The following is a 144,179-nucleotide window of genomic DNA, read 5'->3' as shown; positions in this document are numbered from 1 at the left end:
GATAAAAAATAGTTCTAAATAATTACGAGTAAGTTAAAATACAAAAAAAAAAACACCATACCTTTTATTTTCAAAAGAGGGTTCTATTATACAGAGTGTAAATGAAAATACAACTCAGTAGAAATGTTAAATAAAGAATCATTTTCCCGACGGAAATCCGATGTTCACAGTAGAAAATTGTTTGTTTACTTTGCACCACAGAGGAAGAAAAGAAAGCTTTTATCAATAAAAAAAAAACTGTAATTTTTGACGTAACATGTTCTAGATCAATGCCCTGTGGTTTCCGATAGTGCCATGTGGTTTCCGGCAAAGACGACAAAGGGATGGGCTTATAAACTTGGGATTCATATTATAGACGATGTGCTAGCAACCTGTCACTATTTGAATCTCAATTCTATCATCATGCCAAAAAGCTGAACGTGGCCTATCAGTATTCAAGACCGTTGACTCTGTCTACCCCGCAGGGGATATAGACGTGACTTTATGCATACATTTCAAAATCATCAATTTTCAATCTTTTTATTTTTAACAGTGTTTTTGCTTCATTTTATATACTATAGAAACCATAAAATGCACTATTCATAAAGTGTGAATCTAAGCTGCTATCAATTGCTAGTATCAAGTGGCATCATCAATGCATTCATAGAGTAATTGTTATAGAGCCCAAGGTTTATTTGCCGGAGAAGTTAATCAAATATTTCTACATTTTGCTAAGCTCTATGCTTGTTTTGTGTCACAAGATACCAGAACCAATAAAGAACCCAAACACATTAAATATAATTAAAATAGAAGCTGTTAAACAGTGTTTTAATAAAATTAATTATATAGTTAATTAGAAATAATCAATTACAAATAAGCATATAAAAAGAAATGGTAATAAGCTCATGAAGGGAATTTGCAAAATGAAAACTGTATATTGGCCAGTCACGGTAATTACTACTTGTATAATCTTAAATTTCTTTTATTCAAAGATCAATTGTTTTAAATTAGGCTCTTAATTCTACAATATTAATCTTAATTAACATTTGTATTAAGCTTAGACTCTCGAATGAATTTCCTCTACCTGTACAATACATCCCGTCCCCTCAAGTAATACAATGTGCCCGTGACACGTGGCTTGCACACGTGGTAGTCACGTGACCACACGTTGCTACCATTCAAAGCACAGAGCTCAAAAGATAGCCTTAGGGCGCGGTCACAGGAATCCGAATTACCTATTCTTCATTCCAAATCTTATGCCCATATCAAAACTATTTGTAATTAGGTCGAAATTATAGACTAGCGTTTAGAAATAAACGAGTCAATGGTGCTTAAAGATGAAATTATAAGATCTAGGTGTATATTTAATCTTTACAGTAAAAGTTTACAACCTTGTGATTTTGCTTTTAGGCAATGGGCTAGCGACCTGTGTCTATTTGAATGTCAAACCATCCAGAGGAGCATGGTCTTTCAAATTATTTGGGCTGTCAGCTCTGTCTGCCCCGTAAGGAATAAAGACGTGATATATGTAGACACGCGTAATAACTGTCAAAAAATTGTCCAAATTGCCGATACCCGGAACAAGGATGCGCCGTGATAAATTTTATTCGACACACGATGATTCTAATGTCAGCGCAACCGAAACCAATATATCAGTAACTCGACAACCCTAAAGTCATGGTGTAATGTGTTCCATCACGCGACAAAACGCGTCGCGTGGTGTCGATAAATCAGAATTTAGAGATGGGTCGTTATCGATACTTTGTGTTTTGTTACAGTTTAAATTTAAGATATTTTACTGTTATATACCTATTTAATGTCTTCACTATGTTATTGTAAAAAGATTTTTGTAGTTAAAAATACTTAAAGCGCGTTGTGTACGTTTTGTGATGGGTAAAAATGTGACCTAATCGAAAATTCGTATGACTGTTATCCAAGAAAAAATATGTCAATCAGTTGCATTTAATAAATACAAATTATTATTTCAGCCAATACTGCCTGAGTGCAAACCCTGTTTTATTTAAATGTTTTTAGTTTTAAACGATTGATATTAACAAAGTTTTTATTAAATTAACTACCTCAATTTCATACAAATTCTGTGAATAAGTTAACATTTCATACATACATACATATAGTCACGTTTTTATCCCTCGTGCGGTAGACAGAGCCAAGTCTTAAAGACTGAAAGGCCACGTTTACATCTATGGCTTTATGATGTAAATTTATACATACAGATATTCACGACAACATCCATTGCGGGGTTGACAGAGCCAACAGTCTGAAAGACTGATAGGCCATGTTCAGTTGTTTGGGTTAATGGTATAATTGAGATTCAAATAGTGACAGGTTGCTAGCCCATCGCCTAAAAGAAGAATCACAAGTTTATAAGCCTATCCCTTAGTCGCCTTTTACGACATCCATGGGAAAGAGATGGAGTAATCCTATTCTTTTCTTTATTGGTGCCCGAAACCACACGGCACACGACGCACGGTAAAGTTATGTAAATAATAATTAGATTTCTTTATGTTCAACTTATTTTGAATGCAGTTCTGCAGTAGAAGTTAGCACACACAGTCCACATTTGATTTTGAATATCACATAAACGATACAGCATAGATAGTGTATAAATTTTACATATAAAAACACTGCTGACCTACTCAGCTAGCAAACAAAGTAATGCAGATACAGAAAGGACACTTAACAATTATTTTTCCAATCAATACTGCTTATAAAAACTAGATTGAGATCACTCGCAAATGGTTTGTAACATTAATAATCCTTCTTGAAACTTTGGTTAATGTATTATAGTTTGCCGCGCCGACTAGTCATTGTTACGTGAAATTATACTTCTAATGAATAGAATAGATATATTTTCTAATTTGGATACAAGGTATTACTTATTGATGTCACATCACTTAAATCTAATTATATCTACTACCAAAGCGCATGTGTATAAGAACCGGCGGAACAAACTACACTGCAGCAAAGTGAAGTGGAATGGGTTTATACAAACCTTTCTCAAACTCTTCAAAGTCCGTGCACATTATAAAAAAAGGGTTACAGAAGCTTATAATGTAATTGAGATCTTCCAAAATCAAAATCTTCGACAAATTACGATTTATACCAATGCTTATATTGTGTCCAATTATAGAAAAACATACGAGATAATCTTCTGTGTTGTCGTTGTTCTACAGCCACCCCAATTGAATATCGATGTGCGGATGTGTGACATGCCACAGTCAAAAGCGAAATCCCAGTCGATAAGATTAAAATTTTATTTTAGCCGCCCTGAAAAAGGGGTTTAAAGCGTCGTGTTTTTTCCATTTACTTTTCATATTTCCAGTCGACATGTCGAGTTTTACGGGTGAACACTTTATTGAAGGGGCTTTGAGTTGATTGAGTGAATATTTGAAGATTTTTTTTGGCATATGACATTTGCATTATTAAAAGAGGTGTAGAGATTTTTTCCTCACATTGATTCAAAATGGTGGTAACAAATTTCTTGACAGGTTTGTTGATTTTTCAAATGGTTAACGAATTTCACAAATCAGGGAAAGGTTCTATTGTGCAAATGCACTCTGATTAAGTTTTAGTGTGATTGGTGTCAATTATCCACCCCTCTCGAATCAGTGGTTATAAACATCCCAAAATATGTGACCAAAATAATAAGCAATGTATTTCAAAGAAGAAATGGAAAGATTTTGTATCAAAAATTTTTAGTTCAAACATCCATCTGCATACAGGAATTGAAGCGAAAAACCCAGAAGTATAACTATTGATGTAGTTTTTTCTATTACATTTTTTGTAGAGATTCTTAAATAATATGTATTTACTTTATACATATTGTATGTGCGGCGAAAGGACAAAAATATTACAAATATGACTTTCAATCTTACATTCATGACAAAATATCTGTTTTAATTTCACTTTCCAATCATCTATTCACAGCTTATTGTTTATTTCTTGATGTTCTTATTTTAAATATTTTTTGCCATATATCGGTGAATATTTATTAGGTACTAGATATAAACAAATACATCTCACTAAAATTATATAGGATTCAAATTATTAATAGCGATAAAAATTGAAAAAATGCACAAACGTACTTCATCTTGACTTGCTAAAGGCAAAAGAGACAAAAAATATATTTTTTTTAAGTCACACAGTAGTAGCAAAGCAAAATGACTTTGACTTGACAACTGACAGCAATTTTTAAAACGAAATACATTGATAAGGATTCGTTATGCCCGGTAGACCCGCAGCTCTCCTTGTTCCGGAAATACTCTTACATAGCGGCAGGAATAAATAATACTTACTTTTCCACTGACAAAACGAGACAAAAAAACAAAACAATATTTAAAAAATGACATTAGATATAAAATAAACCTTTTTGGTCATCCCCAACAAACATGATAACATCGACACTTCGATGCCACAACATTAATTTTGTTAATCTATACTAAAACTAGAGGCCGCCCGCGACTTCGTCCGCATGGAAACCCTATCAATCCCGCGGGAACTTTGGGATAAAAAGTAGCCTATGTGTTATTCTGGGTCTTCAGCTACCTACATACCAAATTTCATGGTAATCGGTTCAGTAGTTTTTGCGTGAAAGAGTAACAAACATCCATACATCCATACAAACTTTCGCCTTTATAATAGTAGTAGGAAGGACAAGATATAAAAGACAAGATGATATTAAAAAAAAATATTTTTAAATTTACGAGAGGAATTCCCGACATTCTTCCTTTACTATTACTATGACGCCCATAGGTAGTACAAGTTCATAAATTATGAATGTCCCTCGATACAATCTCGAGCAATGGGAATATTATTCTGTGATCGTATCGCCCACGCATGTTTTTCAAATTTTCGCTTACATTACACGCGCGTGTTATCAATCTACCAAGAATTGCCTTTATCATTTATGATTGCAATGATTTCATGCTTTTCGGATCATACCATTCGGCTTAATTAATATTGATAAGCTTATTATTCTTTCATTGAATAATAGGATAATATATTTTTGTTTACTCGTGCATGTATGGTATTTGTTTACCTTTGCTCAACATATTCGTGATGTATGTTTCTACTACATATGTGATTTTTTATGGGCAATAAAGATAATTTGTGTTGTATTGTATGGTATTACTAGAGAACGGTCGCGGCTCCGTCTGCTAATTCTAATTTCTGTATCCATAGGAATTTGGGGAAATCCCCTCTTAACATAGGCACCTACATGCCATACCTGTAAATCAGTGACCTCTTTTATTATAAACTAAAGGACGCCCACGGCTCCGTCCGCATAAGAAAACCGCAGACTGAATAGCCACGTTCAGCTATTTGGCTTTATAATAGAATTGAAATTCAAATAGTAACAGGTTGCTAGCCCATCGCCTAAAAAAAAAAGAATCCCAATTTTGTAAGCCTATCCCTTAGTCGCCTTTTACGACATCCATGGGAAAGAGATGGAGTGGTCCTATTCTTTTTTCGTTGGTGCCGGGAACCACACGGCATAACCTCTCTTGTGTAGATTATTTATAAGTTCACACACTTAGAACCTATAAATAATCTACACGTCAAATTTCAAGTCTCTAGGCCCAGCGGTTCGGATTATGCGTTGATATGTCAGTGAGTCGTTCACTTTCTTTTTGATATATTCAGTACATTCAGATATCTCTATACTGCTGTATTTCCCATCATACATACATGCATTACATCATTACATAAAAAATAGGTAAAAAAACTTTTTAATTTAAACGGTTTTATGTTAAACATACATTGCAATGTTTAATATAAATGTACTAAAAACCAAAAAATAATAAAATAGATACAGTCATGGGAATTATAAACATATGCATAGAGTAGACTAAAATAAAACCGTGGGGCACGTCAATTGTCTACAATCGTTGATTAAAATGTTTGTTTTGTAATGTTACACTATAATTAGGCAGTTGTTCAACCGACAACGATGGACGTGTGATAAGTAGGGCTAGAATGTGGAAACAAGTTAGCAAGCTCGATTAAGCGAGTTTTAGGGTTTCATAATGTTGAGCGAGTAGTACTTTTATCATAAGTTTTGTCGATTAAAGACAAACTACGAGCAGTGAAACGATTCCTCGCTAGCCAGCAAAATAGTAAGTAATTTGCGCACCGTCTGCGGGCCAACTGCCTAACGACGAATTAAAAGATTCTTCTATCGCACATTAAGTCTATAATTTGTAGACAATTGACGTGCCCCACGGTTTTATTTTAGTCTACTCTATGCATATGTTTATAATTCCCATGACTGTATCTATTTTATTATTTTTTGGTTTTTAGTACATTTATATTAAACATTGCAATGTATGTTTAACATAAAACCGTTTAAATTAAAAAGTTTTTTTACCTATTTTTATTTTCTAGTTTTTAGTTTTTATTTCGCATTCTGTTTAATTCATTTAGTGCTTCATTATTGCAAGGTTTCTTGCCCGTTAGTTTATTGCAGTCCAACTCCTCTATACGTAGTCCCTGCAAAGATCTTACTCTACTAAGAGCCACGTAGGCTTGACCTTCTTCAAACAGTTTCGCACCTAAGTATACGACTGCGTGATCCACAGTGCTGCCCTGCATTTCATGTATTGTAGAAGCCCATGATAGTGACCTTTCATTTGATACCCATGTTGATGGGATTGATAAAACCTAAGTTATCCGCCATTTTGTAGAGGCAGCCATCTTGGATTTCAATTTTTTATAGTATATTGTATTCTGCTTGTTGAGCCCTTTCATTTGATACCCATATTGATGGGATTAATGAAACCTAAATTATCCGCCATTTTGTAACGGCGGCCATCTTGAATTTATAATGATAATGAATAAACATAATTATATTGTCACCAAAATCCAAAGTGTATACAAAATTTCAGATTAATCGGTTGACAGGAAGAGGGTGAAATTTGAATTACTAAATTTGACCCAAGAATAAAACAAACGGGGTGAGCTAAATAAAACCGTTTAAAAATACGCCTCTTTTCTGGAGTGATAGGCAGAGACAACTTCATTCCACTTCCCACGGTCCCTGCATACTTTCACTTTATCCATATTTACAATCTCTTCATGCAAGCCCGTCGGTTTTTGGGGACTTAGACTATTATACAGGACATCTTTGATTTGATCAAGGTACGTTCGTCTTCCTAATCAACCAATATTTTTAGAATATTGTACTTAGTTACATTTATTTCCCCACAAAAACACAAAGCGGGCTAACAAGCCATAATTCATAGCCGTCAGCCGTCGACTGTGAAATTTTCTATTAATTATGATTTATGTATCGTCCGTTCCGGTTGTTTAGAAGTTAACAGTCATTATATGCGGGTTCGATGCTCGGCTACTAATTTTAGTCATTCTTCGGTCAATTTGTTTTTTCATTTATGTGTTAATTAGTTTTTACATATCTCAAAATCTCAATTTCGCCGTTTCACTATCCAGCTAAGGCCATCGAGTCTAAAGGATAAACGTAATACGTTTTATGTGTATGAGATTCAATGGAACATAAGTGGTCGAACACTGAAATAGCGTGATGCACAAAGACAATATTTTGAGTTATGTTCATTGGACTGATGGGTAACCGATGCGCTTACTGTGAGGGCAAAGATCGTGAAGAAACATACAAATTCAGGTGACTGGATGTGTAACCACGATTCAATAAGATAAAGGTTCACCTACAAAGGGGTTCAGACGGCAGATATAACCATTCGGTATCATGGTTAGTATACGGACTCCGATCTTCTCTCTAAAGATATTTGGACGCAATAGTAACTTACGCCAGGATAAAAGTGAGAGAGCTCAACAAAAATGAATAAAAAAACTATAAAGCGAAATTATTACAACCGTATCAGATGTTCCGATAGACATAAAACGCATTCTGAGAAACGCGCGTGTCGCCTCTAAAGACACAAATACCACAAAAACAAACAAAATAGTCGCAAACATAAAAATTAATAAATTGAACGGAACATCAAAGCGACATCAAAAAACACTTTCATAAAAAAAAGTCCACGCTAATGGTCTGAAATGTTCTTAAATAACTCCAGTATAGAATGATTTCTCAAGCGATAAATTTCGTGCTAAATAGGGGGACATCATACTCTTTTTACTATTGTCTGCCATTGGAAATATCACCTTATTCTTTACAGCCTAAAGTTTAGTATAAAAGCTGTATCCTTTTTAACATGTGCTAAGAACGTTGTTTTAGTTAATTTCAGTAAAGACTTTTTTCGCCTTAAAACGTCTTGGTTTTATGTCGTTAGCAGAAGCTCTAAAGTTGGAATAATAGGTTTTCTGCTTTTTATTGCGTTGAATTTGAGGTAACTTGAACGAATGTCTGGATATTTTATAGTTCGGTTTAACTCGTGATTTAAAGAAACATTATGGCTTAAGTGATACTTAGCGTTTGAATTTAATGACTGTTTGGCATTTTAATGTATTTTGCTTGTAGTAAACATTTTTTTTAAATAGGTACGTCTTAATATTGATATTTATAGTTTATAATTTTTTTACTCGCAGCTTCGGTCGTGCGAATTTAGCGCCAAGTTCAAAAGGTACTTTAGTTTTTACCGGGATAAAAAATACCCTTGGTCCTTCTTGAAACTCTTAATTATATATACGCAAAATTTCAAGCAAATTATTTCCGCAGATAACGCGTGAATAGACAACAAACCAATAAACTTACTTTCGTATTTATAATATTTGTTGGGACAGACTTTATAATATATTTATTTCATCTATTTTTATATTATGTATTAAAAAATTTGGAACATGTATTTTTAATACCTAATTATTAAAAACATTTTACCTATTTTAGTCAAATAAATGTCCAAATATTAATTTGTACAGTTTAACTGTACCTACTTTTTATGTTTGTCACTCAGAAATACAAGACATTGATTTTATTAATTTAAAAAAGACTATAAAAATCAAATGAATGGTACATTGAACACTTTAGAAATTATATTTTTTTAGTATATAATTAGGTGGAATAATTTTACAGGTAATAAAATATAGCTATAACGAATTTTAAAAAGTAATAATTTTTTTTAAGGCGACTAAGGGATGGGCTTACAAACTTGGGATTCTTTTTTAGGCGATGGGTTACCAACCTGTCACTATTTGAATCTCAATTCTGTCATTAAGCCAAATAGCTGAACGTGGCCATTCAGTCTTTTCAAGACTGTTGGCTATGTCTACCCCGCAAGGGATATAGACGTAACCATATGTATGTAATAATATTTTAAATAAAGACAATTTTAATCTTTCTTTAAATATAACTCAAAGATCTGATGACAGTAAATTCAATGTTATTCTGTTACGAGTACATCGGTACCATCTCATATAAATAAATGGCAACACAGACAAACCAATCGTCTGTATGTAACTGAGTAATGTTGCCAGCTGTTGAATTTTCCTCACCACTGATTCCTATGCTACATCAAAAGGATATCGTGCCAATCAAAAGTATTTTCTAATAACACGTAATAGAAATGAATTTTCAACAGAGTTTAGAAGCCTACAAATCCATGGCGTCCTTATGCAAATTATTATTTATGAATTCATAATTTTTACGTTATATATTGAATGCCTCGCAAATGGACTCGATAATAAACTACCAATTTATTTTCTGGGTTAAGTTATTCGTTTTAATTTATTTCTTATATTAAAAGGTTTATTTACTTTCTTATGAAAATGGTCTACTTGATTTTTTGAGTAAACAGAAATCTTCGTTATCTTCAAGAGTTTACAAAAAAAGGGTAAATAATTAAAACTTTACTTTTGTTTTAACCACAGAAAAAAAGACAAATTAAGTACAATATTTTTAATGTTTATCATTTCATGAAGGCTATTTTTATATGTACTGTCCACATTTCATGACCATTTGTTACTTTTATTATACTTATTGCTTGTACATTTATTATATACCTTGCACTTTTGAAAAATATGATCTCAATTTTAAAATAAACGTAAGACCGTGTACAACTGCGCAATAATATTCTACACAAATTAAAAAAAAAACATAGTGACATCCCTCCATGGCATTTTTGTCCATCACACGTTATTAATGTACACAGATGTTACAAGCTATCCGCTCGAAGAATCCGTGTATAGTATTCGCAGGCACGTCGCGAAAAAAAAAATAACACAAGGAAACCTTTGGAGTCGGTATTACTTCCTGCGTCTTTTTTTTACTTTTATGTTCTGTCGGAGAAGTGTTATCCTTTTAGACAAAAAAAATCTAATATGAGACGGTAGTGCAGTGAGTATACTAGCCTCTGAATAAAATCATACCTACATTAGACCACGCATCGTTCCCGGAGGGGTAGACAGAGACTTCATCAATCCCCTTGCCCCGATTCCTTCTTTTACGACTTTCATAAATCTTTTCATATAAGCTCATCAGTTTAAGAAACCTTCATTTCTACCACGAAGGTAAATTATTTTCATGCTATGATTGAAACGTAAAAAAAGACCAAAGAGATCTTTTCTACCTATTTTATAAGTAATTGTACATACATACATACATATAATCACGTCTATATCCCTTGCGGGGTAGACAGAGCCAACAGTCCTGAGCGGACTGATAGGCCACGTTCAGCTATTTGGCTTTAAGATAGAATTGAGATTCGAATAGTGACAAGTTGCTAGCCTATCGCCTAAAAAAAGAATCTCAAGTTTGTAAGCCTATCCCTTATAAGTAATTGTATCTATATATAAGAGCTATATATAATGTGTGTTTTAAAAGTAAGGGTTAGGTGATATAAGATAGGTACTAAAAAAATATAGAAATGTTCTTGTCATATCATCACCATGTCATATCATTTAACGGCCTCTGTGGCTCAGCGGTAGTATGCTTGTCTGTGACACTGGAGGTCCCGGGTTCGAATCCCGGCCAGGGCATGATGAGAAAAGAACTTTTTCTGATTGTCCTGGGTCTTGGATGTTTATCTATATAAGTATTATATTATAAAATATGGTATCGTTGAGTTAGTATCTCGTAACACAAGTTTCGAACTTACTTCGAGGCTAACTCAATCTGTGTAATTTGTCCCGTATATATTTATATATTTATATTTATTTATCACCTCTTGAGAGAAGCCTGGGGCGCGCTATTTGACCACGATCCATAGAAAATAAAAATTAGGTTTCGTCTTAAGAATTATTCACTGAAAGTTAAATCGATTCTTTAGATACAGAAGCAACTTCAAAACAATTAATAACAATAAAATATTTAACAACATAGGCAGTTTGCTCCACTTCCATCTAATAATAAAATTGCTAGAAATATAACTCGGATTGGCATTTCCGTCTGTTCCCATCGGTTACTGCTCGTGACAGTTCATATTTTCTCAACAGTAGAAATAGACATACATATATATAACTATATTTTATTATTTACATTCATAAATTAGAATGAGAGAGAGGCTCGAATTGAAAAATTAATTAAAGTTTTTTCCTGCTCGTCTGATATTGAAAAAGCAAAGTGCCAGTTTCTTCTCTTCCCGTCAAATTGCGAAAAACAACCAAGAGAAAGGCTTAAAACCTTAGCATTCCTCTTTTAGACGATGGGCTAGAATTGTAAGTTTTTAAATCTCAATTCCCCTCAAGCCTTTTAGTCTATTCAAGATTGGTTTGCTCTGTATATCCCCTAAAGAGTTAAATACATGTAAAGACAAACACACATTCATAAAACCACGCATCCCTACCGGAGGGATAGGCAGATCGCATCTTTCCACTTGCCCTGATCCCCGCAGACTCCACATTGATAAGTCTCTTCATTTAAGCTCGTCTGTTTCGGGTATTTCTTATATGTTTGTATATACGTAAATAACCTTGAACTTTGCCCTTTAATTCAGTGTATTATTCACATTTCTGTTTCCAATTTTGGTTACAAATCACCTGTCCCTCCTGTCGGTATATCAAAACCCTTATTTCCTTAGGGATACCTCTTTTGTTTACCTTCGCATTCGTGGGTATACTGGCAGAATTGTAATCCTTTATGTAATCATATCTAATAGGTATAATATGTGCCGTGTCGTGTGATTTCCGTATTGACGTAAAAGGCGACTAAGGGATAGGCTTTGTGAGACTGTTGGCTCTGTCTACCCAGCATTCCGTGGTTAGGACGGTAAGGTAAGTACATGTATATTGTGTTTCTTCTTTAAAAAATTTTAACTGTTTTGTAAAATAAACATGACTTTTAATTTTTATAGCTAAGTTAAGTAAAACATATATCAACCCACAACGAAGAAAGTGAGGTGTTATAAAGTTTGACGCGTCTGTCTGTCTGTCTATGGCATCTTATCTCACAAACGCATGAAGCGATTTTAATTTAGTTTTCTTGTTTTTTATTTATTTAATCTTTTAATCTACATCCCAACTTTAAATAAATAATTAACATCTGAATAGTTTGTTTTTTTTTTACAAGCTTTGATTTAGTTTCACCTGTACCTGAATAAACTTCCCGATATGTAACTCTGTCGAAATTTTCTATGATATTGTGTTCAACTATGAACAGAAATGAACAGACTTCAAAGTATGAAAAATAATTAATTAAAAACTTAAATTAAATATTAATTTTTAACGTTTAACTAATCTTTGCGTGGAGTACGTAAAATATCAGAAGGTAATTATAACGCGGGCGAAGTTGCGAAGGCTCGAAGGCGAATAAAAAACGAACGAACTACGCAGAAATCGTGGAAAAGATGCAGTCTCAGTCTTCCCCGTCCGGAATAGTGACATAAAAATGATTAATAGAAATGTAAGCAAAAATAGCAGTATCGAAATCATTTTACCACAATTTGTAACCAATTTTCTCAAAGGTGTGAATATCGGTGTTTCAAATTGAAAACTTGTAGGTATCTCGTGATCAAACTTCGTGTTTGCGCTTAATTTAACTTTATCCGAGTGAATACCGATAGCTGACAAAAAGATGGGTGTTATAAAGTTTACATATTTGCCAGCACATCGTGTTAAATAATGGGAACTCCTATTTTCCCGTTTTTGTGGGAATATTAAAAGAAAAGTAGGTTTCATTTTTACCTCGGGTTTTATACATGCAATCTTTGACTTCCCTACCCCAGGATTGTTGTCATACGCTGGTTCTAATAATATCCTGTCATGCCATAACTCGTAAAAATGTGTACGAAAATAGAAAAAAAATGATTAACAAATAACGCTTGAAACGAAACTGACAAAACACTAACTTTTTAATATTTTTTTATCAAACCGAAGCTAAACTAAAATAACGTTTTAACCCGTCAGCGTAGCAATTTTCAGAAAAAAGTAACTACAATTTGATCAATTCGATAATTAATATTTATAGATAATTTTATCCAAATCGGTACCAGCTGTTACGCCAAAAAAGGGTAAAAGATAAATCGAAAGAAAACGAACACAGTTCCGCATTTGTTATATTATAATCCATAATTAAAAAGTCTGAAACATGAAATAGTTAACCTCGTTTATAAAATAAATCCTTGCAAGTTAGTATTTAGAGAAAGCTACATTTATAATTCACAGGTCAAGGAATAAACTCAATCAGTAGGTAGGTAGGTAGGTGCTGAGTTGCAGTTGTATGAAAGAAATAAAAACTTATATTTTCCAGGTACAGACTAAACAAAAGGGCAAATAATAAATATATACGGAACAAATTATTCAGATTGAGTTAGCCTCGAAGCAAGCTCGAAACTTGTGTTACGAGATACTAACTCAAAGATACTATATTGTATGATAAATACTTTTTTAGTTAAACATAAAAACCCAAGTCAAACAGAAAAAAATCGATTCTCATCATACCCTAGCCCCGATTCGAACCCAGGACCTCCATGCTTAAAAGAAAATAAAATATCTTAGTATTCGTTTGCTGACGGTACTTCGTAACAGGCGATTTCCGCTATGGTTATCGACAAGGACTTCAAAGTGCTGCGTAATATCAATATGGCGGATGAATTTAATGCTTCAAATGTAAGAACTAGGTACTTTCACTTTGTTTTCAAAGTACCTAATAAATGCTCTAAAAAAAGCGATTTAAATTTTTTTTTCTTGATTTTTTTTTTATTTTCTGATGTCATACTAGAATTTGTCTCAGCGCCCCGCTGTTGTATACCTGTTTTAATTTTTTTTGTCTTGTTAAATTCATTCGTTTAAAAAAAATATTTTACAGATTGAATTATATCTAAGTTTAAGTCCAGATTCTTATCGAAATTTTTCTTGGGAGTCCACGTTTTAATAGTTAATTGTGAGCAAGTCGATAAACAAATATACTAGATACAGACTAATGTAGCCCTCAAATTACGGTTTTAAAATAGGAATATAATACGACCGAATTGAAAATACATATTCTTTTTTTGAAGTCGATTTAAAAAAATTGATTGTAATTACGTTTACCATTACTTTGATATGTGAACCTAATTATCTGCTATCTAATGATAGCAATCTATAGCGAAACCCTTAATCATGCCTACTTCTGTGCTCGACTCAATTAGATTAAAGGATACAATGGTTCCAGTGTGAAGCTGTGGTTTGTTGGATAAGAAACTAGCGATTTCAGTATAATAATACTATTCATTTTGCACTTTTTTTTTAATTTTATTTTAGATTTTTTTCTATTTGTAATATCTACTTTCAGAGTGCTATTGGTGCCGTGTGGTTCCCGGCACTCGGCAAAGGCTAATTTATAAGAAGAAAAACCACGTGGCTGAAGAATCTAAAAGATTTATTTCACTCGAGTACCCGGACTATCTTTCGTGCAGCCTCAAAAGTTAATCGCCAATCTTCGTGGTGCAACGGTAGTGCATTTGTCTGTGACACCGGAAGTCCCGGGTTGAAATCCCGGCCAGGGCATGATGAGAAACTAACTTTTTCTAATTAGCCCAGGTCTTGGATGTTTATGTATTTACAAGTATTTAATATAAAATATAGCATCGTTGAATTGGTATCTCGTAACACAAGTTTCGAACTTACTTCGAGGCTAACTCAATCTGTGTAATTTTTCCCGTATATGTTTATATTTATTTCATTATAATTTAATCGTCGTCGACAAGCGGCGCTATATAAAAAAAATCACACCATGATGCTACGAGTTGAAGGATTGTTACTTATTTTTTTATAGACGAAGATTAAAGACTTCTCCTTAGAAGACTAAAAATTTAACCTTACCCTTATAACTTAGGCCACATAAGAAGAACTCTCAACAGCCCTGACCAATCAGGTCAAGTGAGCATCACAAAGGTAGCTCTGAATCACACTCAGACAAGTTACTCAATACACTAGCACGCCAATGTAATGGCAACTGATTGATATTACAAACGTTTGGATGGTCGTTAAGCTGAAGAGGTTATGCTTTAATATAAAGATTGTATTTAAAGGAATTTTATTGACTGACTGACATTTCACGAACAGCTCGAAACGTTATTATTTAACGAAAATTTTGGCATTCAATATTTATTAACAAATTACTCTGATTAATCGTTTGCTTATCTATATGAGTATTTATTATGAAATAGAATATCGTTGAGTTTGTATCTAATAACACAAATTTCGATTTTACAATGTGAAGTAACTCAATATGTGTAATTTGTCCCGTATATATTTATTTAATTTTCGCAAATGGTTATACATAGATGAAATTTCCCCGTACATATATATTTATTTAATTTTCGCAAACTGTTATAGATGAAAGTTAAAGGTACTTTCCCAAATATTTTTTTAGCTTATGTTCATTTCCGCAATAGTTGTTAGTCTCGCACTTAGTAATTCTAGTTTAGTTTATTAATCGCAAATGGTCGGTCATTCATGGACGAACTTAGTAACAAAAAAAAATGGTAGGTATATTAAGAAAGGAAATTCTGCAACAGCGACCACCAATTTTCCAACAACGACTGTTTCGCAAATTATTATTATGAAACGCATTTGCAAAACTTACGTCCATAGAATTTGGAACACGTCATTTCTTTGGCCACAACCCTGTAAAATTCTTGAATATATGAGTATTTATTGTGAAAACTTCCCTTAACACATAATAGGGACACCGGGAACGTACGGACCGCCCACTGCCACTTGCATTACGTACAAATTATATTTATTTCCACATTGGGACGAACCCGACCATTGAGGGTTCAATTCTCGCTACAAAATGGTTAAGTAAATATTTTTTTTACAATTCATACTTTCACAGTTTATTCATATTCACTCATTCATCTTTGGCAATAATAATAAACAAGCAAATTTGCAAATAGCTTGCTTTTATGAAAGGAGCTATGAATTAATGCTAGAATGAAGCGGAAGAAGTACACAGGAATTGTGATAAGTGAAAAGATGTTGTGTCTGCCTACCCCTTTGGGAGAGTGGCGTGATTTTCTGTGTATGTTTCTTTGTTTAACAATAAATTCTATTTTTTGTTTTGATGACATTATAGATTAGACTTTCAGAATTCAGAATAACTGGAAAAACGTGGCACGTGGAAAGATTTAATCTCTGGCGGGAAAGAGGCATAATGTATGTATGTTAGGAACCTACTAGATCTAAACTACCCAAAACAGAAATAAATAAAAAAGAGGGGGCTAAAGAAAAAAAAGAAACAAATTTTATAGCATTTCTGGCATAGCAAGGAGAAAGACCAGCCCCAACAACAAGCCGCGACCAGCCGGGAAAAAACTAATGTCCGGTTTCATGTCAAAATAAAGGCGTAACAGCAATAGTTTTGGCGCGATAACAACAGCGTTGCGCGTGCCATGCTGAATGATACTCGCGCAGTGCAAAAGCGACTTTACCGCACAAAATTCATTTTTATTTTTTACGACAGACATCAAACACGCTGTAACTTCAAGTATTTGACCTAAATGTCGCAGATAGTCTTGTTGAGAAAAGTCTGTTAAATTTTGCTCTCAAATGTACGTTAACATTAAGAAATGTTTTTTTTTTGTCACAGAAATGTTGCGTTTTGTGGTAAAGTTATGTTAAGTTTCTTATCGACTGAAAACGTTTTACTGTTTTTTGTATCTTGTTGTTTTATTTTGTAAGCTTATTATATGCCAGTGAAGACTCGCGATGATTTAAGGGATAATTAACTTTTCAGGAATATATAATTTTAATTAGTTAATATTTAGTACATTTACACTTACTCACTAAAAGGGGAAAATTGTGTAATTTCAACTCCATTACTCAATAGGTACTCATTTCAAACGTCGAACCTTTACAATTGAAAACCCCTAAGAAAAAAATATAAAATCTCATGAGTACAAAAAAGTCCATCAAAATAAAATCCAAGGTAATTTGTTCATTAAAAGAATAAAGGTTAATTAACTTCCGAGCTTCTTTGCGCTGCTGTATTTAGAATCACGGACATAGCTCTCGGATCTCCCGCTGGAATGTTAAGTCCGAATCCAGGAAAGCTTCTTAGATGTTAACAATAAAAGGTAAAACTTTGTAGTTTAAACTAGATAATTTCTACTTGTTTTAATAAAGAGGTATTTGAATTTCAATTCCATCATTAAAGCCATTCAGCTGAACTTCTGAACGTGGCCTTTCAGTGTTTGCGAAGCTGTTGACACTGTATACCCCGTAACGTATATAGACTTTTAAAGGTGCGGTAAGAGGAGCACGTGTTGCGAAGCACACTATGTTATCTTAACGACAACATTTTTATCGCGCAAAAAACTATCGCTGTCCCGTTTCAATTCATAACAAAAAGCGAAAAAGCGATATTTTTTCGCGCGATAAAACGACGCCGCGCGTCCCTTACTGGATGCATGAAAGCTAATAACAGTTTGTTTTCAAAAAAAAAACATTCCATTTTCGGTCTACATTTGCATTGAAAATATCAATCAAGTTTTTGTTTCAGCGGTATACGAACTTTGCGTTTTCAATACAATCTAACTGAAAGCATTTCATGGAGATAAACACGGTCGGCGATTTTAATCTCTTACCGAACTGGAATTTCAATATTTTGGCCACTCGCATCAATTGAATACAGTTTTGCCGAACAAAACTGTTAATTTATATTAAAATTTTATCTGGAAGCTTTCAATAAATAGTTTATCTCCCGGCGTTTGTAAGATATTACTATAGTAATCGTAATCTGAAGTGACTAGAATCACACAGCACACAAATATAAGAAAAAAACATACTATGCCTGCTCATATCTGCAAAATTTATCCTTCAATCCTAACTAATATATAATATAAGCGACATTCTTACTTGTTGATGCGATGGATTTTATGCGAGCTAATGAATTTAAAACTAAGAATATCTCAGACCGGACAAATTCATGTGAACGGTCATAAAACGGACCAGCAGTGTACCTGCCAAAAATTCGCAAAGAGAGATTCATATGGTGAAAGTGATTTTAAAATATTTGTATGTGTCATAGTTTTTGATTTATAAACACTTAAGACTTTTAAGAAGAAGCGCAATTGCGTTCTGAATTAAGTAAAGATCAATATCATGTGTGCGAGTGAAACGAAAGATCAGATAAAACTTATGCGTTAAATATTAGATTCAATGTGATTTACAGTGTCGTGTGGTTCCCGGCACCAATAAAAAAAGAATAGGACCACTCCATCTCTTTCCCATCGATGTCGTAAAAGGCGACTAAGGGATAGGCTTACAAACTTGGGATTCTTTTTTAGGCGACAGGCTAGCAACCTGTCACTATTTAAATCTCAATTCTATCATTAAGCTAAATAGCTGAACGTGGCCTTTCAGTCTTTTCAAGACTGTTGGCTCTGTCTACCCCGTAAGGGATATAGACGTGATGATATGTATGTATGTATTAGATTCAAAACTGTAAACTAACCAAATCATCTTAAACGACAAAATTGTTAACTAAATGAAGGTCTGCGTCTCGGTTCGCTCCACAGTGCACAGACCCCCAAAGGTCCACATCGGTCATCCGAGCTCTGTGGCCGCTCAAATTGAACACGCCACCAAAAGTAGCAAGGTTCACGTACACGTTTTCCCAATTATATCGCCGATTTTGGAATGAGAATAGGCCTCCTTTGGTTTCGCTCGAATAGACTGCTGTGCTATTCTCGAATTGACGTACTGTCACTTGCCCGGATTTAGGGTATTATTTAGATATTTAACCCCCGACAGAAAAAAGGAGTGTTATAAGTTTTACGTGTCTATCTGTCTGTCTGTGTCATTATAGATTATAAACGGATGAAGTAGTTTCAATTATTTTTTTATTTATTATTTAAAATAATAATCGTGCGAATATTCTTAAACATGTTTGATCAAAATCGGTTGACCGGTTTAAAATCGTAAGTGAGTAGAATATTGATGATTTAATCGAAAGTATTCTTAGCTATGTGTTCTATGATTATTTTAAAAGTTTTGTAATTAATATTGTATTTGTTATACTTTTTAAGGTTTCCCATACCATTTTACAATATCGTTACTAAGCAAGAACTCATTTATCTTATACTGTAACCAAAACCTAACTTTGTTTACAGATCACATATTAAAATCATATTGAATCAATCAAACTCAATTAAAACAATAACTGGCTGAATTAATAATAACTTTCGGTTAATAACAGACTTTTAGAGCTTTATATAAAACTATTTTAATTAAGCTTTTTACTAAACTTTTCGAAGTGTAACCGCTGTTTTTACGATAGGATTTTAAGACTTGATGGTTTTTGATTATTTAAGTATCAAGACCACTTGATCTTTTATGTAAATATTGTATGAATGAAAACAATAAAAACTTAGGTATTAAAATTTCTCATAAAAGCAAAAGTGTTAAACAGAACGTGTACCGTATGGTTTCCGGCACCAATAGAAAAAAGTATAAGACCACTCCATATCTTTCGTAAAAGGCGACTAAGGCATAGGCTAATAAACTTGGGCTTCTTCTTTTAGACGAAGGCTAGTCACCTGTCACTATTTTGTTCTCAATTCCATCATAATGCCATACAGATGAACGTCGCAATCTCAGGAACTACTGGTTCGAATCGAAAAATATTTTTTGCGTTCAATAGACAATTTATCAATGAAGGCTTTAGGCATAACATGACGCTGCAACTATAAGGAGCAATGAAATAATGGAAACGGGGAAAAACGGGGAAAGTTATTCATCCTTGAGAGCTTCAATGATGCCCACAATAACTAAACCACGCGGACGAAGTCGCGGGCACAGCCAGTTTATTATAAAAGTATTTCAGTCTCTAAATCTCATTCGTCTGATGACAACAAAGTAGCAGTTAGAACATTATCTAACCCATACACGCTCCCAACCCTAGTTTAAAAGTAAATTAAACATTTAATTGTCCTGAAAACCCGTACGGAATGAATGTTATACTGAGCGAATTTTCAATTACAATAGTTTACTTTGATTTAGTAACATTGATAAAAGTTGTAAATGCTATTTACAGAGGAACGTTTACATTTGTAACTTATGTAATGTTTCACGGAAATCGGTTTTCTGGTTTTGAAGTGAAAAACGAACGTATAAACACACTTTTAAATGTATAATCAGTATGGATTCCTTCTAAAAAATATAGAAATGCTTTTGTAAAAGTCTTCCGTCTTACTAAGACTAGGTTCTACCTAGTTGTATTTTATCCTTGATGTACATAAATATAATATAAAAAAGTCCCTATCATCATACTTCCTACTAATATTATAAATGCGAAAGTTTGTATGTCAGTATGGATGTTTGTTACTCTTTCACGCAAAAACTACTGAACCGATTACGATGAAATTTGGTATGTAGGTAGCTGAAGACCTAGAAAAACATATCTTATATTAATAGGCTACTTTTTATCCCGGAGTTCCCACGGGATTGATTCCACGCGGACGAAGTCGCGGGCGGCCTCGAGTCATATATAATGCTACAGAAGTCATACCTCAATCTCTACGCACCAGCTTAAAAACGCTATATATACACCTACTCACCTTTATTCTCATGCAAAAAGCAGAAGGTAATAATACTATTAAATACGTACCGCAGTGTTCATAAATTGCTCTTTTCCGATTCTTAAATAAAAAAAAATAATATATATATTCTTCTGAACATGAACCATTTGCGAATGGCCACAAATCCACGTCAACAGTAAAACCCTTAAGTTATCATACATACATACATATAGCCTCGTCTATATCCCTTGCGGGGTAGACAGAACCTAACTGGCTTAACATGTAAGTAACACTAAAATAGCGTTAAAGCCATCAATGTGAACGAAACATATTTGTGTTCGAATGGTTTTAAAAGCTAGTCATTTCGTTTTATTTCAACGTTCATTTAGATTGCATACGGAACGAGCGGGAAATGAAAGAGCTGAAATTCTATTCGCCATTTTTATTTACTGCAAACGATTACGCGACCACTTAGATGCTTCCTTGTAAATGTTCTTTTTTTACGCTGTTTATGTTGAGTTATCTCTTATTAATTATTATTATAATTGTTTTACTATATTTGTTTTTCTCATAAAGATAACTTTGCGCCGTGTGGTTCCCAGCACTAATACAAAAAAAGAATAGGACCGCACCATCTCTTTCACGGGGATGTCGTAAAAGGCCACTGAGGGATAGGCTTATAAACTTACGATTCTTTTTTTAAGGCGATGGGCTAGCAACCTGTCACTATTTAAACTCAATTCTATCCTAAAGCCAGGCGGCTGTGTGTAGCCTTTCAGTCTTTTGAAGACTTTCGGCTCTGTCTACCCCGCAGGATATATAGACGTGATTATTATGTTATGTTATGTTACTATGTTATTAAAATTTTGAGATTTATGTGCCTCTTAGACCTATGTTCCATTTCGTGCACTCTCGATGTGGTGTTCTATATATGTGTAATGTGATATATCTTCGCTTTCTATAACATATATACATGTAATCACTTCTATAACCTTTACAACGTAGCCACGGCAGAAGGCCAGGTTGAGCTCAGCTGTATGGCTTAATGATGGAATTGAGAATTGAACCTATAATCTCTCAATATTAGGTACATCGACGATGTTGTGCCTCTCGATTTATAAAAAATGTTGTTTACTAATCACCCAGTATTCCAATGAAATATCAATATAATTAATATTATCCACCGACACACCTGCCCCTATATTTCGGTACTGTACAATGTGACCAAAGCAATTTTTCACGGCATTAATTGAGCGTAACATTGATATGGGTGATTGGACACAGAACTATCTTTTTGGTGTGTCCATTTATTGTTGAATTATATTTATTTGCCGTGTGGTTCCCGGCACTAATAGAAAAAAGAATAGGACCACTCCATCTCTCTCCCATAGATGTCGTAAAAGGCGACTAAGGGTAGGCTTTATATACTTGGGATTCTTCTTTTGGGCGATGGGCTAACTACCTGTCACTATTTGAATCACAATTCTATCTTAAAGCAAAATAGCTGAACGTGGCCTATCAGTTTGTTCAAGACTGTTGGCTCAGTCTACCCCGCAAGGGATATAGACGTGTTTATATGTATATATGTATATTATATTTTTTGCATTTATGTATTTATATATATTGTATTTATGTATGTCTTTAAATAAAATTGATAATAATGCTGTTTGAACGAAAACCTATTAATTCATATGAGCATTTGAAAACTTCTCAATTAGTCCTAGTATATGTAATTCAACAGAAAGGCTTCTTCTTCCTCTTGGCGTCAGTCCTGGTTACATGCAGATGAGCATGTAAAGCTCCGGAGAGAAGCTAGGAGTGTACTTTTATCCGTCATTATGTATTTGGTGAGTCAGTTTTTAACAATGGATCATAGTTACATATCCAGACACCTGAGTGCAGTTTTCCTCGCGAGATATTATTCCGCCTTAAGAGAATCGGTTAGCACTCAAACTAACGTTATTTATATACGTCTCAAAGAGTCTACAAAAGACATTAATTTTAGTAAGTGAAGGGAATGTTGTGATGAAGAAAACATTAAAGTAACAGGAAAAGAAAAAGGGTAAGCCAAGATGGTTTGGTCATGTGGAGAGGAATGACAGCAGATTGACTAAGCAAATATACAAGGAGAGTGTGGATGGAAAGGTAGGAGTTTGAAGGCCTAGACGAATGTCTTTTGATAAAATTAAGGACGTCCTGGCAAAAGGTCAGGTCAACAGTACCTGAAATCACCGAGTTTGAAGATGCAGAGAGTTAGAATGAGGATAAAGCGAAAAAAGTATGCAAAGATCGTGGCAAATGGTAAGATGTAGTCTCTGCTTACCCCACCGTCACAAAAGGCGTGATTTTATGTATATATGTACATGGTCGTGGTAGAATTTGAATCTGTGACTTCCTGCACTTTTTTATTCGTCCGCCTTAAACCATTAATACTTATGCTTGAACTAACTAAACATCACAAATTACTTATTAATTAAAAAATTAAACACTTTTACAAGAAGTATTTGAATAGAAGTTTTTCTAACTACTATTTTTAAACACACATAAAACACACAATATATTTGCTATGAAATAACAAGTGTAGCAGATATATTCCGCTAGTGTACACTGAAAAAGAAAAATTATTCTTTCCTGGAGCGAAGGTAATATAGCACTTTGTAACAGAATATTTAAACAACACATAGTTATAACGTGCAGGTTTTCACTTTCTTATTTCATCTATTTGAGTAAATACATACATATAATCACGTCTTTATACTTACGGAGTAGATAGAGCAAAAAGTCTCACAAAAAAGGGAAGACCACTTTCAGCTTTAAGGTGGAATTGAGATTCAAATAGTGACAGGTTGCTGACGCATCGCCTAAAAGAAGAATCCCAAGTTTATTAGCCTATTCCCTAGTCGTTTTTTACAATATCCATAGGACAGAGAAGGACTGGTCCTATTCTAAAGTGGTGGGAACCACACGGCACGGTATCTTTTTGAATCGTGTGCAATTTGGTTATGTACTCATATGTAAATTTTTGATTCATAGTTAATAATGAATTAAACTTAGTCTTGCCATGTATAAAGTACAATTTTTTTTTTAATTTTCTTTTATAGGTTTGATCCAAATGATGAAAATCCAAAAACAGAGTAATAAAATTCAAATCAGTACGATTGAAAGCTGCACATCTGTTGAATCTTTAATTTACATTTCACGCCCAGTGAAAAATGTACAACTTACACGCTCATATAGGTGATTTCAGGCTACAATGTATGTGTTGTTGGTCGAGATTTCCAGGGTCCTTGAGGAAAATGTGAAACACATGATACCAAATGTAAGCGAGAGCATCTAAGAATAAAACAAAAGAATATGGCGACACAAATAGGTTAGGAATTTTATTTAATAAGATTTTTTATACGATACTAGCTGTCGGTCGTATCTTAGGTACTCTTTCTTTTAGATTTTTTAAGGGACAAGAGAAACAGCTTTTTATAATACTTTACATACATAAAATCCACTTGCCCATGAATGTCGTCAAAGACGACTAAGGGGTAAGTTTATATACTTGAGATTCCTCTTGTAGGCGATGGGCTAGCAACCTGTCACTATTTGAATCTCAATTCCATCATAAAGATATACAGCTGAACGTAGCCTTTCAGTCTTTTTAAGACTGTTGACTCTGTCTTCCCCGCAAGGGTCGTCGTAAATAGTCGTGTCTTTATGTATGTATATATGTACATACATTGGATCACGTCTCAAAGCCTCACGGGGAAGACAGAGTTAATAGTCTTTATAAACTGAAACGTTTAGCTGTATAGCTTAATGAAGGAATTGAGTAGAAGGTCCCAAATTTATTAGTTTGTTTCGCTTGATTGATTTTTATTATTATTTTTTATCTGCACGGCAAGAAAATCATTTGGTACACATTACTTTTTTCTTTGCTGCAATGTCAGCATGGTAGTCGCCTTTTACGTCAGACATAGGAAAGAGATAGCCTTTTCGAATGATAAAGTTCCGGGAACCACACAGCACAATTCTTTAATTTTCGGTTATCTGGGTCACATATATCAGCCAGGATTATGTCCAAATCGAGATGTAAGTATTTTTTGAGAAATAAAGGAAAATATTTTCAAGAGTGTTCTTTTTGATATTTCTCTGTTCAATTTGTCTTGTGTTCTTCCCCCTGGCTTTAGTACCGGTTTCATTCTCGCCACTCTAGAGAAGAACCCGAGTTATGACTGGATGAGCTGATGACCATGGATCCTGGATTGAAGCGGTTACCATCTGATCTCCACAATCTTTGTGGGGGAACCTTACCCTTGTTGGATCATGGTTACATATACAGTTGCCGTACCTGAATGTGCAAGCTTCCTCACGATGTTTTCCTTTACCGAAAGAGCATCGGTTAGAACTCAAACTGACATACGAGTACTTAACTCAAAAGAACCATTCGTTCATGGCCGAGGTAGTTTCAGACTTTTCTAGAAACATTTTAATCAAACGGCATAATTTCGAGAAAATAGCTAACTGCAATCTTTTCACTGAATAATGCCCAAAATCTATCCCTGTCAACGTCATACAATTAGAAGGAGACAGATTAACATCGCATCTGGCTATTTAAATCCCCTTAATGACGGCAACAGGTGCGTTTTGACATTGACAAAGGATTTAATGTTGCTCACCGTCATCTGTTTAAGATTTCCTTCGAAAATAATATTTTATAATCGCTTATTTTCAGTGTTTCTCAAACGGTGTACCTGGGGATACGCCAACCATACTTACTACTGTTATGAATGTGAAAGTGTTTTAGTGTGGTTTTTTTGCTCATATTTTACGAAAAAACCACTAATTCAACTAATTGGAGTAAGGAGATCTACATAGGGAACTTTCAACGAGGACGGGGCCGCGGGCGATGACTAGTTAAGTCATAAAAGCTACGCAAGAAACCTAACAATAGAACTGGTCGAGCTTGAAATCTGCGATGTAAATTTAATAAAATGTCTATCTAATGCTTAACGTATTATGATTTTTGATATACATATTTCAGCGATTCACTGCGGCATAAAAGGAGTACGTGGAGCAAATTTTTTGAGAAACACAGATTGAGGTACCTACAGCATTTTGCAAACAAGTATCGAAGTATCAGTTGCGAATCTGTCCACTTGCTATGGAAGGGAAATACGTGAGGAATCTTGCACATTTAAGTGGAGTGATAGGATAAATGTTGCGGAGGTCAGACGGGAGTCGTTTCATGTAAAAACATCATAGATCGCAGGGAAAACTTGTTCGAAAATGTAATATACTACCGTATCCTAAATGTGTCAAAGGTGTTTTAAATATCACTTTTCTTTGTGGCCCACTGTACGTATATATTGTAACTTATATACATACCTATAAGCACTATACGGGGTAGACAGAGTCAAAAGTCTCGCAAAGACTGAAAGGCCACGAGCAGTTGTATGGCTTAATTATGGTATGGAGATTCAAATAGTGGCAAGTTGCAAGCCAAGTATTAGCCTTTCCCATTCATGGGATGGAGTGTTCCTATTATAAAATACCAAATACCACACGGCATTGTACTAGTTTAATTCAATGCTAGAATAACATCAGAAGCATTGCGGACTACCGCTCAGGATAATCCTATTAATGAAATGTCCACCAGACATTTGAGTTACACATAGGGTTGGTTAACATAGACTACTATTTAATAGACTGCATCGTAAATGCTTGTAGCAGTAATTGATTTAATTTTATAATAAAATACAATGCGATTGTAAAAGAAAACATTGAGGTTCCAGTGAACGAATGAATGAATGAAATTCCTTTTACTGCAAAGTTAAATACAACAATTTAGGTAATGCGCGAGGAAACCAAAAGGTAAAACGTTATATCAAGATACGCCTAACTATTGACAGATGGTAGGCACTTCGTGTAAAAACCTTACTTATCCTATCCAGTCTCCGTAGCATTGTACGCGCAACGCCGTTTATATCCATCCCGAGATAAACTTTCACTGTCCCGGTTTACGTCATCATACATACATACATACATATGGTCACGTCTATATCCCTTACGGGGTAGACGGAGCCAACAGTTCTGAAAAGACTGAATGGCCACGTTCAGCTATTTGGCTTAATGATAGAATTGAGATTTAAATAGTGACAGGTTTCTAACCCATCGCCTAAAAAAGAATCCCAATTTTGTAAGCCTATCCCTTAGTCGCCTTTTACGACATCCATGGGAAAGAGATGGAGTGGTCCTATTCTTTTTTGTATTGGTGCCGGGAACCACACGGCACTTTTAAATCGTCAGTCGTTGTTTTACGAGCCATTTATCTCTGCTCGAAGTCATCCTACTGCACTTCTTAATGGACTGGCTTTGGTATTTACAAGCCTACAATCCTCAGAATGCAATCTGGGATTTGCACTTGTGTATGGACTGGCCCAGTATTTGGTACTTTCAAACCTACAATCCTCAGAATGCAATCTGGGATTGAAATGACATGATTCTATCTTTGAGAACTCACTAACCAATCTACCTACTAATATAATGATCACAACTCAGTTACTGTAACAGAAGAGTGGAGCGTCCTGGTACAGGCATCTTTGATAGCTAAAAAGGAGACTCCAACATCTAGTCTATTGTATAGAAGTCTATGATCACGGCAGCTGTATTTACCTAAACTACTACCGTGTTACTACGTTGTACTGTATAAATCCCCTTTGAATGTAGGAAGAACAGTGTTTTAATCTAAAAATTTAAAATTAATTCAAGTCTGAAACGTTTTATCAACATTCTGTTCCATGAATTATAACAACATGAGAAATTCAATCGCTGTGTTTAAAAACCTCTTTCTTAAAGAATTAGTATGTTTGTACGTCTTTTACGTCAAAACCACTGAACCTATTTCCATGAAATTTTACATTCAGATGTGAAGGACATAGGGTATTTTCAAGCGGACGGAGCCAAGGACAAAAGCAAGTGTTAAATATTTTCACAACATAATAAAGTTTCGTATATCTTTATGCCATTTTAAGACGAATAATTATGTGTACCAAAATAGCTGCCCTTTTGATCTTTAAAGCTTCATCTGAAAATTATTGTCAATACGGTATATGATAATATTTGCTATATTATATATAAAATTTTTGTATCACAATGTTCGTCCCGTACTCCTCTAAAACGGCTTGACCGATTCTCATGAAATTTTGTGAGCGTGTAATGGGAGTAGGTCTGAGAATCGGCCAACATCTATTTTTCATAACCACAAAATGCAAAACAACGTTTGCCGGGACAGCTAGTATGTATATAAACAAATAAAATTATGAATCCAAAATTTCAGGCAAAATTTGCCAAACATTATAAATTAAGTAATTGTTATTTACTATGCAAATATCAACAAAAGCTTCGGAGGCTTTTTAGGATTTTGTATGCGAGCGGTTTTTGATGAATATTTAAGTTTCAATAAACATAGAAATGTACAGTCCAATGTTTTCATTTTCACCAAAAAAAAAAAATATTTTTATAAAAAGCTGTTGTTAAAATTATATAAATCTGTTATGTATTTTTTTTTGTTTGGCACCGGGAACCACAAGGCAAAAAAAAAGAATATAAAAAAATATGATGTTATGTATTTTTTGTGTATGTTCCTAATTAAAAAATTCCAAGAGAAAGTTTTTTTGCCCATATTTGTATTAAAACATATTTATTGCCAATTTGTTTGTAATTACTATTTCTAAAAAACGTCGAATTTGAACAAATACATATTATTATATCAATGATATGAACCCATTTACCATGCAAACTCGAATCTTTCACACCGCCTCGTATGTCAAGGGTGAATTGGGACACAAATACCTTTTGTGAAACGTGTCAATCCATGTGAAAGGTTTGTGGCTATTTAGGAAAAAAAAGAAAGAACAAATACATACATTTTCTCCTATGTATTTATATTTATCATACGTCACGTCTATATCCCTCGTGGGGTAGACGGAGCCAACAATTTGAAAAGACTAATATGCCTGAATCTCAAATCTATCATTAAGCAATACAACTGAACGTGGCATATTAGTCTTTTCAAATTGTTGGCTCCGTCTACCCCACGAGGGATATAGACGTGACGTATGATAAATATAAAATATAAATAAATAGGAGAAAATGTATGTATAAAATAATAACTATGTATGTAAGAAGAAATGAATAAGACATCAATTATAGTTAGAACTAAAAACCAGATTAAATTAATATTTTAAATATATACTACTGGACAAATTACACTGATTGAGTTAGCCTCGAAGTAAGTTCGAGACTTGTGTTACGAGATACTAACTCAACGATACTATATTTTATCATAAATACTTATATAGATAAACATCCAATACTCAGACCAATCAGAAAAAGTTCATTTCTCATCATGCCCTGACCGGGATTCGAACCCGGGACCTTCGATGTCACAGACAAGCGTACTACCGCTGCGTCACAGAGTCCGTCAAAGAAAAAAAAGATACGATTGTTAGTCACTCCATGACTCCGTGCCGTGTGGTTCCCGGCACCAATACAAAAAAGAACAGGACCACTCCATCTCTTTCCTATGGATGTCGTAAAAGCCGACTAAGGGGTAGGCTTATAAACTTGGGATTCTTCTTTTAGGCAATGGGCTAGCAACCTGTCACTATTTGAATATCAATCCTATCTTAAAGCCATATAGCTGAACGTGGCCTATCAGTCTACAAGACTGTTGGCTCTGTCTACCCCGCAAGGGATATAGACGTGATTATATGTATGTATGTCACTCCATGCCTATACTTCGTAACACACAAATTTGCCGAGCAAAAAACCTCTCGTACAATTTTAATGTGCAACTCTTTCGGGGCGGCAAACACGCTCAGGGCTTCAAAGAAAGCCTTATCAAATATTGACCGAATTCTTTCCTCTTTTTGACGTCTTGACTCCTGTCTGACATTGTAAACGGTCCGTGTTTAATGTTGTACAAAAGGTTGGAGTTCTTTTCGGGTTGATAGTGAAAAAAGTAAGTACTCACTCATGTTGTTATTACATAAATCTGAAGTATTGCGATAAGTTATCAATGTTATTTTTATTGTTATTCGGGCGTTACATATCCCCGCTGGATAGACAAGTCTTTTTTTTGTAATTTCTACTTTAAAATAAGTGTACATTTGATTACTTTACTTAGGTTTCGAAGGAAGAAAAAAAATCTTATTTAGAAACTGGTTTCTGAAGTGAACTAAGTTTTATTTGGTGCCCTACTGAACTATAATAACCTTCTCTTAAAGTCAACACTGTGATCTAAGAACGATGCAACTATTGGCAAGAATAAGCAAAAACTTACACACACATAAAGTTTCATCCACATTCGTAACTCTCTACAAATCATATCAAAATCCATTTTAATTCATTCGTTAGTGATTCGTTCGTTCATTACTTAATTCGTACATTAGTTATATGGGCAGCTACATAAAGGGAAAATACCATTAATTTATCTGCCCTCAGAAATTTCGGAAACTGGGCTAACTGTACGTTGTCTGTCAGTCAGTCATTTACTCAGAAACTCGAGTGTTTCATATATTTAAATTCAGTCGAGATTTTCGCCCAGAGTCAATTATGCAATTTGACTTATTATTGTGCTTTTCTAAAACCAATCCTCAAATAACAGAAATAAATTCAAAGTAAGTACTTGAGCAATTTTCGTATGAATAAAAGATGGCCGTGTCTAGACTGCAACAGAAATAGGGCCATGATTGAATTGGAGATTTATTTCCAGATAATAAGTGTGATACTGAATCATTGATGCCGTGTGGTTCCGGGTACCAATAGAAAAAAGGAATGAGACCACTCCATCACTTTTCCATAGAAATTATGAAGACGACTAAGGTATAGGCTTATAAAATTGGGCTTCTTTTAGGCGCTTTGCCTGTCACTATTTGAATGCCAACTCTGTCATTAAGCCAAATAGTTGAACGTGGCCTATCAGTCTTTTAAAGACTGTTGGCTTTGTCTACTCCGTAAGGCATAAAGACGTGATAATATGGATGTATGGTCCTTTAAAAAATATTTATCCTGTACTAGAAAACGCCCGTCCGTATCTGCGTAAAAGGAAAAAACTTGCGTTCCCGTGGAAATTGTGGGAAAATCATATAAGGAACCGACATGCTAAATTTCGGTTCAGACCGTGGGCTGTGCGCTATCTGTCAGTCATATCAAATTTAAAAACAGAATATTCCACATGCGTATCGTATACGTTTCTATGTAGGCCACCATACTTAAGGAAACTGGTAACAATGTTCAATGACAAAGCGCCGTAATGGTGTGCCATCGATTCACACCAGAGTTATGGGGCGCACTTCCAAAAGAGAAGCGGTGATTTCTCTTAAGGCCATGAAGCTATGAAAATTTCGTAGGCATGATGATACATTTTTTCTATACTAGATTTGTGACCACGCTCGGCTGTTTCGCCCAATGATAGAATTGAGATGTAAATAGTAACAGGTTGCCAGGACATCGTCTAAAAGACGAATTCTAAGTTTTAAAGCCTAGCGGTAGTGTCCCATAAGTCTAGCCGGGCGTGGCCTCTCAATCTATTCAAGATGGTCGGCTCTGTTTACCCCGCAAGGGATATGGACGTGATTATATGGGTGTATGTAAATTTATGGAGTAATTATAGCAATGTTATCGGATTTAGATAATCACAAATTAGTTATCATCAATCAAATTAAATTAATCATCAATCAATACTAATATTATAAAGCTGAAGAGTTTGTTCGTTTGTTTGTTTGAACGCGCTAATCTCAGGAACTACTGGTTTGAATTGAAAAATTCTGTTTGTGTTGAATAGACCATTTATCGAGGAAGGCTTCAGGCTATATAACATTACGCTGCAACTATTAAGAGCGCAGAAATAATGGAAAATAAAGCCTGAAGTCTTCCTCGATAAATGGTCTATTCAACGCAAAAATATTTTTTCAATTTGAACCAGTAGTTCCTGAGATTAAGGCGTTTAAACAAACAAACAAAAAAACTCTACAGCTTTATAATATTAGTATAGGTAAAAACAAACAAGGCACTCCACTATTCGCAGATCCACAAGAGCAGGTAAGTGATGTCCTTATAATTTCGCTAAAACAAGAGCAGGGAATCGGCGGGAGTTAAGTGCGATCGAGTGCCTTCTACTTACGAGTATTTATACTTACGTGTATGAAAGCAATGCTCGTGTACTTGAGCACTTATTTTTATTGCTCTCTTTTAGGAGATTTGCATTCGTTTTTCTTTTCATCGTGTAAAGTTTCCATTAAGTTGGGTATGTTAAAAATAAATATGCCAATAGTGTGTCGAAAGAGTCTCAATGTGTAATTTATATTTATTTTTATTTTTTTCAATTGCTTTATTAAGACTACAGTATAATAAAAGTGACTTTATTCGAGCCGGAGTATGTCTAAAATTAACACGAAGCTACTATAAAATAAATAAATGCTTTGTCTTTAAATTTGTACACGTTTAGCCTAAGCTTTGAAGCGATTGCTCAAATAAATATAGCCTGTTTTCCATCCCTATATCGTGGTTAGAAATCAAACATAAATATAAATAATCACATATTTTTTCCTTACGGAGTAGACAGTCTCGCAAAGGGCATACAACGTCCAGCTGTATAGCGGCTCGTTGATAGAATCGAAATTCAAATATAAATTCAAAAAGTAGAATCTCTCTTATCTCAGGTTTATTGGCTTTCCCTTGGTCGCCTTATACGACATATATGAAGTTGATATGGAGTGGTACTATTAAGTGCCAAGAACCACATGGCACAATGAATTCCAACCTGTGAATCCAGCACAGTTACCTTAACAGCTCCACCAGCGACGCCCTAAGTTGTAATTAACTTTATTTTAATGTTATTGTAGCTAAAAATTCAATTTCCGATCTTATAACACCGATTTATAATCAATCAAAGCAAAATCACCATAGAAATTTTAATATCAAGAGCCAATTTGAAAGTCAATGGGTGCCGTATAATATCTCATTAATATTACTTTTGTGGCGTATATTTCTCACCCAAGAAAAAATGTGAGACTGAGTTGTTAGGGCCAGGAAAAAATAAAATTCGAAATTTGAAATCTTTTGAACTAGGTTTGATGACATCACTAACGTCACACACTATCTATGAATCATAGCGGAGAATGTGACGCGCTTAGCCAATAGCAGCGTAGAGTTCAAATCGCACAAGGCAGGATTGTTGAGAATCTGACAACTCAGGCAGACCGTCAAATTACGGATTCGTTCAATTGTTTTGCTTATACGTTACATTAAATTGACTTTATATTCTTAAAAAAAAAACAATTTCCAGTAAAATTAAGTCAATTTCCAATTTAAATTTAACTTAGGTATTTAAACCAATTTGAATTTGGTTAAATAGTTTTAGATCTAGCGTCTATATTTTTTCCCTAACTAACAACCATTTGAATATCATATTCGTACCGATTCCACCTTCTCTCTCTGCGTGAAATTCTTGATTTAGACTGTGATTCCAATATTTATATTTTATATAAAAAATTACCGCCAACAGCGATCCAAAACACGCGTTTCGTAAAAACTAAAGGGCCACGTTCAGCTGTATAATGATAGAATTGAGATTTAAGTAATGACAGGTTGCTCTCTCTCTATCAACCCCTGAAAAGCATTTCAATTCAGAGATATTGACAGGTCGCTAATACATCACCTTAAAGAAGAATTTCAATTAAATATGTAAGTAATTACATTTGTATTTTATATACATACATACATACATATGATCACGTCTTTATCTCTTACGGGGTAGACAGAGCCAACAGTCTTGAAAAGACTGATAGGCCACGTTCAGCTGTTTGGCTTAATGATAGAATTGAGATTCAAATAGTGACGGGTTGCTAGCCCATCGCCTAAAAGAAGAATCCCAAGTTTATAAGCCCCCATCCCTTAGTCGCCTTTTACGACATCCATGGGAAAGAGATGGAGTAGTCCTATTCTTTTTTGTATTGGTGCCGGGAACCACACGGTACGATTTGTATTTTATATTTCAAATATCATACAAATCTTAAAAGTTATATTTCGAAACTTCATCAAAACTTTGTGTAAGTCACGGATACATTCATTTTAAAATATAAATAAAAATTAAGCTAGAGGACATTATTATAATGTTCAGACTATAATATAACACCATTCAAACCGTACCTTAACACGTTGTTGTCTGAATTTCAGATGATCTGTATAAAATTTGAATGAAACATTTTCACATTACGGCCCTAACAGAAAAAGTTATCAATACTAATTCCTTTGACAAAGGTCCTGTGAGCATTTGCAAGAATTGGAGCTTTCAAATTGCTACAAAAGTTTCTTTTCGGAAGCGCTTTTGTTATTAATGCTTTTCGGCTAAATTGTGAGTCGTATAATGTATTGAAAATTCGAATATTTAAATATGTAATTTTGTTTCTTTTTTACACCAGTCTAATTATATTGGTTGTTTAAGTAGATTAATTATTTTGATTAAGTTAAAATTTAGTCTCATATTGCTTCTTTTTATCCATAGTCATTCCATTGCCAGCGTTGGATACTACTTATAATTTGATTTTTCTCCAGATCGTCTGAATCTTTTCACTTATCAAGGATCAGTCTTATCTTCTCCTGTTATTTTAAACTTTCTGATAATTCAAATACCTTGTATTTTCATACAATAAAAAATGAATTTGTTTGTACAATTATAACCAAAAACTCGACAGACTTTGATGGCTTCGACTTTTGCAAGTTTTTAAAGCACTAACATAGACAAACTCACAAAACGACTTCCATCACTCGTCCGTAAACTTTGTGAGGGAACCTAACCCTTATTTCGATCATGGTTACAAATCCAGTTGTCTGAATGTGCAGGTTTCCTCAAGATGTTTTCCCTCACCGTAAGAGCATCGTTTAACAATCTTACTAATGTACATTACTTAGAAAAGAGTAATTGGTTCGTGGCCGAGGTAGGATTTGAACCTGTGGCCCACGCGCATTTTAATCGAGCATCAATTCGACCACCGACGTTCTTAACCCTTATGTGAGTGACAAATAAAACACCTTTAACAGAGTGACGAGGTACCCGGGTACCTTCATACAGTTAATATGTAATGTCTGTTTTAATTTAGCTAAGCTTAGCTGTTATTTTAGCTCGAAGCCTCATGAATATATTACCGTTGACGAACAGCTGTATGGATATCGTGGGCGTACTCGTTACATGCCATCGAAACTTGAAAAGTATGGCATAAAAATATTTTGGGCTTGTGATGCAAATAATTTCTATCCCCTCAATGGACAAATATATACAAGAAAATCAAGTGATGGCAATCGTCAAACAAATGTTGGAGAATGCACTGTATTAGATCTTGTGGCTAAATATAAAAATTCAGGACTGAATGTAACGATGGATATTTTTTTACATCTCTTCAACTGGCTCATTTCTTGACTTCGTGGAATATGACATTAGTTGGAACGGTAAGAAAAAGGTAAGTTGGTAAGGTTTCTTCCTGCAAATAAGCAAGCACACAAGGAGAGGATAATTTATTCTTCTAACATCGCCTTTAGCAAAGAAGCAACTGTGTGCTCCTACGTACCTAAAAAGAATAAAGCAGTAATAATGTTATCATCAATGCATATGTCACCAGTTACTGAAAGTGATGGGGAAACTGCAAAGCCAGAAATAATTTTATATTATAATAAAACCAAAAGTGGAGTGGACAATATGGATAAGCTGATAGCAGAATAAACCGTAAAACGCAGAAAGAATCGGTGGCCTTTAGCACTTTTTTTATAATATAATTGACATTGTAGCTTTGGCAGCATATATCATTTACATGGAACATAACCCACAATTTGGCTCGAGTGACAGACGTAGACAATTTTTTTAAATCATTGAGTCTCCAACTGTGTGGTAAATATATAGAAGAAAGATCAAGAAATTGCATTGTGACATCAAAATTACATGTGAGATCTGCAATTCAGGACGTGCTTGGCCAAGAACTTAGGCTTTCAATTCCTTCTGGATCTACATCTTCTATAAGTTAGACTAGACGAGATTCTACAGGACGTGTTGCATTCGACGGAAGTTGCTAGATATGCAGAGAACTCAAACGCAAGCAAAGAAAAACACGAAAAGCTTGCACTAAATGCCGAAAACCAGACTATGATGAACATGCAGTAACTCGTCCAACAACTAACACCTGCTTCCAAAGCTGTGCTAATTCTGCATAAACAAAGAATTAGTTATTTTTATAGAAATAAATTATCATTACAAATGTTTAGTATTTCATTTTTGTACGAAATTATAAATACCTACTACTTTCATTGTCATACAAGACACAAAGAGGTACCCGGGTACCTTATCACTCTATTGTGAGTTTAAAATATGTTTTGATGTCCACAAAACATTGTAAATAGTTGACTGGGTCAAAATATTAAAAAATAAGTAATTTAAAAGTAGTTAAGAGCTCTCACGAAATCACAGCTACCTACAGAGCGTAAAACGTACTTTTCTTTGAATTTGAAAACGCTGAAGGTACCCGGGTACCTCGTCACTCACATAAGGGTTAAATATGATGACATACATGTATGATCATGACATACACATTATAAATGTAAATTTCACGGCACTAAGAAGCTCGTTACGGCGGTCGTAATTATGTACATTCATAATGAATAATATTTGGTTTTGTATCCAAAATGGCTTCCGTTCACAGCTGTTGTATACATAATATTGCTTTGATTTCTGGATCAATGGGACCGCGATGGAGTCTGGAATAATTCATAATTTGGATCAAGTATTGTGAATGTAGGAAATTGATAATATTTCTTATATAATCTTCGTCGTGTGGTTTCCGCACTTTAGAATAGAACCACTCCATACTTTTTCCATGGATGTCGTAAAATGCGACTAAGGGATAGGCTTATAAACTTGAGATTACACTTGCAGGCGATGGGCTAGCAACCTGTCACTATTTAAATCTCAATCAATAAGGAACCTAGATATCGAATTGAAGCTTTTAGAAATTGAATAAATTTCAGCTTGTTGGCTCTGTCTACTCTGTACAGGATACATATAGATGTGACTGAATCTTTGTATGTTCTTTGTTAGCTTACGTTTGCACACGTATCACGTCTTCGTTCTTACGGCGTTGGCATCGCCAATAGTCTAAAACTCTTAGTTGCATTGTACATTATCAGTATTGAGATTCAAGAATAGTGATAGACACACCTTATTCCCGGAGGGATAGGCGGCATATTTCCCCTTTTCACGATCCCTGCAGCTCGTTAGTTAAGTTTCTGACCTTTTCCAGAATGTCATCTAGGCCTTTCCTTTTGCCAAACTTTATCATAGGCAATAATTGGCGCATTGCTGAAATAAAAAAAAAAACTTATACACATAAACCTTCATGATGAAATCAATTAGTAATCTATTACAAAATAAGGCATACCTGAAATGAAAACCTGTCACTAATTATAAATAATACAGGTATTAAACATGCACATTACGTACCTTAAATTTATCATTGTAACATGATTCGAAACATCCGAGATAAAATAAAGGTACGTTAGTGCGAATTTAATACCTGTATTATTTAAAAATTTATAAACGCAACGTGAATGTTTAAAATCAATTAAACCTGTAACTACTTGAATCTCAATTCAATGAAACGTCCGAGATAAAATAAAGGTACGTTATTGCGAATTTAATACCTGTATTATTTATAAATATTTATAAACGCAACGTGAATGTTTAAAATCAATTAAACCTGTAACTATTTGAATCCCAATTCCATCATTATGTTATGCAGCTGACCGTGGTCGTTCAGTCTTTTCAAGACTGCTCTACTCTGCAAGGGATATAGACGTCATTACATGTATGTATGTATATTTGACGGCTTCTGGGGCTCAGCGGTAGTACGCTTGTCTGTGACACCGGAGGTCCCGGGTTCGAATCCCGGTCAGGGCATGATGAGAAAAGAACTTTTTCTGATTGGCCTGAGCCTTTAATGTTTATCTATATAAGAATTTATTATAAAATATGGTATCGTTGAGTTAGTATCTCGTAACACAAGTTTCGAACTTACTTCGAGGCTAACTCAATCAGTGTAATTTGTCCCGTATATATTGTCCCGTGTATATTTATATATGTAGGATGAATTTATTTCTCGCTTCATCTCCAAGTGACGTCACTAAAGGAAGTAATACGTCAAGTTCTGACGGCTCCTCATAATAGTGGAATGTGGCCATTGATAGCTTAACTGTTAGACAATAATTAACTATCATTAATCCTAGTAATATTATAAATGCGAAAATTTGTATGCCAGGATGTCAGTATGGATGTTTGATACTCTTTCACGCAAAAACTACTGAACCGATTACGATGAAATTTGGTATGTAGGTAGCTGAAGACCCAGAATAACATATAGGCTACTTTTTATCCCGGAGTCCCTGCGGGAATGATTTCACGCGGATGAAGTCGCGGGCGGTCTCTAGTTACACATAATACTCACTTTAATCCGCAATTTCGTCAGTTTAGACAGTAACAGCACTTAGCTTTCCCAAGTTAAATGACAAAAACGATACCCATAGTTTTATAATGTTTATATGTATTTAATTAAACAACCTGTCACTATTTGAATCTCAATTCTATCATTAAGCCAAATAGCTGAACGTGGCCTTTCAGTCTTTCCAAGACTGTTGGCTCTGTCTACCCCGTAAGGGATATAGACGTGATGATATGTATGTATGCAAATCAAATTTAATCAAAATCCTTTTTAATTGCCAACTGTCACTCGTAGATTTAGAATGTTCCCCATTCAAAGTCTTTTGAATTTTGGTATAAAATAAACAGGTATTACACGAGGTCTACTGAAAAAATACAAAAAGGAATAGAACCACACCATCTCTTTCCCATGGATGCCGTAAAAGGCAACTAAGGGATAAGCTTATAAACTTGCTGATTGATTTATAAACTTGATGATTCTCTTTTTAGGCGATGGTCACTATTTGGATCTCAATTCTATCAAAAAGTCGAGCAGCTGAACGTGGCCTATCAGTCTTTTCAAGTTTACAGGCCCCGTAAGGGATATATATACACGTGACTTTTGAATGTATGTCTACAGAACTAAGTTATCTATCCTTTATGTATCAACTGCGATACATAAGGCAGTGTCTATCTCCCTAAGTTTCCGCTTCGCTGGACCGAGGAATTACCGCGGCTTGCCCTGTCATTTTGCCTTTTATTTATTCCCTGAGTGTACCTCAGTGTATTTTGATTATTTTTCGTGTTTTCGTCTTATAATGAGTTGCGTTTCCACGAAGACCTTAAAGACCTTAATCTTTGCCTGCTATGTTTACATATTGTTTTTAGCATAAAATACATACATATAATCACATCTATATCCCTTGCGGGTAGACAGAGCAAACAGGCTTGTAAAGACTGATAGGCCACGTTCAGCTATTTGGCTTTAAGATAGAATTGAGATTCAAATAGTGACAGGTTGCTAGCCCATCGCCTAAAAAAAGAATTCCAAGTTTATAATCCTACCCCTTAGTCGACTTTTACGACATCCATGGGAGAGAGATGGAATGGTCTTATTCTTTTTTCTATTGGTGCCGGGAACCACACGGCACACGCATTGTCTTTAGCGTTAATCCTATTCGCTGCGTCTCTCTTGATAAGAGCCTGAGGTTCGCCTTTTATCATTATTCTAAGAGAGAATAATCATATTTCAGTTACGCAACTTTGAGTAGATAAGTAGGACAAGCTTACCTACATACATATATTGGATCATAATTACACATTGAATTCTTATCTTATCTAATCTTACAAGCGTACGGGGTCCCATTTTCAGAAGCACGTTGAACCTCTGGGTTGTACTGTACTTACCTTATACACATTAAGTTGCTTAAATGTGAAGGTTTCTTCACGATATGTTCCCTCATTGTAAGAGAAGGAATATCGGGAAAGTCCTTCTTAGTGTCCTATCCGTCGACGAAATAAGAAATCTACTTGTTTGATTTCAAATCTTTAAATATTGGTTTGGCCTATGGATATAACGGTCAGTCAATTAGACAGTTTCCTTTTTAACATACAAACTTATAGTCAAGTCTATATCCCTTGCGGAGCAGACAGAGCCAATAGTCTTGAAAAGACTGAAAGGACACGTTCAACTGTATGGCTAAATGATGGAATTAAGATTCAAATAGTCCTATCGCCCACATGAAGATTATCAATTTTATAAGCCTTTCCCTAAGTCGTCTATACCCACCCATGGTACAAGAATTTCTTTCTAAATTATTTAAATAGATAGATTATATTGAAAGGACATAATATACTCCTTAAGTCACAGGGGAATTTCACTAGAGCAGAAATGTCTTACAAAGTGCGTCCCAACGAAATCTCACTCAACCCAGATGTTAAGGGCTGCCACCGCTTTTAGGCCCAAAGGTGAAAGTAAATCTTCACCTCGGCTCTCCCGCGGGAATACTGGGTCACATTTCGGTCAATTAATTCTTCCCGGAAAGTAAGTCACGAACCCTGATCCAAAATTGCAAAATGTAGTTTACACAGAAAATGGTCTAAAATAATTAACGGCAGCTTAAAGACTTGGCTACCTACCTGTTATCTCTCATTCATCGTGATAAATTTTGCCTTTTGATTCGTTTTTCAAAAATTACAATAGTTTCTTCGTATATATAATCACGTCTATATACCTTGCGGCGTAGACAGAGCCAACAGTCTTGAAAAGATTGATAGGCCACGTTCAGCTGTTTGGCTTAATGATAGAATTGAGTTTCACTCTAGTTTCTAAGCAAGTGATTTACGGACAACTGACACCCAAACCGATGGATCTAGTGATTTCAATTTGGTATCTAGGTTACTTATGTGGTTTAGGGATGTATTAAAGAGAGGAATCCCTGAAATTCCCGCGGGAACAGGCATTTTATTAAAATTTATCGGATGACTAGAAGATAACGTGTACTTGAAAACAAGGAATATTGACGCATACAGTTTGCATCGGTTTAAATAAATTATTATATTGCGGTTATGAATACATTTTCTTACCTACAATGGGAAGATTTAGTCTCTGCCTACCCCTCCGTAAATGAGATGTGATGTATGTAAATACATTTTCGTGCCATATGAATGAATGAATGAATAAATAAATAAATCTAAATTTATTTTAACTGTTTTAATAAGACCGCATAAAATACTATCCTGATTTCATTATATTTATTTGTAACGCTCCATAATTTGTGTTTCAAATGCAGAAAAAGCAATTGCAACTTCCCCTATAAATTAGACTCGCGCCGTTCAAGCGCTCTAATCGGAACTTTTGTTTATCCCTTTTGTATTGTGGTCCAAGGGTTACAAAAAAACCTTATTAGTCCTGCCTCTGAAATACAGTTTCAAACTTCAATCAGGTCATAATTAAATATTATAATGGATGAAAATTTAAACCGTGATGTGGGAAGGATAAACGTATCCTAATCAAAACGGGGACGTCCTGAAGAAAGGTCGTCAAAGTACCCGAAACCGTCGAGCTTGCATGGAAAGGGTAAAGAGAGTGGATGAAGCGAAAGAGAGTATTCAGAGATCGTGGCAAGTGGATAGATGTTGTCTCTGCCTACCTCTCTGGGAAAGAAGCGCCACCAGATCAGAATGACAATATATTTTACAACAATACGTGCACCTGATAAAAACTGATAACGTCCCCAAAAGGCTTACCGCATTACCCCTTTGATATATGTATATGTATATTTGATCACAAGTAGATTATTTTGGCCTATTAGTAAGAACCTGATTATTAACAAGTAGCTTATTTTCTCAATTATAAGACTGAATAAACGTGATCTCCTTAGTTTGACAAAGTTTATCAAAAGTCCACATATCATTTAAAAATAGAGTAAAACTATTTTATATGAACAGTAGGTAAGTAGTCATATCAAAAAATTTGCAGGATAACCTCAAAGAACACTGCACGCTATCATTAATGGCTTGTACCACAATATACGTGCGGTTACTTCCTTGAAATTTACGCATTTCTTACAATAAACATTGGAAATAACTCACTACTTGTTTTGCAAAAAGTATTTACGCAAAAATAACTAATTGTTGACTTTCGTGTTGCATTATTTTATTTATAAATAATTCAGGTACCTTTATGTATACATACATAATCGCTCGGTGAACACGGATCATTAACATAACATAACATGATTCGAAACGTCTGAAATAAAATAAAAGTACTTTACGTACGCATTTAATACCTGTATTATTTATTAGTAATATAATAATCTGCTTACTTACAATTAGTTAAGTAAGAACTTTTTCTTTACTTATCTCACTATGTGTTGCTTTCTGTATATATTTACGTAAATATTTATCTGACTTATTGCAAGTACGTCCCTAATTTGATCAAAGTACGATGGTTCCCATCATCCTTATTGCCGTTTAAACCAGCAAGCTTTCTTGAAGAGAGTAATGATTGATTAAGAAGTGTTTTTCCACTATAATTGATTTCTTTGAATTGTGTCAACAGTGAATTCTGTAGCACAGTTTTCTAACTAACATTGACTTTAGAGTTTTATGCCATATATGTTGGTGTATGATATCAAATTAAACATTTATTATAATCTCTGGGAAAGAGAAGTGATTGTAGTATGTATAATTTGTCTTCTTTATTCATGCACGGCTTTTCCTTGCACATGTATTGTCGATCACGGAAAATCAATCAGAATTTCCACTTTCAAACTGTATCACTTTTAAACTTAATTTTGCTATAACCGTTATACTATCTCGGTTTCATAATACATTGGTCCCTTAACTTGTGAGGTCATCTGATGACGTGAAGTCTAATATAAATGCTAATTCTGTAGTTAACCTTCAGTGAAACTTGTCGGATCATTTCCAACTTGCCTGAGGATGGCTGTTTTAGGGAATTAGTTCTAAACTGAACTTAGAAGACTCCTAAATTGTTAATCACTTTGATCAACTGATGGTTAAAGTTAAACTTTAGTAATTTTTTTACCTTAACCAATGATGATTTTTGCTACTGATTTTCAACACCTGTTAACAATTGACTGCCCTATAAAATTGTACACTGCTTTATGCGAAACTTTTACTACCATATATAGTCAATGTTATAAGAACATAGTGATTAATAATAGTATGAGAAATAAAAACTGGGTGACAGAAAAATTAAAAAAGATGATATTAGAAAGAGATAGACTGTTTAAAATATGGAGCAAAGAACCAAATAATATGATAAATAGACTAATTTATACCAAATATAGAAATAAATGTCATAAGGCGATAGCTAAATCCAGGAATAATTATGATAAACAGTGTATTATAGATTGTAACAAGAATATTAGGAAAATTTGGGAAAAAATAAATAGTATGCTAGGGAAGAGTAAAAAATCTTTAGATACAAATATAGTTAATAGTATGAGGATCCAAGGTGGTACTGAATATATATGTAATGAGTTTGCAAGAACTTTTTCTAAAGAGATAGACTCAATTAAACATGACTGTAAATATAAATGGCTAAATCGAACAAGTTATGTATATAAGTCGGACAGGTGTATGAGATGGCAACCAGTTGATGCAAAAATAGTTAAAGGTATTATAGATAAAATGGATGCGAAAAAATCAGCTGGAAGCGATCTCGTACGCATGTGTGACCTGAAGTTAATATCCGAAAGAGTAAGTCCCGTTATAGCTAGACTAATTAACTTATCTGTAAAATATCATAAATTCCCAGATAAATTAAAGGAGGCAATAGTAAGACCAATTCATAAAAAAGGAGATCGTAAAGACTACAAAAATTACAGACTTATAGCTATTTTATCTAGTATAGACAAAATAATTGAAAAGAGCATAACAACTCAACTCGGATCTTATTTATCACAAAATAATATTTTAAATGACTGTCAACATGGCTTTCAGAAGGGTAAAAGTACTAGCTCATTATTGTCCATTTTTACAGATGAAATCAATTCACATTTAGCAGATAAAAAAATTGTTGTTGCAGTATTTTTTGATTATAAAAAAGCGTTCGACACCCTCGATACAGATACCCTTTTGAAAGCTATGAGCGAATGTGGAGTCGACAAGCCACTTAACGACTGGTTCCGCGACTATCTAACCGGGCGCTCATATCGTGTCAGGGTTGGAGATGCGCTCAGCGCGATGACGGCGGTACGCTGCGGGGTACCGCAGGGCTCGGGGTGTGGTCCCGTGAGCTACCTAATGCACGTTAACAGCCTGTGTGGTGCACTGCAGCACTGCACAGCGCACATGTTCGCGGATGACCTCTGCATGCTGCTCGCCGGCGCTGACCTGGCGGAACTCCTATCTTTGGTACAATGTGATGTGGACGCGGTCGTTGAGTGGTCGCACGACAACGGAATTCTATTGAATACCTCTAAAACTAAATATATGTTAATACACTCTCCCTATATTGATCTTTCCAAACAACCATCAGCATTGCCTATAACAGCTCATTCTTATTCCTGTATTCATAATAAAAATATATACTGTACTTGTGAACCCATAGAACGTGTAAATTATATAACCTACCTTGGAGTTATTGTAGACGATCGTTTTTCCTGGACACAACATGTCAATTACATATGCAGTAAATTAAGAATATTGTTAAGTAAATTTTATCACTTAAGTTTTAAAGTTCCTAGGAATATCTTAAAATGTTTATATTTATCACTAGTAGAACCTATAATTAGCTATGCTCTTGATTGTTATGGACTTACATTTAAAACCAATTTAGATAAAATAGAAAAAATTCAAATTAGATTTCTAAAGTTTCTGGTCAATAGTAAAACTAAAAATAAAGTTAAAAGAGATTATTATCTCCTTTTTAAAATATGTAAGATTCTTCCAGCTAGTGTAAAGCATAAATATCTTATAATATTGAATAATCATAACAATCAGAAGCTAAATGTCACTAGTCATGGTCACAGTACTAGGTCTGTGACTGCGGGCAAGCTGGAGGTACCCAGAGTAAGTAATTACTATGGCGATAGAACATTAAAAAAACGCTTGCCCTACTTATTGAACAGTTTGCCCGCAGACATTAGATCTGTATGTGGGACCAACGCATCAATTAAAAAAACTCTTCTCAAATTCTATAGAAGTATGTAGCTTAAATGAGACTGACCGCAGTCAAACTGTGAAAACAGTTTTGCGGAATATTGTTTTTAAGTTTCATTATGATTATTGTGTAATAAATAAATAAATAATAATAATAATGAGGTGAGAACAAGCAATTAGTAAATTATCGATTGTAGTTAATAGAAAAATAGTGGTAACTTGATGAAAGGTCTGCCCGTGTAGCAAGGTACGCGGGTCGCTGTTTTTATCGCGTAAAAAACTATCATTGTTTCGCTTTTTATTGTGACTTAAACCGGGACAGCTATAGTTTTTCACGCGTTGAAAACGGCGTCGAGCGTGCCATGCTTCGGGAGTTGGTCTGAGCCAACATGGTTTCTGAGCAGAGAATAATTAATTCAAAAGAAGTATGTGGAGATCGTGGCAATTGGGAGGACCTTGTCTTTGCCTTTATAGATGCTTAACATGCCTTATGGCATTAAAGTTTACCAATTTATATTATTTTACGTGCAATAAAGTTAAAATAAACAAGTTATTATTGTTATTATTTATGTGCAATAAAGGGTATTCTATCTATATACACATATTCACTATTTCATCCCTAACGGAGTAGATAAAGCCAACAGTCTCGCAAATACCAAGAAAGGTCACGTTTACCTGTATGGTTTAAAGATATAATTGAGATTCAAATAGTGATAGGTTGCCCACCAATAAAGTACCGGGAACCACACGACACTAAGAAAGTAAACGGCAAGATCCCTTGGCAAAAAATAATAACACATACACGTCTTTATCCAATACGGAGAAGACAACCCAAACGTCTCAATAATCAAAGCTTAATTTGAAAGATCAGGTAATCATGAGTTGCTTCATAGCTGCATTCATGTTTATTCTAGACTTCATCTCATTTCAGACTTGCATAGTCTCTAATGAACTACGTGAATGCATAATTTATTCTTGAAATCAACTTGTGCACAATATTGGCAGTGGATGGAAAGGAACCCAATGGATATTAGCATTAAATCCGCCTATTGTAATTAACAAACTGTTAATGTTATTAATTAAGAATAAATAAATAGAAGACATATATTTATAACAGAATTATTACTAACTAGGTTTTGCTCGCAGATCCGCACTCGTTAACCAATTAAGTTTAAATTTCCGTCCCTATAGAAATCACTAAAAAAGAATCTATGGTCCTATTCCAAAGTATAAATTATATTTTTAAAAAGTTTTGTCAAAATCTGACATGACATGCCAAAATCAAATGGCAACAGGGGTAGGCAGAGACCACAACCTTTCCACTTGTCACGATCCCTGCATACTTAGTTGATAGAAGTTCGAAATTCTCTAACCTGAGAGTATTTTTTTAGTTCTACCAAAGAGAATAATTAATCAAATTCATTACTTAGGTATTCAGCTTTAGTATTCAGACAGTTGACTATATTTAAATATTCAGACGTAATAAGTACTAATACTATACTACTAATTCATATTATCCCACGGCCAGTACATTTTTATAATACGATTTTTATGATACGGAAAATCTGTAAGACCTTTGGGTTTAGAGGTTCGGAACAGTAATGTAAATATATGTCCAGATGTGTTATATTAATATAAAATGGTAATAATATTTTAAATAATAATAAAAAAATAATTACTAACTTAAAATAGGTGAAGGAGGTACCCCGGGCTCCACTCAGTGGTGAGGAAGTAACCAAGGCTATAGCCAGAAGGAAAATAAAATATGAACATGTGATGATCTTACTTATTTTTCTGTAACATAAGACATGTGCCGTGTGATTCCCGGCACCAATACAAAAAAGAACGGTACCACTCCATCTCTTTCCCATAGATGTCGTAAAAGGCGACTAAGAGATAGGCTTGGGATTCTTTTTTAGGCGATGGGCTTGCAACCTGTCCCTATTTGAATCTCAATTCTATCTTAAAGCCAAATAGCTAAACGTGGCCAGTGGCAGTCTTTATAAGACTGTTGGCTCTGTCTACCTGATAAAGACGTGACGTATGTATGTATGTATGCATAAGACATTTTTTTAAATATCCTAGCTCACTCTGGAGACATTCAGTCACAAAAAAATACTAGGCTAGCTTGAATTTGGACAATTAATAATTAAAACTAGCCTGCGTTCCACTAATTGAGAATCTAGGCAAATGTTAGCTCAGACTGATAGTGACCCAGATCGCGGTATGAATATTTATGAAGCCACAATTTACCCTAGAATTTTGTGTTCATTTTAGCCTAGACCATTGGTATCCGGAGAAAGATATGAACTTTAATGCTTAATTTTAAGTTTTTTTTTAATAAATAATATAGTAGCACAGAGAAAAACATAGTAACCCTGCACAATAGGCAACTGTATCTACTAGTAAGCTCTAGATGTACACAGTTAAACATAATCCAAACTGGGTTAGTTTCCCCGCAAAATTTCAGACGTGTGAAAGAGATAATTGCAGTTTGAGTCACCATTTCTTATTTCCAAACATAACACGCAAGCTATCGCTTAATAACGCCCAATATTACTTATCATTGCACTGATGAAAATGAAAAACACTTAAACATAACCTCCCTCCTCCCTCTATCTAGTAGTTCTCTGTAAACGTGACTAATTGACCGAGCGAGTCAACTTAGAGCAAAAAAAATTTAATTGTATGTAACGCGATAACTTTTGAACCGTTAGTCTGATTCTAATGATATATCAATATTATTTTTAAGTTCGTTGTATATCAAAATTGGTTAAGTAGTTTATGAGATACATTACAATTTTGTAAATACTGAAAGTGTTCACGAGACTTTGGTTCGCGGCGAACGCCCAGTAATACGTAAGCTCAAAATAATACGATGTAAACTCTCATTCTTGCTGGCTAATTAAAACGCCCCTGTCTAACGTTATGGCACGTTAAGGCCAATATCGCGAGGCGGTAATGACTTTAGTTTGTATAGGCTCATTATCATGCAGTGTTGGCAATTATACGCCTTTTGAACTGCACCAAATTAGTTGCTTAGTAGCAGCTACACACGGACGAGTGGGTTGGAGAGTAAACATTAAAATATCTACAACATTGAAAGAAAGAAAAGAAAGAAAAATATTTTATTTGATATCACAAACTTAACTATACTAAGTAACAGGATTTTACAATTTGTGCGTTTTTGTGAATATCAAAAAGGCATTATAATGTAGTAACTGTACTTCATTGCTAGTATCATGTATCTCTGTAAAACTCTTGCGTAATTACGTGACTGAAAGGCTTCTGGCCGTAGAAAACTGGAAAATGACATGCATTTTTCTTCGAAAGTTTAAGGAGTATTAAAGAGGAGTTCTGACTTTTGACTCGGACTACACCGTGAAAGACAAAAAGATGATATGCGTATATGTCTGACAGATTCCTACTGGCTGGCTATAATTCTTTTTTTCATGTTTTCTATTTACCTAAAGCTGACTGGCATGGAAGTGGATTCATAAACAGATGTTACTTTTGGTACAAGGCATGATGTAAATTTATTTTCTTATCTTTCCGACTGTGTGTATCAACAATCCTCATTCACAACAGGATTACTACACGTATTTAAAGGGCTAATTAACTTATTAACTAAAACCGATGTACTAATGCGGGGACACTGTTAGTTTGAAACTTATTTTAACTGTTAAAACATGCTTACAACATAAACAAATACTACTCAACAGGCAGGCGGCAGGTTAACTAAATTTCTGATCTTCAAGGGAAAATTTGACAAAAAGTTTGAATTCGCATAATTTAGTAGCAAAAATGCGTCTTGTAGTCCCGTGAAAGCATGTCAGATATACAGACTTTTGCATTTATAAACTTAGTATGAATGGATTGTGGCAGCCGATCAAGTCTTTTTGGCGAAAGTTCACATATTATGTAATGTAAGAAATTGAGGCTCAAGTTAAGAGTACCTCAAACGAACTAAAGCGCTTGAACGATGAGTTACGAGTATAAATTCGCGTGAAGTGAAAAAAGTGTGCAGAGATCTTGATCTAGCAAGCAAGTGTAAGAAAAGTCTTTGCAAATCTAAGAGTCATCTCTGCTCCTTGGAGAAAGAGACACAATTTACATAGGTACATATGTATTTGAGAGATGCTCACATCAATTAGTCTTCCAAAGGGTGTATGTTTGCCAGGCGTTATAATCTCCGAAACTGCTCATGGCCTAAATAAATTAATTCAGGCCGAAAGTTTGGCCTATTGACCGACATAATCGAATCTCGGCCTAATCCAGAGGCTTCTCCAATCAATTAACAATTTCGCTCCCACTTTGAAACTATTAGCATCGACGTACAGTGAACGGCCATTAGTTAAAAAATGTTTTAGGATAAATCTCTTCTTTTGCTTATGGATTCCTACTACGTATTTGTTAGGTATATCTTTATTATAAGTTTTATGTAGGTCAGACAAAATTATTTTATAATTTAATAAACGGGTAAACTAATTTAAGTAACAACTCAATTTCTTTCTCATGGATGTCGTAAAAGGCGACTAGGCTTTTAAACTTGAGATTCTTCTATTAGGCGATGGGCTAGCAACGTGTCACTCTTTTAATCTCAATTCTATTAATAATCCAAACAGCTGAACTTGGCCTTTTAGTATTATCAAGACTATTAGCTCTGTCTACTTCTTAAGGGATATAGACGTGAATATGTAGATATTCCGACACTTTTTATTAAATCTAAACAAGTTTTATACATTTTCTTGTAACATAAGATACTTCATTAACATAATAAATAATTATTATTGTTGCATAAAATATCGTAATACAGTCAAAATACAATAATTTTTTTCCTTTACTGAGAATCAAACCTACGTTCCTATTCACAGACGCTAAAAAGCTCCACACTAAATCTATTTCAGCCAGAGAAGGAAGACAAAACTAAAGGAAATGAAATCACTTTCCGAAACAAATTTCCTTTAAATCTTTCCCAGTCTTTTTATCCGCTGTAATTTATTTCTTTTTACCTTGATCGAAAATTTTATTCATCCAACCTATAGTTTCTAGTCTATTGGATAAAATCTTGGAAGCCTTAAAATTCTGAAAGTGACCAACTGAGCGTGAAGTGATTGTCGAAGTGATTTACGAGTCCTGACTCATATTCCTTGAAGAATTTTGGCTCAAAACCTATTGGAGTGGATCCAAAGACACAATTTGTGGATTTCATTGGTCGAATTGTTAAAGGAACAAAGTTTTTTGAATGAAGAAATTATACCCCTATACATACATACAAATAGTCTCGTCTATATCTCTTGCGGGGCACACAGAGTCAACAGACTTGTAAATACTGAAAGGCCACAATCAGCCGTGTGGCTATATGATGGAATTCAGATTCCAATAGTGACAGGTTGCTAGCCCATCGGCTTCAAGTCGTATCTCAAGTTAAGAAGCCTTTTTAAGTACCTTAGTCGCCTTTTACGACATCCATGGAAAAATATGGAGTGGTTCTATTCTAAAATGCCGGAAACCACACGGCACTGCACACATTCACACATACATACATTCATACATAAAATCATGCCTCTTTCCTAGAGGGTTAAACAGAGTCTACATTTTTCCACTTGCCGCGATTCCTGGATACTTCGCTGGATTTTGGGTACTCTTGACCTATCCTTTTGCCAGAACATCCCCGATTTGATCAAATATTTATTGCTACATATGTACAAAATATGAAAAAAAAAAACCTAACACGTGAAACACAGCCCGAATTGAGATCCGCTACGCAATCTACAAAAATCATGAACAATCTATATATAACATAAATCATTTTCATATTTAAATCCGAACCATTATTCCAATCCTAAAATCTAGTTAACAGTTCCCGAAATCACGTGAAAATCGGACAAAGGAACCGCTCAAATTTCAAAGTTAAATCGATTTATAACAATCACTGATGACAGGCGAAATTATGATAGATTGGTCCTACCACAGATAATGCAATTTGAGGTTATAAACGATTGATAATGCGGCTTATTTTAGGCGAACTATTATTGCTGAGGACTGTTGTATGAAATTACAGTTAATTTAATCCAAAAGAAATCGAAAAAATTATGAATAGAATAGATTCATTTTCAAAATTGGATACAAGGTATCATTTATTGACGTCACATCACTTAAATATAATTATAACTACTACCGCTTCCAAAGCGCATGTGTAGAAGAAGCGGCGGAACAAACTACATTGCAGCAGTATAGAATAGCACTGCAGAATAGTAAATTTACTTTGACCAATTGCCATAGTGTAACTTTTTCAACCTTCACGATATCATAATAATTTCTTTTTATATTCATATATATAAATTGGCCACCAAAATAAATAAATTTAAATGTCCATGTTTCTTTTTAAACAACATTTAAAATGTTGCTTTTTGAACCTACTGCACTTTCAAACTTAAGCGTTATAAATGTCATATCAAAAACGTAGCCTACATAACAAAACAGTAAAGTTTTAACAACACGAGCAGTTAAAATATTTAATTAAAGATAACTGCCGATCGTAAACTCTTTTGTTTGTTTTTCAATTCGGGCAAGCAATGGTTGTAGCTCTGATTTCGCATTCAACACGCGTCATTGGACCCCTATTTAGTAAAACTACTTACAAAATAACAATGAAAAAAAAACGTATTTCTATGACTAGCGGTTAGTAAAGACAAGATTTAACCCGCAAAGTCGCTCTTTTCCGAAAATAGAGCGCTTATGGTGTATGTAAATTTTTAATGCTCCAAAATCGCTACCTAAGACATTCGAACACATGTATTACGTATTTTTTACCTTCCAAGATAATACATGCAAGACGGGAATGCCTCTTTAGCCTTGTTAATTTATGGAAATTAAATCCAGTGATAGTGACAGGTTGTAGCCCATTGCTAGAAATCTTTTGTTAGTTCAAGTAGAAAGATCATATTTCCAACGGTCCAAAGATTCGACTGGCAGAGAATGCCTTGTGATATTAAGTTCACCTGTAGGACATTTTACATACATAAAGTTTTAATAAATATTTACCTGGTATAATTATAATTGGTTGTTATTTATAATAAAATCTATTTTTATTAAATTATATATCAATGAGTTTAGCGGTTTTAACAAAATTTATCAATATTTGGTGTTATATTTATTTTTTAATAGCCAATAGTGTCAAATGCAATTTATGTAATGCGAGTGTGTCACCTGATTGTAGTTTACGTAGAAATAGAAAAACGTTCGTTCCGAATCGTAACGAGCGCTGTGGATTTCACACCCACTACCACTGGCTACGATTATTTTGTTATACATACATACATACATAAAATCAAGTCTCTTTCCCGGAGGGGTAGGCACACGAATGCAGAAATGGTCAATTCTGTACCTCTATTTATTTCGCAACGCTTTAAATACTTTTGATGAAAGTTGAAATTTTTGATGTCTATCTTTTATACGTGGGCAACAAATTGTTCAACTTCTACAATATATGTAGGTGGTACTTTGAAAATTGAAACGCTCAATTAAAGAACAGCTTAAAATAAAAAAATATTTTTATGATGTTTCATAATAAAAGAGCATTTTCTCCGGAAGTAAAAAAAACGTAAATTTTTGGTTAGTAGGGGACAAAAATAGCCCGTGAATTTCACCTCTGCTGCCGTCAAAACAGTGAACTGTCTCGTTCGCCCGACGAATGCTGAAACGGTCAATTCTGTACCTCTATTTATTTCGCAACGCTTTGAACACTTTTGTTGTTAGTTGAAATGTTACCTAGGTCAATATTAAAGTCGATATCAAAAATCTTTTGGTATTTAGTGGAAAGTTTGAGATAAATACAGCCAATATTCATATAAATCAAAAGAAACGTTAAACCAAAAGGGATAAGGATGAAATTGATATTTTAAGTTAGTGACAGGTTGCCGTGCGGTTTCCGGCACCATTAGCAAAAAGAATAGGACCACTCCATCTCTTTCCCATGGCGACTAAGGGATGGGCTTATAAACTTGGTATTCTTTATAAAGGCGACAGGCTAGCAACCTGTCCCTATTTGGCCTAGGCCTATCAGTCTTTTTAAGACTGTTGGCTCTGTCTACCCCGCAAGTGATACAGACATGATTATATATCTGTATGACAGGTTGCTAGTCCATCGTCTAAAAGAAGTATGTATCCCAGGTTTAGAAGCGTGTCCCTTTACTATCTGCCCGAGAGGAAAAGGAACTCAAAGGGTCATCAACATATGTATATCATTATGTTAATACACTGCCTTCAAGCGAACTATATGCTTGCTAGTTTCAGTCAGCGGCTTCGCTTTCTTTTTATAAGTACAATGCGCGCGTATAAAAAATATAAGCCCTTAGTTAAATTTTCAACAAAGAAGAATCAACACGAGACAGTTTTGTTTTCATCTCATCCGCTTACGTTCTTAGCGGTGTCTAAGTTTCTGTCTACTGGTACTTAATCTTTCGCGTTGTTGGAAATACTTTTAGCGTCCACAGTGTTCATCTAATGTCTACTACAGTCAACTGCATATATCACAGAGAAATGAGGATATCAGAGATTTCACGAAATTCCTAGGTATACCACGAAATCACGGAAGATGGTGAATAATCTTATTTAATACATCTTACTTAAAAAATTATTAGTGATATGACAAAATACTATTTCAATCTAGTGATATATCATTTCACTCATCTAAATCTAGTGAAATAAAGAATGAAAAAGGTTCGTGCTAAGTAAGTCCTTTTAAATGTCTTTCATAATTATTAACCTAACCTAACCTTTTTTTTTACGTGTGGAAAGACTCGCTCATATTCGTGACGCGGCGGCCGCTTCCACGGCGGCTTCCTTCCGCTCCCACTTGTGTCCGTTTGGGTAGAGAGAGGGAGAGAGATACATTGGACGATTTTTATTCGGTGGTATCCGTTTTTCTGACATTTCACTAGATTTAATTTAGTGAAACGACATTTCACTGACTATTTTAGTAAGAAGGCGTCGTAAATAAGAATATTCAACATATGCCGTGATTTCGTGATATCCCTAGGTATTTCGCGAAATCTTTGGTTACTTCATTTTCCTGCGACACATACACAAAATCACGCCTCCAGGAAGAGTAAGCAAAGACTACATCTTTACACTTGCCCCTATCCCTGTGCTTGCAAACTCTTTATCATCATTCTAATTCATCGCTCTGTTCATCAAAGCTCATCGTTTTATGGTACTCTTAACCTTACCTTTTGCAAAAACTTTCCATATTTTACCAGAGTATGACTGATTTTAAACTTTCGAGTTGCATTGTACTATTTATAAATAATACAGAAATTAAACGCGCACGTAACGTACCTTTATTTTATCTCGGACGTTTCGAATCATGTTACAATGATCCGTGGTAGTAGGTAGGAAGTATGCAGAGATCGTGGCAAGTAGAAAGAGGTAGTCTCTGCCTACCCTTCCAGGAAAGAGGCGTGATTTTATGTATGTATGTATGTATGATCCGTGGTCACCGAGCGAATGGCAAGGTATATTCGCCTAAATCTATCCATTGTAACGTTCCGTTTCACACTCTCGTTGTATATTTTTTTAAGTCAATATAAAGATCTAAACTACTTGGAAACACAAAATATTTTTAATCCTCTATCTTTGTAAGCGTCTCATTCTAAATTCTGTCCTTAATGAAAATGTCTTAATAGGCCACAAGATTACTTCAAATAATATAAATTCTGAAGACTTTCGGGTTAAAATTAACTCTTTATAAGTTAATCACACGCCTGATATACGATTTGAAGCGACTTTGATCTTAAACCTTAAAGGACTTTTAACACCCACACATTTGTTTTGGGATAAACTTCAAGGTCTGAAAGATTTTATGGGACTCATTTATTTATTTATTTATTCTTGATTGTCAAAATGATAATTTGTTAAGTACAATAGGCGGACTTAATGCTATAGACGATATAGACGATGGGCTAGCAAACTGTCACTATTTCAATCTCAATTACATCTTAAAGCAGTATAGCTGAAAATGACCTTTCAGTTTCTTCAAGGCTGCTTTGTCTATCCTGCAAGGTACGAGTATATAGTCGATATTATATGTTATACCCTTAGTCGCATTTTACGACATCCATTAATGTGACGTAATAGTTCCAATATGAGGTAAAGTTCATTATTTCTTACGCAAGAAAGTTGCAAAGTATGTTTTAACACGTCTCTTTCAAGACCAGGGTATTCAAAGTCCGCTGTAGCCTGTATCCATTGTTCAACAAGGCACGACATCCGTGCATTTAGCATATCCATTGTTCCCGCAGACATTATGATAGTTAGTGACGGCTTGGATGATTTGATCATGAGTGTTTCCACTGATTAATAATTAGGTTAAAATGTCCATATAACACGATATTGACACATGTACGTACATACATACATATGGAAGTACAGACGCAAAAAACTCTTTTAAACGTATAAAATACACGAATATTTTAAACTGATCTAATTGAAATAATAACTTATAATAAAAAAAAACCTTAACATAACCTACATATAAATTCTACATAAATAGTGCCGTGTGGTTCCCGGCACCAATAGAAAAAATAGGACCACTCCGTCTCTTTACCATTGATTTCATAAAAGGCGACTTAGGGATAGGTTTAAAACTTGGGATTCCGCTTTTAAGCAACCTGTTACTATATGAATCTCAATTGTATCATTAAGACAAACCGCTGAACGTGGCCTTTCAGTGTAGATGGACTATCTACCTTTCCATTCCCAAAGGTTGACAGGAAGAGATTGCTTTAGCTATAAGTCCGCCTTTGTACAATCTATGTATATCTGCTTTGTGCTGTTTTGTATGTTTTACTCTTATGGTGCAATAAAGAGGTTTACGAGTATCTATCTATCTATCTATCTTTCCATTCACACTCTGTCTTGCCGTGGTGAGGTCTTGATCAAAGACAGACATACCTTAATCAATTAAGGGACGTCCTGACAAAGGTCAGGTTAAGATTATCAGGAAAGAGGCGTGCTTTTATCTCTGTATCTGTACTAATATTATAAAGCTGAAGAGTTTGTTTGTTTGTTTGAACGCGCTAATCTCAGGAACTACTGGTTCAAATTGAAAAAATATTTTTGTGTTGAATAGACCATTTATTGAGGAACGCTTAATGCTATACAATAACACGCTGCAACTATGAGGAGCGAAGAAATAATGGAATATGTGAAAAAAACGGGGAAAATTATTCATCTTTGAGGGTTTCAATGATACCATAAATAACTATTCCACAAACGAAGCTACGCGGGCGTAGCTAGTGTATTATAAGACAGTCGATAAAACAAATATTTAACTTTAAAATAAGGTTGAACAGGAAGAGTATAGTCTAACTTATACGACGAGTATATACAGTGCTGGGGAGAACATGCCACATCATATTACGCGGTTCGGCAAGCAAATATAGCAGTCACCTGTTACCCGCCTGTCAGGCCTTGTTGCCTACATTAGCTTTGATGGATATCTAGATAAATACACCATTGTTACACCTAGGTTACCTACATACATATACATACATATAGTCACGTCTATATCCCTTGCGGGGAAGACAGAGCCAACAGTCTTGTAAAGACTAAACGGCCGCGTTCAGCTATTTGACTTAATGATATAATTGAGATTCAAGTAGTGACAGGTTGCTAGCCTATCGCCTAAAAGAGGAATCCCAAGTTTATAAGCCTATCCCTTAATCGCCTTTTACGACATCCATGGGAAAGAGAAGAAGTGGTCCTATTCTTTTTTGTATTGGTGCCGAGAACCACACGGCACCTAGGTTACCTATTTGGATAAATTTACTTAAACCTCGTCTTACTGATTACTGTTTTGTCCTGCTTGGTTGATTGGTAGAAAAGCTTTATGCCAAATTATCCTTTATTAAGCCTTAAGCTTTAAACATGTCTGTTATTTGATTTTTATTATGTTAAATAATAGTTTTACATAGATAAAAATGAATATATATTGGGCTCCAAATCTAAGTGGCAACTGAACGAAACAGATGGATAGAAGTTAGCGTAAAATTGAGATTGAAAATTCTGACTCTCTCTCTCTCATCTCTGCGTGTTCCCGGTTGCTACCTCCACGGAATCTTTCTTTCTCCAATTGGTCCGGTTATCGGCGTCTTCGGATTTTGGTCCGTTGGCTCGGATATCATCTTTTGCGACGTCCAGCCATGATCTTTTCCGACTGCCCTTTCTACCTGGGCCATGCTGTTACCGCCGAGCAAGGTGAGACATCTCTATGGTGCTCATTTGATCACTATTAGTAAGTTGTTTAAAGTACATACATACATACATATGGTCACGTCTATATCCCTTGCGGGGTAGACAGAGCCAACAGTCTTGAAAAGACTGAATGGCCACGTTCAGATATTTGGCTTAATGATAGAATTGAGATTCAAATAGTGACAGGTTGCCAGCCCATCGCCTAGAGAAGAATCCCAAGTTTGTAAGCCTATCCCTTAGTCGCCTTTTACGACATCTATGGGAAAGAGATGGAGTGGTCCTATTCTTTTTTGTATTGGTGTCGGGAACCACACGGCACAATTGTTTAAAGTAATAATCCCTTTACCAACAAATGGCTCTATCAATCTTCAGATTGCATAAACAGAATCATATGAGGAGAAAGCAGTTCTCGCTTTTGCTTCCTCTAACAGCCCATCATCTCCTACTTTCAATAAGTAGGTACTCTTTATATTCCTTTATTATCTATCTGAACGTCATTGAAGCCCTCAAGGATGATTAATTTTCCCCGTTTTTTTTACATATTCCATTATTTCTTTGCTCCTTATAGTTGCAGCGTGATGTTATATAGCCTAAAGCCTTCCTCGATAAATGGTCTATTCAAAGCAAATATAATTTTTCAATACGAACCAGTAGTTCCTGAGGAAGGATAATTAAAAAAAAACAGTGATATAAACTGAAAATTTTATCGACAATACCAATTTAGAAAAACAAAGATATTCACAAGATTTCGCGTTCGTATCGAACGGACCAAGTGAAATATTCCAGTGGACCAAGGGGGCGGCGAGTAAATAAACATTGTTAACGTGAAGAACTAAAAACAAAAAGTTTCACTGGTAAATATTTGGGTTCATAATTAAGTCATTCGACTTTTAGTTTGTATGTGAAGCCGGTCGAAAAATACACAAACCCCGGATTTCGAGGTATTTCGTAATTTTAACACTGAAAACTGTTTCTCGTTTCGGTGATGGCAACGAAATGAACAGAAACTATTTCGATTCTCCATTATTTTTGTACAATAAAACCTAAAATCGGGCTTTCAGTATTTCCAGCTTTAAAAGTTTTCGTTTTAGGTTCGTTGAAAGAAGGTTTATGATTTTGGGATTCGCGTACGTTTGTACATACATTCATATAGTCACGTCTATATCCCTTGCGGGGTAAACAGAGGCAGCAGTCTTGAAAGACTGAAAGGCCACGTTCAGCTGTTAGGCTTAATGATAGAATTGAATTCTAATAGTGACAGGTTGCTAGCCCATCGCCTTAAAGAAGAATCTCAAATTTATAAGCCTATCCCTTAGTCGCCTTTTACGATATCCATGAGAAAGATATGGAGTGGTCTTGCTGTGCTGTTTCGCTTTTTATGACGGCGTGAAACAGGACACCAATAGTTTATCGCGCGATAAAAACGGCGTCGCGCGTGCCATGCTAGCCCCGCTTTCCATGATCAATTTGTATTTGGTACAATAAGTTATTAATTTTGTAAGTTTAAATAAATATATCATTTATATTTTCAGGGTAAGGATCGCCTGCTCGATAGAAGGGGTCAAATAACAGTCGTTTTGTGTTAAATCCTGACTTTTTGCGAGAACTTGATCACAAACGGGGGTCGGGATGTAAAAATGCAACGATCCCGGGTAGATCTTATAGTTTGACCTCAAATGCTTCTTTAAACAGTATTTTTATTTATTTATATATTTATGTACATCAAGGAAATTAAAAATAAAACTTAAAGTAAAGAGAAATTCAGTACAAGGGCACAACTTATTTCTAGATAAATTTCTACGACAGTAGTTTGTTTAATGTAAAGATATGTCACAAAACAATGAAATACGTCCAAGTCGCAACTACGAACTATGTATAATAATATACGTGACGAAGTTAAATTTAGCTCACATACTTGGCTGGTCGCTAGCGAAGTGTGAACAGAGATAGTGTGCGTTAAGTTTAATGCACAATCGCTGGTTATAAATATCTTAACTAAGCGAGGCTTTAATAGTGGCCTAAATTATTTGGAAGTACATATATATGTATGTATATATGTATGTACTGTACATACATACATTTATGCATACATATGTATATACATATATACATACATATGGTCACGTCTATATCCCTTGCGGGGTACACAGAGCCAATAGTCTTGAAAAGACTGAATGGCCACGTTCAGCTATTTGGCTTAGTGATAGAATTGAGATTCAAATAGTGACAGCTTGCTAGCCCATCGCCTAAAAAAGAATCCCAAGTTTGTAAGTCTATCCCTTAGTCACCTTTTACGACATCCATGGGGAAGAGATGGTCCTATTTTTCACACATTATTTGGAAGTGTTTGATCAAATGAAGACTTAACGATTTAGAGAAGACGGCGATCATATTTTCTATGCAAAAATAGTTTATAAAGTATGATAAAGTATGATAGAATGAAATGATTGGTGAATGTGAATGGAGTCATAGAAGTAAGTATAAAGCAATCGAGGCCAGTGAAAAAAACTTTCTACCTGAGAACCGCTTCGTATCTTGACTTAATCCAGAATCTTGGTGGGACTCATTTCTAGAGTGGTAAAGAAGCAACCGGAATGATCTTTGAAAAAGGATTACGCACATAATCACACGTCTTAAGATCTAAAGGGTTAAACAGAGCCTTCTTAAAAATATTGTCAGGCCACGTCCAGCTGTATGGGTTAACGAAGAAACTCATATTCAAATAGTAACAGGTTTTTAGCAAATCGCTTATAAGAAGAATCCCAAGTTTATTGGCCTTTTTAAAAAAAAAAAATCACTTAAAAATTTAAACATAAGATCGTGATTATGAAAATGTAGACAAATAGAAGAGTCTTAACCGCCGAGTGAAGTAGTTATAAAACGTAACAATCCAAGTAACTCCCTTTAAAGTTAACCCCAACCTCGTTAACTGCGGTTAACAAGCATAACTATTGATTAATTTGTTGCAAAGTTGGAATGTTCCCTGTTTATATTACCTATTGTTAGTATTAACTAAGTGTCGAAGTGTGTTAATTATATCCTAATTTTAACTTGTATATTAGGTACGTTGAAAAAATCTGGAGTAACCGACTTACTTAGTTCAGGATTGTGATTACAGGTGGAACCCGGGGTCCTTACCTGAGAGGCTAGGATATGAACTAACGCCAGAAAGATGCTGCTTAATATCTACATTCCACTAGACGGATTTTGGTGAAATTAAGCTCAGAGATAGGTGAGAGAGTAATTTTAGAAGTCATTTATCCGACATCAAGCGTACACCAATTTTTTATAGACATTTCCACGGAAACGGAAAAAACGAGAATATAAGACGCGGGTGAAGCTGCGGACAAATGCTAGTACATACGTAGTTACGAATTAAAAATAAACCACCAATCTAAGTATGAAACCAATCTGAATTCCTCTGCTTTATATGGACCGAATCATTAATTTAGCATGGTACAGTCATCATCAAAAGTGTTATCGAAATACCAGTATATGCCAAATTCCCGTTTTGTTCTCATATTTTAAAATAAAACCTATACAGTACTCTTTGAAGATATGCTTGAAATGAACGTCTCGCTGTATTTTACTCTTTTTTTCTATTACATACATACATACATATTGTCACGTCTATATACCTTACGGGGTAGACAGAGCCAACAGTCTTTTCAAGACTGAATGGCCACGTTCAGCTATTTGGCTTTATGATAGAACTGAGATTCAAATAGTATACATATATTAGTATATCTTTATCTCTTCAGGGATATACGTTTGGCTTTCACTTAGTTATTACCTACTAAATGTTTCATTAGTAGCCTCTAATATAATGTAAAGAATATTCCAACGTCGGAATTCCATTGTATCACCTTCCAATGAAAACGTACAACAAATATATCTTTCAACTTTGACAATATATTAACCAAAATTACCTCCTTATGAATCTATTTAAATATAAGAGGAAACTGATTAACTGACTAGACTAACATATCAATGCATAACCTTAACCAACAAAACCAGAAAAATATAACCGGATTTTTAGTGTCGCATTTGTAAGTGATCACAATCATTTATTCCTTGAATATGGTTACAAAATAGTATAGTCCATAAAACATGAAACGATTATTTTATCTAAATGATTCTCTACACACATGTACTCTTTAATCCACTTAATTTTTCACCCCTAAAAGAACCATACAATTACACACAACATTTGCTGCAGTTTGCAATTTGGGCACAGATGTCGCCACTGTGTCGCTGTGGGGAGTGGGGATACAACAAAAGAGGGGAAAAATAGTAATTTATAACCAAGCCGTGGCTGTTTCGCATTGTAATAGAATTTGCTTATGTGCTCTAAGAAGTATTCATTTAGCAATATGTATAGATTTATTTTGAGTTTGAGTCATTTTCAATTAATTTCATTTATTCATGAGTACACCCACATATTAGTAATCGTACAAATATACCAACAAACAAGAGACAGAGAAAAGAAATGAACGGAGGATGATCCACTTAACTCCAATGACGAGAGTTAGCTCTTAAATATAAGAAAGAAGAAGTACGCCCAAGGCCATCAGCATAATACGAAATATCGAAAAAGTTTTTGTTTTCGCGAGAATTCCAAGAAATCATCACTTTATTCACTCCTAAAACATGTTTCATAAACAAAAAGCCTTACATATAAACTCGAGAGATAGAGTATTTATTTAGGAAAACGCAATATGGGACTCTTACATCTGATGTGCCAGAATACTCTAGGCTTCTTGCCATTTTGAGGGCATCATGGGATAGCATAGTGTGGCGACATCTATACGCCATAAGCCACAGAAATAACAAATAAAATCACGCGACGCTTTCAGTTAAAAACAGCGAAAAACACCTAAATCGCGCAAACAAAGATTTCACGGATTGGAGCATATATACAACCTCCGACACAACATCGTCAGAGCCGCGGTTCCCCAGGCAGTTATGCCTTGCCTAGGTGTTAACCTAGCCTGGCGGAAGATGTGATAAAAGAGAATAAGAGAAAAACAAAGTTTTAAAATGATAATTTGATTTTAAATGGAATCCCAATTGTTCAAAGTCTTTATTATAATGTCAATCTAAATTTTGATAGGTTATCTGATTGAATGAGAATTATGGCGGGCGACGTAACCGTTATGAACTCACAATTGAGTTGAAAACATTTTCCAGTAATTTCCAAAAAAAACGTGCCCCGCTTTTTATTACTTAAGAGCCCCATAAACGCATGCCGAACCATAAAGATTTGATGCTGTCATAAAATGACATCAACAATATTATGGGTTTGGTAAGGAACAATTTCTATTTCGGCTGAAGTAGGAATTTAAAGTCGAAAGTCTCGATGTGGTCTTGCCATCTCATTTATGGTCCACTCTGTGCTTCTGTTGGAGTGGAGAATCTGCTGTGCTATGAGTCCGCTTTTCTACTAATTCGCATTCCAGTTTCACTTCCTATGCAAAAATTCAAAATTTTTATTCATTATTATAGGATACTTCATATCACTTAATAATTGTCATATAAACTCACACATTGGGTTTCACAACATTGGTTGATGTCAAATAAATAACTTAAAACTAAGTTTAATGTCGCTTCCAAAGCGTCAGTGCAGAAGAAGCGGTATTAGGTATTATAACATGAGTGTAGGAAAATTACCGATAGAAAATTTATTACTATCAAAAATCCTTCTGATTCCAAGAAAAGCAATGGAATAAAAATCGTACGTGCAGTCAGAATCGCGGGCGAAGATAATAAAATACAGTAAAATCTTACACGCATCTTGGAATAACATGGAGTGACACAACCCTAATTTTATTTCCCTTTGGCTCGATCACGTGACAACCCCAATTCTCCCATGCGGCGGGACTGATGCGTACACGAGTTATTTAATCTGTTTGTGGGTATGAGATTTTGTGTGGCCAATTTTATAACGTTTTTGTATTATTTTTTTTAATAATATGAAAACAAAGTCAATCAGCAAGGTACTGCCTAAATATAGTCCATATTTACACACTTATATATATTGACAATTAATATATCTGTCATTTATTTATTACTTTCACAGAATACCAAGCCTAATATTTTATCAAACACACAAACTGCCTGAGGTTCAAAGTCTGAAGCACGAAAATGTCATCAGAAACAAACTAAAATCTGTATTAGCCAAGCAAAAACGACCACTCAAACCTCCCCGCCTGCCCACCAAAATTAAAATGCCTCAAAACAGCCTCATAACTCAAAGTAACAGCGTAATTTTTAAAGCAGCCGCCTAATTTGGCAACAAGATTGTGAAATACGCTGATTTACTGCAATGTGCAGGCGCCCGAGTGACAAACTGACCGTAGACTTGGAAGCTGGTGGATATTTCATCAAAATAAATGGCATCGTGCCAAAGACTAAACATTTATGAGTTACCGTCTTAGAGGTGGAAAATATTGTTGAGGATTTAAGTGGTTCACTTCGCTGTGAAATGAGAAATGTTGTTTAAACTGCTGCTTTTCTGTTTCATGTGCCAAATAAGTTACTTAGCTCTTACTTTAAAAATTAAGTAGGACTACTTTACATCAGTATTACACAATCAGACTTATCAGCAATATATATTTTCATGTTTTTAAGGCTTCACGTATTTACATGCCTTTTTGGATCTATTACAAAATGTGTCATTTGTGTGGAAAAAGTATTAGAAAAATAACTTCAAAATTTAATTTCCAAACTAGTTTCTAAAAAGTTTTCGACTTGGAAGACCATAAATGGCTATTCTATGTACTTATTCAATGCTAGGTCCTTGAAGGGAAATGTCGGGAGCATTCAGTTTCCTGCTGGAAATGAGCGTCGCTTTGACAATACACTGCCGAGTTTGTGGCACATCGGCACTAAATAATGAAAGTACAGAAGTAGAATCACTTTATATATTTTTTTTGTCCACAGCGCGTCTGCGTTCATGAAGTACAGTGTGAGTTTACTATTTACTTGAAAAATTTATAAATATTTACTTCAATCTTTATTGACCACAATAGGTACTCTTAATGACGATGGTGGTCGAATCGGTAAGTGCCCGGTTGCGTGTAGCGCAAAAAGGGCACAGGTTCGAATCCCACCTTGGCCATGTACCAATAACTATTTTCGAAGTTATGTACATTAGTTTGATAACTTACCAATGCTCTTACGGCGAGGGAAAACAACGTGAGGAAACCTGGCCATTCAGGAAACTGGATATGTAACCACGTGATCCAATACGGGTGAAGTTTATTTGAAAAAGGTTAGGGAGGTCAGACGGGAATCTCTTCTTGAAAGAACCTGACTCACCCAATCCAAGATCCATGGTCAAAGGCATACCCCGGGCTCCTCTACAGAGTGGCGAGGATGCAACTGGGACTAAAGCCAGGAGGAAGAAAGAAGAATTTGAAATTCCATCCAACCAAATGTTTCCTTCGTAGCTTTCATTCATAATTCATAATCATTTATTCCTCGAATATTCTCTCTATAATTCATTGAGCCATACAGTTGAAAGTCGCCTTTCAGTGTTATCGAGATTATTGAAACTGTCTACCCCTGTTGATTTAAACGTATGTATTATGTATCTATAAAAGAAAAAAAATAATAGTTTATTTTTACTTTTGTAGTCAACAAGACTTGCCTTTAGAAATAAATATTTTTAATGTGATTTCTCTGTACACTCGATATTTTACACATGCGGAGGGCGCCCATCATGCGCTAGTTCCATATTACACTTGTACTCAAATAGTGGACTCGTAAAGTCGGTCAGTTGTAATTGAATTGGTCTTTATCTTTTAAAGAAGAAGATATTAAAAAAGAATATTATATTCTGAAGTGAAATAGAAAATAAGTGGATTAGGAAAACTTAACTTAGACAATTGTGAAAATTCTATTTGAGTTTCCTATCAAAAGAAAAATCCGTGCATTTCAAAAATCGTGCACACTTGCTCTTTCTCTCGCCTCCAGAAAATCTCCAGGGATTAGGATCAAGCGAGATTTTTTCATAGTATTCCTTGACCATAATTTTTATATATTAACGAAGTATATACTTAAAATATTCAGTGATATCGAAAAGCAAAATTGACAAAGCTAATAATATGCAAAATATGTATGTAAATCGTGTTATTTGTGTTCCAATCATAAACAATATAATGTATTTCAGGCGACGCCAAACTAAATGCGAACCGTTAGCGTACCAAATGTTTTGATTAAATTTAGTGGTTCAATTTAGTCATGCGAGAACCGGATATAGTCGCGTATAAATTGACCCCTATAAAATAGTTGAAAATAAATGTACTAGAGAACGCCCGCGGTTTCACCCGCGTATAACGACAAATTATTAGCGAAATTCATTTATTTTTTTATTATTATATATAAATGACAATTATATGATACAGATATCGATGCGATATTGACAAGATTTATATAATTAAATAAATTATTTTTAAGATGTGCCGTTTGGTTCCCGACACCAATAAGAATAAAGAATAGGACCACTCCATCTCGTTCCCATGAGTGTCGTAAAAAGCGACTAAGGTAGAGGTTTATAAACTTGGGATTCTTTTTTTAGGCGATGGGCTAGGAACCTGTCACTATTTGAAATTACTGAGACTCAAATAGTGATGGGAAATATATATAGTGATCCTATTCTTCAGAATCCCATCCCATCCCAGCACTCCACCACTAGGCAAACCATGGGTTCCTCCATAAGGTAAATGCAACTTATATAATTGCCAAAGAGACGATGAATAATCTCAATGTATGCAATCATTCTTCAATAGAAAGTAATTATAAAAAAATAATATAGTTAATCATTATTCATGGATTTATCAATAACATGATAATATAATGATTGGATACATTAGGCCCCTAGGGAAGTTACAAGGGTTATGTTTACTTTCAATTAACTAGGTACGTTATTTGGTTATCAAATATTTACAACAAACTGGATAGGCCAATAAATTTTGGCTTAGTCGTTCTATTTATGACTGTCTATATTGTATTGTGGTTTACTTTTTTTGGGTCCTCACGTGGTAGACAGAAGGATATACAAACAATCTCACAGTCTTGAAGAATCTGAAAGGCCACGATTAAAATTTGAATTGGGTCCTATTTCAACTTGAAATATATTTATTCGTTTAAAACTTTAGTACCCGGTTAACCGAGCTTTGCTCGGTCTACCAGAGATGGCGCTGATATAGTTTCTTAAAACGCGGTTTTTAAAATGTTTATATATCTTGGGAACCGAGCTTTCATAACCTAGGACCTTGATAAATCGATTCCTTGAGCCGAAAAGCCCCTAATCTGTAACTTTCATGAAAATCGTTGGAGCCGTTTCCGAGATCCTGATTATATTATATGCAAGAATTGCTTATTAGATTTCGTGCCGTGTGGCATTAAGTCTCAATCTTATAGAAGTCGGATGCTATACTTTAATTTTAACGATCAAAATATCAACACCATATGATCAACAATTGATTATTTCAAAGAATCAATAAATGTTTTAGTTGCAAATGTAAAGTCTTATATTATTCCGAATTTTATGGTTAGGCTGATGAAATCTAGTATAGTCAGTCCGTTTCTCTGGAAAAGGCATATAACACATTCCAGCATTCGAAAGTTCCATCGATCAGGGCTCGCATTACGTGTTACGGGTTAATGCAATTCATGTGTTTGACGCGCGACATATTGCTCGAACATGTAGTCAATAATTACTTGATGATATTCTGATGCAATTACAAGAGCATAGGTCGTCATACCGTGAAAGGGCCCGATTAAAAATGCATAATGCACCTGTAGGTATAGGTTCATATCCTACGCGTGTACCAACTACTCTTTTCGGCGTTATGTACATTGCTTGCCGTGTGGTTTTCGGCCCTTTAAAATTGGATCACGCCATATCTTGCCCATGGATGTAGTAAAAGTCGACTAAGGCTAAAAACTTAGAATTCATCTTGTAGTTAATGGGCTAGCAACCTGTCATTATTTGAATCTCAATTTCATTATTTACCTGTGGTGTTATTGCTCGAGCATGTACTTATCCAATAATAATTATATAATAATATATAATATGGATGTCAAATCTCCCTCTTCCTGAAGGCTTCAGGACGGGAATTCGACAAGAAACCGACTCGGAGGTCAAGAAAATAAAACAAAGTAATAATATAATAATAATGTACCGATAATGATTGACAATTATACTCCAGTCTCTTGGTTCCAAGAGCAGGGTTAAATTGGGAAAAATTCGTAGGTTTAATTTCTCTTTAACTTTGTAATTATGTAGTTAGTATGACATAATCAGTTGCCCTTAACGCCTGCAAGGTTCCTCACGAAGTCTTGATATCTTATGGGATAACCAGAGACAACAGTTATAAAATACTGTAATAATGATCAGAGTAAGCTAGCCCATCACCATAAACTCAAGTTTATAAGGCTATTGAACATTTGAGTGTGTTCCTCAATCTGCGTGATCATAAGCAATATGTCACATAATTTCATCTTTTGAAAGGCTTCATAAGGAACTAGTAGAGATCTACTGTTAAAAATTCTGATAGGTATCGAAGACCTAATTAGAACCAAATTAGATTTTCGTACAAATTCAATTTTCAATTCAAAATCACAATGTTTCAAGACAATACGATTATATATTTCAAAAATATATGTCAATTTCCCCAAAAAGCTAGAAGAGTGAGCCGCATGTACGTCGCGACTTGATATTTCGTCCCAAATACAAAATTATGTGGATTGAGCTTCAGGTCGGAGAGACACCAAGCCTCGTACTCGTATTTGACACGATGTTTTTGTAAGTACAACTAAGCAAATTTGCCATATTTTGCTATTTATTAGGCGATCCAAAAGTATATAAGTTGTCTTAACGTTAAGCTAGTGAAATTAAATAAATACATATTTATTCATGTACCTACTAATAAAAATAAAACAGTGATAGTTTCCATTTCTAAATGGCTAAATTATAGAATTTAGATTTAAATAGTGACAGCCTGCTAGCCCATCGCCTAAAAGAAGAATCCCAAGTTTATTAGCCTTACCTTAGTCGCCTTGTTCGACATCCATGGGAAGATCCCTAAAGGTTGACTGGAAGAGATTGCATTCGCGGTCCGCCTTTGTACCATCTCCATCTGTTTTGTACTGTTTTGTATGTTTTACTCTTATGGTGCAATAAAGAGTTTTAACTATCTATCTGGTGCCCGTAACCATATATTTTATATTTTAGCAGTTATCATAAACAAAACATATATGGTTTTTGGAACATTAGATTTGATTAGAGAAAAGATTATAAAGTAGGTATTTACGTACAAAATGAAATATTGTGTTCCGCCTATTGTGTCATCAGCTGAATCTCATCATTGGTAGAGCATTTGCTGACATTAGTCCACACGAGGTTGCGAAGTCTGATGTTGTTTGGACCTGTCGAGCTGGGTTTGTGAAGTGTAACCATGGAATGGTTTACTTACAACTCTTCAAAAAGGTTAGGGTATTTCTATAGTTCTTATAATGCAATTAATATAACTGTGTGTATAGATCGAATTGATACATATATACGATGCCGTGTGGTTCTCGGCACCAATGGAACAAAAGGATAGGACCACTCCCATCTCTCTCCCATGGATGTCGTAAAAGGCGACTAAGGGCTAGGCTTACAAACTTGGGATTCTTCTTTTAGGCGATGGGCTGGCAACCTGTCACTATTTGAATCTCAATTCTATCTTAAAGCCAAATAGCTGAACGTGGCCTATCAGTCTTTACAAGACTGTTGGCTCTGTCTACCCCGCAAGGGATATAGACGTGATAATATGTATGTATGTATACGATTACGTCGCTATCCCTTACTGGGTAGACAGAGCCTATGACTGGAATATTCTTAGACTGAAAGGCTTCGTATAGCAAGCCAAGCCAAGGCTTGGCTTAATGATTGATGGTATTGAGGGTGAAATAGTGGCAGGTTGCTAGCCCATTGCCTAAAGAAGAATCTCAAGTTTAATTCAGCCTATCATTTAGTCGTCTAAATTTTGAAGATAGAATTTTACTCTCCATCTTATTCCGTATTCCAAGTATCACCTCTAGACGGTCAGAGCCCAAAGATATAATAAACTTCCTGCTAAGAAAGAATCTTTCACATCTTAAAAATGTACCACAGATAAAGTCTCATTTTCCCGCGCAACGTACCGCAAAGTCTAAGTTTTCGTTCAAGCTATAACGACTTTCGGATCGTGTTTCAACAAAGCTTCTTCTGGTACTTGAAATAATAGCCTTTAAGTATCTCCCTCTTGTCCGTATAATTTAAGAAAATTGCTACTCTATTTTGTTGCATAAAGTTTAAACTTGCGTTTCAATGACAGCATTAGCTTGTAAAATGTATTATTAATAGACTAGTTCCTACCACGAGATTCGCTTCTGTGATCTGAAAAAATACATACATACATATAGTCACGTCTATATCCCTTGCGGGGTAGACATAGCCAACAGTTTTGAAAATAATGGACAATGGGATAGCAATAAATATGATCAGCGATACTGTTACTGCAAAAACATCGTGAGGAAACCTACACATTCAGATAATTCAGATTCAGACGGGAGTCACCTACTCTAAAAAAAATGACTTACCCATACCAGGATCTCAGTCAGAAATAAAAGTATTACAGTATTACGCGTAAAGTAACATCCAGCCATTATAAAACGGCTTCCCTTTGCCTAGACGCTCGTCGAAATACAGGATTTTGCACTGCATTCTGTACGTCTTTTGACCTGACTGTAATTACTTTTCCACTTTGGATGTGAGAACTGCATTCCTTGCATATCTACATTTTAAGTTGCACAGGTGAAATTCATATTGTGCTAAGAATAACTTTAATTGTGAATTTTATATGCAGTAGCTCTTTAATAGTTAAAAGGACTTCTTTATTTCTTGGTAAAACAAACTTCGGATTATGGAAAAGATGTTGAAATTAAAAAAAAGCATTTGCCAGCTGCTTCGTGAATATCGTAAAAGTCGATCAAGGGATAAGGTGCAACTTTTCCTAGCCTATAGCTGGTTATGATTTACCTTTAGGTTACGGAGATCAGGCTGTCGCTCTGTGTAAAAACAAGTTACCTCATCAAATCACCCAGGATTGGATAGGAGTAGTGGATCTCTGCAGCATGTAACCGCAATGTAATACTCTTGGACGAAGAAGACGCATTTGTACGCCCGTGAGCCAAATAAGTGGGTTCAGATCGAATCAAGCTATCTTACTGGCGGCTAAGGGATGGGCTCATAAACTTTGGATTCTTTTTTTAGGATGGGCTAGCAACCAGGCACTTTTTGAATCTCAATTCTATCACTAAACCATGCAGAACGTGGCGTATCATTATTTTCAAGACTGTTAATTCTATCTACCCCGAAAGGGATATAGACGTGATTATATATACATATGTATGCTATCGTTGACCCATGCGCCTTACAAAAAGAAATTAACTCCTTTGTTCATTGTTATCAGTGGTCAATTTATCCATTACCTATGCAAACGAATACGTTAACAGAGCAAATTATATTCGAAACTTTCGACCTTTCGGAATACAAATAGGAAAATTTAAAATTCAAATTCAGATAGGCTTAGTTGGGAGCTCGCGAAATGTAAACAATGAGTTATACTACTATACATAGTCTTTATTCTTTTTACTTTCTGTCTGAAGAATAAAAAATGATTTGATAGGTGATATTTACAATAATAAAGGGAACTACTATCTGGTTCACACAGTTCATGTTGTTACATACATATATAAAATCACGCCTCTTTCCCGGAGGGGTAGGCAGAGACTACCTCTTTCCAATTGCCACGATCTCTGCACACTCCCTTCGCTTCATCCACATTCATAACTCTCTTCATGTTGTTTGTGATAATAAATATTTTTCAAAATTTAGTCGATATCGCCTCTTAAAGATACATGCATACATACATAAAATCACACCTCTTTCCCAATTAAAGATTTTTAAGTTCAATCATGAAGACCATATTTAAAGCAATCAAATACACATAATCATATATTCACGTCTATATCCCTTGCGGGATAGACAGAGCCAACAATCTTGATAAGACTAAAAGAGCACGTTCAGCTGTATAGCTTTATGATATAATTGAAATTCGAATAGTGACAAGTTGCTAGCCCATCGCTTTTAAGAAGAATATCAAGTTTATAAGCCTATACTTTAGTCGCCTTTTACGACATTTATGCAAAAAAAGACATTTTTTTTTTTATTTTTTCATTTGTATTAAGTGTTCACATTTTGCGAGTTTTATAAAACTAATTTTAGTGATTTTTAAGATTAAGCCATGAAAAGTATGCGGTATCTACTAATTACTGTTAATAAGTCTACGATTTTTTTAACAGTGACAAAAAGTGTCTACTAAAAAGATAACACAAATAATAAATAGTTCATTATGTTTACTTATTTCCTCATTATGGTATTATGGATATTATTTCAATTGGCGACATTGTCGTTGATATATTTTAGTATCCGCCATTACAATTTCCTGGCCAAAATTCCGGAAATACGAACGTATTCGTTCAAAGCCTCTTACAGCTACTAAAAAAACTAATATGCGCAAATATGCTCTTTATGCTTTAAGCAAAAAGTTTATTTTCGAATAGTAAGAAACCGTTCAGTAAAGTATTGGGTAAAATATGTTTGTTTTACGTTCCTATCATAAATTATTTTACGTTATCATAAACTTATGTCTAAACGTATAGAATTTTAGGAATTCCGTTTCACTTTTGTATTTTATGTTTTTTTTTTCAGTGACATTGCGTGATGTAACTATATTTTTTTAAGTTACGTAATTAATTACTACTTCCCTTAAAAAAGTCATTGAGTATGACTAGCTCATACTCGCAGTTCTGCCCGCGTGAAATTTTAATTTGAATAAAACATTTCTTTGAACGTGTACGAATTAATTTTCATACATACTTAAGTAAAAATAGGCATTTTTAACTGAGGTTACCACATCGATAAATATATCAGATGTGGGATAGCAAATTCACATAAGTAAAATTCAAGGCCAGGACATTTTCTTTGTTTATTTGGGTTAAACCCATCCACTACATCAAATACAAAAAACTTGTCACTGAGCCGAAAATTCAAGTGCAAGTTGATAAATGCGGAACACAATCCGGCTCGAGGGACCATTTTTTGCGACCAACTGTCGGAAATTCAACGGCACAATATAAACGCTATTTTCACTGGTTATTATTTATTACCGGACTCATGGACTTTCATAATTTAGTAGGGTTAGAATAAAATGCAAATGAGTAGTTCTAATTATGCTGGCTGTATATTTTTGGGAGATCATTATATATTCTATATACATTTTACGCCATGTTATTCCCGGCACTTTAAAAAAGGACCACTCTATCTCTTTCCCATGGATATCGTAAAAGGCGACTAAGGGATTGGCAAGTAAACTTTGTATTCTTCTTTTAGGCGATGGTCTAGCAACCTGTCATTATTGCATTTCAGTCTTTGCGAGACTGTTGGCTCTGTCTACCCTGTAAGAGATAAATATGTGATTACATGTATGTATTTACTAAAAGGAATATTGGTTCCGTGAATATGGACCATGGAATTTGAAAAGTTAACAATTTAAATATAGTATAATAAAAAGTAAAGCTTTAGTATCGTCACGTTCTTATTTCTTACGGTGTGGACACTTAACAATAAATAGTACAAACTATTAAAGTGCGATGAAGACTTGTATGTGAATAGATATAATAGCAAAAATTCCCTTACAAATTTCTACAAGAATTCCATGTCTTCTTGGGAGATCTTATTACAAATATAATAATTCCTATCCCGGCGTCATCTATTCAAAAACTTGATACGAAACGTCACGAAATGCAATCTGCGCGTGTGGCCGGAAATATTGCGATGGCGGCCAGATTTCATGGACTCCTATTAAGGACACTATATTAAACACTATTTTTATATTTTTTCTTAATTTGTCACCTATTTCACTGTTTTATACTTAAGCTACCTTAAGTATACATACATACATACATATGGTCACGTCTATATCCCTTGCGGGGTAGACAGAGCCAACAGTCTTGACAAGACTGAATGGCCACATTCAGCTATTTGGCTTAAGTATAAATAGTGAAATAGGTGACACTTGTCACAATGCCCACTGTTAGGTTGGAATTCTACTATGACTGTATACCAATGACTCTTTTTTGAGTTAAGCTGACTCAGAGAATCGGTGTGAGAAATCATGATCACAGGTTAACCCTGCCCTCCACTCCAGAGAAGTGAGGACGCAATTAAGACAAATTTTAGTAAGATGATATTGAATGGATGACAGCAGAGATTCATTTATTTCTTAATCAGTTTTTCGCTATAATTTTGTTCGAAGATTTGTATATTTCATTAACAATTTATTAAGTTGTAATTTTTAACCATTTTTCTATAATGCGAAAATTATTATCTCTACTACATCTCACAATTTAAGTATGTTTAAATGTAGACATAAGTTATGGTACTTTGTCAGAAATGCTAACCGAACTAATGAACTTGAGAATATGATGAACTTGAGGGTGGAAATCAAATGCAAAGGAAAAAGTAAAAATAAAAAATATGTAAAAAACAAAGTAGATAATAGCATCAAATACGCAATCCACAACTAAACTATCATTATAGCGAGATGCAGTAGATATATCGCAGTATTATTGCGGCGAACAATGCTGTTAGACGGATTTCATAGCTTCAATTTGTATGGTTACATCATTTTTAAAGGAGATGATAAATATTATTTCGTAGTATTATCTACTTACATGCATCACGCCTTTTTTTTAACAATTAAAAAGCTGTCACGCTTTATAATAATGTAAAATAAAATGTGAAAGAAGACGTAGTAACAGGAATAGAAAAGGATATGCTAGGATAGCCGGTCTATCGGCCGGACTGGAAAAGGTTGGAGTGGAAAAGAAAATTATGTATGTCCTGATGAAATTTCTTGCAAGAAGAGAGTGAATGGATCGTGGAATGAAGTAGCATCTCGCTACTTCTCTGGAAAAGAGGCGTCATTTCATGTGTATTTTATGTACATACTGAAAAATACACAATCCACACGCATCAGCTTAATGAGCTGCTAGTGTGTTTAAAGTATATAATAATAATTATTTCAAAATTTTACATTTCCCGAAATACACCTCCGAATGAAAACACATTGGCGACTAGAGTTCTAAGTTCCATGCATATGCAATGCGCCGTACGGGTTGTGGAACGGATCAGAAATATCCGCATGTTTCGAATCCACCGATTTCCAGGTGGAATTTCTGACATCACGGCGAAAACCTTTGTGATGTAACACTGATCTTTACTTGCATTGAACATACATACATATAGTCACGTCTTTATCCTTTGCGGCGTAGACAAAATAGACAGTCTTGAAAAGGCTGATAGGCCAAGTTCAGCATTTTGGTTCAATTATAGAATTGAGATTAAAATATTGAATAGATATCCCAAGATTATAAGTCTATCACTTAGTCGCATTTTACGAAATCTATGGAGAAGAGTTATAGTGGTCCTTTTTTCTATTGGTGCCGGGAACCACATGGCACTATTACACTGCCACAAACTTCAATAGGTGAACTTAATGCTAATAGCTTTTCTCTACTATTCAACCTTTACAAAATGGCGATCATAATAACAGTTTATTTTACAGTTCTAACAAAAGTTAAATTTATTACACATATTAGATATTTATTATAAACTTGTCACAATTCGAATCTCAATTCTATCATTAAACCAAATAGCTGAACGTGCCAATCGGCCTTTTCAAAACTGTTGGCTCTGTCTACCTCTCACGGAATATAGACGTGATTATGTGTATATATGTGCATAAACATAAATAGTATAATACAGATATACACACACAAGTATAATTGTCATGTTTAAGAAATATTGAATCATTCCGCCCATTATTTTTTTAAGAGGGAATAATGTTTTTTCCTAAAATAGAATCCTGAAATGAGGAATATTTTAAAAAATATAATGAAATCCCTTGTAAACGCAAACTTACACTAGATATAATTAACTGATTACCGTCAAGATACCATGTTCGCTCCGGAAGTGACGTCATAGTCTAAGGAATCACAGTCAGAAATACCCAATAAATATAATATTAACTACGTACGTACGTCACGGGATTTTTCTTTTAGGCGATGGGTTAGTAATTAGTCTAGGCCTAGCAAATGTCACTATAGGTATTTCAATCTGAATTGCATCATTAAGCCATTGACTGAACGTGACCTTTTAATATTTTCAAGACTGCTGGCTCTGTCTACGTCATAAGGGATGAAGACGTGATTATATTTATGTAAAATAATTCTAAATTAAAGAAAAACATTCAATTTGGAATAGTCTAATTCAAAACTTTATGTTATTTGCTTTCTTACAAGTTGTACAAGCTTTGTTCTGTTGTACAAGTAAAAAATTATTTTATCAAGTTGTGATGCGTGCAAAAATCATTATCGACGGCACTGTAGAAAAATTCTATATTATTTTGTTTTAAATATAAGGATAAATCGTGCCGAATTCAGACAGTAATATTTTGGTGAATGACTACTATAGGTCAATTACTTTCATTTAGGTTTAAAATATTTTTTCAGTATTAAATCACGAACATAGAATACGAATCTTGATAATGACGTTTCAATTGAAAACTAATATGATTGCTCTAATGTGAATGCGATTTGACTTGATCTTGCTTAAAAATTTGTAAATAAAACTTTAATCCCCTCTCTTTTAATAGCTTTTTATTAAGATTCTGTTTACATTAGAAAAAGTTGCGGGCAACGGATAGTCAGTCATGAACCAGTTTGCAATAAATTATTTAAGTTTAAAGTATGCTGAAATAATTTAAAATATTTAAATTGAACCGGCTCCCGGACTAAGTTTCGCAGTCAGTGAGCAATCTAGGACAGGATGTAATATACAAGTAGTGGCAGTGATTAGCACACAGGTTGTGTAAGCAAAGCCGAGTGGACATTAGGAAAATTAATTACGATAGAGCTTAGGTAACGCCTATTTCAAAGGGAGGAAATGAATTTTCATTTTGTCGGATTATGTTACGACTTTTTTGCTAGACGTGATCTCATTACTTTGTAGTGGCTTTGCTTAGGTTTCCTTAAAATTTTTATTATCCCTTTTAGATGACAGTTTCTTACAACATAAGATTAAAAGAAGGCTGAGTCTTTTATATACAAGACTAGCGACCCGCCCCGGCTTCGTACGGGTGCAAAATTATAAATGTTATTATACATAAAAACCTTCCTCTTGAATCACTCTACCTGTTACAAAAAACCGCATCAAAATCCGTTGCGTAATTTTAAAGATTTAAGCATACAGACAAACAGACTAAAATAGCGACTTTGTTTTATACTATGTAGTGATATTCAATTACATCCGTGCCGTGTGGTACCCTGGACGAAAAGAAAAAAAGGACATCTCCATCTCTCATTCATATAGATATCGTAAAAGGCGACTAAGTGATAGGCTTTTAAACTTGTGATTCTTGTTTTAGGCCATGGGTTAGCAACCTGTCACTATTTGAATCTTGATTTTATCATTAAGCCAAACAGCCGAACGTGACCTCAGTCTTTTCAAGATTGTTGGCTCGACCCCGCAAGGGATATAGACGTGACATACATATAGTATGTATATTAAATTACATAAAGATTTTATTATATTGTGGCTACTGTGCAACTAGCAAAGGAAGAACCTTGCTCCTCTTCCCGCGCATATTGTAAAAGTCAATCAAAAGTCAAGATACTTTAATTCTTCTTTGAGGCGATGGACTAGCAACTTGCCCGTATTCCAATCTCAATCCTATCATTGAGCATTTCAGCCTTTTCGGAAATGTCGGCTCTGTCATACAGATATGATTATGTATGTATGTGTATCTACTCTTCTATCTTCGCATGCGGGAGACATTTATTTTGTTTGCAATTCTCTTGCAAATAGTTTGGATAGTTCTTAACTAGGTATAGTTATATATAAAGCGACGTTATATAAGTTTGTTGCCGTCCCGAAGGATAATAAATTGCACGTGAGATAGATGCAATCGGTGAACGCACGCAAAGGTCTCAGATTACTTGGTGGGCCCAGTCATAAGCGGCAGCGATTTATGTTAGTAAAAGTCACGTCTATATCCCTTGCGGGGTAGACAGAGCCAATAGGTTTGAAAAGGCTGAATGGCCACGTTCAGCTATTTGGCTTAATGATAGAATTGAGATTCAAATAGTGACAGGTTGCTAGCCCATCGCCTAAAAAAGAATCCCAAGTTTGTAAGCCTATTCCTTACTCGCCTTTAACGACATCCATGGGAAAGAGATGGAGTGGTCCTATTCTTTTTTGTATTGGTTCCGGGAACCACATGGCACATGTTAGTAAAAGAAAATTCAAAACGTCTTGTAAGTCTATATCGATAGATGCTAGTATTAACCAAATCGTCTTATTTAAAGTAGATTAGTATAGGTAGAAATGCTGTTGAATGTACTTAGGGCAAGATAGAAATGTGGTAGAAAAGATTTGATCGGATTAAAATCTCTTGATAAAACTAATCGTCAATTGTACCTTATCGTATGAACAAATAGACCTTATTTTGCAATAGATTTCCGTACTTGTGCATAACACAAAGTAGTTAGTAGGTATTTGATTCTGATCAAATCGAGGACGTTCCGGTAGGAGGTCAGGTCAAACGTACCCTTTACCGACGATTTTTCATAGAAACATCGATGAATGCGGCAAATGAAAAAAAAAATATTCTCTGCGCCGGGTGAAACCAGTATATGTATTCAGGATATGTATCGTGCCGAAAAACATACATAAATTGAATCATATATGTATTCAATTTATGTATCGTGGCATGTGTAGTCTCTGCCTTAACCCCCGGGAAAGAGGCTTGCTTTTATGTATATATGCAATTAGGTATTCTTTTTAGAGTTATTTGCTTTACGATATAAAAACGACGAGAATAGGACCTCACCATTTCGTTCCCATGAATGTCGTTAAAAGCGACTAAGGGATAGGATATATAAACTTAAGATTCTTAATTTAGACGTTGGGCTAACAAAGTGTCACTATTTGAATCTCAATCCTTTCACTAAGTCAAACAGCTGAATGAGGCGTAAAAATCTTTTCAAGACTGTTGGCTCTCTCTACCTCGCAAAGGATATAGACATGATCATATGTATGTATGTATATAAAAGAAATATTCCATGCTTTAAGCTCACTTTTGGGCCACCGAGTGCGCCTGGCACCATCACCGTTGGTCTAGTAATAGACCCACACTTTCAATATACTTCCATAATCTAATACTCGTTGCTCACGGCTCAGCGATGAGTTTATTGAGAAAATAGCCACCACTACATGAAGTTATTACTGGATAGTTCTTCCGTTGAATGAAATTTGATGTTGTTCTTCTTTTTAAGTAATTATTTTTATTTCTTAATCGTTTCCGCGGTTATTTCGGAAGTCCTCTCTTAGTGCACTCCTTTTTTATAATAATATCTTTATTCAATAAACATAATATAACAATTAACACAAATTAAGTCAATAATAAGTGCTAAATATAGTAATGCCTGAACTGGGTGAAAAATCTTATAACTTTAGCTATTACTACTATATGCCTCAATTCAAATATCTGCTTCGCTGACGTACTTACTGATATAATCAGTCCTCTGATATATCTGACTATCGTGGTCAAAATGCGAGCTCCTCTCCTCTGTAGAGAAGTAAGGATGTAATCATAAGAGGAAGAAGAAAATAGAAGAAGATTATACTCCTGGTAAACAGTTATGATTATGTCCTCACATCTTTGTAAAGGGACCCAGGGTCCGATTGTAACACGTTCTTCTTTTTGAATCTTAAATGGCTAACATACTTAATAATCTCAAGTTATTATTAGTTCCCATAATGTAGGTTGTCGCCTTCGCGGTTTTCTAAACGTGATCTTAAATGTGATGTTAGCAGGTTTGCTGACATCACATTTAAGATCACGTTTAGAAAAGGCAACTATGAACTAACATAACCTCTTTTTAGTGTGTGGTTAATCAAAACCTCTACCTCGAAATTAGTTCAAGTTTAATTGCTAGTAATAAAATCAATACGAAATTAAAAATTCAAATGACTAATGACTTTAGCGCAGATTTTTTATTTCTCGTAAATTTTACAGTTGTAAAGATGATTTCTCGTTTTTCATTGCATATTTTCGTTGGAACAATCATAATTTGCATAAGTAAGTCAATGATTACTTAAGAAAAGACTTGAGGAGTTCCACATTTAGTTATCAGCGGGTCTAGCCTGACCCGCGCGACGCCGTTTTTATAACGTTTTATGTCATAATAAAAAGCAATATAGTGATAGTTTAACGCGCGAAAAAACGCGTCTTCTTTGTCGCGTTTTATAGATTTCCCCATAATGATTTTCCTTATCATAGGAGTTAGTAATCAAGTAATGTAGGTAGTAACTCGGTCTTATCCCCAGCACACCAAACGCAGGGCACCAAATTGTAATACAAGAAACTTTCCAAAGTCGTCACACTGCAGCGCGGCAGCAGAGCAGTTTGAATGCAGGCCTACGTTTCAGTTTGATAACAACTTGGTGCGGGCCTTGAAAGACCTTAAATTATTATCAATGGCAGATAAACGTGACCAATACGAAACAAATGGTTTATCCGTTTTATACGGTAAATGACCACAATGGGCTTTGAACCTTAAAACGATTATGCCTTTTAGTCGAAAATCTTAGCTTCGCGACCAACGACACTCAAATATTTGAAGCGGAAAAAAAGACATTTTCTGTCTTATTTTGGAAAATTCTCTTTTAGAAGCCAAATTTCAGCTGTATCTAGTACCGAATTTATCACTAACACAAGTCAGTTCCTAAATAAATAGTTTTCGATCAATTAATTGATGAAGATATTTGTTCCAGTGTCATTCCTTCTAATTTCCGAAACTGATTGCCACATGGAGCCTCTTATCGACGACTTGCCGAAGATAGAAAACATGACGTGCACGTGTGAAAGAGTATACGTTCCTATTTGCGCTTCGGACAACAGGACTTACATAAATGAATGTTATTTCAACTGTATTAATCAGTATAACTTGAATATGACTATTATGTGGTAAGGATATAGGTATCACTTTTTATACATACATACATAAAATCACGCCTCTTACCCGGAGGGGTAGGCAGAGACTACCTCTTTCCACTTGCCACGATCTCTGCATACTTCCTTCGCTTCATCCACATTCATAACTCTCTTCATGCAAGCTCGGCGGTTTCGGGTACTTTTGACTTGACCCTTTACCAGGACGTCCTTAATTTGATCAAGATACGTTCGTCTAGGTCTTCCCACTCCGACCTTTCCCTCCACACTCTCCTTGTATATCTGCTTAGTCAACCTGTTTTCATTCATCCTCTCCACATGACCGAACCATCTCAACATACCTTTTTCTATTCCTGTAACTACATTACTTTTTTATCTCTCTTCTTTTTTCTTATGACGATAATTCCAGTTATTTTCTCACTTTTCTGGATAGAAGCCCGCGGTGCATGTTATGATCGTGATTCTGGTTTGGGTAAGTCATATTTTATACGAAGTTACGTACGTTTGCCCTCCACGTACAACCTTTGCAAGGAAACCTAAACCAATTTGGATTAAGCTGCACTAGATGTATGTGTAATTCCCTTAGTAGACTCTTAAGATATCCATGGGAAGAAGATGGTTCTATTCTTAAGTGCCGGACACCACATGGCATACCATTTTTCTTCCTTTATGTCTTTGCGTCTATTCCTGATTATTTTTTTGCCTGCCACCAAAAGGCAGATCTTCCGATATTGGATAAGTGTGTTTGATATACCTACCTGAAACCACAGCTTCGGAACTTCGTGCCCAAGATTTTATGCACGTTTTTTTTTATTAATATTATTTTAAACGCTATAACGGGTGTACAGTGCTCTTAGCCGTTTTCATAAAATACATCGTAAAGATTAACATATTTTTTTCAAAAAAACTCATCTTCATTTTTCAGGTATGGGCCCTGCGTCTCAACTAAATTTGATACAGTGGACTTAGATTACATAGCCCAGTATGACATTTACAAATATCCCTGGTCCTAAATTAATAAAAAATCATGTACATACAACACTACATTTTACTCTTACGCATTTGTGAAAGGTAGCCTAGAAGAAATTGCAAAAATACAAAAAGGTCGCCTTTTTTTAACATCAAATTTTTGTGATAAGGTTTGTTATGTATAATTGAATATATATAATTGAATATATTAATAATATGAATATGTTATCAAAATATTCTAAAATAAAACTAACCTAAACATTCTGTTTGTAACTATGCAACCACATTATTCCACCGTGCTGGGACAAAGGCCAATTATCCTATGAGCGTTATGCCAACTGTAGCCAAGGAGCAATTAGACTGAAATTAAGCAGAATATGTCTTTGTAGTTGAAATGCAATTAAGAAGTGTATAACATCTTCTTCCCTTTGATATCTCGATCACAACCTCACCCGGCTAGAGAGAGCCCGGGGTGCGCCTTTGTCCATGATTCTGGATCCTGGATTCTGACTTACCCATAAGTCAGCTCATCACGCATCAGCTTTTCCACGAACGGCTAACATTTTTATAGAAAGTTATTCATATCTATGAAAAATATATCTTTCTCACTATTTGTTTGTAAATAGACTTCTTTTATTAGAAATGAAAGAAAATAAATAGGTAGTTATAAAATTTCCTGAGGACTGATTTAATTTTAAGTAGATATCAAAATGTATTTATAGAATTGCAGTTGATTATTTTAAGTTTATAACTCCAACCATTGAAATAACAATGACATAGGTATACTAAATAATTTCCAATTTTGTCCAAATTAATGATATTTTGACTTCATGAAGATTATATCAGATATTTTAATAAAGATATATCGAAAAAGCACATGTTTTTCATAGAATCGTTATCTCAATAATTATATTAATTAAATTTACGCAAAATGCTTAAGTTACTAATTTGTATACGGTACTCATTTTATCAATATTTGGCCTTAATTAAATGTTATTTTTGAACTTTGTGTAATAAACCGTATTTTATTTAGCGTAATAATAACCGTATGCTTTCGAACTTTGGGAAGGTCAAGTTCAAGAGTACCCTTTACCGACAAACTTGCATGACGCGAAATAACTATACAAAGTTCGTAGCATGTGGAGTGATGGTAATCTTTACCTACCCGTCCGAGAAAGAGACGTGATTTAATGCTTTAAAAGTAAGTATACCTACTCTTTGAGGATGACATAGAGGTAAACTTTAAAAATATTCAAAACAAGTCACAATAGGTTGCAAAATCAAACCTCACTTTAACTTTTTAAGTTACGAGACCAAAACGCAAATTTAAATGAAACTGCACGCGTTCAGTCGGAACGGGTTCCTGCAAATGAACGAAAAAATCGCAATCATATTTCCGCGGGCCTTAGATCATAGTAAGAGGAAGATGAGGGTGATTCCTGCTCCCGTAGCGTGGCACGCGCGGTGCCGCTTTTATCGCGCGAAAACCTATCGCTATCCCTCTTCACGTCATAATGAAAAGCGAGATGCTACGAGGGTTTAATAAGAATAGGGATATCCAAAATTTTTACATCGCTGGACGATGTCAAAATTTTGTCATCAGGGTGAAAATAAGTTGAAAAAAAATTATGGAGGTGAGCGAGCAGTTAAAGTAAATAGTTATTTTTCTCCATCCTGATTCATCTCACATCTGGAGAGATACTCCTCTCCTTGGGTGTGCGCCCATTGATCAAGATCCAGGTTAGAATAAGTAATGTTTTTACACAAAGAGACCGCTGTCTGGCCTCCGCAATCTTTGAAACCGTCAAGAAACCAGTTGTCTGAAGATGCTCTGATCAGGTTTGCTCACGATGATCATTGTTACACATCCAGACGGGATCCATTTACATCGGAGGATCAACGGAAATTAAAAAAACGGCAGCCTGATTAGGTAAGTAAGAATCACGGTCCCGGCTCATCTCTTATTGTTAGGATGTAACCAAAACTAACGCCAGAAGGAAGAAATTCCACGTTTGCAGAATTTACCCTGGTCTTCTTGTATCGATTTTATGTTGATCACATTTTTAACTTATGTCAAAATATATTTCCGTTTTCCGTGATCTCAGTAGCATACAGTAATAAAAAGTAGACTTTTTGCTTGTGAGCGCTCGACGAACAGAAAACGTCGCACGACCAATACCGTACTTTTGATTTGAATCGTTTGTAGTCAGGGAAATTTTTATATCTAAGCATGAGAACAGTTAAATGTGAAGGAAACGAGACAGACTTATAAATATAATCATGCTTTGAGACATGTTTTTCGGTTCAATGACTTTATTTATCGAATTACGCTTAGCGTAATATCTTTTACACTCACCGTAAGGATTTCAAATATAATTAAGTACTTAAAATGAAATACACGATATTATGGATGTCAATTAAACATACTTTCTGCGTCGCAATATCATCTTACCCCTTATTGTTAAACTTATTTTTTCTTAAACATCTTCTGTGTTCCATCTCAATTTAATCCAATGACTAGCAGATATTACCTTCAGGAAGTAAGTGCACCTGATGTACATTTTGATTTCTAACTGATGCTGAAAACATCGTGAGGAAAGAATATTTAGGATGCGTAAACTATAATCCATTAAGGGTTAGGTTCCTTTTGTAATAGATTTAAGTACGCTTGACCTCAATCTGCGGGCCGGTAAGCAAGATGAGGCCTAAGGTGGTGCACGGATTGCGAAGGTTTCTCAAACCCAATTCAGCGTTAAAAGCGCACCTTAGGCGTCTCTCTTTACACGTGAGTATGTACTGATCTAAACAAGTAAGACGAAAATAGTTTAATAAATAAATAATTTCAAAAGTACTTGGCTGTTAGCACTACAGTGCACTTCCATATTGGGAGCGCTATTCGTATGCGTCTCTCGCGTGGAAATTCCAACTTTTCCGCGGCCAATTTTCCGCAGATTCCTACCCAGCGGACTTTTCTAATACCCCTAGGGTACATCCAAACATATGAAGACATCACACAAGCTATTTTCATCCTTATTTACAACGGTATAGAGGTCATGAAAAAAATAATGTTTTATTAACAACTTTATTTTCTAAGTCTACATCCCTCATCCCTTGACCTTAAAAGGGGTTAAAGCAGAGGTCGTATTAGACGCCTTTATAAAGACGGAATAACAAACTTATATGAGAAAAAGTTTTGCGAGACCCAAGTACAAATCAGATTTACAAATTCACTACTTTTGTTATACTAACCTTTAGCCGCGGCTTGTTACGTTAATTTAATTTTTGTTTAGATCTCTATTTGTCTTTCGTAATGGCACATATCTTAGAAGGTATTTATTAGTTTTTCTCTTCTAAACACTAAAAGCCATATGTTAGTGAATGAAAAATTGAGATTCAAAAGAAACAGGTTGCTAGTCAAATCCTAAAAGAAGAATTAATAACTTATTGACGTTTTACCAAATAAAATTTATTAACCTTGCTTTTTGTTCGATATTTCAAGGTTTCATCTTCCTGAATACCCCATAATTAATTTGATGACGTCCTACAAAGATATATTGATGACAAAAATTATACTTCCATAAAATTCGTTACATCTATTCTTACAGGCCCTAATGTCTATCTCCCATTAGTGATAAAAGCTGTATTTTATTTTACCAACCTCATTAGTGGTTGTATAATCTTCTTATGCGACTTAATAGCGTGACTTATTTTATAGAGTGACAGAATATAAACCTAGAGTATACATTAGCTAGTGTTGTTTATAAGAAGGCGATACAAGACAAAGGCGCTAACACACATCACATTATTAATTTGCTTTGCAAATTGATACTCCTATTTGGTTTTTTATCACACTCCTATCAATATATCTGATTGATCAAAGACAGAATTTCCCATAATTGATAATATTTCCTTCTTTTTAAACGGCCATAAACTTCTTTTTAAGAGCTAACTCTTGTCGGTGGCGTTAAGTGGAGTGTCCTCCGTTCATCTTTTTTCTCTGCAATTTATTACACTCTTAATTTATTAAAAATTAATTGGACGTACTTATTTCCATCGCTGCGTACTACAATCTAAAAACAAACAATAACAACATCATAACAATACCCCCTTGTAACAGAATAGTAATTATTTCGAAAACTCAAGCATACTAATCGGTTTTTAATTATGATTTAAACTGGTATAATTATCGTGTCCAAACTTTAGAATCACGAGCAGAAATATATAAAGCACAGAATGAATTATTCTTAGAATGTGGCTAAATTCAAATCAACAATAAAATATCACTTAATTTTTTATTTATTTAAAATTGATTGTACACAATACAAATGTATAACACAATATGCGGACTTATGCTTATTATATTGCTCTCGTTATTTGCATCATCAGTGTAATTGTATTTTAATTGTTAACATCTTTATCTAAAATGTGTATTTTTTTCAAGAGCTCAAATTATTCTTCAATTTAATTATATTTTCTCTCACTCTCTTTAAAAATCGTCTCCTGTAAGTGTTTACAGGACTCTTCTGCGTCCTCACTAATTTGTTATCAGGGGCCGGAATCGTTAACAGGTATATTAATCAAAAGCCTGTTAAAATCAACGAGTCGCCATTTTGTTAATGGCTGAAAGTTAATGTTACATAGAGCTTTGTTATAACTTTCAAAGTTATCAGTCATTATTATTTTACAAAATTATAATAGTAACGTGCATTAGCCATGTAAACTAGTTTTTCAGATGAACATACTCGTATTACCAGACAAAATCGCATTTAAAAACGAATTTCCCAATGTAAAAATGGACTAAACATAAAATCTAAGTTTTTCAAATTATTTATTGTATCACTTAGAAAACTCATTCGCAATTCAAAATACACAGAATAAATCAATTTCGTGAGATGGCGAGAGATATAAGAATAGTTCCGCTGTCCACCGGCTAGTTGGTCGGACGCCAACCGCTGCCACTGACAGTTCAATTTTCAGCATGTTCAGAATCACAATTATGTTTATTTTGTACTTACCCCGCTTCTCATTGGGGTTCAATCGAGATGCTCTTAGATTTTCAATTGGTTTGTTTATAAGCACTCTAATATGCCGCCGACTCCGCCAGAATAAAGTGATTAATCTCAGATTTAATATTTATATCTTTGTTGACAACGCAAAATGATTGAAATCCCTTTTTTCAAATTTATAAAACCCATACACATCACATCTTTATCCCATACGGGGTAGACTGCATCAACAGTTTTGACAAGACTAAAAGGTCATATTCAGTTGTATGTATTTCTTAATGATGGAATTTAAATTCAAATACCTAGTGACTGGTTGCTTACCCATCCCCTACAAAAATAATCCCAAGTTTGTTAGCCTTAGCCGTCTCTTATGTCATCCGTGGGAAATATGGAGTGGTTCCATACCAAAGTGCTGGGAACCATATGGCACTACATATATACTTAATATATATTATAATACCTCTTTCCCGAATACTACATCTTTCAACATTCAACAGTCCCTGCGTAACAATGTATGTTTACATTATTTATAATTAAATCCTTTAATTATCTGCCCTAAAAGAAGGTAATCCTAACTAATATTTATTATAAATATGAAAGTAAGTGAGAGTTATTTATTTTTCTTTGTTTGTTATCTCTGTTTGTTGTCTACTGAATTAATTTTATTTAAATATCACGTGTTGATTATATATCAAGAGTCTGGAGAAAAACATTAAGTACCTTTAATCCCGGTAAAAACTGTAGTGCTTGTGAGATCTGCATTATTTTATAGATTGCGGTAAATTCGTCGATTTTTTTAGGTGGCGTTTAATTCGTTGCTTCTTAAGGTGGTCTAATTTCGCCGCTTTCTTATAGACGGCGTTAAATTCGTCGCTTTTTATTCTACATACATACATATGGTCACGTCTATATTCCTTGCGGGGTAGACAGAGCCAACAATCTTGAAAAGACTAAATGGCCACATTCAGCTATTTGGCTTAATGATAGAATTGAGATTCGAATAGTGACAGGTTGCTAGCCCATCGCCTAAAAATCGCTTTTTCTAGATGGCGCTAAACTCAGACGGGCGAAGCTGCAGACAAAAGCTAGTCCTATATATGCTTCAACATTTCTCGGCTGGGCTCTACGACAGTGTATGTGCTTATAGACATCTCTAGTGCACTTTGCTTACTTGCCGGCCTTTTGATCCCACTGCACTGGAAATCCTTTTGCCTTGATAAGACTTCTCACTTTTGCTATGTTGTATTATAATGTTAATTTCTCCGGGAACATACATACATAAAATCACGACGTTAATTGCTTTTTCTCTCGTAAGTGAATGAAGATCTTCTCGTTAAGCATTTGCCCTAGAGGTGATTATATTTTATAGGTAAAGGTTTTATAACTCACGCCTCTGTCCTGGAGGGGTAGGCAGAGACCACCTCTTTCCACTTGCCACGGGAAATTTAACTATTTCTCCGGGAAATTTAACTTTATTAGTGAGATAATTTTAGTTGGTGTGTGTTTAAGTCACAAAGTGTTATGGCCGATACTATTATTGTAAAATTATTGTTTTTGCGTTGGCTTTAGTCTAAGATGTTTATAAAAACGTGTAAACATTTATAGAGCTGAACGTGGCCTTTTAGTCTTTTTCATGGACAGTTGAGTCTGTCTACCACGTAAGGAATAAAGCTGTGATTATATACATATGTATGTTCAAGTACTAGGTAAGTACTTCATTCTTAAATTACCAGATCATTCGTTTCATTTTTTTGCATAGTAAAATATATTAATGACAGCTATTGTCCACGAAATGAAAAATACGCTTTCTCCAGCGGGAAAAACTTCATATTTTTAAACCCTGCGAACGCTGTGCCGTTGATATATCGCGGAATTACACGTTATTTCGAGTTTAAAATATGAGTATTATCACGCCGCGTTTGTTTTCCACCATTCTGAATAAGCCCACAATTAATAAAAGTTTTTTTTTATATTTTTAACTGTAGCTTTACTGTACTTATTTTGTAATAGCTGTGCCCGCGACTTCGTCCGCGTGAAATAGTTATTTTGGGCATCATTGAAGCCCTCAAGGATGAATAATTTCCCCCGTTTCTTTTTCACATTTCCAGTATGTCTTCGCTCTTAATAGTTGCAGCGTGCTATATAGCTTAAAGCCTTCCTTGATAAATGGTCTATTTAATGCAAAAAATAATTTTTCAATTCGAACCAGTAGATTCTGAGATTAGCGCGTTCAAACAAACAAACAAACTCTTCAGCTTTATAATATTAGTATAGATATAGCCTAAAGCCTTCCTCGATAAATGGTCTATTCAACACAAAAAGAATTTTTCAATTCGAACCAGCAGTTCCTGAGATAAGCGCGATCAAACAAACAAACTCTTCAGCTTTATAATATTAGTATAGATTTCATTTTACGAATTAACGTAAACTTGAGGTTGACTCCAGATGAGCTAAGGCTTATAAAGAACAACTAGTGTTCGCCCGCAGTTTCGCTCGACTTTAATAAAAAAAAATGGTCTCGCGGGAATCTCGGGAAATTCTCTCTTAATGCACCCCTAGACCACCATAAATTACATACTAATTTTCAAATTTATAGGCCCTGCGGTTTGGGCTGGCGTCTTCTGTCAGTCAGTCATTAACTCTGTTCGCAATTACATACATACATAAAATCACGCCTCATTCCCGGAGGGTTAGACAGAGACTACATCTTTCCACTTGCCAAGATCTCTGCATACTTCCTTCGCTTCATCCACATTCATAATTACCTTTTAAATATTGATGACTAAAATTCGTTGGCTCATCTAAGTCAGTAATTTTCCCACGTGAGTATATCTCCCGGCGACAACTAGTTAAATGCTAAGGCTTATCAAGTAAACATGAATTAACTCAAATGTAGGTCTTAATTAATTAAGATTGCCTTTGACCTACTTAAATCAAAGGCTTTCTCAGTATTTCTGGATAAAAAGATGAGAGTCTTAAGATGTTTCTTTACAACTTTCTATTTTAAATAAGCGTAATTTTGAGCCAACTTACGCTGAGAAAAAATAAAAGTACAAGAACTTTTCATTGACTAAAAAATTTAGAAAATTTTATGTTTTCTAAAAGTTTTACTTTTTTGATTAGTCTATTCATCATTTACTTGATTTAAGGTTAATATTTTCTTTCTTAAAATACGAATATAAAGCTTAAGCCATCTTTTAGTCAGTTTTAACATGATAACTAAAGAAAACACAAACTTTCAACAATATCACTAGGCAAAAGAGCTGAACGTATTCTATCAGTCGTTGCAAGACTATTAACTCTTTCTACCCGCAAGCGATACAGACAGTTTTACATATAAACGTACATATAATTACATATGTATGTTTATATGTAAAACTGAGCTGTACAAAACAAGGTACCGGCAAGAATCACAGGAATAGTTTGAGGAATAGTTTTGAATGAGGTACAACAGTGCCGAACTATGTGCAGAGTACAAAGGGGAAACTTGTTGAATGTGCCAACACTCTGATTTGCTAATCTAAATTGCGATTTATACAGTAATTAGACGCCTTCTCAATGAAAACGTCCGCTTGTCTCTTATTCATTCATATGATCACATCTATATACCTTGCAGGGTAGACAGAGCCAGCAGTCTTGAAAGATTGATAGGCCACGTTCAGCTGTTTGGCTTAATGATAGAATTGTGATTCATATAGTGACAGGTTGGTAGGCTGTCGCCTAAAAGAAGAATTACAAATTTAAATAAGCCTATCCCTTAGTGACTTATTTACTTAATCTTAGTTCGAAACGAATTATTACCAAACATACTGTACGCCAGTTTATAAATGGTATAATTATAAGAAAGTAGGATTGACGATTCTCCATTTAATATAATTTCCTACAGTAATGAGATATGAGCTAATCACCTCGGCCATTAGTGTGTGCGTGATAAGAATCTGACGTGACAGGAATGGTTGTGGAAACGGACATCTATTCCGATTAACCCCCGGCTGGAAAAAGATGAGTGTTGCAGTCTCTGTGTGATAAGTAGAATTAATTTCGTAAACATTCTTTCTTTGTTAACTCGTGAACATTCTCATATTTTTTATGCTGGTCTAGTAGCAAAGAACGCAATAAATACGGGATAAATTATATAGATTGAGTTCGAAGCCTCAAAGTAAGTTCGAAACTTGTGTTACGAGATACTAACTCAACGATACTTTATTTTATAATAAATACTTATATAGATAAACATCCAAGACCCAGGCCAATCAGAAAAACTTCTTTTCTCATCATGCCCTGGCCGGGGTTCGAACATGGGACCTCCGGTGTCACAGACGAGCGCACTACCGCTGCGCCACAGAGGCCGCAATATGTGCTAGAGTGTGCCCAGGAGGCTGGATGTCATGTCAAATGGCAATACTGATTCACTGGGCCAGATAATTTCCATCCAGCTTTCCGGTCACGATATACCTTAATCAGCTTTTTCATCGATTGTAGAAAAGTCATGTCAAAAAGGCTAAACATACATACATATACATACTTACATATAATGACGTCTATAGCCCTGGCAGGGTAGACAGAGCCCGGCCTTTTAGTAATTTTCAAGACTGTTGGCTCTGACCACCCCGAAACTAGCAATACTTGGGAATTAATGCGGAAGCCAACTTCGAGGTTTGCATTCACAGCAATTTCTAGGAATACTATCTTAGCTGACGCTTAGTTCATTATATCTAAAACTGTTTGACGTATTTCTGAGAAATCTGTTCTGAAGTTTTGTCTGCATGTGAACAGAAACGTCAGCGGGTAGTAATATAAGAAAATATGCGGTAGTTTTAGGAAGGTAGCTGTTCTTGTGTGGTTTAGCAGGGAATAAATAAGCCCGCTACTTCTGATAATCTTTTCTCTGGCTGAAGTTTCATACACAATTTACAGGTTACCTGGAAGAGATCACTTTTAGTAATAAGGTCGACTTTGGCTACTATGTTTTTAAATATATACCATATTAGCCGTGACAGTTTAAATCGTTCTCTTTAAGATTAATACTGTCCTAAGATACTTTTCGTCGATGTGTTTTATTTTTAATTTAATGCCACCTATAAAAGAATACAGGTTTTTCGCATATCTCATGGGAAATAGAGATTTCACCGGGATGAAACATACACTATGTCTCCAGACTCTTTATTATATATCTATACTAATAGTTCGAATTGAAAAAAAATTGCGTTGAATAGACCATTTATCGAGGAAGGATTTAAGCTATATAACAGCAGGCTGCAACTATAAGGACCAAAGAAATAATGGAATATGTGAAAAAAACGGGGAAAATTATTCATCCTTGAGAGCTTCAATGATGCCCAAAATAATTATTCTATGCAGACGAAGTCGCGGGCACAGCTAGTACGTGATATTTCAAGAAGCTTAATTCAGAAAATAACCCGTGAAGAGGTTACAAACAAACAAATAAACTCACTTTCGCAATTAACCTGTCACTATTTGAATCTCAATTCTATCATTAAGCCAAATAGCTGAACGTGGCCATTCAGTCTATTCGAGACTGTTGGCTCTGTCTACCCCGCAAGGAATATAGACGTGACCATATGTATGTATGTATGCGCATTTAAAATATTAGTTGGAAATAAATACGCTTACCATGATCCTGGACAGACGAAGTCAGGTTTTTAAACATAGCGACTCCCGTCTGACCTCCAGAACCTTTGCAGGAGAACCTAGCCCGTGACGTAATTACATATCCAGTTTCCCGACCGCTAGCTACATTTAATTACAACAGACTTATTAATTAATTCAATCACCAGCATTATCACTAACATTGTCATACAAACACGTGCAGAATATGTAATTAAGACAATAATAGCGCAGAGTGATGGCGCTAACTATTAGGAGGTGCGTGATAAGAATTTGATAACAGTTTATTGCCTAGATGGGAATTTATTTATTTTCTAAATAGGATATACCCAAGGTATCAGATGGAAGAGATCCTACTATGGGTTAAACCTGCGGTTATCTTTATTAAAACTTAATGAAAACACAACCCAATTACTTGCCACAAATACTAACGCTATATACGCACCATTACGCTTCGAAGATTTTTCTCCGATGAAAATTTTAATAAACCAATAGGAATATTTAAAAATTGAACACAGTTTTCATTTCATAGAAAAAAAATAGGTTAAACAAACTTAACCAATTAAATACATTCCAGTGTTCCTTTTTTAAATTATTTTCGAATAAAATCTTCGTCCACGTTCCTACTAAGTGGTTCACGGGGCACTTTTAAATGTAAATTGAATTTAATTTAGAATATTGATTAGCTTGTTCACCGTAGATATGGTAATTTGTTCGTCGTCAGATTTCTTTTAGCAATTAAATGGAGATCTTTTTGTGAAAACCCTGACCTGATTGTTTATTTTGTAAATTTTCCTTCGCTTATTGAATTTTTAAAAATGAATTTACTTTTTATTTTAATGTTTTTTAGTCTAAGTGCTAGATTTATAAATATTTTTGTATATAAACTTACTTCCGCATTTATAAGGTTGGGATTGTGTTACAGGGTCTGTTCTTAAATGATATGAAGAATGTTAATATCTACACAAAAAAGAAATCGTTGTTCACTTTCAAAAATCAATAAGAAAAACTAAGTTCCTTCCAATAAATGGATCATAGATTTTAAAAAGAACATAATTTTTTCGCATAAAATCTCATGTAATAGGATCATAAATTTTCTGCGCTACAATTTTGTAATAATCTCGTTGTAGCAATTTAAAATTCAATTTGTCACTCATGACTCAGTTATTTATTTTAAAATGCAGTTTTAACTTGGCGTTTCAACTGCACTGAGCTAGATTATTCCAATTTATTTCATTTTACTAGATTTTACAACATACCTACATATTACATTCTAGTGTTAAATAAATTACGTAACGTTTAACTTCAAAATAATAAAAAATAAAGAAATTATATGGACAGATAAATTTGACCCGTGTTTATACATCTTTCTAATAGTAAATACTCCTAACAGAATATTAGACCGATTTTGATGTAATGTTATTTTCAAAAGTCCTGCTTGTCGTGCGGTTGATATCAGTAGGTTGGTTTAAAAGAGGGAGAGAAAACGAAAACTGAAAACGAGTCTAAGTTAGATATTTTTTAAAAATGTCCAAACGCATCTACCAATCAAATTGGGGCTAAATAACATTTTTTGTATGTATGTTAGTTATCACAACTTTGGAACCGTCTTGGTTTAATTTTGATGAAATTTAAAAAGTATGTAGGTATAATCTCTCGTTAATTAGATTTTTTAAGTTTACCAACAAGAGCAACAAAATGGGTAAAGTTCTTTTTTTTTTAGATTTTTTTTAAATACTAACATGAAAGTGAATAATTCTAGGCTAACATCACGCAGGGAAGACATAAAACCACTGCTGTTTTTGTAACACGGTAACCGTCGCATGATCGCTGAAAATAAATATTTTAGGGGCATCCTTGGCCGAAATGTCAGCCGCCTATCGTAAGGGTTTGAACTTAATGAGAGAGGCAGCGAAAGTTTATATACATATAATCACCTCTTTATCCCTTGCGGGGTAGACAGAGCCAACAGTATCGTAAATACTGATAGGCCAGATCAGCTGATAGAATTAAGATTCATATAAAGAGACAAGTTGCGAGCCCATCGCCTAAAAGAAGAATCCCTAGTTTATAAGAATATCCCTTAGTCGCTTTTTACGACATATGGGAAAGAAATGAAGTAGTCCTATTCTCTTTTCTATTGGTGCCGGGAACCACACGGCACGGAAGTTTATATAGATACAACCAAACAAGACAAACGCTGGTATTTTATCCTTTCTAAAATGGACCCTGAGGTCCGTTTATCAGACCACTAACATAAACCGTGATTAGATGGTTTTAGATCAGTCATGTAGTGACCATCATGATCGAAATGTTGACAATGAAAACTTACGTGCCGTATGGTTCCCGGCACTGTTGAATAGGACAATGCATCTTCCCGTGGAAGTCGTAAAAGACGACTGAGGGATAGCTGAGGTACAGGAGGACACTCACTTAGTACAAACTTTCATGATGGCAGCAAAGAAAAATATAAATGGTACCAGCGACGTCTCATCTCGTAAAATTATAAACATGTGTTTCTGTTTTTATGCCCACGTTAACTGTAAGGATAAAACTTGTGAAAGCAAACTGCTCGTAAAGGGAAATACTTTTTGATTTTCTCCATGTTTATGCTATCCTGGTATTCTATTTGAATTTACGGTCGGTAAACAATTCATTTTTTTTTATCGTTCCGCCGTAAAACGCTATGATTTTTCATACTTTTTGAAATAGAGTTCAGTAAAAATGAGTTCGTATTGGATATCGTATGTATGCCAGTTAGTATAGCAGCTTATTTTTTATTAGATTAAGTACATATAAAGATTTGATGAAAATTTTAGAACTCTTCAACCACTAACAGCCGTGCCGTATAATTATAAATTACTAGCTGTGCCCGCGAATTCGTCCGCATGGAATAGTTATTTTGGGAATCATTGAAGCCCTCTGGATAAATGAATAAAAAAAGAACGGAGAAAGATTTCCCCGTTTTTTTACATTTTCTAATATTTCTTCGCTCCTTATAGTTGCAGTGTGATGTTATATAGCCTAAAGCCTTCCTCGATAAATGTTGTATTCGCACAAAAATATTTTTTTCAATTCGAACAAGTTGTTCCTGAGATTAGCGCGTTCAAACAAACAAACTCTTCAGCTTTATAATATTAGTATAGATATAGGTATCAAAATTCTCATGGTATTAGATCAAGTTGTGTCCTCACCTCTCTGTACAGTAGCCTTAAGTCCGCCTTGAACCACGATTCTGGAGTATGTAAGTCAGGTTGTACACGAAGCGACTACCGTCTGACCTCCGCCACCTTATACGGGAACCCATGCATTTAACAAAATTGTAACTGAACGATTTCTGTACTTGAAGGACATACATACATATAATCACGTCAATATCCCTTGCGGGGTAGACAAGGCCAACAGTCTTTTAAAAAAATTAAAGGCCACGTTCAGCTGTTTGACTTATTGATAGAATAGGCTATTTTACACCATGTAAAAAAAAATATAAAAATGCACGTATCTTATAGATTTTGTAAAAAATAAAAGAAAAACATCGATCATTATTCATAAAACTGCAATATGGATTTTATAATTCAATTTAAAAAATCCTCTTTTTTAATCTGTTCTTCAAAAGTCGAAAACGCTATCCGCCATGTTGGGTACTGACGTGACGTCATACTTTTAGTAAACAAATATCGAATCGAAAACATATTGATGATGTCAGGCTCTGTTTATTTTGAAATTTTAAAATTTCTATCACGTTTTTGGGTTTTTACTCTTTAATAATTTAATAGAATCATGGAAGACGGTTTTGTGAAAGCAGACAATATAAATCTACCGAGGATTAATACGTTGATGGTTTCTCATTTTAATATCACTTGGCAGTGGAATCCACAATTTTTCTGGTGTTTTTATACTTGTATTCTTGCATTCAGGAACAAGACACCAACAATATGTATTGTAATTCATTATTACAAAAATCTTTTTACTTTAGTCTTACGTAGAGCCGTATTGTTTACTAAAAGTATGACGTCACGAGTCAAAACAGCATGGCGGATGGCGTTTTCGCGCGAAAATACAAAATCATAAATAATAAATCGTTTTTAGAGCACTTTTCGGCTTCAAAAAATTTTAATAAAAATTCTATAGGTATAACACAGTCTCAGGATTGATTTAAAACAGTTTTCAAAAAAGAGTGTAATAGCCTATTAAGATTCAAATAGTAACAGGGTAGCCCATCGCCTAAAATAAGAATTCAAAGCATATAAGCCTATCCCTTATTCGACTTTAACGACATCCATGGAGAAGAGATGGAGTGGTTCTATTCTATTTTCTATAAGTGCCTAGAACCACACGGCACACTTGAAAGACATTACCAAAAAATTGATATCTGTATTGACCAAGAGAAGCTAAAACCTGTCTGTATATTTGTACTCGCATCAGGCATAAACTAGTGCTGCTTTTTGAATGCGGTATCCTAAAATCTGCTTCACTTGGTCAAACTTGTGTACAAAAATTTATCCCCCATCCCTCTAAGGAGAGAACAATTTGTGTCAGCATTTTTTATTTTATGGCAGAAGAAATCACTGACAATAGCTAGTAACTATTTGATAAAAAGACGCCATAGAAAGACAGACGCATATTCATAACAACATCGTCATCTTTCCTCAACATATCATGTTTTCGTCGAGTGAAATGCGAATATCAAAGAAACATGAAAGGTCCTTGGCGACAACACGTCAAAGGGCAAAACGTCTAAGGGTCGTTCCATATGTAATGTTGCGAATACAGCGCCATCTGGCTTGCAATCAATCAAACACATACATACATATAGTCACGTCTATATCCCTTACGGTATAGACAGAGTCCCGAAAAGACTGAATGGCCACGTTCAGCTGCTCGGCTTAATGATGGAATTGAGATCCAAATAGTGACAGTTTGCTAGCCCATCGCCTAAAAAAAGGATCGCAATTTTATAAGCCTATCCCTTAGTCGCCTTTACGACATCCATGGGAAAGAGATGGAATGGTCCTATTCTTTTTTGTATTGGTGCCGGGAACAACACGGCATCAATCAAGCAATATCTATCAATGTACATAAAGACAAATTATACATATTTACTAAATGACGCCGCCCTTGTAACACGATTTTTTGTTTTACGCGGGCAAATTCGCTGGTGTACTCTAGTATATATATGTACTCTAGTATATGTATGTATATATAACGCTTGCGTTTATGACTAGATGACTGATGAAAACAAAAGCCGACACTTCCCTGTGGAGAGCACTTAAAGGGGCTATCCCAAAATTCCTATTTGAATTGCAATGAACGGGATTATTTTTTAATAAATTACTAAGGCGTAAATTATGAATCAAATAATATCAAAATTCTCAGTATATATAAAAGCAATAAAATTATCAATTTCAAGCAATGTTTCAGATACGAAGTAAGTATAATAAATGTATGGACAGACCTTTACCTTATATAAAGAAATATGTACTACAAAAAACAGCTATTACAAAGCTTGATTCGGATTTCCGGGATCTAAATATAATTTTCCTTATACTGAACCAATAAATTTTAGAGAGTTTTATTATATTACTCCACTATTTTTCAGTCAGAACATAATGCGTCAATAACTTTCCGTGATTAGCGCACATACAGACATGAATAAAAAATCATTTTTTTTATTCATTATTATTATGAAAAATTTCGGAAAAAATCACTTCTTTGGGTTTCACAGCATGACGTCGAATAAAGTTTATACTTAAAACTAAGTTTATTATCTCTTCCAAGGCGCCGCCAGTGCAGACCAAGCGGTAACAAACTACACTGTTGGTACAATAACGAAAAATTTCTGAAAGAATTTATTATTGAAAAAGTATTATTGCATGTAATTTCAATTGTAAGTGGAGCTTAAAGTGGAAGCTTTCATCTCTTTATAACCGAAAATATCATCTTCACAGGAAACCGGATCTTTGAGCCGCGAAGTCCCATTGTTATTACAAAGGACATTCATCAATTCGTAAAATTACAGAACAAATAAGACAATTCAGAGTGCTTTCATAACGTACCTTAAATTAAAACAAGGAGAACAAAACGAGATAAAGTTACACGGTAAATTATAACATTCAGTTCTACCTGTCTTTCTCATGCAGCTTATTAACATAACACAAGATCTTTCGGAAGGAGTGAGACGGAAATTTCTAAAGGCGGCCCATTATCAAATCGTGCGATATGTTTGCCGAGTCGAATGATGTTTTGAGCGTATTACTTTCGCCCGTTTGTTCGATATAAATGGTTTGGCGGATTCCGTTTGATGTGGTTTCTGAATCTTTGCCTTTAATCACAGCCAATATTTATGGTAAGAAAATCTGTTTGTTTGTTTTCAGCTGAACGTGGCCTTCGATTTTGGACTGTTGGCTCTGTCTATAAGGGTTAAAGATGAGATGTTCAATTACAATTAAAAGGGAACAAAGACATTAACGTTCAGGTAAAGTCATTTCGCCATTAAATCAATAAAAACCATCTCAGTTATTATTCAAAGCACTTTAACAAATGTGGTTCTATGTACGTACTTAAAATAGTATTTATTTTAATGTGCTGACTAACGCTTCAGCATAATCTATTATAATTGGCTACCTACTTATTAATAAACCGCCTTGAAAATTGTCTCCTATTTACCGCACCTATAACTCCTGCCTACAGGATTTATATTGATTAACTTTATAAATTTAATATTAAAGGCGACTAAAGAAATTAGACCCAAGATCATAAGCGTTTATTATTAACTTGGGACTTTAATTGAGCTAGCAACCTGTCTCTATTTAAATATTGAGTTCATCATTGTGCATTATGCCACAATAACATATGCTGAACGCGGTTTTTCAGTATTTTCAAGACGGTTGGCTCTGTCTACCCCACAAGAGATATGGACGTGATGATTTGTATGTGTGTATGTACCTTTATAATAAGCTTCCATGTTGGTCTGACAGCGAAATGAACTCGTGACTTTTCTTTTTTTTTTATGCGACGGTTTACTGCCTATGACTATCTAAATTTTAATGCGATTTTAGTTTTCAATTCTGTCTTTTTGAAATTGTTGTCAAATTCCGTGAGGAATAAAGAAGATGATGATGATTATGTATGTAAGTATTTAGAATGTCATCATAATAGTTCACCACCGGCGTATTCACATGGAAATGCCGCAACACAAGAACAGCAGGGGAAAGCAACTTTGTAACTTATTAACTACAGAAATAAACTTTTGACCAAGTTCCTTACATAACATACTTTATTCTGTAAGTCTCTCTTGTCTCTTGTTGTCATCTCGATGTATGATGGAAATTATTTTTAGCCGGAGTGACAGGAATAGAAAAAAGAATATATACTTAGTTTTACCTTTACCCGCCGCTTTGCCAACGGGAATTTAGCGCCAAAAAAGCGCCAAAATTAGCGCCACTTACAAAAAGCATCGCATTAAACGCCACCTACGAAATGCTATGAATTTAACGCCACCTACAAAAGATTACAGATTTTGCGCAAATCCCACGGGAACTTCAGTTTTTGCTGGGATAAAATCTATTCTGTGTCCTTCTACAGGCAAGAGAGAAAAAGTAATGTCAAACTAACAGTTGCCAACGTGCGTATGCTTTTAGCTTTATTTATATAGTTTTATCTTTTATTAGATAATTTTATTTTGTTGTTTTATTTATGTGAATTATGGATGCTGTTAACTATACGGCTATAATTGTAACACTTATCATCATACCTAGTATCATTTGTCATTTTAAACGAGTTTTGATACGAAACAGATCATTGGACGAAGTCCAAATGACGCCAGGAACTCGTTGATTCCGATGACTCTTACCAATATGGATTAGGTTTACCCTGCAAAGGAGTAGCTTCGTGTTAAAACCTGATTTACCCAATGATGGATCATATTAAAAAGAAGCATCACCGTACTCCTCTCCAGAGAGGTGAAAAGTAACCAGTATTAACGCCAGGAGAAAGAAGAATGTTGAGAAGAAAATTAAAATAATTTATAAATTCTATGAATAATCAGGAACTTCAGAAAAGTATTACAGTTAAGTTACATACTATGCCTATTGCACAATATTAAGTGTGAGTTTAGATAAGGAAAAAATAAAAACATGAAATGAGCGAATGATTAAAAAAAAATAGGTAGGTACTCCGAGTTTGGATATAGGTACTTATAATATGGGTCGATTGATTAACTAGACTAACCCTACCAAGCTTGCTCTTAGATATAAGATAAAAGATACTTAAAGTAACCAAATCATACTTAGGAACCAAATCTGACAGTGTCAATTAGTATTTATTATTTGTTAATTTTTCCCTAAGAATTTTTAAGGAAATCTAAAACCAACCTACAATATCATAAAAAAAATTGTTTCAAAGCTTCTAATAATGTATACCTAATACATATAATTACGTATATATAACTTGCGGCATAGACTATTCTTCTTTTTTCTAATAATGCCTGGAACCACACGGTACAATAAACAAATATTCTGAATAACCATACAAACCCCTTTAATCATAGCAAGCTTTATAAAACTCCTTCATATTCATAAATTACCGGAGGCGAAAATTATTCAAGAGTCTAGAATTTCCTGAAATATATTCAAGATCCCTCAATCAACGCTAATATCAGTGAACAAAGAGTATAGTATAGCAAAAAGGCTATATGAGACGTGACCTTATTAAGGCGAAACTTCTACAAGAAACATATACCACTTCTAGGGGCGTGGCGAGGAATCCCGTTCATCGATAAAATCACACTTAAACATGTAACATGGAGGTATGTTGTATAGAATAGACAATACACTTTTTCTCAGTTGCTTTGCGTAAAAACCAGTTGTCATTGCAGCTGTTGAGACATGTGCTTTACTTTCGACCCGAAATAAATATTATTTTCTATTTTAAACTAGTATAAGGTTGATAAAAATTTGATTCTTCTGTTTAAGTAATGTCAGTTTAAGGTGGGCTAGATAATGGGCTAGAAATCTGTCACTATTTGAATCTTGATTTTATCGTTAAGCCATACAGCTAAAAAATGCTTTTCAGTCTTTGCCAGACTATTGGTTCTGTTTGCCTCATAGGACTTCCTTCCCCGTAAATTGTGAAAGACAATAATTGAAGCAAGGTGGATTTATCTTTCAGTTAGATTTAAATCTTAATCACATCCAGCTTAACTCTTGGCTTAACTGGTAATAAAAACTGACCGAAATTTTTTAAATGATATTGTTACTCAAGTAATGAAAAAAGTCTTTTTGAAATTAATGCAAGAATTGTCGAATAAAATCTAAATTATGTATAGATATTCCAAAACGAAACCATTAAATACCAACCCCCTTGTACATTAGTAAAAAATTTGGAACATTTATTTGTTCTATGAATAAAAATCAAGAGCAAAAAAAAATCCGGCCGGTAAAATAAGTGGATTCAAGAGATATTTTCATCCCTGACTATAGATTTCGTCTGAGAGGGAAATGTTTGTCGTATATTGTTTCACACTGATTATTCTATTCAAAGCAAAGGTTACGCTAAAAGTACTGGCTATTAACCGTTAATTTTTCCCGCCTGTAATATCGATCAATTATACCTGAAAATCCATTCGGCAGTTTTTGCGTGAAAAAAAGTAACAAGTGTGATTTGTCACACATCAAAACTGTTACATTGATAATATTTAGTAGCATTACTTTTCTAAAAGGACTTTTGGAGTAACAGCTCCTAAGGCGAACAGACTGGGTTCCCATCGTAATTTTGCAACTTCTGTACCAAATGTAGGAGAAGGCTAGCTAATTAAGAGTATGAATTGTGAAGAAAAATCTTAGGTTACAGATGGAAATTTCAATTCTTTCATCAAACCAAACAGCTGAACGTGGCTTATCGGTCTTTCAAGATTGTTGGCTCTGTCTACCCCGCAAAGGATATAGACGTGATTATATGTATGCATGTATGTTACAGATGGGAATGTACATATACATATGTTCTAAGAAAGACATGGCTCTAATAACCGAATCATTAAAAAAAACGATTAAACTTGTGAAAATTTTTAACAATCATTTATGTAATTTTGTAAGAAGGAAGTTACAAGAATTTTTCACATTCTGGAGAGTAGTTTTAACGTTCAACAAGATTCAAGACTGAGTCAAGATTATAAGAAGTAGCGTCTCTTGTGAGGAGACTTTTACGTACTTAAGAACTAAGTTCAATTCTCCTGCACTTTTGTCGTTAAAGTCCATTAAATAGTATCTTTAATCATTGTTCGAGTTTCCTGAAAAAAGTTAACTGAACGGTCAAAGTCAGGTGATGGAAGTCAGAAATATTTACTTTTTAACTGCCATTAAACAGACATACCTAGTATATGTATGTTTTTATCACGTTTTTACCCCGTGCAGGGTAGACAGAACCAACAGTCATGAAAAGACTGAAATGAAACGTTCTGTTGTATGCCTTTTGCGACATCCACCGAAATGATATAGAAAAAATAACATAATATATAATCACGTCTATATCTCTTGCGGGGTAGATAGAGCCAAAAGTCATCAAAAGACTAAAAGGCCACGTTCAGCCGTTTGGCTTAATGATAAAGTTGAGATTCAAATAGTGACAGGTTGCTAGCCTATCGCCAAAAAGAGGAATCCCAATTATATAAGCCTATTCCTTAGTCGACTTTTACGACATCCATGGGAAAGAGATGGAGTGGTCCTATTATTATTTTTTCTATTGGTGCCGGGATCCACACGGCGAACTGTCATTGGGGTATTTTTGGTCCCGTTTCTTCTTCTGGCTCTTTGTCCAGATTGCATCATCTCTAGGGAGCAACCTGGGGTCTACCTCCACGATCCAGGATATTAGAAATCATGTACGAGTAATTACATGAAACGAGTCCTGTCTAAATTCCATGACCATATTGTTAGATATAGTCATACATACATACATATGGTCACGTCTATATCCCTTGCGGGGTAGACAGAGCCAACAGTCTTGAAAAGACTGAATGGCCACGTTCAGCTATTTGGTTTAATGATAGAATGATAATAGATATGGTCATATTTGTTTAAAAGGAACCCAAATCCACTTAAAATCATGGTTACACTTTCAGCATTTTTTTAATGCAGGTTTTCCTCAAAGTGAGATCACAGTTTATCGTTCAACAACAAATATCTTTTCACAATTTATCGTTCAACAACAAATATCTTCTTTTTTTTATTGGAAATTTGCGTTTTACTTTCATGTGCCACATAATTTGAGGACGAAGACGCAAGCTCAAATAATGCCTATTCATTGTTACCTTTTCGAATAATTCTTAAGTATTCGTTGTGATTTGTTCACAATTAATTAGTTGAAACTTGCTCAATCATCGAGGATTATTTAAATTATATTTTCAAAGTTACACATTGCGAGTAAATATTCGTGATTGGCATTAGGTTATTTCATAGGGTTTCTGGTGAAAATAAGCTTATTCTCGAGGCATTACATAGCCATAGCGCTGTATTATCTCATTTCGAATCTCAGACCTACTTTTGTTGTTATAAGCAAATTGTTCCAAGTCCTGATTATATCACAGAGCAAAGGCCTCCACAGTCTTCACTGCTCTGTGGTTTCGACCAATCTTACTGTTTGAGTTCTGGGGTCGTGTAATGAGTTCCAAACTCGTTTTACAATACAATTTATTGTCCAAAAGTGCTTCGGCGGTTGAAAACTCGGATTGTGAAATTTGTTTGGTGCTTACTATTTGTTGAACTTGCAAATTGCGTTTGTTTTTGGACGGTCACTTAAAATCACTTGTAAACATGATCCATGGATAAGGTTTCTCTGCAAAGGTTGCAGAAGTTAGGCGGCGGTATATTCGTACTCTTAAAAAAAATACCCTTTACTTTTTTGTACTCCTCACTATATTTATGCAAAATTTTGTAAAGAACGGTTCAGTGTTTTTATCGTGAAAAGCACTTTTACATTTCTAATATAGATATATCCCCTACCGGGGTAGACAGAGCCAACCGTTTAAATTCACAAGCAAAAAAAATTTAATTAAAATCTCAAATTGCCATATTTAACTTCCGATACATACAGTAACTGATCTGATAATATGTCAACATAAAAACTTTATTTTGAAAACATACAACACAATATCTAGAGCAAAAAAAAAATTGATACGGAACACGATGTAAACAGAATAAATAAATCAATGATTTCCAAGGTATTCGTAGAAGGGATCAGGGCGAAGGCACGTCAAATATAGCAGGCTTTACATAGAGGGCGTGACGTGAATTGAATAGACACGTTTGAAACATAGATCTCTGTGGTGAAGTGGTTAACAGGTATCGGAGTGGTGGTCGGTCGCTTTTTTATAGGGACTTCCCGGATGGACGAGCTTTTTTAATTCAATATAGATTTGATTTATTAATTGAATTTATATATACAATTCTTAGCTTAATAATTATTGAAAACGAGAGAAAATTAATAAGTACACAGAGATCCCACTTAGGGATAAGCCCGCTTTTGTACTGTACTGTTTTTATTTGTAATGTACTCCTTTAGTGAACAATAAAGCATTTAGTTACTTACAGTTGAGCTAGTCCTTAAGTTCAAGACTCGTGTAACTTATACGATACCATGTCTATAATTTGTACTAAAAAACGAAAGTAATTATTTTTGTTACTTCTCTCATACCTATGACAAACTCGAACTAACATTACTCAAAAATCATTTAAATGGTAGAAAACATGAATCTGTTTGACTTTGCAACATTATTCTAACATAATTCCTAGCCAATAGCCAATAAGCTGCAATCAATGCTTACAAATAAACCGTTCGTAGAATTATTGACAAACTCTAATAGTGTCCAGTGGTCGGTTTGCGCTAACAACTTTCTGCGCAACTGTACGTGCCTGGAATACAAATGACGTCAAAAATTATGTGTCCTATCGAACGAGACTGTACATTAGTGGATGAACATTTTAAGGGGGGATGTTTATATTCCAAAAGAGCGGTAGTCGACCGGATGGGAGGAATAAAAAGCGTTCATGCACAGTGTGTCACAGTTTAAAATCTTACCGCAGTCCAATAACAACGATTCTTTTCGGAGATACATATATACATAAATGCCGTGTGGTTCCCGGCACCAGTGCCGTGTGGTTCCGGCACCAAAACAAAAAGAATAGGACCACTCCATCTCCTTCCCATGGATGTCGTAAAAGGCGACTAAGGGATAGGCTTATAAAATTGCGATCCTTTTTTTAGGCGATGGGCTAGCAACCTGTCACTATTTGGATCTCAATTCCATCATCAAGCCGAGCAGCTGAACGTGGTCATTCAGTCTTTTCGGGACTGTTATCTCTGTCTACCCCGTAAGGGATATAGACGTGACTATATGTATGTATGTTAAATACATAAATGTGATTGCTTACAGAAGCAGGAAGAAGAAGACCATCGTGAGGAAATCTGTATGCTGAGGCATGTAATCATGGTTCAATTTTGGGTTGGATTTTACTGCAAGGTTGCGGAGGTCATATAGGAACCGCTTCGTGTATATACCCGACTTAACCAATTAAGATCATGATCCAAATCGCACCCTGGACTCCTTTTTAGAGAAGGGAGGATGAAACCGGGACTCAACTCATGATTCATTCATCCTCTCAACATAAATTCGCTTTTCAATTTCTATAATTCCTCTTTGACATCACAATACTGCGCGAATCACCTTTCTTTTAAGTTTTTTTTAACGTTTCTATATTATTTTTTCTCTTGGTGCAATGTTTATCTATCTATCACAAAATTCCCTTATCCTGTCAATAAATATCCTTTCTAATATTATCAAATTTGAGGACTCTACACCTCAAAAAAAACAGCGATAAAACATGGAATATTCCCGCGTTTTTATGGAACCGTTGACGCCGCTAACATACAAAATACATGAGAGCTTGCAAATATTCCAGACGCGACAAATATTGGAGTTGCGTCTGGTACCGGCACGTGAAACACTCTATAGCATTTGTAAGTGGCCAATAATACTTTCAGATTTTAACCTAGCGAATAATTTTAAGGTTTTTTCATATGCGTGTATTCCTTTACTTTTGATATGCGTCATGCATATCAAAAGTAAAGGAATTGCTGAGTGCTATTTTGTGAGTTATGGTCTCCAGCAGAAAGAGAACCACTCCATTACTTTCCCATGGATGTCGTTAAAAGCGACTAATAAGCTTATGCCTATCCCTTAGTCGCCTTTGTTAATAATAACTTGGGATTCTCTTTGTAGGCGATGGGTTAACAACCTGTCACTATTTGAACCTTAACCCTATCATAAAGCTATGCAGCTGAACTTTGCCTTTCAATAATTTCAAGACTATTCTGTATTCCCTGCAAGGGATATACATATATGTGACAACATGTATGTATGTATGATTGATTGTTTCAAATTCAGCTACAGCTAGTCACTAATACCGAATGTAACAGTTGTGGAAAGACAGTGTACTATTTTGCCACGCAAAATCCATACACTTGCAGGGTCTAGCTACACCTATGTCTATGACCTAGGTACTTACTAAACAGCGCTGAATGCTGCCAAATTCATATTTTCCCAAATTGCCGGATTACCATTATCAGGGTATTTTAAATAATGACCGCTGTTACGTATTATGGCCGCGGTAATTTCAATGTGTAATGTTCGGTGTAGCAATAAATTTAGTATGGACGAGTTCGCTGTGAATTTGTGCGACAAATGAAGATAAGTTGTTTTAAAAGATAGATAAAAAACTTGCGTTTTATAAATTTTACGTCATCAATTTACGATGTCTGCATATGTATACTTTCTCGCTTTATAATAATATTCATCTCTCTTCTCTTGACCTGACCTTGTACCAGAACATCCCTGATCTGGTCAAAGTTACCCGATCAACCTTCGGTGCCCTGGGCTTTATAGAAATAATGTCAGTTTTTTAGTATATCGGCTAAATAAAAGAATAACTCATAATTGCTCCCATAGATTAAGTTTTACAATCCGTGCGGGAAGAGAAGCATTTTGTTATTTATTTATTTATGCACACAAAATTATATACAGGAGCATTTATTACAAAGGTGCTACTTATTTCAAAAGAAATCTCTTCCAGTAGACCCATGAAAGGAGAGATGAATTTTGGAGCGGTATGGCGTGTGCATAAAATATCGTTAAACATATTTAACTAAAGATACATGCTAATGTTATGTGCTTCTTAAAAAAGAGGTTACTTTATAAATCGAAAATATTACCTCCGATCATATTATTACTTAAATCAAGCGCTTCATGGCTTATTTTTCGAATGAGACTAGAAATAAAAACCGCGCCCTCATCTGAATAGACAAATTTGGAAAGCGTGTAACAATTAAGTACCCGGACGCTATCAGTCAAGTCCCGGGTACGCCCGGATAACCGGACGCGCCCCGTTTCGGAGACGGGGATGCGAGTGATTTATACCTCATTTCTGGGTGTATGAGTATTTGTGCTTTAAGGTTTTTAGGCAATTATTGCTACCTGACTTGATAGGTTAATTAATAAAGGTAATAAAATTAAATCAACTTCTCCAAGGGGCCTCTTCGTGTTGGATTTATATCATCACGCAAGCCTCTCAAATATTTGGGGTGCATAGACCGCGTGGTTTCGCGCACTTTACAATAGAACCAGTCCATTTCTTTCATATACATACATACATACATATGGTCACGTCTATATCCCTTGCGGGGTAGACAGAGCCAACAGTCTTGAAAAGACTGAATGGCCACGTTCAGCTAATTGGCTTAATGATAGAATTTAGATTCAAATAGTGTCAGGTCGCTAGCCCATCGCCCAAAAAAAGAATCCCAAGTTATCCTTTATAGCCTATCCCCTAGTTGCCTTTTACGACATCCATGGAAAAGCGATGGAGCGGACCTATTCTTTTTTGTATTGGTGCCGGGAACCACACGGCACTATTATGATGATATTCTTTATCACCTCATTCTAAGGAAAATCTACTATCTTTTTCTGGTTTTACTCAGATGAACCAAAGGATGGAGAAAGGGGTTAAAAGGTGACGTCCGAAAACCGAATAAAAAGTCAATAGTTGGTACCTTTTACTCCGACATTATGGTCCTAATGATGATGATAGTAAACTTATCACAATTGGTAGTTAACCTAAAATATAGTTAGTACAGATGTAGATGATACTCGTTTAATACTTTTGCATACTTCGATGCAGAATCCTACAAAATTTTGTTTCCCTTCTATCGTTCTTTTAGTGCGAAATCACTTCTAGAAACTCACACGTATTGCCTTATTTTTCTAAAGAAGTTTAATAGTTTCATTAATTTCCAGATCACGCATTTATTTAATTAAAAAGAAATTGAATTATAAGCACCAAATATAAGTCGCAAATAGTCCACTGCTGAACTGACATTTTTTTTAAACTTACATACATACATAAAATCACGCCTCTTTCCCGGAGGGGTAGGCAGAGACTACCTCTTTCCACTTGCCACGATCGGTTTAAAGAAGAACTTTATTCTCATTAAGACTTTTACAACGCCACTTACATGAGAATTAATTTTAGGTTGATAATAATGTTCAGAACACTTAATAACGATCTCTGCATATTTCCTTCGCTTCATCCACATTCATAACTCTCTTCATGCAGGCTCGGCGGTTTCTTTTTTGCGGCTTAATTTGATCAAGATACGTTCGTCTAGGTCTTCCCACTCCAACCTTTCCCTCCACACTCTCCTTGTATATCTGCTTATCTGCTTTTTAAACTTTATGCGCGTAAAATGTACAACAAGTGGACTTAATGCGGTAAATCATTATCTGTCGGTCGAGCCTTTAGACCAAACTAAGATCTCACTCATTTCTACATGCCAAATTTTTTGAGCCACTCATCACAATGGAACGCAATAAAATGGAACGTTTCATTGGAAATATCCAAAAAGGAGGAATGAAGGAAAAATAGAATCTAAGGTTATTCTCAGAATAGCCGTGACAGGCACATTGGAGCTATAAAAGAAATGGATTAAATTAAGTGGGTGAAATAAGGTTATGGCTCCTTTCTCAGAGGTGTTAATACCAAAAATATATCACGTCTCTATCTATTACGGGGTATACAACGCCATTAGTGTTCAAGACTCGTAGATAAAGTTTAGCTGAAAAGTTAGTCTTGAGATTTATACGTGTGATTTGTAAAATGAGGTAAAATTTCTAGTTTTTAGACCACTGACTTCTTTTTAAAGCATTTGAATTTTCTTGTTTAATGCATAATCAACTGACTCGTCTTAAATCTTAGCATAACACATTGTTTTAATCGCGGTAATTGTTGCCAGCAGGTCATTAAAATCAAGGGCTTCAAATCATTTTATTAATGATAAAGAATATAATAGATTAATTTTCAAAATTGGATACAAGGTATCACTTATTGACGTCGCATCATTTAAATCTAATTATAACTATTACCGCTTCCAAAGCACATGTGTAGAAGAAGCGGCGGAACACACTACACTGCAGCATTTTCACAGGACGTAAATATAGATCTCTTAAATCTAAATCGTGGACAAATGCACATTGTCTACATTACAAAACATGAATGATTGTAAAACTAATGATTTAATGTGAAGCTATAGCTTTTACAGCTAAAACGGTATCCACAAACTCAGTAATTAAAGCCACGCAGCCACCAGAGATTATATTCGGCGAATCTAATTTATATATAATCCTATCCACTTGATTGAAGACCCATGAAAATAGTTTATATCTATAGGTTCTGACATCTACTACTTAATTGAATAAGTCTATTGAAATAGTATATATTCAATTATTCATTGATATACTCATGTCTATATCTCTTGTCAGCAGTCTGCAAAGATTAATGGGCCACGTTTAGCTGTTCAGGCTTAGTGATAGAATTAAAATTCAAATAGTTACAGGCTGCTAGCCCAAAAGAAGAATCCCAAGTTGATAAGCCTATCCCTTAGTTTCCTTTTACAACCTTCGTGGCGATGGAGTAGTCCTATTCTTTGTTATATTAGGTAGTGCCAGGAATCACACGACACAAGTAGTGTATCTATATAAATCTTAATACATACATACATATAATCACGTCTATATCCCTTGCGGGGCAGACAGAGCCAACAGTCTTGAGCGGACTGAGGCCACGTTCAGCTATTTGGATTTAAGATAGAATTGAGATTCGAATAGTGACAGGTTGCTAGCCCATCGCCTAAAAAAAGAATCTCAAGTTTGTAAGCCTATCCCTTAGTCGCCTTTTACGACATCCATGGGAAAGAGATGGAGTGGTCTTATTCTTTTTTGTATTGGTGCCGGGAACCACACGGCACATAAATGTTAATCAATCAAAAAATCCTAAAAATCGAATTTTAGAAATTCTCTTTAGTCCGCAATGACACCACACCCCAAATGATAAAATGAGCATTGCCCAATAAGACAGCTCGTTTGCTTAACGATTTTGATTTCTCCCCAGCGATTCCATCAATGAATGCGATTATGAAATCGCTCAAACGAACAGTGGACCTTCTTTTTGTCAGTTATTTTCCTTACTCAGTGAAAAAAAATGAGACGCCACGCGAGATAAAAGGTGTAAGATGTATTTGTGGCAATAATAGTTTTTATAGGAATGGACGATATCTTTATTATGTTGGAAGACTGAAAGAAGAATAAGTACTAAGCAAATACACAACGAGAGTGTTTTACCAAAAGAGTCTTAAATATGAAAGTGAAATGTTTAAGAAATAGGGGAAGACCGAAAAAAAGATGGATGGACAAAGTAAAGGATAGTTTGAGTTGAAAGGGAGTGACCAGTGAGATAGCAAGTGACAGAAGTAATTAACATACTGTACCGACCCCACGTAAAAAACGGGAAAAGGTAACAACAAAGAAGTGTGAATAATTTGGAAAGGATTTTGGAAGGGAAAAGCCTAGACGAACGTGCCTTGATCAAAGCAGGGACCCCCTGGCCAAAGATAAGGTCAAGAGTACCCTAAACCATTGAGATTGCATAAAGATGAAGTGAAAGTAGTAAACGTTGTGACACCCTTAACGTTTATGAATGCATCTAAATTCTGAGATTTATACAGCTATAAAATGCTCAGAAAATCGTGCGTGATCCGAAGCATACTAACATATAATTGCTATAGTTTCAAGTACATTATAATTGTTTTATATTGTTCCAATTTTAGTATAAATGAAAATTTTCACGCAACACAACAACTTCCAAAAAAGCAGATGAAATCTCTTCAAGAAAAAAATCTGTACCTGAAAATCACAAGCGATTTAACAAGGCGCACAGTCTTAACTTTTTAATTAGTCTGAGGATTTTTCAATATTTTGATGAATTGCGCGATTGTAAAGATTTATATTACAAAAGCAATATAAATACCGCCCTCCGAGCTTCCTAAGCTTTTGATGTTTATGAGTTTAAGCGAATAGAATTTCAATCAAATCGTTTTTTATTACGCCAATTTCAATTCGAAATAGTAATTCAAAAAGAAATGTCATTTACATCTTTCGGTGAAAGGAAAAAGAGGGAATCTTTATCTAAGCAACTGAATGCGCAACCATAATCCGTTATGGGTTTAGTTCCCTTGCTTAGTTTAGGTCTACACGAGACAAACGGAACTTTTATAATCCAAAATATTACATCAAACGGACGACTGACTTCTCTTTTCAATGTAAAATTACGTTTATTTAAACTCCGCCAGAGACTGTGATATGTGCGCCAAACATAAACACTTTCAAAACAAACTTGTCAACGATTGTAAAATTAAATATACATGCAATAAATAATAAAAATAAATAGAAGTCGATCTTTTTATGAACACGACGAGACTATATTTATTAAATCAATATTGTTCGATGTTCTTTTGAAATTTGCTTAAAAGACTTTTGATTTTCTTCTATGTAACCATCAACAGCTTAAAGCTAATTATACAAAATCAATGCTCTTCATCCCTACACGTCGTAATTCATAAGCAAAACATCTCAAATCGGATTGCTTCTCGTTAAAACTTCCGATGTTTCGGTTTGTTACTTGTTTGTTTTAATGGATGTACATACAAACATATATATATATATGCTGTCGCGTCTTTATCGCTAATGGGGTAGACACTGAAAGTTGTTTTATTTTGTATAAAATTTTAAACACTTTAGTCAAAAAGCGCGTTGACCTTGATGATAGAGAAAGTTGCTCCTACAAGAAGAATAGTTACCAAGTTTATAAACATTTTCTTGATTGACTTTTCCAATCAGAGCGAGTAAAGATACACCTTGCATTATGTGGTTATTGGCTACCAAACCAGCTATTTTTGGAGGCATTTTACCTATAACTTACCTATCCTACCTTACCAAAAAAGTATATAGGTAACTATTTTTTCTTAGCCATATGGCTACGTTAAGCAGTAAAAAAAGAAAACGTAAAGTATTAATCCGTGCGACAGCGCATTTCAGTGTATGACACAGAGCTTAAATTGAATGATTGTATTCGAATTAATCTTGTTAAAAATGTATTCCAGAAGAAATCCCCGGAACTCATTCATCATTTCGCTTCGACATCGAATGTACGATGTATCGATATATTTATCGGTACTCGGAAACAATTTTGCCCAGTTCACCCGGGTATCGATTACGTAAACCGCAATTTTAACGTATTTCTTTGTTGCAATTTGATTGACAGTAATTACATTGATGTGGTAGGGTTTAACTATTAGTTGACCGCGATTTTATTTTCACATGTATTCCAATATGTATACAATATTACGACAAAGTTTCAAGAACGTCCGTTCCGAAGTTTTTGCTTGAAAATGTCATAAACACACTTCCACGCATCCATACACACAGCTTACAAACAAACGCATACATTATTAGCAGTGGAAATTGCGGAATAATTGCCCGTGTACCAAATTTCATCAAAATACGTCCAGTAGATTTTGAGTGAAAGAGTAACAAACCTGGACACATCTTAACAAACTTGCGCATTTATAATAATAGGAAAGGAAGATATCTTTCCTCTGGCTGTCGTAAAAGGCAGCTAAGGGATAGACTTTTGGGATTCTTCTTATAAGCGATGGGCTAGCAACCTGTCACTATTTGAATCTCAATTCTTTCACAAAGCCAAATAGCTAAACGTGGCCTGTCAGTCTTTCAAGACTGCTGGCTCCGTCTGCCCCACAAGGGAAATAGACGTGATTATATGAATGTATGAAAAAGGATAGGATTAGTAGGATAAAAACCAGAGGGTCTACTCGTCATAATTATCTTACCTTAACAGTTGGAAAAACACATCCGAGTATTCCCAAGAGGTCACCCTTCCTGTAAACTGTTTATGATTTATCGAAGTTATAATTGATTCCTCAAGCGGAAACCGGTGTATCGGCCTACCTAAGACACACATCTATTGGTTTTCTCATTGCGGCATACATATTCTAAACCAATCACAGGACATGTGAAAAAAACAGAACACATCGAAACGATACATTCTACTCTTTACATACATACATTTATATAATTACGTCTTTGTGTCGTGTGTGGTGTCGTGTGGTTCCCGGCACCAATACAGAAAAGAATGGGACCACTCCATCTCTTTCCCATGGATGTCGTAAAAGGCGACTAAGGGATAGGCTTACAAACTTGGGATTCTTTTTTAGCCGATCGGCTAGCAACCTGTCACTAATTGATTCTCAATTCTATCGTTAAGCCAAAAATCTGAACGTGACCATTCAGTCTTTTCAAGGCTGTTGGCTCTGTCTACCCCGCAAGGGATATAAACGTGACCATATGTATGTATGTATGTAATTACGTCTTTGTCCCTTACGGGATAAGAGAGCCAACAGTCTCGCAAATACTGAAGGGCAACGCTCAGCTATATCGCTTAATGATAATGATAGAATTGAGAATGTAATAGTGACTGCTAACCCATCGCCTAAAATAAGAATCCCATGTTTATAAGCCTATTAATTTTATATGGTTGTTTCTTACTGGTATTTCGATTACATCATTTGTGATGAGAAAATAGGTGAAACATTCATATATACATATAATAACGTCTACATCCCTTGTGAGTAAGACAGGGCCAACAGTCTTAAAAGTCACCTTTTACGACATCCATGGGAAATAGATGGAGTGGTCTTATTCTTTTCTATTGGTGCGGGGAACCACACGGCACGGTGAATGTATTAGCCAATCATTTTACTGTTTTTTTGCATTGGATTCATATCAGTATCTGTTGTTAAAGGGTAAACAAGTGTAGGTGGGTATTAAAAATCATATCGCCGATATTTGGACCGAATTTCTCTTTAAGATGACTTGTTAGGGAAGTTTTCGACAGATGCCTTAAGTATTCATAGCGGTCAAAGAATAAAACCTTCATCGTCCGATAAAAGATATGTGTCTACTTATCTCTTGTCCTGGTTTCGTCCTTCGCAGACATGACCACTATACTCGTACAGAAATGTATAAGTCAGGTGATAACACTATTGAAAACAGTATCAATAAACATGAATGTAATTAGAAAACGCAGTCCCTTTGGAATACCTACATTTATTAGGACACAACTTGAGTATTAAATTCCATCTCGTTTATCGTATATCCTAGCTATATTTACATAGAAAATATACGAAATACACCTAGACATATTATAAAAGCGAAAGTTTGTAAGGATGTGTAAATGTTTGTGTATTTGTTACTCTTTCACGCAAAAACAGCAATTTGATCATTACTGCTATATCATATCGGCTGCGCTGTTTCTTTGTTCACGCAGATAGAGGCGCGGGTAATGGTTAGTATGTAGATAAATAGATCGTGTTCGCATCGCGGCAAGTGGAAATATGGAGTCTCTACCTACCCCTCCGAGAAATAGGCGTGATTTATAAAACCTTTACCTATAAAATATAATCATCTCTAGGGCAAATGCTTAACAAGAAGATCTTCATTCACTTACGAGAGAAAAAGCAATTAACGTCCCAATATATGGAGAGTCCTCGACACAGGAAAGTGTTATTAATAAATCAAAAGCACAGAATAACGAGGCTACAGAAACAGAACCACATTCGTGACGTCCTATCTCAATATTAAAATTTGGTCGCCGCGGGCGGTTTTGTGGATGGCGGCGAACTTAAGAAATCAATATTTGCTATATAATCTAAAGTACCTGGGTGACCGAGCGAAGCTCGGTAGACCTCAGTAAATCCATATAAAATATTAAAAACAAAAAGTAAAAATTTTCGTTGCTAGAGCTCAATCCTGGGTACTCCGAAATTAAAACCGATCGCTCTGATTTCTTACCGTACCGTTTAATACGTTCTTTTATTTCAAATTTCAACGAAATCATTAAAGCCATTTTTGAGAAGGAACCGGGCGTATATTGGACTATTATTAAGCAATCATATCCAAAGGAGCATAGTGCATAATTTATCAGGTGCTGACTAGACTATTATTTTCTGAAACGCACTATTATTTTCTGTCAAAATTTATCCTGTTTTGCCAGTAATTCCGACTAATTGTAGACAATTTATAAAAAAAATAAATTTTTTTCAAGGCTCTGAAGTAGATTGGACAAAAAACAAACAGTTGAGAGGGTCACATCTGTAACAAGAATTATTCACTAACGGGCCAGGTTAGGATACAAAGAAATAATTAGTGGGGATGTCCTGTCTATGTGTGAAGTTGTAATGACATGATTATTTCAATGACTTATCCAAATTACATTTACGGTGCCATGATAAATCGTAAAAGCGACTAAATCTCTTCAAGCAATAAGCGTAAGTCGCGGTTACGAGTATGTACTCGTCATCATCCTCTCCTGGGAGAGCCCGGGGTGCGCCTGTTACCAAAATCCCGGAGTGCATGAAGTGATTCCTGCAGGGGAACCCAACCCAGCTTTGATCACGATTTCATCTCCAATTACCGACAACAGTTAGCTACCGATAGGTACTTGGTTAGCAATGAAACTAATGTTTGTAACTATAATACGATAAATTTGTCAATAACGTATTCAGCTCGTATTTAACTAAGTGGCTTAATATGAAATCAGCTCTCTTCTCAGTAAAAGTCTCAAGCACAACAAATATCATCAATATTATTCATGGTTGACTGGTAAATAATACTAGCATTAAGTCCGCCAATTATTATTGTGCTCTAAACATTTGTATTTTGTGCAACGAAGTTTAAATAAATAAATAAATATATACGCATCCTATATTTTTCTTGCCGTCATCACCCACCCTGTTTGTTTACCACTGCAGTATTGCCAACAGTCTCCTTTTTTTTTCAACCCCGCAAAAATGTTGCCGGCTCCCCTAACAGACGACCTTTGTTGAAATTTGGTGATAGATATAGATCGATCTTTTTGGCCGCTGTCCCACCAGGATTTCAATACTTATAATCACGTTTTAATTCAATGGTTTGCTTAGCTTTCGCAGCCTAATGATCGATGGATGGGATAAAATATTGCTCGCCACTCAAAATGGCGCCAATCAATCTTCGTGCGGCCGTGTTCCGGCATTTTTCATTTTAATGCTATAAATCACGATGTGGAAGGCAGGCTTTAGTTATTGGATGGGTTTTGGTTATTATTGTTTTGCATTTTGTAATTAAGAATTTTAAATAAAAAATTAAACACATTCTTCTTCCTCCTGTCTGTAGTCCCGCTTATATACTCTGGAGAGGAGCTCGGGGTATGCCTTTAACAATGGATCCGATTGTGTGAGTCAGGTTTTGACACTAAGCTACTCCCAGCTGACTGTACATGGCCGGGGGTGAGATTTAAACGCATGCCTTTGTGCGCATCAAGCATTTTAACCTGGCTTACAGACGCTCTGAAAATCCTAATCTAAAGATTTTTTGCGTTGCCTCTCTCGAAGCCACTCTGAATCTTGTACCACCGATGCGCGAATTTTTTGCGTCGCCTGAATTTCGCACCAGATTCTACAAATTTGTAGTAGTTCTTATACCGGACCCACCCAGAGGGGTTTGGCATCATATAGAAGATTCCTACGCGCTTATGACTACGTACTATGAGAGTGCACCATCTATGGGGATAGATAGTGCACTCTCATAGTACATGGTGGACATCCTCGATAACTGCTTATTCGCGGAAGCAAGCAGAGCTACGTGTCAGTGGGACTCAGGCGGGTGAAACCTGCCCCTGAAGACTTCTTCAGGGGCAGGTTTCACCCGCCTGAGTCCGCAGATCTTGTTGGGACATTGGGACTTCCCAATGTCCCAACAAGATCTGCGAGGCATCATAGACAGGTGAACATTTCACACAGTCATGAGAAAAATCCTGTCAGATTTAATTTTCCCTTCTAACAACTTAATATTGGAGAAGAAGGGTTATTCAAATTAATGGTACTACTACCGGTGTAACATTGGTCGTAACAAGGGCAAAAAAGGCTCTACAAGCATGAGCTGCCTCGAATTGGGCCACTTACTGCCCACTTATTTATTGATATGGCCTTTTCATTTCTTGAGGCCTTTACATTGGACGCTTTCTGTCCCAATATCAGTTCAGCAGTCTTCTGCACCGCGCAACAGAAAGTAGGTATATTGTAGGTGGATTTGTATATTTTTGTTACCCATTAGGCGCATACAGTCCAGCTGTTAGTAGGTACATATTTTTTGTCAAATTACATCGATAATACAATTCAAAGTGTAATTTGATAGGGGATCAACTCGACGGATTGGGTTTCTACAACGCTACGTGCGTGGCCTCGCAATGAACCTTTGAAGAGCGGATGAATTGAGGAATGGGACTGGTATATTTTTTATGAGTAAGTCGACTAGGACGATGAAAATTTATATTTAATTATTAGTATCTAGGTGAGCGAGTGGTGCTTAGTAGACGTCAGAAAAACCTTAAAAACACCCTTGGACTACCTAAAGAAATCTACATACTAAGTTTTCAAATCTGTAGAACCCGCGTTTAAACTGTGTAGACATGTCAGTATATCAGTTACTTGTCCTCTTTAATAAACATAGTAGATACATATGATCACGTCTTAATCACTTCCGGGGTAGACAGTCTTGAAAAGACTAGAAGGCCACGTTCAGGCTTAATAATAAAATTGAGATTAAATAGATATTTTGTTAGCCCATCGCCTAAAAGAAGAGTCCCATGTTCATTAGGCTATTCCTAAGTCGCCTTTTACAACATCCTTGTAAAGCGATGGAGTGGTACTATTCTAAGGTACCGGAAACCACAAGGCATACTCTTTATTAACCACTATAAGCACTCTTCAATGTAGGTGATTGAATTTCGATTTTTATGACATAACCATTGTTTTGTGAGGTCAACTTATGTTTCACACCATATCAAAGCTAAAAAGATCCTGGTCACTTCTTCTTTCTCCTAGTCCACCCTGGTTACATACTCATCTCTGGGACTTCTGACCTTTTCAGTAAAGATAGATCATTGACACGGAATAATGTTGCTGTAAATTTGAAAAGAATCGTTCGGCGCTGAGTGCATCAATCAGGAGTAAGCTAATAAATAACCCGGTCAATAAAGGTCTAAGCAGACGAGCTACTTTTATTTGACTAAGCAAGTTAAAAAGCCAGTAGCTAAAATTGGGAAGTATGTGTTATAAGTCAACACTAGCGACAATTGGGATTTTTTTTTCATTTATCCTCAGTGGCGACAATGCCAGTGGTGACAATCGAGAATAGACGAAACTTTTTGGGTCAGAGCTTTTGATAAGATTTATAATTAGCTACTAGCTGTCGCCCGCGATTTCGTATGCGTGGGAGTTTCTTAACCATAATAAAACTACATAATGTACTATCTGCAGTCTGAACTCCGCAACCTTACAGAAAAATATGAATGAATGAATACTGAATGTGCAGGATTTGTCAGGATAAAAAAATAAAGCAGTTTCTTTTTTCTGTGTTACGTAAATTGGTTTGGGTAATAACCGATACTCTTACAATTAGAGTACATGGTTAGATTCACACCTGTGCATCACGCTTTTTAGTCAGTACCTTAACCGTTCAACCACCTACACTCTTCGGTAACTACGTACGTATCCAAATAAAAATCATTAATGAAGTGATTAAATTTTATTGTTTCACCTGTATGTGATCTTTATCGATACTATATTAAATACATATCAGCAAAGAAAATAACATCAGTAATACCATTTGGGATAGGTCCGCCATTGTACATATTCTTCTAAATCCAAGCACTGTTTTGTAATTTGTTATATTTATTTTTATGTGCAATAAAGCGTTTACAAACAAACAAACTTATTTCCAAAGTCTATGGAAAAAATCGCTGGTTCCCAAACAACATGCGAGTAAGCCAATAACCGACGCCATAGAAAAACAACGCCAAAGTTCAACTACATAAATCTGGAATGTAAAAGTTATGTACACGAACGAAATCGGGAAATTTGTGTGAAATATACGCTAGGAAATTGAATCGCGCCTTGAGACCGGCCGCGACCGGGAGTCTGTCAAAACGGTCATTTTGAAAAATGACTAGCCATCGCATAGTACTTTGGTAGCCTAGAGTATATTAATAATTCGTTTTTCTCATACTAAGCGATTGAAGGTAAAAGAACACATATTTCGAGGCAAATGTTTGTGGCACGCAAAGAAGTCGTCCAAAGATAGTCTTGTAAAACGTAAACTTGACACTTTATTTTTTTAAACATAAATCTTGTAAAACTTAGCTACTTATAATCGTGCGGCTGAGATTACAACTAGAAACACTCAATAGAGAAAGAGATTTTAATTTTTCTTGTTCTTCTCTGGAATGAGATTTAGGTATAGCTAAAGGTTTGCTAACCTACAAGAAGAATTACAAATTTAGAGACCATTTCTTCAATATACCTTGACCATTTACGCGAAAAGAACGTGCATGTTTTTTAAGCTACCAGACTAGAATACATTAGAAAGGAATTAATAAAATGCAGTTAAAAAGTAAATTGCCATAAGCTTAAATTACTACCATTAAATCCATCGCTACCTTTAACTAATTACATTCGATTCCAGGTAATCACAGCCGATCGGAAAGAATGGCGTTAAAACCTTTACCTTTTTATACAGAGAATCGAAAATGTAATTACCTAGTTCCTAGAACTTCAAAGTTCAGTTTCCAGACTTTATTACCGACCATACTTTAATTGTTACACATACCTGAAATTACTTAATGGATGATTTGAAGGAAAAGATTACATGCACACATACATACATACATATAATCACGTCTATATCCCTTGCGGGGTAGACAGAGCCAACAGTCTTGAAAAGACTGATAGGCCACGTTCAGCTGTTGGGTTTTATGATGGAATTGAGATTCAAATAGTGACAGTGAAAGAAGAATCTCCAAGTTTATAAGCCTATCCTTTAGTCGCCTTTTACGACATCCATGGGAACGAGATGGAGTGGTCCTATTCTTTTTTTTATTGGTGCCGGGAACCACACGGCACTAATGCACACATACACAAATTCTGGTGATATGTATGTGTATACATACGATACATACATATCACCCCTCTTTCACGGAGGGAACAGATACTACATACGAGTATCTACTTTCCATACCTATTCACTTTACATGATCCTTGCATACGTATCTTTATACCTATCTATTATACGCTTCATCTACATTTTTAAACTCTGTTCATGCAAGCTCGTCAGTTTAGGTTAGGACTTGATCTGACCTGCCTGACCTTTTATCAGGACGTCTAGTTGTAAGTATATTATGTTAGTCAGTCAGTAACGCAAATTTTATGAATATTGATTGATTGATATAATCCACATAGTTTAACAACTCAAAAAATGTAATGATAATTATGGATATTCTGTGAGAAATGAATCGAGATTACAATGTGACCTTGTGCACTATTCTGAATATAAATTTATTTTTCTATTTCAAATGGATAGGGATTTTTTGACACAAAAAAAGAATTTAACTCTGCATTAAGACAAATTGATGAGTAGTAATTATTTGTTTCTTTAACCCTTAACCACTGACGTACGTCTGTGAGACGTAGGCGCGCGACAAGAATAACAATAACTTTTTACAGTGTACCCACATGAACTTTTCCTTTCCTGTACCTTCCTACCTTCCAGTGACGCACACGCAGGGGGCGTGAGCGGATATGCGGTGTACCTCTAATAGGCAAATATACACTTCGCTACGTCTGTGAGACGTATTGTCAGAGATAGATAGAAATTTAATTCTTTATAAAGTGCCATTATTTTGTTTTTATTTCATAGAATATAATTTAGGTACAAAGATATTATCAGTTCTTTGATCATTTTAGACTGATAAGTTAAGTTTTTGCGCCAAAAGAAAGAAGGTTCTTTGTTTCAGTTAATTTTTTCTAAGTTTTCGTTTTGTTATGAAAAGTATAAATAAATGCAAAATAAAAAAACAGTTCTTTTATTTCCTAGTATAATATAAACTGGGGTAACGATATATAAATAAATAACCATGTTATCGTAAGTAATTACTGACTTAGAGCTATTTTAAAAAAGAGTACGTCCCTGAGACGTACGTCAGCCTTAGTGCAAGTAAATACACGTCAGTGGTTAAGGGTTAAATGTCTTATTTTGCAACATCACAGCAACATTGCATCGGCGGCCCGGCCTACATGAATAATAGCTTTTGCAGCGCAGTTTACAACATAATAAAAACATTACAGAACTTCACTGACCTACTAATAAAATCGAAAACATTACGGGTTCAAACATTTTTCGCGTATTTTTGAATGTAGGTCAATTTTTGTAATGGCCGAAGTTGCTTTTTATGAGGTTTTTTGCATTAGGCTTGAAAAAGGTAAATTGAACGTAGATATTGCCGTGTGGTCCCTGACACTTCAAAATAGGACCATTCTATCTCTTTCCCATGGAAGTCGTATTAGGTTATTTAGAGATTAGGAGTACATTCATCTAGGTAGCTTTCATGGTCTAGTAGAGAACAAAAACCATAGTGTATGCCTGCTGCTCTTCCCTTACAGATTGTAAAAGTCAACCAAAGGAATTGCTTATAAGCTTGGAGTTTTCTTTTTAGGCGATGGGCTAGCGAACTGCACTATTTGAATCTCATAATTATATTATACAGGTGAACGTACCCATCCATAGTCTTTCCAAGTGTTCTGCCTACCCCGTAAGGATTAAGACGTGATTCTTATGTTTGTGTATGTGAAAATAGAAAGTTCGATTCATAGCAAAAAGATGTTATACGACTATTGTATCTCTGCGCTTGTAACTATTGACTTTGTCTACCTAGTAAGGAAAACGGACGTGATATGTGTATGAGTGCGCAAACCTCACAGCCCAATAAATCATCCTCTTAACTTTAGTCCCGGTTCCATCCTCATCACTCTGGAGCTCTGGGTATGCCTTTGACCATGGATCCTGAATTGGGTGATACATACATACATACATATGGTCCCATCTATATCCCTTGCGGGGTAGACAGAGCCAACAGTCTTGAAAAGACTGAATGGCCACGTTCAGCTATTTGGCTAAACAATAGAATAGAATTGAGATTCAAATAGTGACAGGTTGCTAGCCCATCACCTAAAAAAGAATCCCAAGTTTGTAAATTGGGTGATTCAGGTTTTTATATGAAGCGACTCCCATCAGGCCTGCGCAACCTTTTAAACCTCACCTGTATCCAATAGCAGGTACCCATCGGCGCGACTTTTGTCTACATTTAAATTTAGTAAAACTTAATCATAGAAACATATTGCCAACTTAACACATTAGCATAATAAAAAAAAAAAAACCTTTTAAACCTTACCGTATTGAATCGATCATGGTTACACACCCAGTTGCCAAAATGTGCAGGTTTCCTCGCGTTTTTTTCCTCACCGTAACCTCCGCAACCTTTGCAGGTAAACCTCACCCGTATTGAAACGATCATGGTTACCGCATTCAGTTGCGTGAATGTGCAGGTTTCCTCACGATGTTTTCCCTCACCGCAAGAGCATCGGTTGGTATTCAAACTAATATACTTACCTGTCGAAAATAGTCAATAGCCGAGGTGGGATCATGTATTACAACCTGGCACCTTACCGATTCATCCAGACCAACACTTTTAAACTCTTACAGAACAATCAATAAGTACCACTTTTTAAAACACTAAATTTTTTTTGACCAGATATATAATAACTTATCAAAAAATGCCGTCTCATTCCATATTCATAAGCCGTAGCAAATTTATAAATATAGCCGTAATGGAGGTGTATACGGTGAAAGCGCCAAATGCATAGTCGTCTTCAGATAATTCCACACTTTTGCCGCCCAAAACCATTTGCAGTTCTATTACAAGCAGCTGAAAACATGAAATATGAGTATTTATTTTAACCGTCTTCAAAATTGAATCTCAATTCTATCACTAAGCCAAACAGCTGAGCGTGGCCTATCAGTCTTTTTGAGACCTGTGGCTCTCTCTACCCCGCTAAGGATATAGACGTGATCATATGTATGTATGTGTCTTCAAAATTATTAAATAATTAATAATTTAATTGTTTATGTTTTTTTTAATATGTCACTTATAAAGTCGAAATTACTTGTAAAAGTTCATTTCTTTTTTATGTTTTTCATGTTGATTATTGTTATTTTTTTACTATTAACATTGTAACTGAGTGCGTTTAACTTAATTTAAATTTAGTTGAATTTACGTGAATATCGGTAAAAAAAAAAGCAGGAAACATTAAAAAAACGTAAGCACTTACAACAGAATGAAGAACGGTGCCACAGACGATGACAGCCATGTGTAAAACAGTTAGTTTCTCTCCAGTTATAAGTGTGTACAGGAATAAGGATAACGACACGATGCAGAGGGCGCACATTGCAACAATAACAATTAAAAGGAACTTCGTGAAGTCAAACTGAAAGGAAAAAAATTTGTATTAACATGACAGTAAAAATATTAAGTAGAATTTTCAAAAAATACGAGCTTATTTTGTGGAAAAAGATCAATGTTAATACGATACTTACTTATAAACATTTAATATATTAGTTTGTCATAGCGTATAATTCAAACCATTTTATTTGAAACCCATATTGCGGAAGTTTCAACAAAATATGGAATCCGCCATTTTGTGGTGGCGGCCATCTTGGACCGATTTCCATCAAACCTAGCTAGGAACACTCCCGTTTAATAAATATATCGAACAAAAACTTAAACTAAATCGATTTATCCGTTCAGGAGATACGGTCCGACAGTTATATGGCACAGACAGACACGTCAAGTGTGTAATTTTTATAGTATAGGTGTTACTAAATATAAAATTAGCCAAGTGTGTGTTGGATTAAGCGCGATGTAGGTTCTATTATATTTGTGGTTCCCGGCACCAATACAAAAAAGAATAGGACCACTCCATCTCTTTCCCATGGATGTCGTAAAAGGCGACTAAGGGATAGGCTTACAAAATTAGGATTCTTTTTTTTAGGCGATGGGCTAGCAACCTGTCACTATTTGATTCTATCATTAAGCCAAATAGCTGAACGCGGCCATTCAGTCTTTTCAAGAATGTTGGCTCTGTTTACCCCGCAAGGGATATAGACGTGACCATATATATGTATGTATGTATTATACTTACACTAGTACAAGCCAGCCCCAGACAAATAATGACAATTGCCAATGTTGTGATTAGGGCTAGAATTACGCCTTGGGTCTCATATTTGATGGTGAAGTACGAACAAATTGCACCGTATGCAAATGCCTGTAACAACCAAATATAATATGTGTACTATATATTTTTCTGAGCGTGTTTCCATAGAAACTTATGGCAAAGAGCAAAAAGAAAAAATACTTTCTCACTCTAAGAGCAATCAGATGATCAACCTATTTCTTAACATATCTACATATATATTATCACGTCTATATACCTTGCGGGTTAGACAGAGCCAACAATCTCGAAAATACTGCTCGGCTTAATGATAGATTTGAGATTGAAATAGTGACAGGCTTCTAACCCATCGCCTTCAAGAAATATTCGAACTTTGTAAGCCTATCCCATAGTCTCCTTTTACGATATCCATATGAAATAGATGGAGTGGTCCTATTCTATTCCCATTTGTGCCGGAAAGCAGACGGCATTTCTTAACCAACCAAATATTCCACCCTATACCACCGTCAACATATGAAGTATGCAGGGATTGTGGCAGGTGAATGATGTGATCTCTGTCTACTCCTCTGAGAAACGATTAATAATGTAGCTTAGACATTGATATTATAACAAAAATAAGTCGTACACACTTTAATTGTCAAGCAAGCAAAAATCCTGTTCTTTGTTCACACGAAAACTTGGGTAACAGCTAGTTTCATAATAAATTATATATTATTTATAGATTCATAATTAATTATATATTAAAAAAATAATATGCCGTGTGGTTCCCGGCACCAATAAAAAAAAAAGAATAGGACCACTCCATCTCGTTCCCATGGATGTCGTAAAAGGCGACTAAGGGATAGGCTTATAAACTTGGGATTCTTCTTTTAGGCGATTGGCTAGCAACCCGTCACTATTTGAATCTCAATTCTATCATTAAGCCAAACAGCTGAACGTGGCCTATCAGTCTTTTCAAGACTGTTGGCTCTGTCTACTCCGTAAGGGATAAAGACGTGATCATATGTATGTATGTATGTATGTAAAAAAATATATATTTACCGTTATAAAGAGACAGATGTAGCTACACGGACTCACACGGGTGCAGGAGGAACATGCGAAGGCGTAACTTAAAGCTGTCACTACAATACTGTAAAATAATACGTTAATCAACATACATACATATAATCACGTCTATATCCCTTGCGGGGTAGACAGAGCCAACAGTCTTTTAAAGACTGATAGGCCACGTTCAGCTATTTGGCTTTAAGATAGAAATGACATTCAAATAGTGACAGGTTGCAAGCCCATCGCCTAAAAGTAGAATCCCAAGTTTATAAGCGTACCCCTTAGTCGCCATTTACGACATCCATGGGAGAGAGATGGAGTGGTCCTATTCTTTTTTCTATTGGTGCCGGGAACCGCACGGCACGTTAATCAACATAAAGAAGATTGAACAAATGCCTGGTCGTTATTGAGAACCCTTATCTTCTACTTCTAAACTAGCGACCCGCCCCGGCTTCGCACGGGTGCAAAATTCGGAAAAAATTATACATAAACACCTTCCTCTTGAATCACTCTACCTGTTACAAAAAACCGCATCAAAATCCGTTGCGTAATTTTAAAGATTTAAGCATACAGACAAACAGACTAAAATAGCGACTTTGTTTTATACTATGTAGTGATCAATATTAAGAAGATTGAACTAATGCCAGATCGTTATTGAGAACACTTATCTTTTACTTCTAAATAAACATATACGGGACAAATTACGCAGGTTAAGTAAGTTAGTTAGTTGCCGACACCAAAACAAAAAAGAATAGGACCACTCCATCACTTTCCCATGGATGTCGTAAAAAGCGACTAAGGGATGGGCTTACAAACTTGGGATTCTTTTCTAGGCGATGGGCTAGCAACCTGTCACTATTTGAATCTCAATTCTATCATTAAGCCAAATAGCTGAACCTGGCCATTCATTATTTTCAAGACTGTTGGCTCTGTCTACCCCGCAAGGGATATAGACGTGACCATATGTATGTGTGTATGTATGTGAAGTAAGTTCGAAACTTGTGTTACGAGATACTAACTCAACGATACTATCTTTTATATAAAATTCTCGTGTCACAATGTCCGTTCCCGTACTCTTCCTTCTTACGGATTGACCGATTCTCATGAAATGTGAGCATATTGAGTAGGCCTGAGAATTGGTCGACATCTATCTTTCATATACTTTAGTGAAAAGGGTTATCCACCCTTAACATTTTTTTAAACTAGAAATTACTTTAAAAATATATATATGACAAAACAACGTTTGCGTTTTTTTGGGACGGCTAGTATTTTATAATATATACGAACAAATAATGATGATAATAAAAGTTATTACAAATGTTTTTAATGAAAATCCTAAATACCAAGTAGAAATTCATAATTTTGATGAAGGTTAAAGAAAATGATGGAAAGATGTAGGTTTTGAAATGAATTATGATTTAAAGTATGTAGGTGTATATATGTACGTAATTACTATCAACATCTCACCCTGCACCCAACAAGATTATTAAAGCTGTAGATTTTGTTGTATATAACTTTTTGATGTGCGGTCTGGAAAAGAAATCAAAACCAAAATAAAAAAACAAAATCGGTTTATCAACCAATTTTGGTTGACTGGAAGAAATCCCATTGGGGATAAGTCCGCCATTGTACATATTCTTCTAAATCCAATAACAGTTATGTAGTTTGTTATATTTATTTTTATGTGCAATAAAGAGTTTACAAACAAAACTATATAAGGCACTCAATATTGTAGTTGTAATAATTCCGGGTTTGTGATGTGTACTTGTGTGCATACCCAGAAATTGAATTGGACTACTCCATGCCTTTCTCATGAAAGTCGTTAGAAGTGACTAAGGAAAAGAAGTCACATTTATCTTGTGCAGCTTTTATATCATTCAATAGGGATTAGGTTCCTTAAGGTTGCGGAGGTCAGACGGGAGTTGCTTCGTCAGAGAAAATTTTAAGCCAAACTGATCTATTATAGTCCTAAATAATACCATCTAAAATCATCGGTCTACATTACCATGCAATCACAAATACATATACTAAATCGCGCCATAATCTCTAACGCATAAGACAGAGTCAACTGGCTCTCGAAAAGACTGACATTTAGCTGCATGGTTTAATAATATAATTAATTCTATTCAAACAGTCAAATTTTACAGACAATCCGTAATATGGTTGCAGAAAAACTAAGTTACTTACAGGTGGTATGCAAGAAAACAAAAAATAACCGTCACGAGCAGCATCATTAGAACCAAACTAAATACAAGCACCACGAAATTGTTCCGATCCGGGGTGTATTCAAACACGTCGCCGTCTCCGCGGACAGAGGGTGCTAAAATTGAGGGAAATATTGGTTGAAAATTGACAGCAGCGTGCCCCAAAATTGTAGCCAATGTAAAGTCCTTCAACTATATTGACACAAAAAATGTAATTCTACGTTGGGACGTGAAGAAAATCAATGAAGAATAAGAACACTCCATCTCTTTCCCATGGATGTCTTAAGCGAATAAGAGATAAGCTTATAAACTTGGGATTCTTCTTGTAGGCGAGAGGCTAGTAACCTGACACAATTTGAATTTTATCTCCATTATGTAAGTTGATTACAAAGTTTTCAAACAAAAGAATAAATTATTTACCCATGAATTGGACCCATACTGTTTGAGTTTTGATCTGAACAGGTTCAACATCATAACACAACGTATTTATAATTTCTGCATTTTTTCTTTCAAGATCGTTTCGTTCGTCATCTTTAGATTTTTCTTTTGTTCCATCAGTCTGGCCATTGGAAACTAAATTATTCGCTTCAGTATCAATAACAACATTAGTTTCCTTGTCTCCACTTTCATTTACGTATTTAACATTAACTTTGTTCATTGATTGGATTTTAATATTTACTGAAAAACATATCACATTAGCAAAGGTTGGGAATAGGCTAAAACGAACCCTGATTATCAAATCGGGGTCATTTTGGTGAAAGGTCAGAACAAGAATACTCTAAACCGACCAGTATGTTGTATAATATTGATTAGGGCAGTCAAAAGATGTTCTTATTTCCTAATGATAGAATGATAGAGATTCCTCATGAGCCATAGCGTTCAATAGTTCCTATATTAATTATGTCAGGAGGAAGAAGAATAACATTCCCAGTTATATCATCGCGTCTCTGGAAGGATGAAAGGGTGCGCCTTTTAACAGACAAATATTGATATTGCGTAGTAATGATTTTATTGTAGGAATCCAAAAATTCAATGTTTATATCGTAGGACTGCCGACTGGAGTTTTTTAGAGAATTCCTGATACATACGGATTTCAAAAAAAAACATAAAAATAAAAATTCTTCAGAACAGAAAATGTTTTATCACAACTTAATAACCACTAAGTTAAGACAATTTTTGTAATGTCATAAACCCTGACACGAGAACCTCAGCTAAGAAAAGACCTAGATCATAAAATAAAATTATAAATAAAACTCTTTTGCAAGAATTTGTTTTGAAAACTTTTTCATATTCACCTTAGAGTATCTACTTAATGAATAACTACAACGTTTATCAAAGACATATTGTAAAGAAATTCAATAGCATTTTTATTAAATAAAGTTGACAAAATGTTTAATTATATAGCACTTACTTTTACCCGCAGCTTCGCCCGCGCGAGTTTAGCGCCACTTACAAAAGAATAAGTGTTGCGCAAATTCCACGAGAATACAGATTTTTACCGGGACAAAAAGATTATGGCCTTTTCCAGACTCTTATTTAATACGCTAATAATTTCAAGAAAATTGGTTCCGTAGAGAACGCGTGAAGAGAAAACAAACAAATAAACTTACTTTCACATTTATAATATCGGTTGAGATTCCTCGAACTGTGAAAAGAACTAGAGATCTTTTAAAGGAACTTAGAATTCCTTTTAAAAAAATTCTTTGAAATCCTTTGGTTAATCGGCTAACTTGGACGCTTGTGAAATACTGTTCTAAGCCAAAACAGTTGATTGCAGGCAGAATAACATGCTTTAAATCTGCAGGTAGATAATATTATATAACATATAACCACTTTGAAGCCATTGTCTCTGACTTTTTAGCTTCATACAATTTCATCAGTATTTTCAAGCAAACTGGTTATTTTTGGGTATTTATCATGGGATTTATAAAAAAAAATCAATCAAAATATCAATCATATTTACAATTTTTTTTCCCATAACAGTTAAGCAAAATCTCTGTATTTCTATATATTTATTAAACTAATTCTAACTTAACTTTCAATAGTAGTATCAATAATAACTACCTTAATTAAAACTAAACATAGTTAAACTGTTACGATATTAATATTAAATTCATGATTAACATAACATTAATTAGCAAAACAATAAACATCACAAATTAGAATTGTTCATTGTATAAACCCATGTGAGATAAGAGTTTCATAAAAACACATACGATGCACATAAAAACTAAGAAAGCTCCCGTGGCATACTCGTCCTTACTCAGGAGTATCGAATTGTTTTGTACAATCGCAAGTTGCAACATAAGAACCATAGCCTGAAAACAAGAAGAAAACAGTAAATCCATTTATATTTATCAATACCGGATTCTTTACCTTATTTAAAATTTATGTGCCGTGTGGTTCCCGGCACCAATACAAAAAAGAATAGGACCACTCCATCTCTTCCCATGGATATCGTTAAAGGCGACTAAGGGATACGCTTACAAACTTGGGATACTTTTTTAGGCGATGGGTTAGCAACCTGTCACTATTTTAATCTCAATTCTATCATTAAGCCAAATAGCTGAATGTGGCCATTCAGTCTTTTCAAGACTATGACTCTGTCTACCCCGCAAGGGATATAGCCGTGACCATATGTATGTATGAATGTATGTTTAAGAGTTACAAGCGTAAGATTTTGTTTGAAACGAATAAACGTCTTAGCAAAAAAACCATCTTAGCGAAAGATCAGATTAATAAAGAAAAGGAATGCAGGGATCGTGGCAAGTGGAAGAATAACATTTGCCGTCTCTTTCACGGAGGGGGAACGAGGCGTAATTTTATATATTAACAAACTCAATTGCCGATCGAATCCGATGAAAGTTGACAGAGGTAGACAAGAGTTCCAGAACTTAGATTAACCAAGTTAAACTTTATTCCTGGGAATTCCCACGGGAGGAGGCCCCAAGCAAGTATAATATAAAGTTTAAGTAGTGATAAATATAAAGTAAAAGTAGTTATAAATAAATTGATAATCGTAACAAGAGGTTTACATGACGTAATTGTTACAAGGTTAGTTTTTCCATTGACTGACTTTTATTAGATTCTTCAGTTGCATTTTTTTTATTGTTATTACATACATACATACAGTCACGTCTATATCCCTTGCGGGGTAGACAGAGCCAACAATCTTCAAAAAACTGATAGGCCATGTTCAGCTTTCTGGCTTGATGATAGAATTGAGATTTAAATAGTGACATGTTGCTAGCTCATCGCCTAAAAGAAGAATCCCAAATGTATAAGCTTATCCTTTAGTCGCTTTTTACGGCGTCCATGATCCCCATTTCCCCATTTAACTACATCCAGCGTTGTTGTAGTTAAATGGGGATCATTTTGGTGCTAGCAATTGTTCTATCAAGTGTTTAAGTTCGTTTTTATTTTATAGTGTACCAAATGAACAATTATACTTTCTTATTTGAAATTTCCAACATTCAGGGCTATTGTGCGTATACATTAAACTATACTTCTTCTTCGTCGTTACCTTTTCCCACTTTCTACGTGGGGTCGGTACAGTATGTTAGTTTTTAATTAACATTTAACTATACTAACCGTACAATATGTGGCGACTCCTACAATAATTAAATTTCTATGTCTGTCAGCCATATTATCAACCATTGTGAAAAGTAAACAGAACACAACCGGCACAAGTATTCCCAGAAACGTTGAAAGACATAACACCGCGAACTTTCTTATGTCTACCTGAAAATAAAAAAAAAAACATTTTTATTTCTCAACATTGAACTTACTAGTAACTCGACCGTCTCTATGGCTCAGCGGTAGTGCGCTTGTCTGCGTCAACGAAGGAGGTCCCGGGTTCAAATACCGACCAGGACATGATGAGACACGAACTTTTTCTGATTGGCCTGGGTCTTGGATGTTTATCTATATAAGTATTTATTGTAAAATATTGTATCGTTGAGTTAGTATCTCTTAACACAAGTTCCGAACTTACTTCAAGGCTAACTCAGTCTGTGTAATCTGTCACGAATAAATTTATTTATTTAATTCATTATTTATTTACTAGTGGTTGAAGGTGTTAAGATAAACCACTGGTTCAAATTTAAATTTATAGAAAATAACATAAGGAAACTGACACATGCATGCAACTGGATGTGTTACCATAATCAAAAGTGAATTTGATAGACCGTTTAAGAGGTCAGACGAAAGTCTAAATTGTCGTAGCCAAAATATCGAAAAAGGATAATAATTCTTTAGTATTGCATGTTTTTTTTATAGAGACATCACGTTGATACTCATTTATTTTTATTGTGACACGATCTTCAGAGTTTATTTACTCCACATCATCTAAAGAAATGCAACTATTTAATGACCCTACAAATACAATTCAGTGTATACAATGCCGTGTGGTTCTAGATACCAATGGAAAAAAGAAAAGGAACACACTAACTCTTTTCCATGGATATCGTAAAAGGCAACTTAGGGATAGACTTTAAACTTTGGTTCTTTTAAGCGATGGGCTAGCTACTATTTGAATCTCAACTCTATCATAAAGCCAAACAGCTAAACGTGGCCTATCAGTCTTTTCGATGCTTTTGGCTCTGTCTTCCCCGCAATGTATTATTATATCTATGTATGTATTTATAAATATAATTTATACTTACGGCACACAGAGCCAAAACAAGGATAATAAGCGCAACAGTACTGATACAAATAAGAGCGTATATGACGCCGAACGTGTTGTGATAAGCGGTCACATAGCAACTCATCCACATCATAGACATCACCTGGAAAATATACAATTAAAATAAGGCATATTTTTAATACATCTAAAGGTCTCTTAGTGTATTAGATAGACAGTCGTCAATGTGCAGGGAAAAGTAGCATTTTAAATTAACCCAAAAAAAAACTGATCCAATTTTGTAGTGTATAGTATTTCTAGCTGTACCACACAAGCCTTTTTTTTTTAAATAAAATTAAAGTAATCCGATATTTTGTGGCGGCGCCATCTTGGATCGGTTTCCATCAAACCCGGCTGAGGACACTCCTGACAAATTAAGCTTTTAAACAAAACATGAGAAAACAAATCAAAACTAAATCAAAATCGGTTAATCTGATCGGGAGCTCCAATACCACAGATAAACACAAACATCACCCTTGTAATACTCTCCTTTTTCTTCGAGGGTTGAAAACAAACTTTTATTTAACTGAACTTTTGGGGTGTTTATCATTTTTATTTACTTTCTACATACATTAATTAGTAAATAATGTAACAATTACGTTTATAACCAAAATAATGTAGTTGATTGGAAATATTCTGGAACAGGCAGTAAACATAACCGTGAAGACTGTTATCACCACTCCGAACCTGAAAAATGGATCATTACTTATGAAGAATGTTAATTATAATTGAAGTAAAATTAATTATATTTCAAATTTAGCGAACCTTCAGTATTTCAAAGTGGTTCTTACGACCTTTTAAGGTATAAAGACATTATTATTTGTGCATGTGTTTGTGTTTGTCTTATTACTACTACCGTTAATGACGATTTCATCTGCGTAAGTCAGGTTTTCACACGAAACTTTCCCCGTCTGACCTCCGCAACCTTTTCAGAGGAACCTAACCCGTATTGAAACATGGTCAAAGCTGCAGTAGACGCATGCGCCTATTCCCTACGTTGTGTCTTATATGTTGCAGTATTTCAACAACTTACATTCCAGGTCCCCAGATGAAATCGTATTTCAATAACATTTTACAACTTTTCCTGAAAAACAAAAAGTCATAGTATAAATAATTGTTTGTTTGTTAACTCTTTAATGCACATAAAAAGGATATATAAGAAGTATGCAGAGATCGTGGCAAGTGGAAAGAGATAGTCTCTGCCTACCCCTCCGGGAAAGAGGCGTGATTTTATGTATGTATGTAAAAAGGTTATAACAAAAAAAAAAACAGTCGTTGGATTAAGAAGAATATGAACAATGGAACGAATAAACAGAATAATAATAAAAACACACTCGATCGCAATATATCATTCGTCATTGTAGTTTTTACACAAAAAACAAAATAACTCACACATATTTACAGGCAATACAGCCGACGAGAGGGGCAAACAGTGCAAGTAGCATCATGATCAATACCAGTTGTACAAAACTATTGTCCTCTGGTGAATAATTCATCCTGGGCCGTGTTTTAGGATGTCTTTCAACGTAAGCTTAAAAATAATAAAATAATAATAATAAAATTTATCACATAACATATGTAACACATAATATCACATCTTTGTTCCTGAAGAGAAGTCATAAGACGTGCTGGAAGAGTCCCCTTAATAAAGAACTCAACAGAGTCGAAGGTCATCAAGAGCTGATAGTTTAAAAAAGACTGAAAGGCCAGGATTCAGATGATTTCTTGTTCTGAATTGATGATGGAATTGAGATTCTGATAGCGACAAGTTGCTAGTCTATCGCTGAGTTGCTAAAACATTACGAATCGTATTAATTTTTCTTCCGAGGTTTGCCTTTTGACCGCATGATCCTGGATTGGGTAAGTTAGGCTTTTATACAAAGTAACTCATAGACTGACCTCCGCAACCTTTGCAGGGGAACCTTATCATGGTGAGATTGCAAAAGTTTGCTCATGGTGAAATTTACACAAGACGAATACTTTAGTCTTTTACCAAGAACTGTGGGAAAGAAATGGAGTGGTCCTATTCATCAACGCGCCTTTAAGCGCCGTAGTGCGCCACACAGCACATTTTATTCCATTATTTTTAAGAGGTAACTATTTTTTAAGTTGCCTCTTGATATCTTGGTCTTGGTCAAAAAGAGGCCTTTATTTATGAAGACATTTAATAAGCTATATATCATACTCACTCATATATTACGTCCATCTCATCGGAGTTTTGTCGTGGGTATCTGGACATTTGTCTATCACTTCTGGTGCCTTGATGTCATACCCTCGATAGTGGTATGCCTCTAAATCTCTGTTATAGTTCACCCCATATTCTCTTGTGTGATACGCTGTTTAAAAAAAAGATTTATTAAACGTATTTCTCCTGTTATTATGATGTTTATCTAAATAATTATTTATTATAAAATATAGTATCGTTGAATTAGTATCTCGTCGAAAGTACTCTATGGTGAGATTGCCAATTAATAAGAATCCTACTACTATTATAAAGGCGAAAGTTTGTATGGATGTTTGTTACTCTTTCACGCAAAAACTACTGAACCGATTACCATGAAATTTGGTATGTAGGTAGCTGAAGACCCAGAATAACACATAGGCTACTTTTTATCCCAGAGTTCCCGCGGGATTGATAGGGTTTCCATGCGGACGAAGTCGCGGGCGGCCTCTAGTATAGAATAAAGATTATATGACGTCAATAAGTGAAACTTAGTATCCAATTTTGAAAATTAATCTATTCTATTCTATTAGAAGATATTATTAGGCGAGAAAAGTAAAATGGGGATCTTAGACTTAGAGAGAGCTTCTACTTGAAATATTAATCAGGCGCGGAAATCTACATCTGTGGGGCTCAATAAAGAGAGTGGTAGATATAGCGCTGGGACTAAAGGCTGATAGATTGAAGAAGATTTAAGTTAATTAAATAGCGCGCAAATTACAACCATAAAACATTTGATCCATAATAAAGATTATTTAATTTGATATGATACAGAAAAAAGCACGCAAAATGAGCCCGAGTAGGAATCAATGTGAAAATAAACAGAATTTTACAGAACATTTAGCATTCTGGGTAATGTTTCGATGCATTACAGTAATATACAAGTCGAGATTTCTAATAACAACTCTCGAGCCATTAAAGCTACTCGCAATAGAATCCAATCTTACATAAACTTTCTTGATAAAGACGAAACTATTGCATCGTCAAAAGTAATCTGAGTTTGGCGAATGACTCAATAATGCTTATTCTATGATTGGTTAAATTATCGCTGACTATTACAATAAGAGTCACGTGTCCAATGCCCAATTTTTATATCTTTTATACTTAAATATAGAGAGGATTAAGTTTCTTCTTTTTTCTTGTTATATTCTCACCTCTCTGGAGAGGAGCCCGGGATGCGCCTATTTGAACATGATCCAGAATTAGATGAACGATATCCATTGGAAGGATTTAGTAGTCCCATTCTAAAGGGCCGAGAACCACACGACAATGAGCCCATTGAAAACTAAAGAAAACATGTAAATGCCTCGATACAGTAGCGACAAAAGATTTTCTTAGCCGAGGACTTTTGTAATGGATTGGCATCCTGTCTTAATGGCATCGCATAATAGGAGAATGAATCCAATTATGGCGGGAAAGTAACTCGGGACCATTTAAGATGGGAGGGCAACGCTACTTTTTATACAGAACCTTTTAATTGCGGAAATAGGTCAGCAGGAAAAATCATGTTAATTTCGACGACAATCATTTACTTTGAACAATGGACATTCTTGTATCTACTGTTCTTTTGTGGCGTCTCAGGCGGAATGGTAATGTCTTGACACTGAATCAGAAGCTCCTTGGTTCAATCCCCTAGAAAAGAGTTATGAAGTCCAAAAAGAGTGAGAAGTACACCCGTCCAGTGATTTATTTATTTATTTATTTAAACTTCATGCACGTAAAATGTACAACAGGTGGACTTAATGCCACAAGGCATTCTCTGCCAGTCTAACCTTTGGACCAAACTGAGATGGAAGTACGGGTAGTGCGATAACGGTAAAAAAAAAAAAAATTATATAAATATAAATAATAATAGGTTACTTAATACACTTGCATATAATATATTACAAACATAAGTATGACTATATATATATATATATACTCCATATAAAATAAACATACATATACTACATACATTGGATGATTGTGTAAAGTTTAAGGAAATCTACTGGTCAAAAAGAAGATCGTGGACTTGCTCCCTGAATGCAAATCTATTAGGCGCCTTCCGAATAGATTCAGGAAGAGAATTCCACAATCTGATGGATGATGAGTGATAAGGATCGTATAACCAGAAGGTGGGTAACTAAGGGTTAGTGGAATGATGACTTGAGTCTTGAAAGTCCTGCAAGAAGTCAAATAATAAATCGTAAGCTTCCATCTGGCTCTGCCTACCCCGTTAGGGATAAAAAGGTGATTTAATGTATGGTTATCATAACTCTAAAAATAAATTCTAATAAATATTCATATTATATGCCATTCACCTTACTGAATCTACCGTCTTATACATACATACATATGGTCACGTCTATATCCCTCGTGGGCTAGACAGAGCAAACAGTCTTGAAAAGACTGAATGGCCACGTTCAGCTATTTGGCTTAATGATAGAATAATCTTATACATATAGAATGTATTTACCTATATTTATGGTAGTAGAATAAAAATAGCACATAATACAAGTCGTAATCATCCAAGCAATCCAATACAATACTTGAAACGACTTGTTTCTATTCGAAAACCCACTTAAATGTTTCCAAACAACAAACAAAGTTATAAAATATTCTTTAAAGTTGAGCATTCCGGTCGGGGAAGGAAACTTTTTTTTTTATTTTGCTTATTATTTTGCAAATTTTGTTTATGTATTTTTATGTTTGAATCACCACTCAAATTTTGCAGAGCTGCGAAAAAAGTGTTCTTCTTTTTTTTTATAGGTTGTTGTATTGTGAAATATCTAAATGAATTTGAATTTATTCGGAATTATATCTTTTTTATTAATCAGAAATTAATCATTATAATAACAAACTACTCAAAATGAAGATGATTACAAACTAACATTAAATTTACAAATTGTACAGTCCCTGCGTAGCATCAACTTGCGGGAGTGTGCCCAGAAGGCTAATTAAGAATATCTATATGAGATGCTATTCATAACTTTGTGCTTCAGGTATATACAAATAGATCATATTTCATATTCCTTACCCCTTTGGAAATGGGCCCAGAATCCGCCTAAAACTAAGATCCGATTAGATAAGTCGAGTGTTTAACACGAAACGATACCCGTCTGACCTTTGCAGAGAAACCTAGCCCATATTGAATCATCATTTGCCTGACATGACGTGACCATATGTATGTATGTATGATGTATGTACATCATACATACATACATTTGGTCACGTCTATATCCCTTACGGGGAAAACAGAGCCAATAGTCTTGAAAAGACTGAATGGCCACGTTCAGCTATTTGGCTTAATGATAGAATTGAGATTCAAATAGTGACAGGTTGCTAGCCTATAAAAGAATCCCAAGTTTGTAAGCCTATCCCTTAGTCGCCTTTTACGAGTACTTTTACAGTTGCCTGAATTTGCAAGATTCCACGTGGTGTTTTCCCTCACCATGAAAGTTTATAAGGGATCTTACAAGAATTCGGACTGAACGTTTATAAGTCAATTTTACAATTACTCTCGCTTCCTTTACAATGTTCAAAGTTTATCTCTTCCCACAATACTGTGCCTGACGTAGCTTCCGAATAGACTAAGCCAAGTAACTATTTATACGGAATCTTGATCCGTACATCCTTTCAGCGGCTTCGTAGAAGCTTTAAAGCGCTTCAAGAGCTGAATAAGAACTTTGTCTTTACTAGTTTCATTCTTCGTGCAACTGCGGTTCTGTTGAAGGAGAAAATTAATGATTATCTTTTTGTTATCTTTAAGCTTTTTTCACGAAACTGCAGAATGAAACAAAGTATGTGACGTAAGGAATAATGATGCCATATATGTATGTTTTTATATCAATGTGGTATGTTTTAAAATAGCAATCAAAATTTTGACGAATTTCGTGCAGAGATTTACTGGAACGTTGGGAAAAGAATGTATGTTACGGTACCTGGTAAAGGGTCAGGTCAAAAGTACCCGAAACCGCCGAGCTTGCATGAAGAGAGATATGAATGTGGATGAAGCGAAGGAAGTATGCAGAGATCGTGGCAAGTGGAAAGAGGTAGTCTCTGCCTACCCCTCCGGGAAAGAGGCGTGATTTTTATGTATGGTATTATTACGGTGAATAATACACACAATCACACGACAAGCAACTTGTCACTATTTTAATCTCAATTCCATTAGTAAGCCATGTCGATTGACCACCGACTCTCTTTGGATAGAATTTAAACCTGTGTGTCACGCTTTTTTAGCCGAGTACCTTAACCGTTCAACAACCCGAATACGATCACATTTTGTGTAATTGAAATCATAATTGTTTAAAAAAAACTCAATGTATTTGAATAAACAAACCAGATATTTGGTGGTAAATGTTAATAAGACCCTATTCTATTTGCAAACAAATACAATGTTAACCAATTGTTTCCTTAACGATCTTCAAAGGGAGTTTACGGGAATTTCACCCTAATTTCCAATTCTAGCTCAGTTCCCGTATTTCAATTAGGCGCTGTTGTTCCCTTTAAATGTAGATGTTGTACATTGTTAGCACTTACATTTACAATGAGTGTTTGTAATTGAATGTCTTCTAAGACGTTTCAATGTTTTGTTTAGAAAATTTTTAAGATAAATACGGAAAATCACGCCTTTAGCCCGCAACGGTAAGCAAAACTATGGAATTCCACTTGTTTTACAAATTTCTCTCTACTCATTCATTCATACTTAATACATATTATCGATAATCGTGGATGCATCTAACGTCTGACCTTTTTCAAGACAACTTTTTTACTAGGCAGTCCTTGTTTTTCAATCAGTTTCCATGATTTCCGTAGGTAGGTTAACTTCTTTCGCTTCATCCACATTCATCTCTCTTTTCATGCAAACTCGTCATTGTAACGTGGGTTTTTTTCTATATATGTATATAACATATCCAAGGATAATTATAAAAAACCCTTCGAAATTTATATTCAATTATTAAAAACTATTTTTATTTGTGTCCCGGAGGGAACTAGAACTAGGGAAGCTAGAGATTTCATCTTTCTTACGTACATACATATAATCACGACTATATCCCTTGCGGGAAAGGCAGAGCCAATAGTTTTGAAAAGACCAATAGGCCACGTTCAGCTGTTTGGTTTAATGATAGAATTGAGATTCACATAGTGTTAGATTGCAAGCCCATCGCGTATAAGATGAATCCCAAGTTATAAGACTATCCCATAGTTACGTTTTACGACATCTATGGGAAAGGGATGGAGTGGTCCTATTCTTTTTTCTATTGGTGCCGGGAACCACACGGCAATTTCGTCTTTCATGTTTAAAAAAAGACAAAGGTACTTAACCAATTACCTTTTAATATTCAGTGTTTTGACGCGAAACTAAATATTTATTACATTTATTATCAAATGACTGAGCACTAATTAGTAATAGGTGAGGCCTTCCCATTGGGTAGCTAATGGCCACTGATCTGATAATCTGATTAAACTACTGTCAGCAAAATAGTATACATTATATTTTTTTTTTATTTTTTAGGTACATAGTTTTACCTAATAATATAACGTCATGCTAGTGTTTGCGCAGCGCCGTCAAACGGCGCAAATTCAGAAAATACCGCAAATCCAACACGCGCGAATTTAGCGCCACCTACAAAAGAACACAGATTTTTCGCAAATCCCACGGGGTCTTTATTTTTTACCGGGATGAAAAATAGGTGTCCTTAAATTCTCCAAAATTCAAGATGAGAGAACGTGTGAAGAAAAAACGAAATATTCTTACTCTCGCATTAATAATTAATTTTTAAATTACTTTAGATTAAAATTATATTTTTTTAAGCTACCTATCTTTTTCTGCTAACTGTACTGAGACAATTCATTAGTTTGTCCCAACCTGCGGGATCCGGGAACACATGTTGCAGGCAATTGATGACGCAATGGAGGCGACAGCTTTTGACAGAAATTTTATTTACATACATATGTTACGTCTTTATTCCTTAAGGTGTAGATAGAGCCTGTACGTACATATTATCACGTCTTTATCCCCTAAGAGGTTGACAGAGTCAACAGTCGCGCTAAGACTGATAGGCCCCGTTCAGCTTTGCGATTATAAGCCTATCCCTTAGCCACATTTTTTAACATCTCAACTTGGCTTTATATTTCGGAATTTTCAAACTGTAAATGGAACAAAAGTTAAGTATAATTGACTCTGCGATACAGAAGATTGTTTTCGAATGCAGATTGAATAGAATTTCACAATAATCAGGTAGATAAAATCTTAGCAACTCGTTTTAAACTGTATATCATTGAATTACTAATACTACATAGAGTGCGCAAAGCTCATAAGCCTGAATACATATCTACAACATTTGAATTCAGATTTAAGTATTATTCTGTGTTTACTATCCTGATTCATCAACCTTTCATCTAGTGATGTAAGCTATTTATTTGTTTGTTTGTCACATCTTAACGGATTATCTACTGATACTGATATAAATATCACGTATGTATAATTAAGAATCTGGAAAAGGACATAGTGTATGTTTCATCCCGGTGAAATTTATAATTCCTATGAGATTTGCGAAAAACCTGTATTATTTTATAGTTGGCAGTAGTAGTTAAATTCGTCGCTTCTCGTAGGTAGCGCTTAATTCACACGGGCGAAGCTGCGGTAAAAACTAGTTTCTAAAATCATGCCGCAATCTTAAACTTGTCCATACACTATGTTCTCACTCATGTTGCGCACTCTTTAAACTTACAGCACTTCTTTAAAACCACCTCAGCGGCTACAACTAACTGCAGTAACAGTTTTCTTCACACAATATTAGTCCCATAACGACCTTACACCAAGTAACCGGCGAGTCACAAATTTTAAACCGCTGACTTTAATATCCCCATAAATCGGGCAAAGACAAGCTTTACTAAGGATACAGGGTGTATGCAGTCTTGTTCATATTGAGCAAGTGTCAAATTACCATATTAAAGCTAGCTTCCATGACGCTAGATGCTTCTCTGGTCAAACAGATTGTAAAATTCAATCAAGGGTAATAATCTTTGGATTCTTCTTTTAAGCGATGGGCAACTCTTCCTTATTTAAATCTCAGTTTCGTCATTCTATATAGCTGAACAAAATATAAGCTAACGGTTTCATAAAAACAGCTAAATCTATTATGAAAAGTAAAGGGCCACTCTGTTCATATTAGATAGCATCTCTATGAAACAATAACGAAAATCCTAAATCGCGCAAGTATAATTTTAAACATTTTAATTAGCCGTCGTTTTCTGGAGTTTTTCCTAGCTTAGCAAAAGATCTTTCATTTATCTGTGTCGGTCTAACCGACAAACGAAAACATATTTATGCCACTTATAAAACTAAAGAGCTAGTTTCAAATTAAACTACTCGCTATCTTACTCGCACAATCGACTCGACCAATTTGAACATAGTGCTAGTAAAAATACAGGGGGTTAGGTTCGACTTGCGACAAACAGACGGCCGACAAAACGAAGATTTACTTCTGCGAGGGAAGAACATCCTTTATCAGAACAGCGAAATCGTGGAGACTCCTGATAAAATATAAGCTTGAATTTTAAATTAAGAATACAATACTGTCATGCAATAGCTAAGTAATATATCTGTTTATTTAATAGGATAAGTAAGAAATCATAATAGTAATGGAATAAACTAGTTTTGGCATAATTTAAAACTAATTGTTTGATATATTACTACAAGGTAACTGTCTTGAAACTATTCAAGACAGTTACCTTGTAGTAAAATATCAATAAAGCTTTCCTATTTATACTAATAAAGCTTTCTTATTTTTAATTGTGCTGTGTGGTTCCCGGCACCAATACAACAAAGAATAGAACCATGGATGTCGTAAAAGGTGACTAAGGGATAGGCTTACAAACTTGGGATACTTTTTAAGGCGATTGGCTAGCAACCTGTCACTAGTTGAATCTCAATTTTATCGTTAAGCCAAATAGCTGAACGCGGCCTATCAGTCTTTTCAAGACTGTTGGCTCTATCTGGCCCGCAAGGGATATAGACGTGACCATATGTACGTATGTATGTATTTTTAATTAAATAATTTAAAGAAATCAATCTATATATCTACTTGGAATTAGTCAGTGAAGATTCAAATAATAATTGTTCAGTCAGGAAATTAAAATTCATAAATTTTTAAAAATGTTTCTCCCTTTCGTAAGCAATAGTCCGATAGGTATTTAAACTTTTTGGGTTTACACTAAAACTACAGAAATGAATATATATTGAATACTAGTGACCCGCCCGGCTTCGCACGGGTAGAATTAATACAAATGACCCTTCCTCTTGAATCACTCTATCTAGATAAAAAAAACTGCATCAAAATCCTTTGTGTAGTATTAAAGATCTAAGCATACATACATACAGACGGATAGACGCGGGAAGCGCATACACTTATACTATACTAGCGACCCGCCCCGGCTTCGCACGGGTGCAAAATTCGGAATAAATTATACATAAAAACCTTCCTCTTGAATCACTTTACCTGTTACAAAAAACCGCATCAAAATCCGTTGCGTAATTTTAAAGATTTAAGCATACAGACAAACAGACTAAAATAGCGACTTTGTTTTATACTATGTAGTGATAGTAAAGTTAAAAAGTTGTATGAGAAAACAGCTCATTTTTTATTCACCAGGAACATTACCATATAACATTTTATAATCATCTCAACAACATATTAAAAAAAAATCTATCTTTTAATAGACCACTCCACTCTATTTTGTATTCTTCGAACAAATTGATCTGGTACATACAGGGAACGTGTACATGCGTCACAGATAAGTTAACATCTTATTCCTGAGGGCTAATAGTGTATTTTACATAGATTATGGTATCTCTGGATCTTAATTCCAACACCAAATCAGCTGAACCATTGAATCTTGTGATTCTTGATACTGTCTTCCCCATAAGAAATGAATATCGTGATATTTTTATGTATGTGTGTGCATAATTGATCCCAGTGCTTTTATTCTTATTAGGTAAGGCCGATTCGCGCATAACAGTCATGGCGTACTGTCACTGAAGAGTTAGCACAGGTTCGTACATTATTTATGATTTTAAATAGGTAGCTCTGCGCAGAGCACGACATGCTTTAATATATTTTTTCTACTGTAATGTGCAGAGGAACCTTCAGTCTTAACACAAGATACCGCTCCGAACTAATCTGATTTTCTTTTCAGAACAAACCTTTTTAACCTCTAGTAACAAGATGTCACCAAACCCATAGTTTTCCTTAATGGAGATTAGAATAAAACCGGTTCACGCATCGAATATGCTGTAAAAGGAAACGTGCTAAGTAAATGGGCTCCCGGACATGCAATAAGCCCAAATAGATTGCTATTTCATTCCTTTTTCCATTTGCGATTGTC

At 35.0% G+C, this 144,179-nt stretch overlaps 1 protein-coding gene across 1 annotated transcript; it reads left to right on the top strand.

The window, feature by feature from the left end:
• Positions 1-43,995: 43,995 nt before the first annotated feature.
• On the top strand, positions 43,996-81,454 carry LOC132903422 (uncharacterized). The gene is made up of 3 exons (XM_060951723.1): positions 43,996-44,542; positions 80,264-80,456; positions 81,367-81,454. The coding sequence occupies exons 1-3, from the start codon at positions 43,996-43,998 to the stop codon at positions 81,452-81,454; spliced, it is 828 nt and encodes a 275-aa protein (XP_060807706.1).
• Positions 81,455-144,179: the final 62,725 nt, after the last annotated feature.

Source organism: Amyelois transitella, chromosome 26 (assembly GCF_032362555.1).
Source record: "Amyelois transitella isolate CPQ chromosome 26, ilAmyTran1.1, whole genome shotgun sequence".
NCBI lineage: Eukaryota > Metazoa > Arthropoda > Insecta > Lepidoptera > Pyralidae > Amyelois > Amyelois transitella.
The sequence above is the reverse complement of the archived record's forward strand: the minus strand, read 5'-3'. Positions and strand labels throughout refer to the sequence as shown.

Coding starts and splice junctions, on each gene's coding strand:
- LOC132903422 (XM_060951723.1), top strand. CDS start 43,996: ATGAGCGAATGTGGAGTCGACAAGCCACTTAACGACTGGTTCCGCGAC. Junction 44,543..80,263: donor ACATGTCAATTACATATGCA/GTAAATTAAGAA, acceptor TATTTGTTCCAG/TGTCATTCCTTCTAATTTCC. Junction 80,457..81,366: donor TTGAATATGACTATTATGTG/GTAAGGATATAG, acceptor TTCATTTTTCAG/GTATGGGCCCTGCGTCTCAA.